At 38.2% G+C, this 144,179-nt stretch overlaps 3 protein-coding genes and 1 non-coding gene across 5 annotated transcripts; 3 read left to right on the top strand and 1 right to left on the bottom strand.

Annotated features, from left to right (window-relative positions):
* The first annotated feature begins 4,363 nt into the window (after positions 1-4,363).
* Positions 4,364-4,470, top strand: LOC145979056 (U6 spliceosomal RNA). Its single transcript, XR_014440772.1, has one exon. It is a non-coding gene; the product is annotated as a U6 spliceosomal RNA (small nuclear RNA).
* Positions 4,471-29,924: 25,454 nt separating this feature from the next.
* LOC145979012 (cation-dependent mannose-6-phosphate receptor-like) lies at positions 29,925-47,178 on the top strand. Of its 2 annotated transcripts, XR_014440763.1 has the most exons (7): positions 29,925-30,245; positions 33,658-33,739; positions 35,000-35,112; positions 36,526-36,595; positions 40,453-40,686; positions 42,047-42,211; positions 46,196-47,178. XR_014440763.1 is itself a non-coding variant. In XM_083112074.1 (6 exons), exons 1-6 carry the CDS (start codon positions 30,046-30,048, stop codon positions 42,104-42,106), a joined length of 759 nt encoding a protein of 252 aa, XP_082968200.1. In that variant the 5' UTR covers positions 29,925-30,045; the 3' UTR covers positions 42,107-47,178. The 2 variants fall into 2 exon arrangements, 1 of the variants encoding a protein (XP_082968200.1); XM_083112074.1 differs by having other exon boundaries at positions 42,047-47,178.
* A 4,873-nt stretch (positions 47,179-52,051) lies between these two features.
* LOC145978644 (uncharacterized) lies at positions 52,052-73,031 on the top strand. The gene is made up of 5 exons (XM_083111400.1): positions 52,052-52,321; positions 59,824-60,060; positions 66,332-66,559; positions 68,781-68,907; positions 72,769-73,031. Exons 1-5 carry the CDS (start codon positions 52,152-52,154, stop codon positions 72,820-72,822), a joined length of 816 nt encoding a protein of 271 aa, XP_082967526.1. The 5' UTR covers positions 52,052-52,151; the 3' UTR covers positions 72,823-73,031.
* An 11,376-nt stretch (positions 73,032-84,407) lies between these two features.
* LOC145978621 (D-3-phosphoglycerate dehydrogenase) lies at positions 84,408-132,405 on the bottom strand. The gene is made up of 10 exons (XM_083111353.1): positions 132,222-132,405; positions 102,832-102,983; positions 92,174-92,239; positions 90,922-91,075; positions 90,369-90,501; positions 89,702-89,991; positions 88,493-88,652; positions 87,684-87,908; positions 86,082-86,213; positions 84,408-84,737 (listed from the first exon to the last, which is right to left on the bottom strand). Exons 1-10 carry the CDS (start codon positions 132,354-132,356, stop codon positions 84,580-84,582), a joined length of 1,605 nt encoding a protein of 534 aa, XP_082967479.1. The 5' UTR covers positions 132,357-132,405; the 3' UTR covers positions 84,408-84,579.
* Between the last annotated feature and the right edge of the window lie 11,774 nt (positions 132,406-144,179).

Raw genomic sequence — 144,179 nt, 5'->3', positions numbered from 1 at the left:
CGAGAGGAAGACACGCCAATTACCCAGATTTACAACGATACTCTAGGCAACCTACACGACAAAGGTTAGGTTAGGGTAGGTTAGGTTAAGTTAGTTTAGGTTACGTTAGAACTGACATAACTAAAACGAAAATCGAAAAAAAGACGAAAAGATAAAACAAAAGAAAAAATGTGGCTTAACCACAGTTCAGTCCAAAGCGTGGATAAACTGTGATGGAAATCAGCAAAACCATCAAGTGGTACGTTTTATCACATCGCAAATATTTCTAGACTTACTAGAAGACCCTTCGGAGGTAGCCGGTCAGGTGGTAGTACGTTTTGTCGCCTGGTACGTTCGGTCGCGTATTTGTTTCGGAGACATCAAAGCATGAACATTTGTTGACTGTTGACTTTCAATTGTTTGGCTTTCACATGGATGTGTCAATAAAAATTATTATTGTCGCGTTGGTAGAAAATTTTAGATCTTGACATTCGCTATAAACAGCGTGCGAATTAAAGGGGGGTGCCTGAGATTTCCCCCACAAAATTTTATCCCCGAAAAAAATAAACCCTCCCAGGGATGTTATCCCCCCAAATAAAATTGAATTAAATTATATAGTACACTATTTCTTAACTATGGAACACATTCCTCTGAAAAATCATTCGGGAAAGCAGTTATTTACCCTCTAAACCAATGGCATTCTACTTAGCGTCAGAGGTTTTACAGAAAGCTGTTCGCCTCTTACCTTGGTGTGAGGCGGACGTTTGTTTTGTGTTTGTCCAAATCATTCTGCGAAGGACTAATGAATTAAGTTAATAATGAATAAATAAGTGAATAATGGCGCAGTGGTAGCGTTGTTGCCTTGTAATCAAGGGGTTCGGGTTCGATAACCGGTGGACGCACATAGTGATTCGGATCACACTATAAACTGTAGGTGCAGTCCCGATTACCCTTTCTGTGAATTTAAAGCAGCAAATCAATCAAAGCATCCATGAATGAGAGGAAGAGTTTATTTCAACGCGGGATGTTGCCGGATTTTGGCTGATACGTTCCTTCAGTATACGTCTCCTAAATCGCCTTAATTCATGGTCGATAGGAACAAAATGCAAATACGTCACTGAGTGAGCATCCCTTCAAGCAAAAACCTTAATTCCACACTGGATAAACATGCTATTTTTGCTCGATAGTTGCTTCTCACAGCCAGACCGAGTTGCTTTTTCTTGGTCGGCCAATCATTTGGTAGGTCTGTTAGTCCACCAAACTCTTTCTGCCTTGTAATTTCTGAGACACCGACGGACGGACAGACAGACGCACACGACCTGCGCATAAAAGTACTTTCAACTTTTGCTAATTAGTATTCTAATAATAGAATAAACAAGGAAAATAGTAGCATTTCCGTACAGCATGGAGGGAGCTCCGAATTCTGTTCGACTCTCAGCAGACGAAGAATAAAGAAAGAATCGGTAATTCCATGAAAAAAATATAAATATGCTGACCAAGGCAGTAATTTATTTTATTAAAAACATAAACTAAACGTAACGTTTCAACCTTCTAGCAAGGTCTTCGTCAGACTCTGTATCAAGTACAAAAGTTTTGAAGACCTTGCTAGAAGGTTGAAACGTTACGTTTAGTTTATGTTTTTAATAAAATAAATTACTGCCTTGGTCAGCATATTTATATTTTTCATAATAATGGAAACAAGGCTTAATGGTGTTATAACGGTAATTCCAGTCAAGGGCGCCCGCAGTGGGACCGGGTGGGCAATTGCCTCCCCTGAGATATCTGGAAATCCCAGTTTTGGGACAAAACATTGGCAAAATGCAATGGGTGCGTATGCAAATTGTCGTGTTGGGGGATGTTTCATGAGAATGTTCTTAACTGGCAGGATAGCATCTCTCCACGAACCCACACTATGACAACTGCTGCCCCTCTTGAGAAAAAAATCCTGCGTGTGTGTGGGGGGGGGGGAGATTCCAGTGGAATAACTTAACGGCACAGACATTTCATTTTCATTTTCTTTTTTTCCTGTTTCCAATATTTCCATGTCATAGACCATCACTAAATTTTCATTTTCTTTTTTTCCAATTTCCAGTATTTCCATGTCATAGACCATCACTAAACACACCTTTTGTTGCCTTCAAACATCAACAGTGTTGCCACTGTACCTCATAATTTTTTTAAAACACCCATTTGGACCGGTACGTCTTTACGAGGCATTTCAAGATTGGCTATACGCGAAAACGATCGGTTTTCTGCTCTAAACTATAGATGGCGAAATAGTCCACCTACTCAAGGTGGAAATTGACGTCCAAATTTCCGTACGAATGTTTGACATGCAATTTTCCATGCTTTGTGGAAAAATAAATTTACACTTTCACTTACATTTGGCAACACTGCATGAACAACACTGCACCCCGTTTGTTGTTTCTATGTTTAAAAATATCTACTTGGACAGGGCTAACATTTGGTGTATGACTTATGTATGTACAGGTTTCGGTTACAAAGTAACGCCACTCTTAATTCCCAGTTGCGCCGTTCGTGGGACACCCTGGTTATATCCCCCCCCCCCAAAGTTGATAGTTTATCGGTCTCAGCCCCCAAAGTTGATGGTCTAGAATTGTACAAGCAGAAGAATCTTACCTTGAAAATTACAGATGCACACCTTAAGCAATCACCTTTGTTCACTCATGAACTAGTAGTAGCTTCTAGAAATATGACAATTGCTTTACGGAGCGCTGTACAGTTCAAGTGACTTTACCTTACATACGTCAGAAGTACCACATGTCATCTTACGTAGTACTTGAAACTAATCGAGATATAGTCACTTGACGTTATTTCCCGGGTGACCTGATATGTATTTGAATATTAGCTACATATAGAAACACTTAGCATGTTTGTGTACATACACACACGTATATATATGGTAACATCGTTAAGCCTTGCTTCCATGTTAATAAAACATTAAAATACTGACCAAGGCAGAATTTATATTATAAAAATATATACACTAAAAAGCTAACGTTTCTACTCTCTAACAGGGTCTTCTTCAGACGAAAATTCACAATAGATTGATCTATTCTAATCTATTGTGAATATTCGTCTGAAGAAGACCCTGTTAGAGAGTGGAAACGTTAGCTTTTAGTGGATATATTTTTTATACTATAAATCCTGCCTTGGTCAGTATTGTAATGTTTTATATGTATATATATGGTGGGAGTGTAACAATTGAAAGTCAACAATATACGAGATATACATGTTATGGACATGGTGTATCCATACATAATACATGTATAAACTTATGTATCAAATACAAGACTCATGATGAACCGTAAACACGACGTCACCTTGACTACAATGTATGGCACTTCAGGAAACAACCTTGATTTTGACCCGTACTTGGAAAATTTTCTGTGTGTTTCCGTCGTATCTTATCTTTTCCACTCGATGCGATATTCGAGAGTTATGTCTGCCAGTTCTACTCTCCATGACGACGATGAAACGTTACGTTAGCCAGAATTCCACTCAGGTTTGAGTGCGGCGTCGTTTTAGATAGGCATAGTGCTGGGAACCCTTACGTAATTTTTCTCAAGATTAATTGAGATATTTGTCTCTATTATTATGCTTCTGCAACTCTAGTGTATGATGCCACACCTTGCAATTGATGGCGAATTATAGAAAGGGTCGCGTAAAGACACAGGCAACCTCCGAGCAATGCTGGAATTCATGGGAGAGATGCTCCCAGAGGTTAAACGGGACTCAGCCCTACGACTTACCCGGAATACTTAGCAGGGAATGGATTTATACGTAAATACACATTTATGTATGAAGCTGAAATGAGTTATGACATGTAGACTCGAAAAATTCCGTTTTTTTTTTCATATTTTTACATATATTAGGTTTCGACTCATATTTTAGTTATATTTCCATATTTCAGAACATTTATCAACATACACTCCATATTCGCTCAATAACTACATGTCCCTATGTAACCAAAAGAGTTGCGAATAAGCTGACGAATTTGAAATACACTCGTATTACTTCTTGCGATATTGAATGCACTTTCAGTCAATACAAACGCATCCTAAGAGACAACAGTGGAAGCGTGTGTATTTTATGTAGCTCGTGATATTATTAAAACTGTAATTTTTTTAAAATTTTAAGTTCATATTTTTCTCAATATTTTGGTGAAAATAACTGAACTGAATATGTATTTATATATTTAGCACATAATTACTACATATAAATCCGTTGGCTGCTTATTAGAGACTAACTGACGCAGCTATTGCCATGCTGTGTATGTAACAATTCAATCATCCGGGGAACTTTCCAGATGTTCTACTAAGGCATTGTTTCATAATTTCTTGATGTATTATTGGTGAAACGTGTACTCGCTTCGGCGGTACATATACTAAAATTGGAACGATACAGAGAAGATTAGCATGGCCCCTGCGCAAGGATGACACGCAAAATCGTGAAGCGTTCCACATTTATATTTTTTACTTTTTTTTTTTTACTTTATTATGGGTGAAACGCATTTCAAAATGGCGACCTTTAAACCTGCCGTCACACTTTGGAAAATACACTTGCCGCGGTTGATGCGCCGAACGTATATTATAGTGGCATTCCAGCGTTACGTGTGTGACATCTTACACACAAAATTTAAGTTAAAGATGCTATTAAAAGGTGGGAATTCGTTAATATGTCAAATTCATAAATTAATTTGTTTAATATGGAATAAAGAAGAAATCCCTCGACAGTCGAAAGAATACATAATTGTTCCTCTGTTTAAAAAAGGTGATAAAATGAACTGCAATAATTACCGTGGAATTTCTCTACTCTCAACAACGTATAAAATATTATCTAACATTCTTTTAGTAAGACTAACCCCATATGCTAAATAAATTATAGGTGATTATCAATGTGGTTTTAGACGTAACAGGTCAACAAGAGATCAAATTTTTTACATCAGACAGACACTTTAGAAAAAGTGGGAATATAATCAAAATGTCCATCAGCTATTCATTGATTTTAAAGAAGCATATGATTCAGTCAAAAGGGATAAATTATATAATATATTAGTGGAGTTTGGAATACCTAAGAAGCTTATTAATATGATAAAAGTATGCACCGGTGAAACATAAAGTAAAATTCGTGTGGATATTAATATGTCTGACAAATTTACAATTCATGATGGGTTAAAACAAGGAGATGCATTATCTCCATTGCTCTTTAATTTTGCCTTATAATACGCTGTTAGGAAGGTACAAGAAACTAACGAAGGACTAAAATTAAACGGTGTGACTCAGCTGTTAGCATATGCAGATGACGTAGACTTACTGGGGGATGATGTAAATACAATTAAGAATTATGCTAAAATATTTTTCAAAGCAGCTAAAGAGATAGGTTTGGAAGTTACTGGCCGAAACCAAGTGTTAGGTAATAATCAAAATATAATTATTGATAATAACTCGTTTGAACCAGTTTCCGAATTCAAGTACTTACGAGTAATACTAACAAATGAAAATGATATTAAAGAGGAAATAAAAAGCAGGCTTAATTCAGGAAATGCATGTTACTTTTCTCTTCATGAACTTTTGTCTTCTCGTTTAATATCTAAAAAACTAAAAGTTAAAATATACAAAACAGTTATTTTTCCTGTAATATTATATAGATGCGAAACTTGGTCCCTTACATTGAAAGAGGAACATAAATTGAGAGTATTTGAAAATAAGATCCTTAGGAAAATATTTGAACCTAAAAGGGATGAGGAGACAGGTGAGTGGAGAAGGTTACATAATTTAGAACTACATAATTTGTATTCATGTCCAGATATTATTAGAATGATTAAATCAAGAAGACTTAGGTGGGCAGGCCATGTGGCACGAATGGGAGAGGAAAGAAGAATTTATAGGATTCTTGTTGGCAAACCTGATGGTAAGAGACCAATAGGAAGACCAAGACGAAGATGGAGGGATAATATTGAGATGGACCTGAAGGAAATTGGTAGGGATGGAAAAGAGTATATAGATCTTGCTCAGGATAGGGACATATGGAAGGCCTGTGTTGCTGCAGCCATGAACCTTCGGGTTTAAGAAGGCTAGAGAGAGAAAGCGTTAGTTAGACATGAGAGTGGATTAAAATAGTCATGCTGAACTGATGTCGTAGAATTATGAAGTACTTTGTACAAATGAAAAAACTTGAATGATGTTATAGACTAAATGCTTAAAAAGCATTAACGAAAGTGCGTTACGTGTGTGACCCTTTAAAATGTAGCAAATTTGGACTTCATTTGTCTGTAAAACTTACGCACGCTACAGAATTTCCATATTAATTGATTTTGTTATTTACATGGAGTAGGACCACTTTTCGTGGAATGCCCCCATATCGTCTTTAGAAAAACGAACCATTCCATTAATGGTATACACTGGATCATATGTATGTAAGAACATTTTTATTTTCTGTTATAAATCAAGTACAAGACATATTACAAAATTGTATTTCTATTCTTGTTATTTCACATCTATATTTTAACACTTTTGACTCAACGTAACGATGAAGATGGGTGATGATTATATAAGGACAATCACAAGTACCATTCCCAGGCGTTCGATCCCGAGAACTTCGGTGGCAAGATCGAATGTCGGCCACTTCCGCTATTGAAACAACGTTAGCAGACTATAGCTGAATGTAGAGAATCGTTTCTAGTGAAGCAAGTAGTCCATGAGCCAGGACCTAACATTTAGGAGACCGGTACCACTCGGGGGGATGGGTTCTCATATGATTTCTTTTCAAGGTGTGGATGCCTGGAACTGGAAAATGTGTGAAAGCATCTCATAACTCTTTGCTTTTTATATAATATTATTGAATTAATAACCATAGCCGAAAAATAATGTTTTTTCATATTTTTTTATAAATAGTACAAAAATTCATCAAAATATTTTGAATAAATACATTTAATTTCATCAGATTTATTAAATTCAATATTATTTTGTGTAATAATATTAATATAATCCTTATAATAATAATAAAATTTTATTATATTGCTTATATACTGACATATTAATTAAGATGAAATGCATAAAATTTACTTACAATTTTCCGTAATAATAGTGACTAAATCTTAAATACGCATGTATGTTATAATTTAACATAAACAATATTTAATATTATCATTCATCATCTTCTGAGTAGGTGTCATCGCTCATTGATCTTCACATGTGGGTAGTCTGCACTTGTCAGTGCACCTGATGTTATTTAGCCAGAAGACGCAGTTTGTAGTTTCTAATGAATTGGTTGTTTGATTGATTTGGTGTTTATTCACAGTAAGGCTAATTGGGACTGGACCTACAGTTTAAAGTAAGATCCGAACCACTATGTGCCTCCACCGGGTATCGAACCTGTGACACCTTGATTATAAGACGGTGACGCTCCCACTGCACCATCGGGGAGGCAGTTTCTAATGGAGTTGCAAGCTATAGATCTAATACAGTTTGAGATGCTGGTTGCCACATCCAGTCCAATACTAGCTCCTCTGCTCCATCGTATTTTTCTAATGACCACATTTTCCCACTTGGACTAGGTATACATGGTCATTCAGAAGACATCTCTTGCTTATAGCGGATTGATAATCACATTTTGAGCATGTTTCTTATGACAGTTGATCCAAGGTGCAAGTTGATAAATGTCTATCTCACCCTTCTTTCACAGAATAGGCGACATGCATGTCATTCACATAATGCACAGAAAATTTTGGAGCATACAGTAAGCACGAGAACTACAATTTGCCCATTACTTTTTCATTGAGATGCCATTGATCTCCGAGGCTGCAAAAATATTTCCTGTGTATGTCTGTTTGCAAGAAGCATTTTCAATTGTTTATTCATTACGTGACTTAGGAATTTCCTTGAAGATGAGATGCTCTGTGACTGATGCCCGAGTTCTTCCCACGTGATTGTTCTTTCGGTGTTCTTTATGGACGTCTCATTGTACGTATCAAACAGACATCGATTCTTGGACTAGTATTTCCTTCTGGAAAGCAATGGACAAGGCAGATAGACCTCACCAAAGTTTGACTTCTCTTCTTTTACTCTCTGAATAAGACATACCCTCAATCGCTGTGACTGAATTTCCAGATATTTCCTCAGGGGAGAAAACATTTTTCTGCAAAGTATGTCTCTAATGCCCATGATAATGGTACTAAGAGAAAACTCATTTGAAGATTCCGATTCTGTGCTGTCACAATAATTCGAGCAAATAGTGCCTTGTCTGATACTTGACTTGCCATTACTATCCACTGCCTTCTTATTGGATCAAAGGAGGAACAGAAAGAACTAGACGAAAACCATGTAGAGTCGATGTTTATGCAACTGAAAGAACGTTCAGAAAACCGATACAGTAGAGTATGGATTAGTACAAGTAACGGAAAGACCCTACACCCGTTTGAACCAATGCTCACATGATGTGCGTCACTATAGAGCAATGTGTCTATCAATAGAACAGCTCAGAAATGAACAGGGTCACAGCAGTAACTCACCCCTAGTATGGTGTGTGATCTCTAACGGCCAACACCACATGCACATCTGTGTGGCATGGACTCGATGAGGTGGTCGAAGATAGCTCGGGGAATTCCTCGCCACTCTTCACTTGTCACGTATACAAACTGTCACGTACACAAACTGCATTGTTGTTGTTTGAGGTAGAGGATCATAGATGGCAGCATGCAAAAATAATGACACTTATATTTGATGATGCATAAAGCAGTATAGAAAGTGGGCTAGAGATGGCAGCACACAAGAAAACGGCTACCATTGTAAAAAGGAAAAAGGGAAAACGCTGATGTGGTGAAATAATGATTGTAGATATTAATACTAATTATAATGAAAGAAATAAATGTACTTAGCACAATAACAGGATATAAATAAGATGGAAAGGGTAATTAATATTCAGTAATAGCATAAGTTATCATTATATAAAAGTAAAGAAGTCTAATTGTAATTATGATTCTGGGTCTATTACGGTTCCCACGAACTGAGAGTTTCGTGCGGTTTTTGGGTTGTTTTTCCCAGGTGTAGCGCCATTTCAAGGCAGGCACCCAACCACTTTTGGTAGGCGCATCTATTGCAGCTCCAAGTTAAGGTTAGCGCCGGTCAGGCGGCGATCTTTAACTAACCCCTTTTCTCTTTGTCTATCTGAGGGATAGATTTTCTTAATATTTCCGTCAATTTGTATAAGGTGATGCCAAAGAAACGAGGAAAGAAAGGAGGCAGGAAAACGAGAGAATCTATTCTGGCAAGACGCAAAAGGGAAGGAGGAGAAATCATACAACCTCCAATCATCAACTATGATCCACTGGGTCTATTGCACGACTTTTCCAAACAAGAACGTGCATATAAGCTGCAGAACCTAGATATACATACCGTTCCAGGAAGTATATACAAAGATACAAAGGGAAGCGTATCTAATGATCCACGTACAAGTAAAAATCAATCCAGCCAGGATCTAAAAGGTTCATTAGCAAGACCAATGAACGAACCAAAATATGTAAATAAAGAATAAGGAAAGGATGATGTTACATAGATGAAGAAACTTAAGTAGCATCAGGAATTTGTAAATAAGGATGTAAATATATAGTATGTAATTATAAGAAGAAGAAGCCTTAGTAATTATAAGAAGAAGATGCTTTAGTAATTATAAGAAGAAGATGCTTTAGTAATTATAAGAAGAAGATGCTTTAGTAATTATAAGAAGAAGAAACCTTAGTAATTATAAGAAGAATATGCTTTAGTAATTATAAGAAGAAGAAGCCTTAGTAATTATAAGAAGAAGATGCTTTAGTAATTACAAAAAGAAGAAGCTCAAAAAAAGAAGATTGGCTGAAATTAATAAGAAATAAAAATAGAAGAAAAAATATTGTATGAAAAGATTTCCAAAGTTATCTAGTATTTGTACATGTTATTCAAGAATATATTACGAATTGTACCCTCCGTAGTGGGTTAAATCTATTGTTTCTTTCCATATATTCGTAGTGTTAGTCACCCTGATCTGTACCCAGAGGTATCTCATTGTTTCTACCCTGTGCTAAGCTGGTAGATGCTCACGTGAGAGGACGTGGCACACTTTGGGCAATTTCAGCTCTGGAAGAGTTGAGGGAGGTGACATGCTACCTAGAATGCGTCTGCCAAGTGCATCTCAGACATTCTCTATGGGATTTATTCCAGTAATCACACTGGCCACTCCATACTCTCTATTCCCTCGTTCTCTGGCAGGTTGTGCACTAACAGAACTCTGTGAGGACGAGCATCATCGCCGATGAAATGGAAACGACCACCTATTGCATCTGTGCACGGCATGGCAAGAGGTCTGAGGTTCTCGTCCCCATATCTAAGGGCCGTCAAACTGCCATTTTGGATGACGTGGAGGTCCGTACGTGCCACAATTTTGATTTTAATCCACACCGTCAGTCCACCGCCTCCATTTTAGAATGTTTCTTGCACAAAAGAATGGTTATAGCGTGTTCCACATACCCTCCAGATTACGCACGTCTATTATAAGGCTGGAGGATGAACTGCAACTCATCGGAGAACTCGGCTCAACCCCATTCGCTGTGGCTCCAATTGTGATGTTCCTCAGCCAAGTTTCTACGGACTGAAAGGTGCACAGTGATGGAACACACACCATGGGTCTATATGCTTAAAGGTCATCTTTAAGAAGGTAATTTCAGACAGTTTGAGAGGTCACCTGCGCCCTATTGCTGTGAGAATGGCACGTTGTAGTTTCGTTGCATTCTGTCGTCTGTTCCAGTCTGTTGTTCACAAGAGGTACCCATTGTCTCTTGCTGTTGTTGCTCGCGGACCTTACCTTCGTCGCACATTTCCCGTTGTTTGGAACCGAATATGCAGGCGAGAAATGGCACTTTGCGACACTCCAAGGACTTCAGATTCCTCTCTCGCTGTCTGTCCAGCTTCCATCCTTCCTATGGCTCTCCATGCCATTGTTTCAGGTAAATCGCACTTCAGAGGCATTTTACTACTTGCCCACGTTCCTCAATGAACTCTTACTCTGTCCTTGGACTGCTGCTGTCATACACACAGCTGCGCACTTCAGTTGTTAATTCATATTATCGGCATTAATGATGGGCAAATACCCAATTGAATCCAGTAATGGTGTTAAATCCCATCCAACTTGTCAAATAAATTATTAAAATATTCACATATTTTAATTAGTGTAATTATTATAGTCTTAATTATTATCATCATTATTAAAAATTTAGATCAAAATTACTGTAATTGTCATTTATAATGGTAAAAGTAAAAAAATAGCAAAAGTTTCCATTTACATCAAGCTATGTGAGGAGTGGAGTGATAACGCACAGAAGGCAAAGAGTTATGACATGCTATCACATATTTTCCATCTCTAGGCATCCCAACCTTACCAAAAAAATCATATTAGAACCCGTCCCCCCGAGTGGTACCGACAACTTGCCTGGCTCAAGGCCTAAAGGTCATTATCATGAATAGTCACAATTGATTTTGAAAAATTTACGTAAAAATATATTAACAGTGCCTTGGAAAATTGTTTAAATTGGTTGATTTTACCAGAAGGCCGGGATTTCAGAGCAGATCAAAATATATATTCCTATATAAATGTAGACAGACTGGAATTATTGTGGTCCAGAGAACAAGGAAGACATCACAAGGCTTTGAACATGTCCGCAAAATTAAAGAAGTATTTTGAAAGAAACCTGCAGGTAATAGTCATTCTTTAACCAGAAATTAAAATTTCTTCGATATGAAAGCTTTTGTTGCTATCGTTAATATAACAGAATGTGGAATGTTCTTATTTTCTCAAGTCGAACGTTGAAATAACGTAACAAAATCATGTAACGAATTGTCACGGAGAACGAACATGCAAAACGAGTCTTTGAAGTTTTGAGGCGTAGCTATTTATCTGATTAACAAGTATCAGGAAAATAACTTTACTTTAACCAAGGTTTTCCCCTGATGTGTTAAGTGGATTTTTCGTTGTCTTTCGAGTGTGATGTTATCAGGGGCTGAAAACAATTGCTGGCGAAGAATATTCGCTACTCACGTTAAACTAATTAAAAACGTTGTCTCATGTTTTCATAGTCGAGAGAACTTAGGGCCGTTTGCCTACCCATAGTTCACGACTAGAAATATGATCTAAACAGAAAGCAAGAAGAGTACTCCTTGTGTTGCAGATAGAACTCTTTCCAGTCGTTGTACATATCAATAGCTGCCTGATTAAGAGTGGTCATCGTCTCCTTTGTTGGTCATTAGTTGCAAGTAATGTTTCACGCAGCAACATCGTTGGTGAAAGTATTTTTTAGTATCGTCACTCTTTCCGAAAGTTCTACCTTGACCAGATAATGGATCTGATTAGATCAGACAATAACTTTGTTGGAATGTGTAAAGAGCTACCGCGTATCATTCACATGACTACATTTTGAAGAGATCTATCTACTCACTGTTCGGATTGAAGTGGGAGGAAGGGAGAGGCACAAGATTTCCTCATTCCGAATTTCCTATCCCACGCCCTACATTCTTTCCCAAGCGAAGAAAGAAAATATCCTCCCCTTCTGAGAAAATACGTCCTGGAAAAAATCGGCGCTCGAGACCGAGAACGATACAGGACTCTGTAAAATCGAGACGAGACCGAGACTTTGGTTGTGTTCCATACTTTAGTAAGTGAAAAATATGTATACACCAAATTAACTTTACTATGCTACTTCTTCAAACACACCAAGATGATATCTGACTGATTATTCATTGATATCCATTAGTGGCAGTTTTGAACCTGTGCTGCGTGGTTGCATCCTCATATATTCACGATAAAATTTCGTTTTCAAGGGCTCGTAGCGTTGATATGAGCCGTCAAGTAGAAAAGTTTAATCAAAATATAGTAGTTGCTTGCCTCTTAATGACCTTTATACTCTGTGAAAATTTGTGCGGTGACACGCAGGTTTGATTGATTGATTGAATTGTTGTTTTAAGTCCATTTTATTCACAGAAAGGCTAAACAGGACTAGACCTACAGTTTAAACTGGGATCCGAACCATTGTGCCATGTGCCTCCACCGGGAATCGAACCTGGGACTCCTTGATTACAAGGCGACGACGTTACCACTACGCCATCGAGATCCGAGACGAGGCCGAGCCTTCTCCAGACGAGTACTAGACGAGCGTTAATGAATGAGATGAAATAGAGAGCGAGGTCATCACCATTTTAAGTCAAATTTGTCTACTTATTTTAATAAATATCTTTAAAAGTATTGTACAGTTCTCGACCTTCTTAAACGTCCTTCGTTTCTCCAATCGGAGAGAAAACCACAGGGGCGACAAAGGAAGGCTAGTTCCGATTTGTTAAGCTTCTTGCCAGTTGGCGCAGGTGTATGCTCTTACCTTGGGCGTCTTTTCGTTCGAGGCTGGCAAAAGATTCATTTCGGTCCCTGCATATCTCCCTCATATACCTAGGTAGATGCCGCTGGGCGATGCAGTGACCATACCCAGATGACGGGTTGCTGTTGATAGACGAGAAGAGGGGAAAAGCCGTGACAACGCTTTCCACCGTCAACCATGGCACGCGCTGTGGTTTCGGCAGGAAGAGGAATGGGATAATAACACAACCCGTGGCGAATGAAATAGTTTGGATTGGCTCGTATCAGGGCCTTCGTAATGGTACGACGCTCAAACCAGAGTCACATCACCGGTATAATATTATTAATTTTCGGCATTTACCAGGAAGTACTATACGCAGCACTGGATGTTTGTGGATGGTATCCCCCAACTAGCAGAATTTTCGCAAAGCATCCCCCAGCTGTCTCGTTGTCAAAGCATCCTCCCAATTAACCCCAAGGCTTGACCAAACATCTCCCCAGCTAACATTTTCCACTTCAGGCGCTGATTATAAGAGCGCAAGATTTAGTTTTTAATGCAATCGTCCTTTCTTATTTATGAAAGTAGAATAAAAGCTTAGAATGCTAAGCGTTTCAGTAATTATAGTATTATAATTTATTATTGGAATGAAATGAATTCTCATCTGTTATGATCGAACCACGAATGATTGACCTCGCGGTAGGGGCGGCGCCAGGGGGCCCGAAGGAGTGTTTGCGCACCCCCAACTTTTCTTCCGCACCCCCTAATCAAAACCTATTAACTCTTACAGTGTCATATGTCGTAGTCACATTGAGAGCCCGAATGTTAGGAATTGTAGTGAGACCGCCGCTGTTATTGTACACAACAGCCAAGCATTGAAAGAGAAGCCGCATATATTTTCCTGTACTGTCGCCAGTCTCTATAATGATCAAAGGCCGTTGACTTTTCTTTCGTCAGTATTGTTGTTAAGAATTGTTTCTTCTTTTTGTTTTAAGTGACCTGTTTGTGATTTTCGCTATTTACCTACAACTCAGTGAGTTTCTTGTGTATTGTTGTAAAAAGGTTTTATTGTCCGCCTGCTTGTTCCCAAAGTCCGCGAAGAAATGTTACAGTTCGTTGATGGGGATAGTGCGACAGAAGAGGATTTTAACAAAGATTAAGTTGCCGTGCACTTCGCGTTTTTTCCTGACACCTCAGCATCTGGAGCAGGCGGAAGATAGCCAGTGGCGCTACCATAGGGGGGCATACCTCCCCCAAACCTTGGTCGGAAATCAATTGTATTTGGTGGGGGAGTTTGGCTGGGGCAAACAGTGAAGTAAAAATTATAAAGAGAGCAAGGTTAACATAATCTAAAACTAGCAGGAGAAAATGATACTCAAGGTGGAATTTGTTTTCATGTATTTCTTTATTTTTTCTTCCAGACGGCCAAGGGCACCTGCAGGGTGGGACGGACACAGGGAGGCAAATGCCATCCTCGATTTCAAGTTTTACGCAAATAAAAATACATTTCGTAAATTCGTAAAAGTTCAGAGCAGTAGCTAGGGGACGGTGAACAATCTAAATTAAAACGTTATGGAAGAGAGAACGCGGCGCCCTATTAAAATAATATTGTTTTCAGTTTGCACCTAAAAATTTTCTTGCGAGCGAAGCGAGAAATGAATATAATTCATTTCTGTAAAGCATTGTAAATTAGCAGTGAGAGAAGTAAGATCAAGTGTGCACTTCAGACTGTTACTGCAAACTAGTTTGGTCTTAAATTCATGAACAATTGTTTGGATGAAAATGAGAGCGCAGATTTGAGAGATTTATATTATTTTTGCTGTTGGTTTGTTATGAGGCGGATGAATTGATTATGTAATGCACTTAAATAATATGTTATATATATATATATGTATGTATTAAAGAAACTTTGAATACGTACACAATTTAGTATTAACATGTTGCATATGTATTTTCTTATTCTTTACGTCGCTCCATGTTGCATGTGAGTCAAACACAAACACACACAAATGCTTTAGCACCGACTTGTGGCCGTACAGGCTAGCTCTTTCCCTCTGGGCCGCTTGGTTGAAGCCGAACAATAGGCGGTTGGGGACCAAGCCGTCCAGGGTTCGATGCCCGGCTGTACCTGCACAGTGCACATAAACAATAGAAAAATACTATTGAGATTGGGGAAAAGGATGGGGTTATGTATGAAATTATAGCGATTTGATTGATGGACTGTGATATGTGAATATGTATTATGTTGAGAATCTCTACATGATATGAGAATTGCAAGTCCACACCTTAATTTCAATTCCGGTCACACTTAATCCGATGTCTTGGCGCTGTGTATTGATGTCTCCATTGTCTATCGTTAGGGAACCTGGATGTCCAAACTGTCCGTGATGTCAATCACACTGCACTCCGGTGACGATTCCTACATATATATCAGGCCGCGGAAGCACATGTCACAGTTCACATCTGTCTTCTGTGCACTGTCCAGTCAGATATATACTTTTATATGTACAAAAGATATAGTTTATCTGTGACGAAAACTATCCCGTTCATAGTAAATAATAATGCTCTCAGCATTGACGGACACTGACTTCTAGACACAGGATGTTCAGTATAACCATTTTTACACGGACTCTCAGCGCAACCTCTCAACAAAGACTTGTCAAGGCAAATCCTCAACACTTCTATCGCAGCTTCTCGACAACAGACTCTCCGGCACAAGTTCTAGACACACACTTGTCATTTGAATTCTCCACCGACTCTTCTGTCTAGCTTATAGACGCACACTGAACCGCCAAAATTCACCGTTGGGATAGGGGCAAAGAGAATTCTCTTTGGATAGGGGTTTGTGTTCATGTCCACTTTCTATTGGCTGACGTGGAGGAGGGGGTTGGTTGCAGGGAAGAATGGAAATATTTCACGTTGGGGAGACAAAGGGGCTTCTGGGAGAGAAAGCGTAAATATAGCCGCCGCCTTTTGTGGGCAAGGCAAATGACCTTTGCTTGGCTTCTCTGAAACTGACGGGGATTTGGAGACGTGCTGAATGTTCGATAATAATAATAAATGTAGAAGATGATATATGTAGATTTTGATACTAGTGTGCATGTTTTGAAATACGAGTACAGACTTCTTCCCTTTTTGAGTTATTTACGAGGATAACGTATTTGATACGACTAATAGACGGTGTTAAAGGCGGAGCTACTGCGGAGCATGCGCACTCGTCTGGTCCCCCTCGAACATCCGGTTACGCTTACGGTGGTATGGACGTTAATATGAAAGGGCAAAGTGGAGATTCCTTTACAAGGAAATATGGTGTCAGCTGTGTAACATATAGTTGTATAGGTCGATAGGGAACACATTTATTGAGTCAAGTATCACTTCGTAGGTTTCCGAAGGACGTATAGAGACGAAACCTGTTGATACAAGCAGATCGAAGAAAGGATTGATACCCGAAAAGGATTTGTACAACTTGCATTTTGTTACAAACATGTTGATCGTTTATCTGTGTATTGTGGTGTGGTGAAAAGAACGCTCTTAGTGAGGTTTCAAACCGAAGCGACATGCTACAGCAGTAGTTCGTACCGAAGTTACAAGCGACACAGGCTTTTAGTCTATAAATAAGCATTTACCGCTCATGGGAAATCAAGTCTCAGACGGCACAATACACGCCATTGGAAATCTGAGCGACACGTGCAGCTTGTCATGTCGCTTCGGTTCGAAAAATTTCATTTATCACTGAGGATTCACTTTTAAGTGGCACGAAGATTACACACCGAAGGGACAAGCAAGTTCAGTCCAAGCGACACGTGCATTTTCTCGTGGTGAATTGGTTCAAAAGGAAGCTTTCAGACTGCAACGATACGTGTCTCTTGGAAATCAACATTCAAAAATAAACAGCACCTTCCGAATTAAAGCGACACGACAAATTGCAGGTATCGCTTGTCGCTCGAAATGGGCCCTTTTATCAGTACCGTGCATTGTGTTGCCCCGGCCTGTTATTTTCGCAAGCGTGACTGGTGAATGGTTTGCTTTAGATCGAATGCTTCAGTGCGAAACCGCGATATCGCTTGTCGCTTCAGTCTGAAAACTCCCTTGTTGTTTGAAGTAAATTCGTGCAAGTGAAAGTGGCATGCCATATCATAGTGTTTCCCTAAATCCCTCAGGCGGAAAGGCGATGTTGAAAGCACATATATTTACTAGCATTTGTTGTGTCATTTCATTACTTCTGCAGATTTGTTGGCAAAGATTCACTTAAGCATACTTTGTAATATAATAATATCACTAGTTTTATAGAATTATCTTTCCCTCACTTTTCCATTTGCAAAATAATTGAATATATCTACACTTTCGTACGTTTTGAGTTCGTCGTGCGTGCACATGAGAATACATACAACTGGTGGCCACAAAGACACGTCATATTTTAATAATCTGCTCTGCAGTTGACCATCCGACGGATTCTAGACGTCCACTTCTTCATAGTAGAACTTTAACAAATACCTTTCTTGACTATGGTCGCACAACTGATGAAAACCAGCGCCCATTTCTTACTTCGTATGCCGGTGAATCTGCACTGGCAACAACGGGGACTGGCCTAAACCGGAAGTTCCGGGGGGACCGGGCAAGACTTCACCAATGTTTATGTTTACATTTTTAACACGGTCTATACTACTACTACTACTACCACTACTACTACTACTACTACTATAATTTATCAAACTATAATTACCTATTGTCTTTCGATTCTAAGTACCTTCAAAAATTGGTTCTTTATTAAGATCTTATGATAACATTTACACGTAATTTAGAAACACTTCATTATATTTACATTCTAAGAAAACCCAAACTCATGCACAAAATGAGCCTTCGAACTAGTAACACCGAAACTTGACCAAATTTCTATTACTAAGTTTCCTGGCCCTCTCGGGCTGTTGCGTCAAGGGTTATTTTTTTATTATTTATTGTTCAAACTTAATGTTCATCTAATATAATATACCTACAAGTTTCGTATACAAAATATCAGAACTATGTCATGAAAACGTAAGCGGGAAAGTGGGAAACAGCTTGCTGTTGTCTCAGCTCGGTAAGGTTGGCCAGTTTCAGAATGGTGTCCTTCTTTAATCCATAAGGCTGCATATTTTTTGGCAGGGACATTTTTGCTGACTCGACCATTATTCTACACGAATGATTTTTTTCAATTATGTTTGTTATAATTAATAAATCGTGTACTGTATGCTTTCAATTCCATTTCCATTTCTATTTATCCTGCCGGGATAAAATTTTCATCTTGCTTGTAACTTCGTGTGTGGTTGCCAGCATTTAGGCGGCAAAACGGGCTTTTTTGAACGACTGTAGCGCCGAAATGATGCACCATCGAGAAAAATGTTACTGAGAAATGTTGTTTGTTTTGATGCCCTCTATACGTTTCCGTGGTCCGTGGGCGCTATTAAAATGACACCCTGTGTGTGTGTATATATATATATAATCAAGGGGACCCGGGTTCGATACCCGGTGGAGGCACAAGTGGTTCGGATTCCACTTTAAACTGTAGGTCCAGTCCCGATTAGCCTTACTGTGCATAAAGTGGACTTAAAACACCAAATCAATCAACCAACATATATATATATATATATATATATATATATATATATATATCAGGCACGTATCCAGAGGGGGCTTAGGGGGCTCCCCCCTTTTAAGTTTTAGGTTTACACTAGATAAAATGAGGTTTTTGGTTTCTTGTAGTGTGAAATAAAATAATGTGATAATAATTTAAGGAGAGAAATAATTATAGAGGCAAGACGGAGAATGTTCCGTAACCCCGTTATTGATAATAGCACGTATCCAAGATGGGGCACAGGGGGCTCGACCCTCTCCCCAGGAAATTTTTCACTTTACGTTAGATAAAATTAGGTTTTTGGCTTCTTGAATAATGTGAAAATAATTTAATGAGAGAAATAATTATCGAGGCAAGACTGAGAATGTTTTATACCCCTATTATTGTTAATAGCACGTATCCAAGGTTGGAATGAGATGGCTCGAGCCCCCGTCAGGAAATTTTTCAATTTACACTAGCTACATAAAATTAGATTTATGGCGTCTTGAATAATGTGAAGATAATAAATTTATAAATCTGAGAGAAATAATTATCGAGACAAGACGGAGAGTGTTCTATAACCCTATTATTGTCAATAGCACGTATCCAAGGTGGGAATCAGGAGGCTCAAGCCCCCCTTCAGGAAATGTTTCTGTTTACACTTGATAAAATTAGGATTTTGGCTTATTGAATAATGTGATGATAATTTGGGAGAAATAATTATCGAGACAAGACGGAGAATGTTCTATGACCCTGTTATTGTTAATAGCACTTATCCAAGGTGGGATTGAGGTGTGACACGGTCGTGCCAGATTCAACTATAGCATATTAATATCCATAAGAATAGATTTATCTCAATACAAATTGAGAATGAGTAACATGAGACTGTATATCGGTATACACGTGATACCTCCCAGGGCACGGGAAAACATTAAGATTTGCAGTAAATTAACAAACTCAGGACTTACGTGTTAACATCTAGGTTCAGAATATATTTATCTTGATTATGCAATGAAGAACAACATTTTACATCATAACGAAATGCACTAAAAATCATAGTAACAGCAGCACAAAAATTATCACATGAACCTCCAGTAATCTCGTAACTTCTATTCCAAGATTCATATCTATCAGGCGGGATGATGTACTTCAGCAGACTGTTCATACGTCCGGGAAGGACATGTCAATCGCCCCCTCCATTGAGAAACAAAATCGACGACGACTCGTGGAAGCACTCACAGTCTAGGAGATTTTGGATTCAACCTTCTAAAAGTATTTTCCTCATGTCTGGAGAACAATTAAAAATCTTCAGATTGTCGAAATTTACCTTGCACACTTCCTTACGAGTTTTTGTGTCCAATAACACTGCCGTGTTGAATTTCACTTGGGTAGCTATGAACGGTCCTGTCCACAAATAAAACAACTTGGAAATGGTTCGGTTAACAGCTGAACTTGGACGATGACTTCTTAGCAGCACCAGGTCATCCTCCTTCAACTGCAAAGCATGGCACTTCTGCTTCAGTTTCCGCCTCTGCACAGAATATCGTTCCCTTAACTGCACTTGAACAACGTTACTCTGCCAGTCTTTCTCACCGTCTTCTGACACAGGCCATGGAAAATCTCTTAGCACTTGTGGTGGAACTGAATGGTGGAAAAACAATTCAATGGGTGAATATCCTGTAACTTCAGAAAGAGAATTGTTAATTAACCAGGCAACTTCATAAAGATGCTTGGACCAAATCTGGTGATCGTGCTGGCAATAAACCCTAAGTAAACGAGTTATCTCTTGGTTTGCTCTCTCTACTAAGTTTCCTTGAGGGTGGTAGGGCGTCGTACACACATGTTTCATTCCCATGGATTCGATGAAACTCTGCCATGACCTGGAAGTGAACTGGGATCCTCTATCCGACAAAATTAGTTTAACAGCTGGATAATGGGCGAAATATCTCTCCTTCATTAATCGGATTATCTCAACGGTACTAGCCTTCCGCACAGGATAAACTGTGACGAACCTGGAGAAAACATCTATAAGGCTGAGAATATAATAGTACCCTGAAGAAGGCGGTAACTTTCCAATAAGGTCAATGGAAAGCATCTCATGAGGTTCCTTTCCACTAATGTGCAGCTTTTCCTTCATGATACCTAACTTGTCAGGCTTCACTTTTGCACAAATCAGGCAATCACGGATATAGTTAGAAATATCAGGTTTCATTTTTTTCCAATAACATCGGGATTGCAATTGCCTATAACACTTTCCCACACCAAAATGATCGTCGTCATCATGAATTTTTTTCAGCAGCTCGGGACGTCTGGAATTCGGAACACACAACTTGTACTGTGGAGCCTCCCCACTGTAACTTCTAAACAGCAATCCATGATGAAGTTTAAAGGACTTCCGTAACCTGGTCATGCCTGCATCTTCGTTTTCAGTAGGCTGATGAACTTTAGCAATCATTTCACTGCAAAAAGAATCTTTAGCCTGGGCTTCTTTCCAATCACTCACTTCTTCATCTTCATCTTCTTCCCACAGAAAATATATGTGGTAATGCAGACAATCAGACTCTGGTTTGCTCTCAGTATCTGCTTTCACAGGATATCTAGATAGCGTATCAGGAATAATGTTTTCTTTTCCACTAACATACACTATTTCGAACTGATATGATTGGATTTTCAAAGACCAACGGGTCAATCGACTATTCCAATTTTTGCTATTTTGCAGCCACTGTAGTCCTTTATGATCAGTATAAATTTTAAATTTTCGCCCCTTAAGATAGACTGCAAAGCGTTCTATTCCAAATAATATAGCAAGGCACTCAAGTTCATGAACAGAAAAATGAAGTTCATTGTTACGTAACTTTCGGCTAGCATATTGGATAACGAAAATATCATGTCCATCTGTCTGGAACAAAACGCAACCAAGCCCTTTTCCACATGCATCTGACTGTAGACAAAATTCTTTAGTAAAATCTGGTTGCGATAGCGCAGGTGCACTAACCAAATCAAGTTTCGTCAATTCGAAAGCTTCATTTTCTACTTCTGTCCATTGAAACTTCACATTTTTGGACAAAAGATAAGTAAGTGGTTGCACTTTTACTGCAAAATTTTCAATGTACTTTCTCCTCCAACCGGTAAGTCCCAAAAATTTCCGAAGGTCTTTTCTATTTCTAGGCCTAGGAAAATTTAAAATGGCGTCGTTCTTCTTAGGATCAGTTCGGATGGAATCCCCAGAAACAATATGGCCTAAATATAATATTTCCGACTTAACTAAGTCACATTTCTTCAACTTCACCGTCATTCCAACTTCTTCTAGTCTGGTCAAAACATAATTAATGTGCCGGAAATGTTCGTGCAAATCACAGTCGAACAGTAATAAATCGTCGATATACTGGGTCAGAAATGAATCAGTTTCGGGCCCAAATATAGAATGCATAGCCGAAACAAAAACTGAAACTGCGTTAGCTATTCCGAAAGGCATTTTTGTAAACATCCACTGTCTTCCTTTATAAGAAAATGCAGTGTATGACTGGCATTCTTGCTTTACAGGAATCTGCAGATACCCGGATACCAAATCAAAACTAGTGAAGTACTTGGCACCTTTAAATTTCTGGAGTGCTTCGTCTATTGGTTCAACAGAACTTCTAGGAACAATAAGAAACTTGTTCAACAACCGAAAATCTACACACGGACGTACAGATCCATCCGGTTTGTCCACAACAATGAGCGGGTTCAAGTACGGAGAGTTACAAGGCACAATTATTTCCCAATCTTTCCATTTTTGCAGCTCAGCTTCTAGTTTTGCCCTTTTTGCCACTGGAATCGGGTACGGTTTTTGACTCACTGGAACGGTACTGGACAAATTAATATCACAGACTAAGTTCTTGGCAGTGCCAGGCCTCTCTGAAAACACCTTCCTATGTGCAATAAATATCTCGAACAATTCGGCTCTTTGTTCCTTAGCCAATAATTCACTGGAGTCAATCTTCTCCCTTATATCCTCTAGCGGTGTAGCCCATTTATCGTAGCTAGCTTCAATCCTCCGGACGCTCATTTGCTTATCAACGGAATCATCATCATCTAGCTCTTGCTCAATTGGCTCTCCATCCACCATTAGATACAACTTTTTATGCTTGAGATTGATCTCTGCTTCATATTTCTGCAGGAACGAATAACCCAATAATAAGTCTGAAGGCAAATCCTTCACAACAAAAATCTCTAAAGGTATGGTGCTCTCAGCAATTTCCAGCACGATTCTGCGCTTTCCCACAACTCGAGTTCGACTTTTTCCAGCAAAATCGATAAGTCGCACCTCTGGAGTAGCTTGTGACATGGCCCCTGGCAAATTTTGCTTTATTTTCTTCCAAATCTCTAGACTCAGAACAAATATTTCAGCTGCAGTGTCCACTATACAAGTGATATCAACATTTGCTACACGTGCCTTGAACTCAGGCGCTCTTCCAAAGTTTTTAGACTGACTAGCCTGACACAAATTGTAAAGAAACTCACTCTCTTCATGATTAATAACAAACACCAGCTTCAGATCATTACTTACAGACTGGGAATTATTTTCTGCAGGCCCCAGTTCTATCCGAGACCGCCCGACATCAGAAGGGGACGTTTCTATGCCAGGCGTGGGGTAAAATCCCGTACCTGGTTGAGATTTGCTCCATTCTCCCAGCAAAAATTTCTGGTCAGCTCGACGCTCTGTTGCTGCTCGTTACTAGGATACGACACTGCAGCATCTGTTTGTAAGCCACTGCTCGCCGCTTGCAATCGTGGAGAGCTACGACCTTCCCTCAAAGGTTCACTGTGCTCCGGTGAAGATAAACGGTTCTCAGTTCGTGGTCTCTCACAAGGTTCGTATCTGGCAGCAGCATACTCACGTCTTTGCCTATTTTGGCTTTGTTGACGATAACGATTGCCGTTTCTATATGGAACTGCAGAGCGATTTTCACGGTAATTATTCTGCCTCTGGACCATACGAACCCTCGGGTTTCTGTTTGCCGAGTTGCCTGGAATATCTCTGTTGTTCTGGTGATTAGGATTCTCCTTCCTCCACGCAGTTCGCCAAGCATCCTGCTCTTCTGCTTGCTCGTATCTCTTAACAAAATCTGCAAGCAAATCAACAGTCACGGGAGCGTGGACCATACACAATTGCTTCACTCTATAAGGCAATTGGCCGATTATGAGGTTTACCACCTCCTGCTCTGTGTAGTGGCTACTCAGGTTTCTGTAAACAGAGTATACAGACCAAACATATTCTTCCAAACTATTGTCATTGTTTTTATTGTACCGTTTGGCCCTAACAGATGCCAACTCCCTTTCTTTTGCCTCTGAAGACGCAAAACGCCTCTTAAACGCCCTACGGAAATCTGAATATGTGTGGAAATCATTCTTATGAGAGTAGAACCAATGATAAGCCATGCCCGTTAGCAAACGAGGAATAATCTCCAGCCTGTATCTATGCGGGATCTGAAGGATCTCAAGGTTGGTATCTAATTCTTTGAGATAAATCTCAGCCGAAGTGGCTATAATATTTCCGTCGAATTTCCGCATGGAATTCAGGTCAGCCATCCGGGGAGTCATCCCACCACGCGTAGCATTGGTTCGAGATTTTCTTTCTTTTCTCTTTTCCGATAAAGTCGACTCGCTGCCTGAAGAACTGGAAACGATCTCTCTGTGGCGTCTTTTTTTAAATGTGTACGGTTTCGTTGCCCCGAAGAGACCTCAGAACGACTAGGAGACAGTAACCTTCGAAAAGGCGCGCCCAGCTGCTCCACCCGCAGTAACTCTGGTTCACCGGAGAGTGGCAACTTGCTTAAAGTGGTTGAAATTTGAGCCACTTCGTCACAAAGATTACGCATGTCTGAAGAAAGCTTCCCTTGTTTGGATTCCATATCATTTTTCCACTCTTCAGCATTCTCTCTAGGACCCTCTGTGCCTTTAAGTTTTTCCGCCACAGTCTCTTCAACTCGCAAATTCAGGTTTTCTCTCAGCTGATATGCCATATTGGTCACCTGGTTGTCCAACTCTCTGGACATTTCTTCTCTGAAACCGCTCTGCGTTTCACTGATTTCCTTTCGGAACTCCTCCTTGGTCTGCTCAGCTTCTTCCCTCAACAGAAGAACTGTTTCATCGAGTTTAGATTCCAGCTGCTGAGAATTTGACTGACATGCTTGACGTAAGCTCATCATCTCAATTTCAAGGCTTTCCTTCAATTTCTGCTGTCCCTCAGACATTTGCAGAGTCAGTTGTTCGATCCTCCGTCCCATCTCTGAATTGGACGCAGCGAGTTGTGAACAACTATGGGCCAGTTTCTCCTCCATCCTTGATTCTAGCCGGCACTCAAGAGTTCTACTACTTTCTTCTAGTCTTAGTTGTAAACTGTGCTCCAAGATATTCATATTTTCCTGAAGTTTATCCTCTAACCTCCTAGAGTTCTCATGTAACTTAGCCTCCAAGCTATCAGAATGTTCCCGCATTCTAGATTCTAGATTATTAGCATTTTCCGTAATATTTTCCTGGATTCTAAGTTCTAGATTACTAGAATTTTCAGTAATTCTTTCCTGTATTCTAAGTTCTAGATTACTAGTATTTTCAGTAATCCTTTCCTGGATTCTAAGTTCTAGATTACTAGAATTTTCAGTAATCCTTTCCTGGATTCTAAGTTCTAGATTACTAGAATTTTCTGCCATTTTAGCTTCCAGATTGCGGGAATTTGCCTCCAGCATTCGCTGCAATGACGCATGTAAATCAGTAGTAACAGGACAACAGGAACTGCAAGTTTTTCTTTGCATGCGAGACATGTTAATTCACAAGGAGAATTACCTTCCTTTGGTGACTTTAGCTTTGCACAATTTAAATGAAAAGTATTGTGACACTCAGTGCAAACAAACGTATCATCAAGCCTTGATGTAGTCTCACAGCAAAACACATGAACTGTGCTTTCGTCAACATTTAACGCTTTGCTTCCACTTCTTAATATTTTCTTTTCCATTGTTGCGCATCAAAAGTTCTGAGTCAACTGCAAATCTAAAACACGTTACCAAAGATTAACGTAACTAATGCACAATGTGTTCGTGGCCCCACGTTCTGTGCGCCAAATTATTGACACGGTCGTGCCAGATTCAACTATAGCATATTAACATCCATAAGAATAGATTTATCTCAATACAAATTGAGAATGAGTAACATGAGACTGTATATCGGTATACACGTGATACCTCCCAGGGCACGGGAAAACATTAAGATTTGCAGTAAATTAACAAACTCAGGACTTACGTGTTAACATCTAGGTTCAGAATATATTTATCTTGATTATGCAATGAAGAACAACATTTTACATCATAACGAAATGCACTAAAAATCATAGTAACAGCAGCACAAAAATTATCACATGAACCTCCAGTAATCTCGTAACTTCTATTCCAAGATTCATATCTATCAGGCGGGATGATGTACTTCAGCAGACTGTTCATACGTCCGGGAAGGACATGTCAGGTGGCTCGAGCCCCCCCCCCCCTCCGCCCCAGGATTTTTTTAAAAAAAATTTCACTAGATAAAATTAGGTTTTTGGCTTTTTGAATAATGTGACGATGATTTAAGGAGATAGACAATTATCGAGGCAAGACAGAGAATGTTCTATAACCCTGTTGTTGATAATATTGCACATAAACTTTTCTTGCGCTTTCGGTGTTGTCGCAGCGCACTTGAGCACTATGTAGAAACTTGTCAGCATTTGGAAGCTGCACAACAAAGGTAGCGCCACACGTAGGGCGATTCGTTGTAATTTCTAATCTCTGGAAGGCGGGAGAGGGTATGTTCTTCAATGAGAGAAGGAGTCAACTACTGGCAATATTAACGAATCGTTTTATTTGCGGAACGTTCTAGAATATAATTAGGATATAAATACGCGGATTCAATTTTTCGGTTCATCTCTACAAAGAATCGATTAATGATAGTGATTCGAAAATGAAGACATTGACGACAGTAGAAGTAGAACTTCCGGGGCCTCAATTTAGTGCTAGGTCGGCCGAAGAGATCAAGGCGCCTCTCTATCTCCCCCCCCCTCTCTCTCTCTCTCTAAAGTGAATATTTCAGCAGTACCGGATATTGGAGTGGTTTATTAAAACAGAAATAAGCTGCATAGATCAACTGAAAATCAAAGTTTTGAGTGATGATTTAGTTTTGCCAGAACTAAATTTCATATATGCAGTCCGAGAATTTCATGGTATAAAAAAATACTTTTGTTTAAGCCTACTGGGTTCAAAATACATTCAAACACTTAACTACCATAAAGAGACAGCCAAAAAATTTATGAATGTCGAGAAGAGAAAGCAAGAAGATGTTCCATATGTAGACATTTTAGGCGGAAATTGCAGGCTCTACCAGGACCCAAATCAGGGCTCTACCAACTGAGCCACCTAGCCATCCTTGACTTCAACCGATTTCTCGTTAAAATGTTTACATAGTACATGTCCTGATTATATCAAATCGTAAGGTGTTGCCTGTATAGTGAACAAGCACAGGAAATATAGGAGAGAGAAGAAAACTGAGGAGCATTCCCACCGATTGAGGAGAATTTATTTCTTCTGTGGTCAACCACAGCTACTGCTTCGAGGTGACAATGACAGTGGCCTAATAAGGGAGATTTCACACCGTGTCGCCTGAGGATTTCACAAGTCGAAATTAGGTTTGTGCGGTCTTTTGTGTCGCTACGGTGTGAAACGTTGCTGTTGATTGGCCCATTCCAATCAACATGTATCGCGTGTTCCTTTCGGTCTGAAACCTTCCTAAGTCTTGAAAATCCAAGTCACAAGGATGGCAAATTAGGGCCTTGTTAAGGTTAGGTGTGAAGGCAGGCAGACGACAGCAGCCTAAAGGATCATATCCAAACCTGTAGGAAGAACGCATCTTACTTCAATCTCCAATACGATGATAAAAACTTCTGGTGAGTTGATTTTAAAAAAATGTGTCCGAGATAAAGAGTGGCGTCCCCAGGATTTTCGGAAGGGAGGGGGGTTACGCATACTATTTTTGGTGGTCAGTCCTGATTTTGCCATTTTTATCCTGTCTTTGACGTTCTTCTTTTTTCTTTTATCTTTTTTTTAATAAAAAAGGAATACTGGGTCAAATGGGGTTATAACCTCACCAACCCTCCCTTGGGCACGTCACTGGAGATAAATGAATAAGCATTTGATCATACTGGGAGACGAAACATTAGATGTGTTGGGAACGGAAGGGTTTTCATTGTGCATTAATTCTTTCGTGATCCAGCTATATTCGAGAAGACTTCCTTTGTTTCGTGTCGGTATATGACAATTGACAAGACTCCGGAAGCTGTGACAGGCATTTTTGAACACTTGTGAGTGCTAAGGCCTGAATCTGAACAATTTGGTGGGTTTCGGCTTTTATAAGAGCTGCAAACATGGGAGGACAAGATACGTTAATGGTGTTCAGGCTCGAATCAGAGATACATATTCGAGAGCTGTCTGCGTCCAGTTGGCAGCCCACAATTTGAATCTCGCGTTGTCGAGTGTATTGTCCATCCCGTGCATGTGTAACAGCTTCGTAAAAACACTCAAAGACACCATAGATGTTTTTATGCCTGATGAGAAGAAATGGACAAACACACATACTGAGATGGTTCCGGCACACAATGTTAATGCATGGGAACAGAGGAGTCGAGTGGTAAAAATTGTTCCGATTTCACGTTCTGATTAAATTGACAGCCTTACAGTGGCGACGATTTAAGTGATAGTTGCTCCCCATTTTTTGCCTCAACATTATGGCCTCTTAATGTTAAGCCTTGTCTACCAAGAGAAAGTAAACTTTCCTTGCACCGCCGTCCGCCCCCACCCCCCTTTTGGAACCCAATTGCCATCACTGATTTTAAACATACAATTGTGAGGTTCTTACTATACCCCTTAAAAAATGGTGTTAAGCCCCCCCCCTCCCGAAAGGAATTCCTGGATACGTGCCTGAGATATATATACGTATATTGTTACACTATATATTTTTTTTAAAATAAGTTTTGGAAGAGGAGTACGCACTATGGAAGCACCCCCTTCACATTCTCTGGCGCTGCCCTGCACCTATCCTCAAAATAGGACTTTCCACTTCGAGCAACGCCGATTTTGACAACTTTCACACATTTCGTAGTCAAATTCCCCTTTCTTTATGAATGTGTTTTCATTTATTTGATTTTTTTTAATGTAGTTTAAACTCTTCTTTCCTCAATCCGGGGTGTAAGGGGTGACCTTCCACGTAGTACACCCAAATGTCAACCTCACTTCCACGTTAGTGCACCCTGGACTGAAGACTAACGAGGCTCTGGCGACTGGCCCCATGGCCAGTATAATGTTGTTTGTATTGTCCTGTTCTTTTGTCCTTATGTGTGCTGAGTGCCCCTTTACAGCCTCAGCTTTTAACAGAAGTCAGAATATTTTCCATTTTAAATTTTTTAGTTATGCAACGTTAGAGTTGTTATTTGTAATGGTAACGGGCAGGCCCCCGTATAATGTGACGGAAGCAATATAGCCTAAGTGCTGACGCTCCCAAAATTTTAAATTCAATTCAATTCAATTCCTCAATCTATAACCCCCCGCTACGATCGTAGCGATATAAGCTAATGCAAACTCTCAAATAGTTTCCAATTTGGCCGTCGGACCCTTTTGAGGCACCACTTACAGGGGGATCTTTTTGAGTTTTTCATTTGTTCGTTTCCCTTTCCATCTGGGGTCTTTCCTTTCGCACAACAGTCTTGCTACTTTGTGTTCTGACGTCACAGAACTAATGCGTACGAGGTTAGGTTAGGTTCGATTAGCATAAATACAATGGAAAATTATTATTTAGGGTAAGATAACTAAACATAGCTAACCTAACCTAACAACGTAGGCACTTAGCCTAAAATTAAAAACCTTTCCGGTGACGTCAGAACACAAGGTTGCCCAAGTGTTGTGAGATAAGTGAGACCCTTCCGTCTGTTAGAACCTGTTCATTCTAATCGATAGTGTTGTGTTTATGTTTCGTATTTACTTTATGCAAGGATTTTAACACATTTTTAAGTAGCGTAATTTGGAGAAAGACAATGACTTCTTTCGTACATTTGATGATGTTGCACTTTTTAAACATTTTGTTGATTTTTTTGCCCTTTTCAAGTTCAGCTAGAAACAGTTTATGTGCAAATGTCAATCATTGTTTATGTGCCTTGGATGATGAAAGTGTGATTGATCTAAGGGAACTCGCGGTCAAGGGAGACAGGCATGCATATCTAATTGAAAATTCCAGGTAGGAATTTTATTAAAAAACTTTAATATTGGTTTCCTATCTACAAATGAAAAAAAAATCCGAGTCCGATTCCCGGTTAAGTAACATTCCACAGTCGTTCGGATCCCACTTCAAATTGTAAGTTCCCTCCCGATAGCATAGCATAAAGTGGACTTATACAAATGTCAAAACGTAAAATTACTTGGCATGAAAGCTGATAATTTGTGGGTCTGATTTATCTTTAGTTAAAAAATTCCCAAAGATCGAGTATATTTCTCTGAGGTAATTTCCAGAATTTTTTGACGAGTGGAAAGTATAGGCAGCAGAACCACTCTGGCTTTAATCCAGTCAGTTTTCTGGAAAGCAATAATAATAATAACACTTTTTGTACTAAATATAATATATGGTGTACTTGCAACTAAACCTGATGCACAAAGCAGTAAAAACACAGTTTTAGCCTCAGTTTTTGACAAAATTCACGTATTGCAATTGTATTGGGTACCAGTTAGATAAGTCGGAGACACATTCAACTCGTTTCTTTTCAAATAAATATCATTTCTACTTACCTCATATGCATAGCAGAACATTTTTCAACCTGGGGATCTCTTTTTTTTCATGAAAAACACGTTATTTTTAACATTATAATTCTTTATTTGTCGTAGCTAATTCGGCGGCCAAATCTTGACGTAAGGTTAGGTTAGGTTCAGTTAGGTTAGGAAAATTTAGAAAAATAAATTTCAACCAAAAAAAAATAACATCTTGTCAAACTACTCTGTGGTTGCTACACTGACAGGGGGTTACATAACCGAACGCACGGAACATTTGATTCACGTAGTCGACGGCAATGGTGGCACGAGCTATCGTGCAACAGAGATGCATGAATGATGAAAAATACCTTACTTACAGGCCAAATAAGTTGCACAATTCGAAGAAACTATTTCCCCGGCTTCAGAAAGTCCACAAGAACGCAATTCCATAAGTACTTTCTCGTCTTTTCTCCTGTAAATTTGAAGAAATCCGTCTCCGGCTTATCTAATCGTTACCTTGTATTGTAACTGCATCAAAATTAACACTTACACAGAGAAACATTGTTTGACTTGCACATGTTAGGCCTACGTGATTTACACATTGGGTAACAGTTTCATACATCGGAGACACATTTCTTCAATTTTACACAAGAAAATACTGACGGAAATGAGTTTCTCCAAGGTTTACAACGTTCGGCGAGGTATTTTCTTTCATGGTGGAATATATTTGACCGGGAAATCATGTATTTTTCAAGAGAAATATCTCACCGACGCACAATTGCCATTGCTTTCATTGGCTTGCCCTACAACAACCGGATTCTGCCTACGTTTGATGACGTAAGCCCCTGTCAGTGTTTCAACCCCCCTTTTTTTACTATAGTTGCCTAACGTAACCAAACCTAACCTAACCTTATCAGAAATGGTTAGTGCGGCTATCTGTGAATGGTTTGTTGGTCTATCGGTCAGCTACTGTGCATAATGGTTCGTGGGGCTATCCGTGAATGGTTCGTGGGGCTATCCATCAGCTACCCGTGCATAATGTATAATTTCCACCGATGACGAGCATGATAGTGGGTATTTTTCGGTGAAGAAGGTTGAAACACTGCATACCCACAACGTGAGTGTAGATGTGCCCACCATATTGTGTGTTCTGGAAGCGAAGAAAGGAATAAAAAAAACACTCAGAATGTAAAAAATTGTGTTTGTTTTCGTGTAAAAAGCATAATGGCACCTTGAACTATGTTTTGCAATACACAATTGGTAAGTACGAACCATGCGAAACACAAAATATGCAATTTAAAGTGTCTCCAATCTATGAAACTGGTACCACACATTGTATTGAGGATAATATATGCGTTCATAAAATTGGTGGATAAATATTAAATAAGTATGTAGCAAATTATTATTTTGCAGAATATATACTTGCTATGTAACACAATAATATGTAAAGATGAAAAAGTTTCACCTAAAGTGATAATACATAAGATGGGTATGATTTTACAATACCAGGAAATCCCTTAATTTCGTTAATAATTCGAATAGACATTAATTATGGAATCCTGATGACTTATCTGTAGTTAAGATTTGGGGTAACGGTTCCGATTGTTTTATGATTTCTCCTAGCACAAAGACTAATTATCGTAGAATTATGGAAACCATTGCCACACGAAATTTGTACCTTCCTTAAAGTAATGAGCACTGTTTTGACTCTGGAAAAAGTTATTTATTTTGAAAAAAACAACTTGAAAATTACATTACTACAGTAAATATCGTAGAAGCGTGGGAATGAATGTAGAAGTAAATCAGAACCTTAGTAGAATGCATTTAGAGACTTTATTTTAATGCTAAGGGAACCAAACCTAACCTGCCTAACCTAACCACGAAAGCATATATTGAACAAAAACCTTAAGTAATCGCTAAAACTCTGCAGTATGTGTTAACAGGCGTACATTGAAATTGAACCATGTAAAAATTGCATTCATAGCATGATGAAATCACAATAAAACAAAAGGAACTTGGGCCATATTTGGTGCTCACGTTTAGAAATTGAAAAATAACGTGTAGAAGTTGTAAAATGAAGAGTATGTGGAATGTGGACTAGTTTGATTACAGGTTAGTTTGGCAACGGTGTAGGGAGCGTTGAGTTATTCATGTGAGGAAGATGGTGTCTTACGTCAAGGGAGGAGAAAATGTTTGTCGCTCAAGGGCTACGAAACTGACATTTTTTGATGGTCCGTGGTCGCAATTAGCCTTATACCCCTCAAACGATGCACGGGTAGCCCCACGAACCATGCAATTGCGTAGCTGCCTAAATGATCAAATAAATGAGGGAGTGACCACAATGTTTGCTTACGTTACAAAGAAAATGATACGCTACATTTAAATTGTAAGTTAGGAAGATCAGCCTAGGATTAGAAAGTCAAGGATTTTTTAAAAACAAAAAACCCTGGAAAAATCAAGTGTTTTTTTAAACTTGCCAGGATTTGAGAATGATGATAAATTGACTTTTTTCTTGCACCAACCTCTTGAAGGGAGATGTTCTACATAAAAAAATTTCATAGTTAAATATTTTTTTCGGTTATTTTGAATGATGTTTGATAAAGTTGATTCTCTTGTATTGAAAATATGGTTTAATAGTTAAAACTTGGTTACTGACATGTTGAAGTTCCACAACATGGCCTGGAAATGTATTTAAAATTTTCCTGGAAGCCTAGAGAAGTTAGGGAACTTGTTTTGGCAAAATGAGTGGGACTTGTGCAAGATAGATATATAACCTTTTATGAGTAGCCATTCGAACCAGAAGCATAAAAGTCTGTAGCAAAATAAAATTGATTGTATTATTTTGTTATGCAAACCTTGTAGAAGAGCCATGCTTCATTAGAGGATTGACATTTATTATATTTCAGTCTGACGAAAGGAGGTGACATCGTAGTTTACTTCAATCCTTGTCAACCGGTGTCCAACCATTGTGCTGAAACTTCTTGCTCAGTGAGTACTAGCCATGTAGTTATTGTATTAAATTCCTATTTTATTATCAGTTATTGTATTTGTTTCTTGTGAAATTTGTGCTTGAATACTATACATCATTAGGCATAACTCTTTTGGCTTCTTGTGGATGCTGTTGTGACAGAAAGGCACCGAGTTATGCATCTTACACTATTGAATGTTCCATATTTCAGTTTCCTTTCATGCAAGGAACTGATTGATTTTTGGAAATAATTAATTATATCACAATTATTTGGCAAGCAAGTCGTATTGGAAACTTGTTGAAATACAGAGTGGTTTGATATTATATTTATTAGATCAATTTGTGAACTATTGTGTTTATACGAAAATTATAGTTTACACATGATTGATTTATTGAATTTTAAATGTTGAGTGCATCTGAACTTAGGCTATTTTGCACCCTTCACATTATGGTAAGGGTCCAGAACCATTTATCAAATATGAAATAACTCTAATGTCGAAATACTAAAATATTATTTCTCTTGTAGTCTATGGTTATTGCAAGCGTAAAAACACACTTTTTTGTTGTGACATTTCAGGAGAACACACGCTCCTTTCATGAGACATTTATTTTAGTTTGATTATAGATACAGTTATAACAATGGTTAAAAATTTTTAACAAAAAAGATTGTTATGCAATGGATGTTGTCAGTGTTACATTGTTGTAATATAGCAACTTAACTGTGAAATAAGCAGTCTGTTTTATTATTATTTCAGATAAAAAATTTTGATCACATTTTTAAAAAAAATATGAATCCCAAATATCAGCAGGCAATTCAAAATCATAATTGCTTTCACAGAGATTCTTGATGTTTTCTGTTACATTATTTTTTAAAGATGGTGGTCTACTCCACTTGCGATAAAGAAAACTCCATAGTAGGTCTATGTTGACTAAAATATTCTTACTTGGGTTAAAAGCTGAGGCTGTAAAGGGGCACTCAGCACACATAAGGATAAAATACACACAGCCCTATGAGGATTATACTGGCCGTAGGTCCTGACACCAGAGCCTCGTTAGTCGGCAAAATGCAGTGCAGTGTGTAATAGGTGGAAGGGTCTACCTTACATCCCTCTACACACTATTATTTTGTATTATTGTTTACAAGCAGTACTCTGGTTCCTCTTGTTTCTGTATTCCATTTTTTTTCACATAGAATACTAGGGATATAAGAGTTTAATTAACACTTTATTATTATCTTTGTGGCAAGTAATTTAATATAATTCATGTTCTTTTCTTGCCAGTTGTGCCTGTATAATAGAAGATCTGGAAAATGCTACAGTCTTGGGTCTGCAAAGGAAAGCACTTTTATAAGGGATGGAGCAGACAGATTTCTCTCATATAACAGTTCAAATAGGTACGTAAGGAGTATGTAGGTGTGAAGTAAGTCCAACATGTGCCTGTCTGAGATTAGGATGAAATATAATAAACGTTGAAGCATCCTCTCTCGGGCTATTCACCAGGTGAGTTTGGGAAAGATTTCTGAGCTTTTGAGAAGTAACGCTACTTGGAGAGCATTAACCCAGCTTTTGTGCATTTGGAGTCTAAGGTTCCCAGAGTAGGTAGCGGACCAATTGGAAGATGTGTCTGCTGCATCTACACTGCTGCTTGACTAGCCAGAATGGGTCCAGTTTGAGCCCTGTGCTACTCTTGAGTTTCTGCTTTTCCCCATGAATGGCTGTTGCTTCTTTCGATAACATGGTCCCAATAGTTGGATTGTTTGGCGATAATTTCTATGTTGCTGAAATATGTTCTGTTTTCCTCGTTGATTGAATGTTCCACCAGTCCCGAGTTGATACTGCCAGCCCCCATGGCGGAGTGGTTAGCACATCGCTCTGCGATGCTAGGGTTCCGGGGTTCAAATTCCAGACTGGGCATGGATGTTAGTGAGTGTCCATTCATCATATCATCACTCATCCCCATCTTCGCAAATTAGCCAAAAGTGGCACAAAAAGCAAAGTAAAATAAAGTAAATCAATCAACCGAGTTGATGCTCAGCACTCATGGAGATGAGAGTGGCGTTAGCTCAAGGAAGCCATGAAAGCTCGTTTTTGAACCAACCTCCGTGGCAGTGTGGTTAACACAGCGCAGTGCAATGCCAGGGTTCGAATCCCAGCCTGGGCATAGTTGTTGTTTTTGAGTGTCTGTTTCATACTTCATGATTAGCCAAAATGGCAGAAAACAAAGTAAAATAAAGCAAATCAATCAAACTCACCTGATCGATAGTGTGAGGGAATCTGTTCATAAGGAAAGCATAACTAGTTAATTTCATAAAGACAGGGACCAAACATGACCTTTTAGACAAATTGATTTTGGGACTGGTAACAGTACATTTACAATCACCACATATCAAATTGTGTTGGTAACACGGACTTTCCCTGCTATAGTGCTGGGAGCCTCTCAGGCCAGGCCTAAGAAATATACTCCTCAAAGAATCACCGGCTATTACTATGTAATGTAAGTGATCAACATTTTAGTAAAAACTTTAAGAGTGCACATTGCCGTTGTTTCTACCACATTTACACTTTTACACTGGAAAGCAGGGTGGAAATTTGTTTCTGCATTTAAAGATATTACCACAAGGTTACTTTTGGTGCTAATGTTAGTTCGTTGACTTACTTAAAGCTGTATTTTAGAAACTTTCAGCACACATTTCAAAATAAGTGTCTACAAATTCATCAAAGTATTTTCTTTTTTACCTTTTTTGTTTGTTTTGCCTTGAATCATACTACCAGCTTAACTTTTGTTGCATATTTATCTTTCTTTTCAGAATTACAAAAATATTATTGAAGTGTAGAGCCTCTGGGACACTCTTTTATCATACACCAAATGGCACTTATGTGAGTACAGAGGCTGAGGCTGTTCACCTCAGAATTTTTGTTTTCTTCCAGTACTCGTGACATTTGTTTCTCTGTATGTATTTGGTGGAATATATTTCATTCTTCAGTCTCTTAGGGGTTATCTTAATTGTTGTTGCTTTATTCAAGGGTGACATTTACTTCTTGTTTCTTTACCATTCCTTTGAGATTTTTAGATTTTTTTAGTCTTCTCCTTGGCACTTAATAGTTATGTGGCCGCCCCCCCGTGGTGGAGTGTTACCACATTGCGCTACAACGCCAGGGGTCTCGGATTTGATTCCCAGCCTGGACATGGATGTTTGGAAGTGTCCATTCATCATATTTCGCAAATTAGATAAAAGTTTCACAAGAAGCAAAATAATATAAATCAATCAATTAATAGTTGTGTATTTTTTATCTAATTGTTTGATTTGGTTTATTTTGCTTTGCTTTTCTGCATTCTGGTTAATTGCTAAGATGAGGATGAATTCATTTTTCAGGTTATGTGCGACTTACTCACTTGATGTACTATAAATAAAATAAAATATAACTTATTTTTACTTACGTTCAGTGAGTATGTGTTGAGTAATAGACAATGTTTCAGGACCACTGTCCCATTCTTCAGGTCGGTGTATCGGCTTCAGGATTACCCACGAAGCTTCGTCAATGGCAAGGATTAGGTTTGCATGGATAGGATAAAATATTGGGATTTCATCACAACTGACCTGTTCTCTTTTTAAAAAATCACTCTATAAAATTTCCCTACTATTAAAATCAATTAAAACCCCTCTGTTACAACTTATTAAAAAATAATCCCTCACATGTTGACAGTCAATGGCTTCCTTGCGAATGCATGAGGTCGTAAGCGAGTTAGATCCCCCTCCTTTTCCCCTTCTGCATTACATCACCCTTTCTTCCCTTCTTCATTTTCTTCCCTTTTCCCTCCTTCTTTTTTATAACTGGTGAAATATTTCTCTAAGCCCCGGGGTGCTTTCACCCAGGGAAGAGAAGGATATATAACATTAAATGCCAATGCAAAAAAGAATATGTTGGACAAACTGGCAGAAGTATGGGTATACGTTGGAAAGAACACGATAAGGATATCAGGGAAAGGAACTCCAGAACTGGATTATCTGAGCACGTATTGGAAGAAGAACATAAAATTGAGAGGCGGGAAGTCCTTAGGGAGGAAGATAAATTATTTAGAAGAAATGAATACGAAGCATCATTTATATGTAGGAATAGAGAAAATAAACTTAATAGAGAAGATGGTAACATTGATGAACTCTGGATAGGAATGCTGAAAAAATGAGGAAATCTGATTCAAGGTTACCCCAGACGTAGAGAGTGAAGCTCGAATCGTATGCAATTTCACTTTAGATATGATGTAATGCGGAAGGGGAAAAAAGAGAGGTTAGAGACCTAACTCGCTTACGACCTCATGCATTCGCAAGGAAGCCATTGACTGTCAACATGTGAGGGATTATTTTTTAATAAGTTGTAACAGAGAGGTTTTAATTGATTTAATAGTAGGGAAATTTTATAGAGTGATTTTTTAAAAAGAGAACAGGTCAGTTGTGATGGAATCCCAATATTTTATCCTATCCATGCAAACCTAATCCTTGCCATTGACGAAGCTTCATGGGTAATTGTGAAGCCAATACACCGACCTGAAGAAGGGGACAGTGGTCCCTGAAACATTGTCAATTACTCAACACATACTCACTGAACGTAAGTAAAAATAAGTTATATTTTATTTTATTTATAGATGAGGATGAATGATGATAGGATGAAGTTGATGAAGGGACACTCTGAAAGAACTCCCAAGCCCAGGTTGGGATTCGAACCAAACAGTATGAAATGTCTTTTTTTTTTTTTTTTTTTTTTGGAGAGAGATGTATATTTAGTTTGAACATACCAATCAGTACATTAATTTTTTTTAATGAGTGTGTGGAGACGTAATATTGTTGTATTGGCTGCATCACCCCACCCCCTCTTATATCCCCAGCTATTTTTTTTATAGCCCTGTTGACATGAAATTTGCATAATATTGTTATCAGGGAATCCTTTATTTTCGATTTAATATGACCATGAGATGGGTGATGCTGCCGGATCTAGATGGTGAAAACTAAGAATAAATTGTCATCAATTTAGAGTGAAGTGTAATAGCAGTGACAACTAACATTACTCTAGGAAGCACTTCGTAAATCTAGCTCGTTGAAAGTCAGTTTTAACTCCTTTTAAAGTGAAATTTAGCTCTTTTATGCACACCAGGTTTGGCAACACTACCAGGAAGCAAGGAGAAATGCATTGGTCATATGGGAGTATTATTTGATTTGTTATCTTGGGAATATCAAACTTCCGATGCAATAAAAAATGATATCAATGGGAAGAATAAGTGATTGTCAAGGGGAAAAGTCGAAACTCCCATTTCATTAGCTGTAACCTGATGTTAAAGTTCATTCCCCATAAGGAATACATGGGATTCCGAAAATTCTTATTCTTCATATTTTTCAAATATCATGTCCAGCTTATTAATCAACATAAAGAAACACTTCCACTTGCAACATGGAGAGAAATTCATACTCTAACGATGGAAGCGGCCCCGGCGCCCACCCAGCGTCGAATGACATGGGTACCTGGGGGAAACCCTGGGGGGTAAAGGCGGTCAGGGGCGTGATGCTGATCACATCACCCCCACTCACGACCAGATCAAGAAAGTGTGGGGCGTTACCCCCACACCCCCTATACGCCTTCATGGCGTGGTGCTATGCACAGGGGAACACTTTACCTTTTGATACGCCCAGTTTTTTTTTTTTAGTTGCAATGCCCATTCGGGCAATATTGAAATAAATGCACAATTGGTGCGTAACTGTATCTCCTCCCCTTAAGTGAACAGCAAACATTTGACATATTCTTGATTTGGCTCTACTGGAGATGATCTGATACATGGCAGTCACACTGTGGCTTTCTTTTTACCTTTACTTTATTTTTTTTATTTTTCTCACATGTTATTTGTTTCATAGGTTGTGTAATAATGAGCATGCTAAGTCTGGGGTTAATCTTGTCAGAGTTCAATTTTCATCCCCCCCCCCCTCTTCAGTAATTTGTTTATGTGTGCATTTATATTGGTTTAAATCTTTATAAATTGTCTGTGCTACAGGGCAACACCAATGTAAAATACAGTGTATATACTTTTGTAGTTAATAAGTTTGAGAAAGTAATGTATCGAAAGTATTGAGTGAATACAATATGCATCAACCACAAAGGTATATTGGTTAAACATTCATGTCTGTCCATCCCTACACAATACTGTCACAATTCTGTCCAAGGGATGGAAGTGAAGTACACCCTGTGCTCAAAGTGAGGTAACAAAATTTTTGCAAAGCATCCCCCCAGCTAACATTTACCACTTCAAGTTCTGGAGTACGCTATAAATAAAAATGTAGATGAGAAACATGTTTTTACCAGAACTGGATAGCTCAAATATAGTATTATGCCAGGAAATACAAGTTGCGTTCAGATGTGGCAAAAAACACAATGAAAGGAGAATGCAATGATTTGCATTATGTGGCAAAATTCATGTATAAGTAAAAACTCCCATATATTTTGCTTCAACACAAGTATTAAGACATGTGATAAGCAAGTAAATTATTAAAAAAGTATGTAATTTTAAGTTTTTGCTAAATTTCACATGTAAATTTTTCAGGTCTCCACAAGAATGGTTGTGCATTGACACACTTGGAATATATGTGTAATTAATGTAAAGTAGGAAATTGAAGTTTTTGCATTTGTGATTTTTGGTGTAAAAGTAGTTATTACTGGAAAGTACCGTGAATAGCCATTGTTGATTCCTGCAGGACTTCCACCTGGACTCGGAGTACTCGTGCCCTCGAGTGCTGAAGACAAAAGCCACTGGTGAGGATGCACCCTCCCATCTGTCGACAGGATCGGTCCTTGTTATAATTCTTGTTGTGCTCTTCTCTGCCTACTTCTTCGGAGGGATGCTCGTTCTGAAGTGTATACGTGGTGCAGAGGGGAGGGAAATGATTCCCAACTATGATTTTTGGATGGATCTTCCGTTCCTAGTCAGAGTGAGTAATGCTTAAAACATTAAATATTTCCTAATCATCATCATCTTCCTTCGTCATTTCCTGCCTCCGTCTGGGTCAGCATAGAAGTCAAGCCTCTCCATTTTGTTCTGGTCTTCCACCACTCCTCTCTTTCCACAGTATTCTAATCTTGTCCTCTTCTCCTAACACTCTCCGCTATCTGCTCTTTCCACCGACATCTTGGTCTTCTTACCTTACCGTACCCCATGGTGCTGCAGTCCTTGTAGAACCTTGGCCTCCATAATGACCTGAGTCCTTTCTCTGTTTGTAGCCTTCTGTCTTCTCGCCTCAGTCCTAGCTGCCTTAGATCTGCCTCTGCATCTTCTAGCCACCTCATCCTGGGTCACCCCTTCATTCTTCTACCTCCTGGTTTTCCGCAAGAAAACTTTCTTCGCCCCTCTGCTCTCCTCCATCCTTTCCACGTGTCCAAGCCACTTTAACCGTCTTATTTTTGTTTCAGTTACTAAGTCGGGTTTTCCATATAGACTAATTAGTTCTGCATTTGTTCGTATTTGCCATTCTCCATTCTAGCTCCAAAAATCTTACTCAGAAACTTTATTGGCTCTTCCTTTTGGCCTTATTCCCACTCCTTGTGCATTATAAGCTCTTACTGGCAGTCTTTCTGCATCCATCCTCTGCACGTATCCCAACCATCTCATCTGTGCCTGATCTATTCTGTACTGAAGCTTCACCACATCCACTGTTTGTCGGATCTCCTCATTCCTTATCCTATCCCTCCTAGTCTTCCCCAATATTCTAATTAAATATTTCATCTTCACTGCCTGCATCTATCTTTTGTCTCTGTCATTGTCCAAGTCTCTGCTCCATACGCAATTATTGGTACGCACTGTGTATTATATATTACCTTCTTGTATTTCATAGGTACATCCCTGTTCCATATTAATCTTTGAACGCTTTGATAGAGTCCACCTCCCATTTGCTTTTCTGTTGTAACTCTTGGGTTAATTGTAACAATGAAGATGACAGATGAAATGGATGACTGAACAAATGTAATGATGTGCATCCATGCGTTACCCAAGGTTCAAATCTGGGACATCTTGATTCATAGCATATTATGGTAGCCAATATTATATCATTTGTTGGATACATTGACTGAAATAACTCCCCCTTCCCAGACAAATTATACTGTGGTTCCTTTGCTCAAAAATGATATAACATAGTAAGAACTTTATAACATATGAAACATCCAACGTATTTATAAGCAGCACATAATTTTTGTGTATACACAGCTGACTTTTCAGAAATTTCATTTAGGATTGAATGTATTGCATTGTGAAATAATTCATTTTGCTGTTCTGATTCTTCATTTTCTTCATTACAGGATGGAATGTTGTTCATCTTGAGTGGATGTCAACCCGAAAATACTTACGAAAGGATCTGAAGACATCAGCCAATCAGGATCGTGATTCCAAATTTTGGTCATGTTTTCTCCATGGAGCCCAGTGATGCCTTAGGTTTATGTTTTTGATATCATTGCATTGTGTTTGTAAGTATTTCCAGGACAACGTAGAGTTAGCTGAGAAAATAACAGAGATTATTTTCATTAGCTGAGAAAATAACAGAGATTATTTTCACTTGTAATTAGTGTACATACTGTTTTAAGTTTGCTCACAATTCACTGAACAATCCCAGGCTACAAGACTGATTGATGATTACACAGATTTGTTTCTTGGGAAGTTTGTGTTGTCAAATTAATGTATTAGTCAATACAGAATCACAAATATATCACATGCATTTGTTTCAAATTGCTAATAACCAGAGCCCAGAAGTTGAGGTTAGTTAAAATAGGCACAATAAACTGAAAAAAGTGAAAATTCCAAGTCACATTCATAATTTCATTCTAAAAGTTAAAATCTACATGGAAATTATATTTTTGCTTTCCTTTGTTGCTTTCATTGCACATAACCAATATTTTTTTAAAGTTTTCGACATGCATATCTGTCTGTCAGAAAGAATGCTTTATCATAACAGAAAATTATCTCTGTTATGATATGAATATAAATGGTAACAGTTTCTACTCCTTTTTGCAGCTTTGTGTTTGTCTGTGGCAACATCATAATGTGCTAATAACATTTTTGAAAGAGAAATAAGATATACAATTTTTTCAAAAACATTCTAAAATTTCATTGAAAATGGAAATAAAGCCATTAAAATCAAAAAATTGAAGTAGAGTACAAAATAGACACAATGAAAAAGCTTCTAAAGCGTAACAACAACAAGCAAAATGTATATCAGAAAATGAATTATCAACAAGTACTGCAGGGGAAAAAGGCATTTTGTCAAACTTCTGGGCTCTACTAATAACATTTTCATTTTTATTCAAAATAAACATTATCAGGGTTCAGGAATCTGAATCTTTTGGGGGAAAAACACACATTCGTATTAGTACATATCTGTCTGAATTGAGTATCCCTGATGAGATCTGGAAACTAAACGTGAGATATCTGTGATAATAAGTGCTGTAATATTACAACTACTGATCATTAAGTGCAATTTGTATGATTAGCAGGAGAATGATTATTTATTGGAATGGTACACCAAAGAGGTAGCCTGTGTTATTTGTTTATTGAACTTTTCCTGCATTCTCTTGTGCTGCAATTAAGAATGAGATAAAGTAAATATTTTTGATACACTTTACATTTTTTAAATTAGTATATTTATGTATTATCATGATAACCACATGGCACCAGGTTTAGGCACTTTATTGCTGTTTAAGACTGCTTCTGTTTGTATGAAAAATGAAGAAAAAAGTAAAATTTTGTTTTGATTAATCTCATTGTCGCACACATATGTAATCCAGAGAAGTTCACATTACAAAATTTATAAAATGCTCAGTGGCAAGATGAAGCATCTGTTGTTATTATATTTTGTCAAAATTTTTCAATTTTTCCTATGAGTTTTGGCAGATGAAAATCTCAGTGTGCATATCTGTGTGTGTGTGTACAGTAGGGTGAAATGAATATCGTGCTGAAAAGTTGTGGTTGGTGGTCAGTATGCCATAGGTTGAATAATTTTTTATTTGAAGAATATCTTCTGTGTGTGTGTGTGTTTTTTTGGTTTTTTTTTTTTTTTGCATTAAAATTTGAATTTTTTAGCCAAAAATATCCCAAGATCCAAACCTTTTGCTCGCAGTTTTGATTCCATATTTAAACAATAGCTCCAGTCTCAATTAGTCTATGTGGCCATAAAAGTGGCTTTAAAAATAAATTTGGTAATCTTTTTCTCTCTTCTGGGCCTTTTTGGCTTGCAGTCTACCATATTCAGAAGTGGGCATTTTTTCTGTGTGGCAACTTTTTTTTTTTTTTTCTGAAACCCATGCTTGTTGTGATTAACGCAAGTGTTTAAAGAAAGCAACATAAAATAACCTACCAGTTATTTGATTACATGCTTTTCACCTCCTTAACAGCTTGTTCCCCTACATATGTATTTGTGGGTAGGTGATTTAGTGTGCTCATTACAGATGCTACACTGGCTGCATCAAATGCTCGGTGACAACCTCTGCATTCCAGTCAGTCAAAAATGGGCAATGCACTCTGTCATGAAATTCAATATAGGAGATGAAAATATCCTGATCCCATCGACCTCACTTCCAAACATCAATGTGTCCTAATTTCCATTGGTGACCCAACAACCATGGCAGGGTGGTTAGCACAGCATACTACAATGCCGGCGATCCCGGATTCGAATCCCAGCCTGGGTGTTCTTTGTGAGAGTCCCTTTATCAGTTTCATGATATCATCACTCATCCTCATCTTTGGTATTAGCCAAAAGCAAAGAAAATTAACCAAATCACTCCATTAGCGAGTTCCTTTTATCCGTCGCAAGTGTTGCATTTTTAGATAAGACATTGGAAAAAATCACACACAAACCACCCTAATAATAACGTTAATTTTAGGAGCATATTTCACTATTCTTACACCACATGTCATAATTTCAGAAAGTAACTGAAGTCCAGTTTTGACATGTACCGTAGCATTTGCCTCATCGTGTGGTTTCTTCAGGCCAGCCAGAGATGGAGTAGGAAGCAGTTGTCTTTTACCCTTTCACCTTCAGTTTGAACCTTTCTAACCAAACAAACCTTCCAATCATTCAAATATAAATACATGAAATATTTGCATGGTTAGAGATCAGATAGACTTGCTCTCATTACCCTTTTCTTCAAATATCAGTTTGCATCAGAAGTCATTGAAACTTACAGGTGAGAATATATTTTCTCAAACTGACAGTGAAATTTAAAAAGACCAGGAGCTGTTCCTTGTAGGATGTGTGAAGAATCTGTCTCATGGAAGAAGATAATGAACAGAAATTAATTTCCCCATTGTTTCACAGCTTTTTTTCTTCTTTTTTTTTTGTAATTACTACACCCAATTTTGCCGCCTTTTTCATTACTCTGTCAGGTGAAATTGTTTACAGTAGAAAAAAGAAAGCATGAAATAATGAGTAAGTTCATCAGGTATCTTGCAATCACCATGCAGTCATGGCAAAATTGCAACACACATGTTTGTCTTCTTTTTGTTAAGCAAAATTTCCCACAAATTTTAATCCTTTTTTCATGATCAGAAAGGTTATTAGCAAGATATAATAAAAGATAAATACATGCACAAAATTGGTCTAAAGGTCCTAGATTATGCAGGTGTAATGCTTTTCTTCATTATCAATCCAAAAATTCCAGTAACAAGAAGTAAGTATGTGTCGTGTTTTGTCTTAATGTTACATTATTGTCAACATGTAACTTAGTATATATCCACTGATACTGGTTACAAGTTATAAGTTATAGCTCCTACATGTAAAGACATGTATATCAAATTCAAAGAGTTGCTGTCATTTTTCGCCCATTTATCATGTGTTGTTTGCATACTAATGTCCTGCTTTGGGCAACTTTTTAATTGCTGTTTGCAGTAGAAAGTCGCTCATGATTTCGTAACCTTATTTCCATAACTAAGGAATAAAATTGCCTCGGCTGCATGACCAAAAGAAGTCTTGAGTAGCTGGGTCTAAATAAAAGGTCACCTCACAGGGAGCATAGTTAATGCTATCAAGGAGTTTGCTTTCTGTAAGGCAGCATCTTGCTTAAATTAATTCCACTTTAGGTTCAGTCTTCATTAGCCACCGTGAGCATCAAGTAAAAAAAGTAAGACAAATAGGTACTTGGTTGAAAATGGAAGCATGTTGATTTGTACAGTGCCTTTTACGGTCAAGTTGCCTGCGAAATGGTGGAAAGTAAGATCGCATCTGCTGACAAAAAGTATGTAATATCCGCATAACTGGAGCTGGTAGTTATGTAATGAAAGAAGCAATTACATTGACAGGTACAATTAAAGTTAGCATGTTGGAAATGATTTTCCCTGCATCCATACATTTATAACATTTTTAAAGGAAATTTTCACTAACACGTGTCAGTTCGTCTTCCAAAATTGCTTCAATTTCCCTCCTGATATTTTCTTTCAATTCTTCTAATGTATATTTTCAGATTTGAAAGCTTGGTAGCTCGCCACACAGACGTCATGAAAATATATGTTTCTTGTGCAAGGCACCGGAGGGATTTTGGATTGTACTTCAACTTTCTCCTCATTAAGCACTTGTCATTTTACCCTTTGCTTCTTACCAAGAACAGACCCTGATTACCTAAATTTGTTCACAAGTATCCGAAACACTCTGTGTGAAACAGGAACATCTGGGAATTCTGCTGCAAAATGCCTTCTAACTTCCTTGCAAGGATTCATAATGATATAAAAATGCATAAAAATGTGTTGTTTCAAATTGTACGGTTGCATGGCATTATTAGACTGCAGAAAAATATCAGTAATATGTAAACTAAAAGAAAACAATTTAAAACACTTGTTAACACCTTAGCACCTCACAGCACACCTGCTATCTGTATAATGAAGCACGGACTCGTCCAGTGACATGTCATCATACAGCTGTGGTTGTAAATGATGGCAAATGCGATCTTACTTCCTGCCGAGCTAGCTGCCGTTCCGCGGGCGACTCGACTGAAAATGGCACTGTATAACGTAGGTGATGGAAGGAACTATAAGTGGCATCATTAGGCCCCTTTTCTAGGACAGAAAAATCATTTTCCTGCTAATTTTTCTGAGGTTGTAAGAGTATTTTAATAACATTCATATTTCCAGTATTTTATGTGGGCAGTATTTTGTTAAAAATTATCCCACGAAAAGCATAATGTGTAAGAACGAATATTGAGATTTTATATTATTAAATCAAATTTTTACCTGCAGTTTTTATATGATCAGACAAATAGTGACTTAATGTGGAAGTTGTTAAGTCTATATACTGCCTCAATACTTGCCTTATGCTATCTGCTGTGTATGCCTTACTGTTGATCTGATTTAGTTTTGTATGATACTTCTGAGTACTAAACGTAGTAATATCCTGTTACATTGAACCTCTTTATTGTAATTTGTTTATGAAAGAAATAAAACATATCTCTTTGACTTAGTTTCAGCACTTTTTTTTGCATGTTGCATAGAATTCAGTGTCTAGTCCCATGACAAGTTTATATGTTGATGTAATTTCTCTAAATTTTTAAGTAGATACACAAACACGCAAATACAGGGTGATTTCATACCAAAATGATGATGTTGAAACTAAATAAAGCTAAAATTGCTGCTATCACCAAGAACATCTTGTGCTCTTGTACTTTCCCTTGATTTTTTTTTCATTTCCTGTTGCATAACATTGCATTGTTTGTTCGGAATCTAATTTGAAATGTGTTTTATATTTAAATAATTGATGGGCTCGGGTGTAAAACATGGTAAGTGACATTTTGGTCATTTCGGAGTTCAGAAAGAAAAAAGGTTACTAGAAGCTATACCGTAGATAAATTGTTTTCGTGTTGTGTTTACCAATTTGAGAAGGCTTCACTGAGTCCAATGCAAATTGTATGACATGGCAATTTCACTCGAAAATTGAAGAATGGCACATTTTACTTTATAACTCAAAAATTACCAACATGTCACTTACCATGTTTTACTCCCGAACCACTAAAAAAAAAAAATCCACTTATTTTTGTTAAACACTAGAGAAATACTACTTAATTGCATCAGATATTACAATAGCAGTTATGTGTTAAAACCACATCATTTCACCGAATGTACATTTGTGGGAGATGCAGGTGTATTTGTCAAAATTAAATGTGTAGCCACTTAAATTGCATTACACTATTATTGTTATCAATTCTGCAATGGCCAATCTGCAAAGAAATTAAACATTACGGGAGACATTATTAATCTACTTTCACACCATAAGGAAAGCAACTTACTTTGCACAAATCTTGTAGATGAGCTCCAAATGCCGGATAAGCCACCTTCCTTACAGTACACGGGTTCCCAGGTTTGAATCCCAGCCTTATGAGTGTCTCTTGATCAATTTCATCCTCATCTTCGTATTTAGCCAAAAGTGGTAAAAAGCAATCATTTCAATAAATATTCTTGCTTGAATTCTGGTATCCTAACAAAATGTTCACTAATTGTCTAACGAGTCTGTAGTTTGTGAGTGAATGAAACATGATTTTCAGTTGCAAGCAGGGTTGTGCAATTACGTTGTGCTCGTTCACATAAAAAAAGGTTTTCTACGTGACACGTAAATTGCTCGTAAAATGCGTATAATAGTTGTAGGTTAGGTATAAGTATGTAAAAAACTAGAATGAAACATAAAAATTGAAAGAAAACATGGTTCTTGAGGTGGTTATTGTTATGTATGGCAGGTGGCAGTGGCAAAAAAAACAAAAAAGGAGCTTTGAAAGGTTTTCCTTCCGAATTTGTATGTGGTCTTATATTGGGATTTTACAAACTGTCATCTTCACATTCACATCATAATTAGCCTATGCAATTGTATACGCATGGAAAAGGAATTTGGAGCTGTTACTAAAACTTTGAAATCCAATCCAAATAAATTGTCTTCAATCGTTACGTTATATCTCGCACAAGTTCTAGTGCAAGACGCATATATCAACAAGTTTCTCAATTTTTAAAAAAATATGTGAAAAAACAGTTCTATTTTAACAATCTGTTAGTGAGGGTGAGGTGGTTGCGTAAACAATCGTCATAATATAATGATTTTGTGCTGAAATATGTAAGAAAAGTAAAGTTTAAAATGTAATATAATTTAGTTTTTATGTTACTAATTTACAAAAGAAAATTACTTTTTTACATCTGAGTAAAAAAAAACCTGGTTTTCTACATAACGTAAATTACGCATAATTTACATAAAAAAACATGAGTAAATTACCTTGCCAACCCTGGTTATTAGCCTTGGGAAGGGGGGGGGGAGAATGCACCTTCTCAAAAACTGGCGTTGACACCATTTGAAGATGAACGGGGGGGAAAAGGTGCCTGTATTGAGGTGCAATCAATATCCCAAGTTGTAATTCTGGTTCCGGAAGACCCTTTAGGAATGCCTAATGTGGAGACGTGTGAGGGGATGGATGGGGGTTCAACCCTTTTGCAGAGCTAGGGATAAGGGAATCTGATTACATATTTTCAATGCAATGTTTCATTAGACATTTAATCTAATTAAAATTTTATAGTCTCTGTTAATGCTTTGCTGCTGGAGGACTTCCTTTAGGTGTCGTCAGGTAAGTAGCTTATTTAAGGGGTATTTGTGGTTCAGCAGCTCTCAAAACAATTTATTTATTTCATGTTGTTTTACATGCCGAAGTTAGGGCTGTGGAGAGAAAAAAAGGAAGAGTGAGAGAGAGCAATTAAGAAAAGGAAGTAAGACGACCAAGAGATAGTAAAACAAAGAAGACGGAAGCAGAGAGGAGAAAATATTACCAAATAAAAAAGGGAAGATTGTTGTCAATTTACGTAATCCGTAACTGGGAGAATATTTTTTTCTTTCTGTGGAGGATGAGGGGGAAAAAATCGCTGGTAATAGTTCAACAAACTACTGCCTCTGCACTTTGGAACACTTCAGATAAAACGCAACACAGCTATCTTCACGTGACAATTACTTGCCGCACTTTTGTATTAGTAAAACGAAAGAGAGAAGATAGTTTTATACAAAGTACTAAGATTTTGTCAAAGAATTGGCTTTATGGTTTCTTTCTAAATATCGGAATGAATCGGTTGCAGTTTTTAGGCGTTATCCGTGACCTTTTGATTGAAGTTGCCACTCGTCGCTCGAATCAGTGCTTTACTTGATGCTTATTCTCGGCAATCAAATCATTGCTTTTGTTAAATTCTATTGTTTCGCCGGCAGATTTCTATTGTTATTTTTGCCACCGTTGTCATCATTATTTTTTTTTGTTGTTGTTGTTGTGTTACGTCGCTTTCCTGCCTCTAGCCTAATCTCAGCGAGGATGAATGATGGCTAGATATTTGAAGGTTGGGCGTACGCAAAGAAAACTTTTATCATCCGTTCATCATTCATACTCATCGTATCGATACTAGTTTTAACTAATATTGGTAATAATTATATGTCACGTAGTTCAGTCAGTGCCCTACAATGTAAGGGGTCCCCGATTCGAATCACGGGATGTAGTTATTTGTTGATCGCATGACTGACGCGCGGGGATCCGGTTCGATTCTGGGAATTTTTCAGACAACAAACTTGTTCAAGTGGCTCTGGGACTCGCCCAGTCTCTCGTCAATTCTGAGGAATAAAATAAATGTAGCTGACGTGGCGTGTGGTGCCGAAAGGGACAGGAGGTGCATCTTATTTCATGTTATGGAAGTTAATATTTTAGAATTGAAAAATATTGAAAATAATGCTCAAGCGAGTACAGGATATATTTTTGTTCCATGGGCAATTGTAGCAAAAATACGTAAGTTAGAGAAGATAATCACTTAAACTATTCTATTTTAATTTATTTTATTCCTCTCGTGAACAAAATGGCAGAACAAAGACAAGAGTACAATCCTTTATTAACGTGCGGACTGTTGTTTTAAACCTGTACACGGTGATAACTAACCACTCCGCCACGGAAGTCCTCTTTACAAAAACTAACTCATACCAAGGCTGGAATTTTTAGATAAGGTAGGTAAGCCAAAGGTAGCCCACTTCACGAAATTCATATTAGTATTTAACAAAGGTAACAAATGGCACTACTTCAATATACCCAGCCCCCCCCCCCCCCCTTCCTGGTGCACTATGCGGAAAACGAACTGTCTCGGGCTGCCAGCAGCTATTTTATGTACGAGTAAGTTATTCTGTCAGGGATCGAGCAGATTAATTGTCGTTATTTTAAGGAAAGTAAGAAAAATGTGTGTATACGTCCTTGAAATTAAGGAATGTTAATATTGTATACATATTTTGAAAGCTCGTTTAGTTATCTTTTTGATCACATAGTTACATTGTAAAATTGTTTTTTGTGTGTAAGGAAATATACCATTTTTTTTGTTAAATAAAACGTAGTCCAGAGGTAAGTTCCTAAGGTGGCCCATGGCGGGCCACCTTCAGAACAGAATACACTCGCCTATGGAATTTACACTTTTTTCCCCCTTAATTACAAGGCGACGATGCTACCCACTGCGCCATCGGGGAGGCCCATATGTAACTGAACTATGCCACTTCGTTCTCTAGTAAATTTCTTATTATTAACACTGCCACTATACCTCATTCGTCAGTTGTGTTACTTTTATGTGCCTGAAGAAAAAATTGCTCGTACAGTGGAAATGAATAAATCATTTGTAGGTGTTTTGAATCTGCTGTATAAAATGATGGTTACATGTAAATTAGTCGCTGAATCACATAGAAAGTAAATAAGGGAAGCACATAACAGTGGTGCAATAGAAGTTGGAATCCTTCTAATACAGTAATTTTCTGTGGGTCGGGACACATTCTATTAAATACACCCCTCTTTCCTGCCCATCAATACAATAAAACAGTGATATGGAAAGAGGTTTTTCTTTCCCTGAAATTTCGTCAAGGCCCCCCCCCCCCCTCTACTCAGATGATTCGAACTCTGAACCCGTGTCGTCGTATCATGCTGCGTTGACCATTCCACCACTGAGGTAGGTGAGAGTCGAACCCAGAACCTTTGAAAACCACATTTCTAGGTGTAAGGTTATTCTTTCACTGATGTTCAAAATCACCAAAAAAATCGTCAATATGTTTTCTTTTGTTTGTCTAATCACATAATTAATGCAGAAAGTTTTATTAAATTGATGGAAGGAATGCGGACCTCTTCTTCAGGAACAAGAAGACCTTGCTTTTACCATACGTAGACATACTACTACGTTTGTACGTATAAAATTGTGTAACTGAAAGCTGCATTCGTGTGGCGCTGCTGTCGATCAACAGAGAGCAATCTACAGCTCCACCTGATGCAATATTTACGAAGTTGTCGCAGAAAGTGGGAGGGGAAAAGGCTATCAAACTACCTCGTGACGATATGAAACTTGTTGTACTTCATTTGTTTGCAAGTTCATAGAGCGAAGTGCCGGCGAGATGGACGGAGCGTCATGTATCGATGTTATGTCGTGTTGTGTGTTTTGAGTGCAATTTTGTTCACCAGCGTTCTGACGTTACCCACATTGAATATTACTTGCCAACGGAAAGAGTGTGGCTGTGTATTTTCTAATGGCAGCGCTGTAAACTTGCTTTCTTTAAGCAAAATTACAAGGCCTCCACGGTGAGTATGCTATATTAACAAAGTTATAATCTTCTTTTGGTTTGTTTGATAACGCATTGATTTAAAACGCAGTAAGATGTGCGTGCTTGCTCGTGTAAACAAATCCAGTGGGAGGAAATTTGCCGTTCTTGCATCATGTATTGCCTGTCATTACCTGTAAACCGAAAATGAATTTTAGCGTGAGCTGTAATGATATAAAGATGACGATTTTCTCCTGCATGTCAAAGGCAACAACTTCAGTAAATGATTGAATGGAGATTCTTTTCCACTTATGAAATTAGACCGGAATTCTGATTGTTGGAAGTATTTTTGTAAATAAAAAAATGTAGGGCAACAGGCTCAGTGGTGCTACCCCTGTGTGGAGGGGGTTAGCTGATGCGGAATATTTTGGACAACACGTAGGGTGAAAAGGAGGGTAAAGTGTCTCATGACGAGTGATAGACCAAATAATTCATTACATTGCAGTTAATTTACTTAACATTTTTCTATCTGTAATGTGAATGTCGATTTTATCCACATGAAGATTCATGAACAAGCCTGTGCCATCACTCTTAAGTATTTTGCTCAGGTGGGCACAAGGTTCATGTCAGATGAGCTCCTTTACGGTGATTGTGCCTGGTAAGAATTTATTTCAATGTTACATGTCGCTATCTTAAAATGCTTGTGTATGTGACCTAAAAAATTATATTGTAGGCTATAGGGTCAATACCGAGAGAGTAGAAATTTAAAAAAAATATTTTATAAATTGCTAAGTGTTTTTTCTTGCAGCTCAAAATAAGTGTAATGTTGCTATTGGCGAAATGCGTGAGAAAGAATTTGGAGATTTCTAGATTTTGGATTCATTACATAGTACTTCAAAGTTAACATTTCAATAAATACGATCTTTCCAAAAATAGTAAACCGAGTTCAGCGACATAGCAGCATTTCGTGAGGCCCTTGGCGAAATTAGAATGCGAGGGCCGCATCCGTTCTTTAAATTTGAAATCTCATTGTGAATCGTTACAAAATCTTCACGGATACGTCAGCAATTTATCATATTTAAGTAATAATAACAAACTACTGATAAAAATGATATTTAGTAATTTCACTCGCCCTAAAAATGTCTTTTCTGGGAACTGAAATCTGAAGCTGTAGGCCGGCCCGTACCCAAGGGAGGGGCCGTAGGGGCCATGATCCCCCTCGAACTGTGAAATAATATAATGTGAAGATGTAAAAACCTAAGAAAATAACATTGACGATTTTTCAGATTGTGCAATAATTTCGATTCCGTCCTTGCATACATGAATTAGTTGTTTGAGGAGAGGCAGGCTCCAGAAGTCTGCAGTCTGCAACATGGAGTATTTTTTTTGTTTTATAACCATTTATGCAAGTCAACAAGACATCCCGATTTAGTCGCGACAGTGAATTATTTTTACTCACCATTTAATTTATAAATATATTATTTTCTAACCATAGAATTATCATGGCTGTTCAATGGTGCTGGTGTAAGAACATTTTTAAAAATTGAAAACATTGTTAATTTGCCGAACACAGTAATATTCAAATACTTTTGATAATAACAATGTTCGCATCTGTTAAGTGGCGCTTTTATTTCAATCCATTATCATCACACTGTGGAAAACAGACTGAATGAAAATACAATCAACATATTACTTTTGCCGTTGGGAGTACACTTTCCATTAGCTACAATACTACCATAACATTGGTAGTATTCCAACAGAATTTCGCCGACCATCGTGATGGAGCACGCTACGATGCCATAATCCCATAGGCGTAGTTAGGTAGGGGGCTAATCCCCCCAGAGCCTGACATTAGCCCCCCTCCCAAACGCATGCGGCATATGCACAAATAATTAATAATTAAGGAAAGATAAACTGCAAAAATAAATAAAAATTGATCATGAAACTTTCTTGTAGTGTGACCGTCACAATTAAGAAAAGAAGTTCAAATCATGTATACAACAGGGTGCGATTTATTCTCTATAAAAGTTGGAAGTCCATGTGAATTTTATGGACCATATGTACGGACAAGATTTAAAAGAATCCACCTTGGAGCGAATGGCAAACAATAATGTTGTTGCTTTCAAACAATAGCGGCTTGGCATACAGTGTCAACATAAATGGAGTATTTCAACAATGACTTCCTACAATTGACTTTTCTGAAAACGAAAAAAGAGCCGTCATTGTAGAGACATGACCTTGTAATCAAGGGATCTCTGGTTCGTAATCTGGTGGAGGCACATTGCACAAAGGTTCGGATCCAATTTTAAACTGTAAGTCCAGTCCCGATTAGCTTATGTGTGCATAAAGTGGACTTAAAAAATAACAATTCATTGTAGAGACTTGAATAGAATAACAGTTTTTATGGGGGAAAGGCGTCAGAACAAAGGAAAAAGTAAAGTTAGTTCCTGTGAATCTGCATTGCGTATGAGTCATTTAAAAAATGTAAACTTGACTGGCGTGTGAATGTAAATGTGTTGCGGTCGTGTAGAAGCGCTTCAATCGCACTCAAACACTTTTTTAAATGATCATTATCTATAGTTCATTAGTGGAATCGTTCCTTTTCAAGTCATTTGTGTACGTTGCGCCACGTCACAAAAAAAATGCAGATGCAAGGGACTGCGGTGCGAGTTGAAAGTTGTGTTCAACTCTCCTACTGACGGGTGAATTTTCTGCATCACTTCTAATGATGTTGCACTAGGTATCTGATGTATCTCTTGGAGTCTCAGGTTAGATTAATTGTTCTGGAGGTAAAAAGAAGATTATTTGTTGATTCAAGTGACCCACAGGAAGATTATCGTGGAAGGATACGTGCTTATGCTGGTTATATAACATCATCTATTGGATATTGGAATATCATTATTTGATGTTTTGCTGATACGTTTTTGTGAAAAAGTCACACCCTGGATTACATAAAAGTTGTTTGGTTGAGAATTTTCATTTAAAAAAACTTCGCGATTATCTAAAAGTGGCAGAAGAGCGAAGTAATATGAAACAATCAATCAATCAAAAGTTTAGTTTTAGAGGATAATTGAATTGCAACTTTCTGTATCCTTCACGCCAACAATTATTATTATTATTATTATTATTGCATGTTTAGTATAAGTATGTTCTTTTTTATATTTTGTTTGTCATAACTCTCTTCAGGCGCGTGATAATTATTTTAATGAAACATCAAATTTATTCTTAAACCTATATATAGAGAACAAGAATAGCGTTCTGGTCGTGAATAATTCAATAATTTACGAGGTTCTCAATTTCGTAATAGTCTGGAATTCTTGCTTTCCCGTTTCCCTAATTAATTTCTTAAATCCGAAAGAATAGGTTTAACTTGGCGGGGGTTGGGGGCACAAATTGCACCCTGGTAAATAGAAGTTCATTTTCGTTTGCATAAATTGTTGTATTCGGCTAAAACTGAAGGGTCTTTTTCTGCAATGGAGCATGTTCAATTGAAAGTATGGCTACGATCAACCATGAGGCAAGGCACTATTGAACATAGAAAGGGAGGGGAAATTTATAGGGAAGAGAGAAAAAAACACAAAATAAGACAATTATGTAATTTGTAATATCCGTGTTTTTCCACAGAACTAATTGCTTATGCTTTTCAGTGCTTTGCCTTGCAGTATCATAATTTGTTCATTACTATGAACACTGGATTACTCAATAATAACATGCTAAAATTATACCTTCTTTATCCTAAAGAAGAAATGTGTTCTTTAATAAATTTGCAACCATCTATAATAGTGTATTTATTCCTTCCATAAAAGAAACAATCGACATAAACATAATTCTATTTCTTTATTGACAAGATGGTGTGAGGATCATCTGTTTCGCAAAGAGAATGGGCATGATGACTTTCGTAATGGAAAAAGCATCAATATTGTTAGCCCCATTTACCCCCCTCCCCCAGTGGACGGACGAAACTACGCCTATGCATAATCCCTGGTTCGAATTATGGGCTGGGCATGGGTTTTCTTTGTGAATGTCCCTTTATCAATTTCATCATATCATCACTCACCCTCATCGTCGCGATCAGCCGAAACTCTCAGAAAATAACTTGATCAATCCAACTGTATTTCGGATCTTCGCAGTGTTCTACATTTTCAGATATACCCCCCTCCTCCTAACCCCAGGGTTGTTAAAGGTCCAAGAATTTTAAATAAATTCAATTCCGGTAATCGTAAATGGGTTCTGGACCGTAAAGAACCTTTCTATCTGTAAAGTATTTCAATTCGGTCTAGAAACTTTTTTTCCGGATGAATTTAAATACGGTGCAGGAACAATTTTTTCGAATCAATTTAAATTCGGTCCAGGAACTTTTTTACAGGATCAATTTAAATACGGTACAGGAATATTTTTTTCCGAATCAGTTTAAATAGGGTCCAAGTTCCGTACCTATTGAAATGAAACAATACGCAAATTGGATCGAATTTTAAATTGTGCGAGAGAAAAAAGGTTTCAGTTTTATTCAAGAACCCAATAGAATCTACGTATATTAATTATTTACTTTATTTTATTATAACCATTTTAATTGGAAGTTAAATTGGTTGTTGGCCCTTCAACAACCCTGCTTCTCATTACGGACCTGAAGAAAAACAATTATCCACTTGTGAACATGAAAGACTAATCCAGGTGCTGGCTATTTCGAGAATCTAAGGAACGCGGCCATGCATAACTGTAGAAATGGGCGAAACGCTGCAATCGCGTTACCCCTCTTCATGTAGCCCCATTCTCTCGCGCGTTTCTTCCCTTAGTTGAGACCTGTCGAGTCACTACTAGCGTAGAGAGTTGTTTTCGTTGGCTTGCTTGTTACCTTCGTTGAAAAGAACGTTTGAATAGCCATCCAATCGTGCTGCAATGTAAATCTTAGGGCAACCAAGTGACGAACGAAATTCTTTAGAACACGACACTGGTGACGTTGGCACCGGAAAAGGTTGGCAATCAACAGCCCCATTTGCTCCGAATTTTCTTGCATAAAGAACAATTTCCCTTGATGTAGCAACACTGCCCGTGCCTGTTGTGATATCTGCAGCTTCACGTTACCTCATCGAGAGCTCCTATTGGCTGCGGTTCCTGGATCGGATGGCGGAGCGACACGTGACGGCTTTGTTTGAACTCAATGTGAAGTCACTTTAGTACGGTCCATTGCGTTATATAACACTTCGACGAGGGAGGTTTTTGAATGTGACCCACGAGAGAACAACAGCTTTATGATTTATTTCCTGCGCTACGGTTTCTACAACCGCAGTGCGACATTCCAATGTAAAACGTACTCCCGGACAATTTTAGAAAGCAACTTTTAATCGGCCAACCCTGGTCCAAGAATTGTAAATAAATTCAATCCCGGACTGGGAGAGAAAATCAGCAAACGTAATTAAGTTCTAGACAGTGCAGAATCTTCTCATATTTAAAGCATTTCAGTTCGGTCCAGGAACCTTTTTTCCGGATGAAGTAAAATTCGGTCCAGGAACCTTTTTTCCAAGATCAATTTAAATTCGGTCCACCTTTTTTCCGGAAGAATTTAAATTCGGTTCAGGAACATTTTCCCCGCTTCAATTTAAATACGGTCCAGAAACCTTTTTTCAATGAAACAATACGCAACTTGGACCGAATTTAAATTGTGGTAGAAAAAAGGTTCCGGTCCTGCAGCGGTTCCTGGACCTTCAACAACCCTGCTTAACCCCCGCCCCCTAAAATAAATCCTGGATACAGGTCTGCTGTAGGAAGGAATGAAACAACGCAAGCATTTAAATGCCTCACATTTGCTTCGTGGCAGTTTGGGATGCATTATTGTTTACTTATTAGAATCCGGAGTGCAAGGTTCATTGAAAGAAGAAAGTACAAGACGAAAGTGAGTTTTTATACAATAAAGGAATAAATGGGTAAAAAAAATTCCAAGCAAGTTGTCTTGAATGTTTGCGTAAATGTTTCACATGAGATATACGACGATAGTAGCCTGCCCTCATTTTGCCATCTATTCTTGCCTTTGACATTTTTTGTTTTAGGAATACGAAGCCCAAAGGGGGTTATGACCCTCACCGACTGCAATGTTCGTAAGTATATCGCCTTATATCCGTGCGTATTGGCACTACCATCGGACCTCCATCTGCAGAGGTCTGGAGAAAATTACAGAATATAAAAAAAATGAAGAGGTATTTGTATTCCTGCTTGTCTAATATTTTTGTCTTCAAAGCAGAGCCCTACTTGCCCTGGCGACTGATGCAAAGAAGTCTCCGAAAGACCAAAAAGTGGTGAAAAATACTTTTGCGCCCATTGATCTATCATTTTATTATTAATTTCAACTTGCAAAGCAACGGATCTAAAAAAAAAATCTGATAGCTTTGCTCGTAATAGTACATTTTCTGTAAGAGCTTCGTCCCATTTGTATTTATTCAATAAAGACCAGAGGCGTACCCAGAATTTTCGAATGGGGGTTTTAGTTTACATATTCTTTATTCTTTTTTGTAGTAGCTAGTCCTCATTTTGTCATCTTTTCCTGCCTTTGACCGTTGACGTTCTTTTCTTAGGAATATTGGGCCAAAGGGGTTTGTGACACCCCATGAGCACACCACTGCTAAACACAGTTGCAGTGCCTCCACAATGGCAAAGTGCATTCGACACGCATATGAGGCACATTGCAAAGTAGTTCGGATCCCACTTTAAACTGTAGGTCCAATCCCGATTAGCCTATCTGTGATTATCTTCTTACTGGAAATCCGTACTGTTTTCAACTGTATTCTACGGTGAATTGGAAATGTACTGAAACCCAATTGGAGGCCTGCTGTATGGCTACTGTACTGTATCAGTAGGTCTACTGTACTGAAGAAGAATGTGAATAATAATGCATAATACTTATCATAATCTTTATTTATCCGTTGACCCATTTTTCCATGAGTGTGTGTTATAAATTTCATATATTGACTCCAAGCATAGATAGTTTTAACTCTTGATTTAAAAGTACATTGGAAAATCTGATTATCTTCTACATTCTAATGAATACTACTGAAGTCACTTAATGTATAAGTGAATAGAAGTCTTTCTAAAAACATTAGCAGTACAGTTCATCAACTGAAAACTGCAGGTATTCAAATCACCCTCATAGAGGGAATGGCGAGCAGCGACAACGAATGCAGCGCCTCCAGTCCCTGTCAGTGGACAGCAGCACATACGGGATATCTGGCAAGGGCTGCCAGCAGTAGGCACACCATGCAGTGGCGAGAACTGTACCAGGGTAAACGTCCAAACTTACACCTAAATCTCTGACATACGTTGTCATTGCAATACCAACTTAGGTGCCGAGCCAGCCCTGGCACTGCCTGATTTTTTGCGTTCTCTGTTTTACCTGTGTGGAGCTGTTTCTCCTAGTGCTACTGCAACAGGCTTTTGATACACTTATGACGTCAACAGTGCCTAGTTTCTCCTAGTGTAGAGTTGTAAATTATCTTATGTTTTGACATACATACTATGCAGAAATTTCAGCAAAAATTTCTAAAACATTTGCAGGTTCCGGGGCATTCCTGGAGAAGATGGTGCTCTGTACTTCTTTGATCCATGCACTCCATTCTCCATTGGACGTGAAAATGAGACCTGCCACCGGGTTGTGGCCTGTGCCTCCTTGCCAAATCCTGGAGGGTTGTATGACGATGTTCACATTGGACTGGGCGAAAAAAGCACAGCCACCTTCATCCTGCGGGAGAACATGCTTGCAATTCACTACATCATGACGAAGAAGGAAACTTTGTAAGTACGTCCTCACTCTCTTCAGTGTTTGCAAGTAAGTTGTAACTGGTAATGCAGCTTCAAGTAATGGCTACTTTTAGAGGACTTCTAACTGCAGTGACGTGCGGTGACGTCGACACTTGGGGTAGCAATCAGTGGCATGCTCAAGGGATGGGGTTGGTGTGGGTCATACCTCTCCCCCCTTTAGGACACAGTATTCCTAAAAATAGAACATCAATAACAGGAAAAGATTGCAAAATGATGAATGAGTACTAAAAAAAAGTACACGTAACCTCCACCCCCATTCGAAAATAAAAAAAAGATTTGATTTGACTACTAAGCCAGAGATCCTGGGTTTGAATCTCTGCTTGACCATGGGTATTCTTTGAGTGTGTCCCTTTATTAATTATATTGTATCATCTTCGCGATTAGCCAATAGTGGCGGAGAAGCGAAGTAAAATAAACCAAATCAAGCAATCAATCAATGATTTGACTTGATTTTTGTTACTTAGCGCCACTTTTTTCTCATATTTGGTTAATTGCGAAGATGATACGATAAATTAATGAAGGGACAAACACAAAGAACACCCATGCCCAGGTCGGGGTTCGAACCCGGAACTCCTGGTGTTGTAGCACGCTGTGATAACCACTCCCCCACGGTTGGTTGATTTAGTGTTTTAAGTCCACTTCATGCACTGAAACAAAACAGGTAACAAAACACACTTTTTTTGTAGTTTCTTCAATAATATTAATTTGGCTTCTTGAGATACATTTTTCATTTCAAATTATTTCATTATTCACTGCAGAGTACAACACAGGAACAAGAATGCACGCTCATCACAGGTTCGAATCCCGGTCTGGATTGTTCTAGGTCCCTTCATCAATTACATCATATCATCACTCATCCTCATTTTCGCGATAACCAAATGTGGCAGAAAAGCGAAGTAAAATAAACCAAACCAACAACCATATGAACGTGCGTTCTCTTGCCCAAATAAATACATCTGTTGGAGGCCAAAAGATTAGTATATTTAAATAAAACACTACTAAAATGAGAGCGAGAGAGAACCTTGAGCAAATATTTGTAATTTAACCATTATATATTCCATATTTGAAAATAAAATAAAGAAAGCATAACATTATTGTCTGCACATAACACATTCCCATTTCATAAATAAACTACATCCCATAAAGTTATGTAAATACAGAGAACATAAGTACTGCAGAAAAATTTCCCTTGAGTTCTTTAGAGGATTTACAAATAATCCAGGGAAACCAATCCCCTATCTGTCCTATAGGAGATAGACTGGGGGACCTGAAACCACGGGCTTTCAACCATTGCAGCGGGGGCGAGGGGACAAGGGAGGTAGAGGCAGAAATCTTCCTTTTCCTTCGACCGGCCGTTTCTACCTGGAAACTGGTCAGGCAGAAGAAGAGCGAGCTAGGGTATAAAGCCAGCTTTGCCCGTGGATCACACCGATGGACGAGAAGCGCGTGGAAAAGAAAGTGTTGCATATGAACTGTGGCTTTAACAAGACAATAAATATTGTGATTTGAAAATAATTATAGATCTGACATTGATTAATCTATCTCTGCTAGACTAGCTACTCCTCAGTGCACGTCACTGTCAGTGGTCGGAAGTAGCGCGCTACTTGTAGCGTTGCTACTGTAGCTAGCTACATAATTTGTGCCAATAGCTGTAGCGGCACTACATTTTTTAAATTGTAGTTGTAGCTATAGCGAAGCTATATATTACCTCAGCATTTTGAGGTAATTTTTGAAAGTGGCAACGGCGTCAAAAATAAACTACAATATTGCTTACTTTTGCAAGAGATTCAAAAAGACAAAGTCCATTTCATGGAAATACAGATAATCTAGATTATAAATATCTTTATATCGCAGGTTATAAATATCTGCGTATTTTTTTCATTACCATCTGAATAATTCCAATATCCAGATAACTAACTGGCATATATGAATATATTCCGGTTAATAGCCATTTCTTTTATCTGCATCACTATTTTGTGGAGAATCATGCCGCATTTGCTACACTGCCAGGAAAAAAATGCCCCATTTGTGCCACCCCTGGAACAAATCCTGTGGATATCGATGGCATAACAGACAGCAAAATATCGATAATTACTGTGTAAAACACAACTTACAGTGCAAAAACGAGCAATCCATTTTCTACTAATCTGACAAAGCAATAGTGCCAGCAATCAATGGTTCAGTACGTTAACAGCATTGATCATTGTCGGTGTATAGGATCACACTGGCAAGAAATTATTGCTACAAGAACGATAATGTTTCTGGAATTACAATTATTTGGTCATAATGTTTGTTCGCAAATTTTAAAATGACAATATGTTTAGAAGACTCGGCTTTGCACATCAGTTTCCTCAGTATACTTTATCATATTGTAAAAGAATGTACGAGTTATTGACTTTCCTGCAGAAATGACAATTTTCTTTTGTTAAAATACACAGTTTTCAAATGTGTGTTTTTTCCTACGTTTGCATCCCTTTTCTCTAACTTTTTCTAATCATGGCAATGAGGATGCATTGTTTATTTAGTTATGCTCTTATCTATGGCTGTTTTCTGCCACTTTTGGCTAATTGTGAGAATGAGGAAGAATGATGAATGATGAGCATTGTGGGGAATGTAGGAGCAGGAGGATCCCATCCTCCCAACTAGGCATCTTTCCTATTATTTGTTTTGAGTTCACTTTATGCACAGATCAGCTGATCGAGACTGATACGAACCACCATGTGCCCTCCACCGGGTATCGAACCTGGGCCCTTTGAATACAATGTGACAATTACAATTTCCACTGTGTCTTCGGGAAAGCATTTCCAACAAAAAAACTTACGTAAAGCATTGCTCCACCTGTTTCTAATTTATACCATTAGAAGCATCACCCAACTATCTTCAAGGATCGAGCAAATATCCGCCATTCCTCCAAATAACATTCTGTTTAAGTTAAGAAGATTAAATTGATAATATCACATTATTATCTTATTCCCATTTTGCGCAACACGTTATAGTTTATTTCGATACATGTGATATTCTTCCAATTAATTTTAAAAATAAGTCTGTCACATAAATATTTTTGATACGACAATAAGAACAACACAGATACGTGTAAGACTTAGTTTTTTGAATTGATATGCTACTTACAAAGGTACTTTATTCTCAAACACTTTAGTAAAAATATGTAACTGAAGTAACACTGCTATAAAAATTATAGAATGAAGGGAATCATGGTAATAAATAACAGAATGTATTTTTCAGTACGTACAACTATCATACTAGGGCTTCTTTTGAATAGTCATATAGTTGTTTTAAGTTTTTAATACAGAAGTAGCGCAAAAGTAGCGAAGTAGCGAGTAGCGAACAGGAATAGCGTAGCAAGCTACTTTCTGGTAAATGTAGTTGTAGCTGTAGCGAAGCTACATTTTGGAAGAGTAGCTGCAGTTGTGGCGAAGCTACTTATAAAATGTAGCGTTCTGATCACTGGTCACTGTCTAACTGTAACTAGATATTTTTAGAAGTAAGTAGCTGTAACTTTAACTGAGTTACTTTTTGCAATAGATGTAATATTATCAATAGTTATTTTGATTGTTAGTTTGACACTTAAATTGTTAACTTGAAAGTTTGTAACATGGAGCTCTGTTTCAAACTATGTCTCTTCTCTGTATTCCAAGGTGAAAGGATTTTCATGCAATTGCCTGAGGTAAAGAGGTAGGCTTCATTCCACGCTAAATTTAGAACATCCACACTTATTGTAATTCGTCATTTCTAATTGGGCACAAAGACCTTATTTTGTTTGGGTTGATTTCTTCTTTCGTATGGAACCTGGTAGTCATGCTAGAATAGTCATTGTGGAGGGAGTAGATGTTGTTGAGTGTGGAATGGAAAATAAAGAAACACATACAAGTGGAATTGAAGCTAAGTAAAGTCAAAGTGCCGTGGCTGGCATACAAACGATTATTTTAATTTAAGGGCACAGAAGGAAGTATAAGTTAATAATATAGATGTATTTGCCATTCTCAGTGAAGAAGAGAATATTGAAATATTTTTTATGTGTACTTGAGAGTAATTTATTTGCACCTGAGAAATACAATTCATGCAAACTTAAACTTAGCACAGCTAAAATAAGTAGGAAGTTTTATGCAGCAAAATGTAAATATAAAAAAATTATAATATTCATCATTACATTTTTTAAAAATTGTTTGACATATAAAGGACACACTCATTCTGTTTAAAATAATTACTAAGACAGCTGTCACAACATGTACCTTCCTTGGTTAGAAATTAAATTTGGTCGATCTCAATTCTTCCTCAGGGTTGGAAAGACTTTTAACAATATATAATAACATTTGTCTAAAATTGATTAAAATGTGTAAAATTTAATCAAGACCATTCTGGTAGCATGGTTAACTATTTCCTGATCTACGACACTCCACATTTTATCACGACTTTCTAATGATCCTCATGAAGAATCTAGTTCATCCAGAATTTTGGATAATAAGAGTAAGGTACATGTTAACTTTGATATCATAAAAACACTAAGTTGCTGACCAAGGCAGTTTATTAAGATAAAAAAACACTTAACAGGTAACGTTTCAACCCTGTATCAGGGTAAAGATCATTTTAGTTTAGTTCTTCGTCTGAGGAAGAACCTGGTACAGGGTTGAAACGTTACCTGTTAAGTGTTTTTTTATCTTAATAAACTGCCTTGGTCAGCAACTTAGTTTTTTTAATATGGAAAAAAGGCTTAATTATATTACAATTTGATATCATTGACACATTATTCCACAACTACTCTTTTTGTGTTTTGTTCCAATTGTACTCTCTTCACTTCACTCTCTCCACTCTGCACTACTTGATTGTTCCATCTGCTCCTTGCTAAATGATGACCTCACTGGAAGCTATTTTCAATGCTGTCTGCTTAGTTCCTAATTTATACAATAATAATAATAACCCATGGGGTAGAAGCACCGCAAAGGGCAGTGCCTACCTACTGATTGACGGTCTCATCCAACCAGTTACAGGGTTTGATGTGTGGTCAACACAACAAACTCCATCATTGTTGTAGGTTTTCTATGACCTGATTACGCTACTCGTTCATAGCTCCCCAATTTCCTCATGAAGGTAACAGTTGGGCTGAAAAGTTCGTAGGCTGACTCATAGATGGCGTTACTAGAATTAAATCCATGTGATTTTTACTTAGTACTAACCTTCAAAAGATATGTGTATAAATTTCACAGCTGCCGGATAATTAGTTCGTGAGATATAGCATTGTGAGTGAAGCAGCTTTTGTTATTGTGAAAAAATGGATAAAAAAGAATTTCGTGTGTTAATAAAGCATTGCTTATTGGCGAAAAAAAATACTGTTGAAGCCAAGGTTTGGCTTGATAAACATTATTCGGACTCTGCACCAGGAAAATCAACCGTTGAGAAGTGGTTTGCTAAATTTAAACGAGGCGAAATGAGCATCGAAGACAATGCACGCAGTGGACGCCCCAAAGAGGCTGTTACCGACGAAAACATCAAAAAAGTCCACAAAATAATTTTAAATGATCGTAAAGTGAAGTTGATCGAGATAGCTGAGACTTTAAAAATATCAAAGGAACGTGTTGGACATATTGTGCATGAATATTTGAACATGCGAAAGCTGTGTGCAAAATGGGTGCCGCGCATGCTCACAATCGATCAAAAGCAACAACGTTTTGATGATTCGGAGCAATGTTTAGCAATATTCAACCGTAATAAAATTGCTTCCCCATCCACCATATTCTCCAGATCTGGCCCCCAGTGACTTTTTCCTGTTTGCAGACCTTAAAAGAATGCTCGCTGGAAAGAAATTTAGCACTGATGAAGAGGTAATCGCCGAAACTGAGGCCTATTTTGAGGCTAAAGAGAAATCGTACTATAAAAATGGCATCGAAAAATTGTATGACCGCTATAATCGTTGTATCACCCTCGAAGGCAACTATATTGAATAATAGAATCGAATTTTGTCAAAAACATATTTTTTACTATGTTAGCCTACGAACTTTTCAGCCCAACTGTTAAGTGGCCAAACAGAGGCCAAAATCTCAGGAGAAAAGTTGTTATGCTTCCCCCAGGAGACTCAAACCTGCACGCACCCTATAGCCAGCTAATTTACATAATAATAGTTTAAAATTATTTTTAAAAAGGCATAGGCATTGACAATGGATCTGGAAAGAAATTGAAAAATGATTAGTAGAAAATTCCTTCCATTGAATGTACTCTATTATAATTTCAGCTCCTCCGTAGTCAACTTGGTGTGCGACCCATATGCAACGAATGCCACAATGACAGCACTTGGTCTCGCAAGCTCTGGCATATACGAGTTCAACCTGACAAGCATCTGTGCCTGTCCAGACCTCTGCACCAACAACGGACCTGTGCCGAGAGCAGCACCAATAGGACCTGCTGCCCCAACGAATGAGCCAGAAGAAGAACTGTCTGTTGGAAGCGTGCTTGTTATAACGTGAGTTCTCAGTTGTGCTAAAGTATTTAAAAATACTGGTGTAGCACTGATGCAAGGTTTTTAGTTTGAGAAGTAATGGGTTAGATTAATATTGTGTTGTCATGGGAGAATATTATTTGTTCTATTAATGGGGACTATCTATCTTGTAGTCCAAGTATTGGAGAGGGGTGCATCATAATGTCAATACAGATTCTGAAAAGAGGAAGAAGGAGAATGAAAAATATTAAGTTGTTACAACATTTCTTACTATAAGAGCAGCGCTTAAAGTGAGGGGGATGGTATCCCTCCATCTAGAAAAATTTCCTCAAAGCATCCCCCCTCCCCAAGCTGTCTAATTGTCACCATGTTAATTTATAGGAGCACTCCCCCCAGCTAGTATCCACATGACTCCAGATAAGAATGTCCACTTCAAGTGCTGTCCAAAAGTATGTATGTTTTGCAAAAGGAATACCGGATATAACCATCAAGCCATTAATGGTGACATGAATCGTAAGGTACAAGATTGGAGAGCATGGAAGTTGCAATGAAAATCCACCCAATGAACAGAGAACAATGATTGATAATAGTAATAATATGTTATCATATTAAACATATAAAATGAACATTCCATCTGCAGATTCACAGTAACCTTTGGCAACAAACATTTAACACTGCTACAGTAAACATAAAAAGTTCAAAATATCGTGTATTTATTCTGTGAAATTCAAGAAGAGCCCAACGAAACATGTGGACAATTGAACGATGTAGTGAAGTAAAAATCTTATTTCCTTTAGTCTTTGTTAACAAAATTGGCTCCATTAAGCAGAAGTGAAAGTAGAAGCGGTGGAAAAGGAAGCAAGAGGGAGCAGATAGTTATAATTCTAGGCACCAAGAACAGGGTGGGGAAGGGGAGTTCTGAAGTATCTGCTTGGAGTGCCTTCTTTTAAGTAGTTGCCACTTAATTATTGTTACTTTCCTCCTATAAGAATATTACATTTTAATAAATGAGCAGCTTGGAAGTAAAACTAGATAACTCGCAAAATGATTGGAATGTGAAAGTTGTCCATTGCATTGTGGCTTATTGGTTACCTAGATGTACTGCCTGTTTCTGCCAATTACCAACTACTGAATGAACTTTGTTCACTACTGTGTAGCAACTGCAACAGGATACTAGGATCCAAAGTTAACTTAATTTTGGATTGAGTGTGGGTTAATATTATAATTTGCTTTCTCTAATTTTTGAGAATGACTAAGGGTACCATTGAAGAAAGAAATAATGTATTCATATTTTCCTTCAATATTTTTATATTACTTTGAAAATGTATTGTGTTCAGATTTTTTAGGCATTTTTAGAATTTACAATTAAGATACCATTTACAGATGACATTTCAAAATTTCATGTTAGAAAGAGTTCGTTATTAAAAATAATAGGTGTGCATTTTATTTCTCACTGTGTAATTTTTGTACTGCTAATCAGTTGCATCTCTTACATTGTTTGCACCTGGAAATTTTTCTAACATCGGTTGATTGAACCAGTTTTCAGAACTACAATGAGATCATGGTCTAAATATTTTAAGTATGTGAGGATAGTACATGAGGATATTTGTTGTGCTCAGTTCCTAATCTTAGCTACTGTAGAAGAGGACAGATGTGAAGGAAGCAGTTTGATCCATGAAAGGAATATACAACAGGAAGTGGAGTTAAGCAACAGTGTTGGGAGTTATGATTCATTTTCCCATGAATCTATATTATTTATTTCACTCCACTCTTGCTTATAAAATGATCCAAGACAAGAATCTCTGCATGGGTGCTCTAAAAATAAAATCATCTAAAAATCTCTTTACAACAATTTTGGTGCTCTTTCCTTTACTTGCAAGAATTATAAAATCATTGGTATTATTATTATTACTATTTTTATATATTTAGATATTGCTGAGTCTTAATGCATTTTATGTGACTTAGAAACTGTTTTGTATATTAATTTAACTTTATTAAAGTGAGGAAAATTAATAGAAAATAATTGTGGTACCAAGGGCTACTAAGAATTTGTGTTTGAGTTAGTTTTCTCTCATATTGCAAAAGATTCTTAAGAGGCTGGATGGAAGTCAGTTGGTAGAAAAGTGGCTTTTCAATCTTCTTGTGTGCCACATTCCTTTCTCATTTCTCATTGGTAGCGCATAACATGAAATTACTTTGAAATATGTAATTAGTTTCATTTATTATTTCATTTATGAACTTCCAGGTTTTTCTCAGCTGTGATATTCTACTTTTTGGAGGGTTACCTGTACAATAGGTTCTGCCGTGGTGCAACAGGAATTGAGACAATCCCGAATCTTAGCTTTTGGCTTGATCTTCCATCACTTGTCCAGGTAAGCACCTTTTTAATGTTTATTCTTCCATTTATTAGTGTGTAAAATGCATTATCTATCAATCATCCATATTGTTTCAATTCTCTCTCTTTCAACCATCTTTGTTTCATTACTAGACAACAGCCGCCTTGTGATTTATCTAAGCATGCACAAATTTCCTGAACCACCTTTCATGAAATGTATAATTGTTCTGGTGCAATAATTACCCACAGCATGCTTAAGAATGTCTTTACACCTCACTAGATTGACGGACTATGTATGACAGGAGAAGAAAGCCCTGTGACACTTCGTCAGAAATGGAAGTGACTGGTTCTGTCAAACCACTTAAACGAAAACTAACAGCTCCAAGTTGATGGACAGACTTGACTTAGAATATTGATTATTAGAATATTTGTAAAATCATAGAAAATGTGATGTTAATTTATTATTTAACATTTTTTAAAACTACACCACTTCCTCTTTCCCTAGAAATATAGGGTGAGGCAGTCAAATGGGAAGATTTAAAAAATTCACAAAAAATGGAGAGAGTAAATATTAGTTAATTTTTGAACATGAATGTACTGTGCATGAGTTGAAATTACTAGTGTAGCTGAAAAATGTTATTTTTTTAACATGGTGTCAGTAAGATGGCATCCTAGGTGTTGCACACATTGCCTAAGTCTCAGAGTAAATCTGCCCATGATGCTTCGTAGCATCTCCAATGGAATGTTGTGGATCTTTTGCCGAATTCGCTCCTTCAAATTATCCCTGGTTCTTGGGAGGGTTGTCCTTGAATACTTTGGATTTGAGGTAACCCCAGAGGGAAAAGTCAGGAGCCGGCAAATCGGGTGAACAAGCAGGCCATGGAATATCGCCGAATGTACTGATGAGACGACAATGAAATGCGAGACTAAGCACATCCATAGACACTCTGGCAGTATGGCTAGTTGCACCATCTTGTTGGAAGAGTGCTTCTTCATCTGGGTCATAGCACAGATAAGTGGTCATAGTCATCGAGGACAGGCAGGAAAAATGTTACCAATATGTCAGCATAACGTCATGGGCAGATTTACTCTGAGATTCCGACAATGTGTGCAAAACCAAGGACCCCATCTTACTGACACCATATTAAAAGAAAATTAACATTTTTCAGGTACACTAGCAATTTCAACTCGTGTACGGTACATTCATGTTCAAAAATTAAGTAAAATTTGCTTTCTCTATTTTTTTGTGAATTTTTTAAATCTTTCCCTTTGACTGCCTCACCCTATATATGACGTTAGTACATTTTACATAAATTTTCTCACATTTATGATTTTTTCAGTTACAATTTTTTTAAAGTAAAGAAAAATAACATTGCATAAAAGTTATTGAAAACATATTTTGAATAGGTAATATAAAATTAATTCATGAAAATAATGTAAAAACTTTATATTAGGATCAATCCGAAGCAGAATCATTGTAAGAAATTTCCACAATGTGAATATTACCGTATTTACTCATGTATAATGTGCACTTTTTTCCAAAATTTTTGCCCCAAAAAGTTGTGGTGCATATTATGTATGGTATAATTTAGGCAGTCAATATGAAACCATACATACCCGGAACTCCTAGTGTCAAAGCTCGCTGTGATAACCACTCCCCCATAGTTTTTTGATTTGATTTTAAGTCCACTTTATGCACAGTCAAGCTAATCAGGACTGGACCTACAGTTTAAAGTGGGATCTGAACCACTGTGTGCCTCCACCAGGTACCGATCCGGGACCATTTGCACTCCTCTACGGATGTCGGCCAACAACAAAGACGAGAAGAAAGCACTAACCATTCAGATACATAGATATCGGCAGAGCAAACTGTATTTTTCGTCAGTGGTAATTTTCAATTGGATTTTTAAACACCATCGTTGTATATGATTAATGTTTTTTGCATTTCTTGATTTCCCTAATTTCTCCATCTCACGATCTCGTTACTGAAGAATCCGGGCTCAAGCCCTGGTCTGTGCATGAGTTTTTCTTTGTATCCACCCTTCACCCGTTTAATTTAAACAAAGTTCAATGTCATGACAGAAGTTAGGTAAAATGATGGAAGAGCAACGCTAAAATAAAAAAAATACAAATAATTTCCTCCCAGTGCATCTGCAGGGCACTGTGAAATCAGGAGTCCAGAGTTTTCTGTTTACGATTGTCCCTCAGTGACTTCCATAAGCTCATTAGCTAATATCGCGATTAAATCTATACAGCTACCGGGTTCAATTCCTGGCTTGGGCATGGATGTTTGTGAGTGTCCATTCATCAATTTCATCATTTCATCACCCATCCCCATCTTCACAAAGTAGCCAAAAGTGGCACAAAAAGCAAAGTAAAATAAAGCAAATCAATCAATCAAAATCTATACAGCTATAAAAATGATGGGAGGTGGCAAAAGTTCAATATATTAAAGGGGATAAACAGGTAACAAGCCACACTTTTTTGTAGTTTCTTCAATAATATTCATTTGGATTTTCGAGTTCTGGGATAAATTTTTCATTCCAAATTATTTCAGTATTCACTGCAGACTACAACACATAGGATCAAGAATGCGCGCTCGTCATGAGTTCGAATCCCAGCCTGGATTGTTCTTTGTAGGTCCCTTCATTAATTTCATCATATCATCACTCATCCTCATTTTTGCGATAACCGAATGTGTCAGAAAAGTGAAGTAAAATAAACCAAACCAACAACAACAATAAGAATGTATGTTCTCTTGCCGAAATAAATACGTCTGTATTTATGACTGTTTAGCTTACCCATTATTCTAATAGGAGACCAAGAGATTGGTATTTTTAAATAAAACTACTAAAATGAGAGCTAGAGAGAGCGTGAGCAAATATTTGTTTTTTAATCACTATATATTCCATATTTGAAAATAAAAAGGAAAGCATAACATTTTTGTCTGCATTTTTATGAACTGGCCTCAATCATGGCTGCTCAAAGCCATAATGCAGTAGTTTGTGATGTAGGTGAAACACACCCATAGATATTTCCAGAACAATCTTTGTTTCTGTTGTTATCTTGACAAATAATTGACTGTAAACCAAACTATCTGAAAATATTTGCTTGGCATTCAAGGGTTTTGTTCCTAGTTGGCCAATCATTGATGTGGAAGATGCCGCCAATATTCAGAAGCAGAATTCGGTACTGAAGTTCTGTGTTGAACAATCATAATTTTGTTTATAGAATAATTATTATTATGCATGTTACTAGAATTGTGAAAAATCAGCTTGTTATCTTGTGGAAATTGTGGTGAGACAAGACCTTAGTTTGCTTACAATGTTGAACAGTCATTTTCACATAACTTTTCAAGAAGTAATAACACTGATCTGTGTGCCACATGCTATTTCATATAACTGGTTCAGGTTGCAAAATAAAATGTGTGATGATTGTATTAGAAGTTTTTAAGGTTTCACTGATAACATAGAACACCGTTGCTCTTAAACAGAAGTAAATTCTGAAATATTGTATCGAATGTTGGTATGTGTTAGATTACTTAATTCTAAAAGCACCCAATGGCATAGTGGTAATGTCATCACCTTGTAGTCGAGGGTTCCTGGGTTCAATATCCAGTGGAGGCACATAGTGGTTCAAATCTCACTTTAAACTGCAGGTCCAGCACATATTATCCTATCTGTGCACAAAGCGAACCTTAAAACAAAACTCAAACTCAAGAAGTTAAATGTTCAGCAGACGAATTAAAAAGGATTCTCACTACGTCTCACATTTCATGAACTTTGATAGACATTGCTCTTAATTCAGTCCCTCTGTGTGTCACATTCTATTCCTAACACCTGTTTCAATTACTTAAATTTTTACTTTGTAATATAGATTTTATTTTGCTTCTCTGCAGGATGGATGCAAGTTCACTTGGAGACAACTCGGTTATTTGTATCATAGGATGTAGTTAATTTGCAATAGAAATGTCAAATTTATTAGTCACGAAGAATACAGAAGTATATTTTTTTATATGTTCATATTTTTGGTTGCTCTTTGTTAATTGTTATCAAATAACATTTAATGGAAATCTGTAACATAATTTATTTTCTTGTATACATTTGTAAAATTTATAATAAATATCATATGCATTAAATTAAAACTGTATACTTACAGTTAGTTCAAGTTTATGTGAATTAACTGAATTTCCACTTCACTAAATGTTCTTTCCTGCAATTCAGTGAACAAGTTGGAAATTCCTAAGTCGAGGGGAAAAGGGGGGTGATGTTTGGTCTAGACTTGGAATAGCTTGATAGTTCAACATGGTGACAATGAGGCAGTGGTAGGGTAGAGGGTTGTTTGAATAACTGGGATGCTTTATGCAACTTATAGTAGCTAAGGGGGTGGCATCCCGTATGTTTACCGCACTTTAAGCACTGTGTCAATTCTTCTCAAATACAGTGCATCCAATTCATTGCGAGGTCAAGAGATTGGGAGAAGTGTGGCAGGCGGTGCTAGCGGAGATGCCGACATTTTCAACAAGTAGCATCCCGCTTATTTTTATGGACATATCTATAACATGCAGATATTTATATTAACCCTGCATTGGTCGTGCACGGTCTCTCATTCCGGGTGTGTGATTTTAACGTTGTTATTTATCAAAGATTGTTTTGTCAATACCTTTCCTCTGTCTAGCTGACAGACTTTGTTTTCAGTGTTAGTAAGATATTCGAGCCACTAGGAAGAGTTCGTCGAAGCTCCTTGCTGTCTGAGTCTATGCACAGCTATAGACGTACCTAGTTTTTACTGAAAATTTGGTATGCTGTTCCATGCCCGATTAACGAATAGTACCTTTTAAAATTTTATAGAATTTCAATTTTTAAAGTTTTATAGAATCTCAATTGTTGAAAGAAAAGATCTATTCATAATAATTGAAAATTTAGCATTTTAGACCATTAAATGCATGGTGCTGATCACGTCATCTCCAACATGGCATGATTGATAGAATGTGTGGCCTCCTATATATGCCAGATAGCATGGTGCAAAGTGCACGAGGAACTTTTCCTTTTTTGTGGTGGAGGGGGTGGACATGCCAAACTTAACCTTCCTCTATAATTGTAGCGACCATTCTAGGTTTTTAATACAGTCAACTCTGTAGGAACCATTCTACAGCATGCATAAACTTTATTTTTTTAGTGCGGTAGAATTTCCCTCACAATTGCTCTTTAACAACTAACTAACTCTCTACCCTTCTTACACTTGAAGGTTTATGGCTGTAGCAACACAATCCTTTCATCTGACCCTATCCTTGGCAAGATCAATTGAATCTTTTCCATCTTTACCAATTTCCTTTAGATCCATCTTGAGGTTACCCCTCCATCTTCAATTTTGCCTTCCTACAGGCCTTCTTTAACACAGATTTTTAATCACATGGGCTCATATTCAGCGAGTTTGGAATTATGATAAGAAATAAGTTAATTTTCAACAGAAGGCTAACTCTTTACCCTGAGTGATGGATGAAAGTGGTTTCTAATAAGTGTGTCAGTGTTTGATGTGGCAATATTACATTGCTCCATGCAGCCTTCAAAAAAAATCTTTAAACAACGAGCTCATGAAATGGGAAATTTCTTATTATATATTATACAAGCTTTTATACCAGATTTAAGTAAAGTACACCACTGATCATTGTACAATGCACCCTTCTGACAACCATATTTCCTCCCTTATTGGATGTGTGGAGGCAGGAGGAGCTGAAGAAATTGGTTACTTAACAACAAGAGGCCTACGTGTGGTCATTTCACTTGTGGGAGAAAACTGTTGCTTCCTTTCTGTTTGTGTGAGTCAGGTGAGGCACACATCCAGCTGCTAACATGTTACAAAAATGGGTTGCTAACAGTCTCCTAACCTAACAATGTAGGCATTATTAGAATTGTATCAGTGGCGACTCATGACTTTTTCGGAGTGTAGGAAGAAATTATTGTAAACTGAAGAAGGTTTGAAAAATGCATTCAATTACATTCACACGTATAGCTTGTACTATCCTTTGCATTTAGAATGTTAGTTGCAGGCCTATGCTTAAGGTATGCTCCTCCCTTTGAACTGTGAAATATTTAAATGTGAACCTATAAAAACCGACAATAAGAACATTAATGATATTTAAGGTTTTTCAAGAATTTCTATTTACTTCTCCCTTCCTGTCGTCGAGTGGATTCACGATAACAAAAAGTGCTGCTAAAACTTCTAAATTATGCTAAATGTTTCTAAATTGTGCTAGGATTTATTATTAATTACTATTTTTCAGATAATTGTAATTCTGCATCTACTTTTCTAGAGTATTGAACTTGCGTTACTTATTTTTAACAGTTATGTAATAGCATAAATTTTCCCCCAAAACTGTTTAAAATTGTGCAACAAACAACATGAGTTCAACATAGAACTTAAAAAGGTTTGAGAAAATTCTTTACCACCAAATTTCCACCGAATTCCTACCACAAAATCTCCTGACGAAGTAAATCTGGCAGGATGAAGAAAATATAGAAGATGGATCGTGGCATGGTTGTACAAAAGCTTGCCGCTGGATCGGCATACTCCATTTCGTTTGAAGCATGTCTGCTGGTGAAGTAGAAATAAGATTTGGACATATTATTATTTCTATTTCCTGAAAACATATTCCATTGAATTCTCTCCCAGGGACTGGCGTTTGCAGATTTTACCACTATGTCAAAAGCAGTGTGCTAAATGCCAACAAATATCAAACTGTGCTTGGTTTAGTACCATTTTGCTTGGATTGGCAACACTGATTGAGGAACAACTTGCAGGTTCTTCAGTTCTTGCCGATCTTCACAACCTCGCCACCCCTCCCTTCACTGCCCCTTCCACCCCTCACCCATCTATCTGTAGGATGGCAGCCGTGGTTCCTCAGCGAGTGGCCGAAAGCCTGTGGCCATTGTCTTTCGACTGCTGCTAGTGCATGCGAAAGCAGTTAACTCTTGACAGTAGCTAATCTAGTTAATTGTACGTATCTTGCGCTCACAATTTTATAACATGCATTAAACTCCTAAAAAGTAGAGAAAAGTATAAATGAACTGTAGAAAGTTCCTCACTTCCTAAATGGAGGAATCGCCCCTGAATTGTAATTGTGAAAATAATGCATGTAAGTTGGGTAGGAGGGTTATGTTTCATGCTAGCAGCATGTTTGAGAAACTGATTTAAGCAAAATGTTGGCAGCTGAATGTGCCCGGCACCAAACTTATTTCTGTGCCTTCGTTGGCAGAGGCAGTAGTGCTACATGAACGGAAATCCATGTCTAATTTTAGATGAAAACTGAAATTTTATGAGTTGTTGGACTCCTGTTTTGTTTTACTTGCATGCCAGCCAGCATTGGTGTTTTATTTGCTATATCTAATTTACATACACCCGCCACAAAATGACTTCAGACCTCATAACAAAAGCACAAAAAATACAGAAAATTCATGTGAAAAGCTATTATTAAGCTATTAGGTACAGCAAAAAATGCATACATTAGTACAGAGTCATGTTGCCTTTACTTTTGAGAACCATTTGGATGTGCTTGAGCATGGAATCACTAAGACTTCGAAGTAATTTAAGTCCATGTCGATGCGCCACATTTTCTTCAGTTCTGTTTGGATGGTCTGTAGGTTCTGAATCATCTTCTTTCCCAGGAATTGCTTCATACGATGACAACAATTTTCAATTGGGTTGAAATCGGGGCTATTCCCAGGCCACTCTAATATCTTTATCTGTTGTTCCTCAAGCCATTTCCTTACCTTCTTAGCCATGTGACAAGGAGCATTATCATGCATGAAAAGATCACACTCATGGATCTGAAGTATATCCACTAAATGGTCCTTAAGAACGTTTATATATCGGTCTGCGTTCATAGTCACGTTTTGCGGTAAGAAATATAAACCTACCCTACCCTTTTTACCTGAACCCCCCCCCCCCTTACACGATTACAGATATAACGTTTCCGAATATTACATATTCGCATTCCTTACACAAGGAAAAATCGTACTCTAATAATGCTTTTATACAGTTTCAGAAAGTTCAATTTTTGGCCATCAGATGGCATTCCCATCTGATAGCTCTCTTTGTGCTGCCTCTAGTAGTGACTGTGCATACTAAGTTGGCTTGCAGTAAAACCGGTAAATATTCTGCCACACTTCATCGGCAGGAATCTAGCATTACACGACGTGTTTGCAGCTTCTCCAACTCTTCCTTGTTCAGCAGAGTGACGTGCCTTGCCATGGTCCGGACGACTTAATCAAAAAAAAAGGTGGCCCTTTTGCCTTCCACATGCAATGGAACATTACTGAATGGAAAGGGACCATAAAGTCGAGCATGGTGTTTTGGATTTCAACTTAAAACTTTACACGAGGCACGTAGGAATGCAAAATCCAGTGTCAGACAATTTCTGCAGTTCATATTCTGTTCTCCACTGCATTACTGCGACTGTTCATTTTTGACTCCCCTTTGTCTTACGAACAAAGTGAACCAATAATGGTTTCTGCATAAATGAACTCGCGTAAATAGAACAAAGTGAACTAAAATCTAAGTCACGCTTATGATCATTTATGCAATACATATTCTTGTTAGAAGCTAGATGCACGCGGCATAATAATTGCTGAGCACGAGGAGGTGAAATTAACGGACACGCAGGTAGTGTTCGAGATTGAAATGGTGCTGCAATTGCACGATAATTGAACCCTGCCTACGCAATACAGAAAATTGTGACAAATCGGGCAAACTTGAAAATAACTGATAATGTTTGAGGAAATCTTTTGACTTGAATTTTTGTAGAATCATTGACCCCCGTTACCCCAACAGTAGCATTACGAATGCTTGAATCAGTATAAAGAGTTATTGTTCATTTAAATGTTTCTTGCCAAACAAACAAAGGCAGACGTGATGTAGATGTGCCGTATTGGATAGAGTGTAGAAAGTTTTCATGGTTTACGTAGTAGTAATAGTTAATGTCGTTGTTAAATATATACGTATATATGTATGTATATTTTTCTAATCTCGGATTTGGTACAATTTATTTATGAATGTTTGTTTAAGAATACACACAGGGCGTGTGGCTAATTAAAAGTGCTTGTGAGACGCATGGAGCGTTTATCCCATTCTGTCCAACCAGACTTAATTGTTATCTTTGCATGTTTTACGAGATATTCTATTGATGATATATGCAGTAAATTGCACGTTGATGGTTAAAATTGACATTTTGAAGTAGCATCTTTGTGCAATCCTTGCCTTCTCAACCATATGTAGATTGTAAGAAACATACACTGACTAGTGAATAGCTTGTGCTTGTTGAACTAAAAGGGTGACGAACTAAACGTCACGTAGACGACCGCTTGACATGTGGATGGTGATCTAAACAGTGTAAAAGGAGTATCATTAATCTTCAGGTTGTTTTTTTTTTTTAATTATACACAGTGGGCAGCAAGTTTAAATCTAAAGTTGTCGTTGGATATTGCAGCGGTACTTTTAGAGAGGGAAAACGTTAATTTAACTAGCTAAACAATGATCGCGATGGAGAAAGCATAAAAATGCCATTCATTGCCGGACCCTTGATATACATATGAAAGTGTGATTATTTACAGGGGCCTTTGCCTCGTGCTTCTCGCTGATTTTGCCCGTAAACTCCCGCACTATTAAGAGAGAAGTACGACGCAAATTAATAATTTGTAATCTCTAGAACGGGTTCTTCATTCACTTCTAGTTGCTGTTGCCAGTAGCCGCTTCCAGTTTAAATATTGTTGGCAACTGCAACCGACCCTAGTATAGCGTAAACACAGACTGGGAGTGCCTAACGGTCGGAACCATATACTTTGGGTCATATTGATCTGAAGACGATGGACGTCGAACCTTAGCAGCTCCCATTCGGAACAGTTGGAATGAGCTTTCATCGGAAAACATGACTTTCCTCCACTGTGCTGGTGTCCAGTGTGAATATTTCTTTGCAAAAGCAAGATGGTCTTTCTTCATGCAGGCGGTGAGTAGTGGCTTCTTAGCAGCAGTATGACACGGCAAATCTAAGTCTTTCTGTAAACTGTGCTGGATTGTGCGAACCCTAACGTTTTCCAGCAGACTCGGGTGCATTTCTTTAAGTTCTGACACTGTCAGTCGAGAGTTTTTCTTTATTTCTCTCATTAGGAGAGCGTCTGTAGATTTGGTTTTGCCTCCCACCACCGAATTTGTGCTTTGGAATGACAGTCTGAGGCAGTGCTCTGGCGGCTTCCAGTACCTTCATTATGGTTGAATTTGCACGACCTGTTTACATATCGTCTTTATCGGGACGTTTTCACTTCACCATGCAATAATACTGGCCTTTTCCACACTACTACAGGACTTTTCCGGCATATCACAAATACACCTGCACAGTAGTCAAATATCCAACACAAATACAGTAGGAAAAATCCAACACAAAGTGCACCACACGAAAACACAGCAATTTATCTCGCACACTACAGCAGAAAGTGACCCTTCCTGTTGCCAGATATGTTCATGCAGTTACAATTCTGTGTTTGAAACAAAACAAAACACTAGATACAAGGCTACAAAGTGATAGACCGCTTACTATGGCAGATTTCACATGAGGTCCGAAGTCATTTTGCGGCGGGTGTATATAGGGGGTGTATAATAAATATATACAAGAAATAAGAATTGTTGTGTGGTAAACCAAGTAAAATTTTCAGGATACCTCACTGTATTCACTTGCACACCGTGCAGCCAGCTGCCATCTGTTATATTTCTCCCTTTCCCACACATATATTGGCACTTGTCTTTGCATTTCCTTCCTTTGATTTTCTCATTGTATGCTGTTTCTATGCCCCTCCCTTTCTTTGTATGCTCCCCCTACTATCAACGTGGAGGCATATAGTGGTTCGGATCCCACTTTAAACTGTAGGTCCAGTCCCGATTAGCCTTACTGTGCATAAAGTGGACTTAAAACACCAAATCAATCAAAAACCTACTATCAACAATGATCGATTGAAAAGTCTTATGCTAGTTGTTTGGGTGGGCAGAAGATGTATGACCAACTCATGTGTATATTCTCAGGTTACAAAGATAGAGAAGGGCCAATTAGCACAGAACTTGATACTCCATAGCTTGAACCCAACTTCATTAGGTGTGCATAAGATTGACTGCAGGAAACATATCATTGCATCTACCAAAAATTAATCTATTCACCCCAGTTTGGGACAAAAAAATATTTTAAACATTGACATACCTCTGCATTGCATTAACAATTGAATTTCCACAAATAAACAAAAATTGGACCAATATATACTTTTTTTAAAAATGTTTTATTTCCGACAGCTGAGAGTTTCTTAAGTGCCCTGCCAATGAAGGAAGCGCTTCCTACGATAAAGACTTTTGGATGAGAAGCCAAGTGATTGATTGAAAAAGAATCCTTTTTTACTTCAGGTTTATATTTGCCGAGCGTGAGAACGTGCAAAGTGATTGAGATCACAAACATTTTAAGTATAGACAAAGTAGTGGAGGGATTTTGAAAGTCTTCACTTCATGGTGTCTTTCTTAGTCTGTTGAAACATCAGTAATTAATTACTAAGGCAGAATAAATAAAAAATGTATTTCAATACTGCTTCTAGGTTTGTCTTGAGCGATTGTACTTCTGTGGGTGCAAGATGCAGTCAACTGAAATGCAGTGGCTGCACTACGATTAATCATCTAGGGGTGCGGAATGACATGTTGAAAATATGAAACATGCATGCATGCTTTAGCCATTACATCAAATACCAATCAACTCGTAGTAGGCATCTATGATGATAATGAAACTCAATAATACTAGTAACTTGCTTCATTTTGCTTGACTTTACCACACGTTTGTAAATTTGAAATGAACAAAGCATGTTTAAGGCAGGCTAGTGGTGTATAGTGTGTCTTACAGTCCAAGGAAGTGGCCATAGAGTATAAACATGCAAACACAAGTTACAGTCATATTGAAGTACAGTATGTAGTAAAATGAATAAAATCCTTACTTCTAAAAACATACTTATTGAACCTTTGCAAGGGGGCATTCATACATTGATAATGATGATAACAGTACATTCGTACATGACGTGTGAAGTAGAGATGGCTAAATCTATTAAAAAAAAATATTAAAAAAAATATTAAAAAAATAAATAAATTGGAAAAATTGTTAAACTTCTCTCTCCAAAATTCGGATTGCTTCCGAAATCCGGGTAGTAGAATTTTTGAATAGAGATTTTTAGATTTTCCGGAATCCTGATATTTTTGGCCGTCCCTGGTGTGAAAGTAAGATATGTTAGGAAAAAGGTTCTGTTTGAGTAAGTATGTATCACCTCGAGAACAAAAATCTTGATCAATCTTGTCATTTGTAAGCTTAGTAAACACAAAACAGCAGGAAGTACTTCGTGTTTTGTAAACCAAGAACATTTTTTCCCCCAAAAAAATCTATATTTTAACCGCAGAATCCAAAAAAATTAATAGAAATACTATGAAGAAAATAGAATGGATCCAGAACTGGTTTTTTCCAGTCCTTTCTAGCACTAACCGTGGGGAAATTTATGCTTTTGCTTACTTATGTTTTTTCTATGCACCATTACTTTCGTCATGTGTTCTGTGTAAGTTGCGTTGCCCTTCAGTATGTTTTTTTTTTCTCTTAAAAAACAAGAGCATTGCATACTTTACAGTGCTGAACATTCTGAAAAGTTTCATCTTGATGTCACAGAAACCCTGCCGTGTTTGTAAACAAGGAGGCTGGAAAAAAAAAAAAAGGTCTCTCATGACCAGACCTTCAAAAGCAGGGGGAAAGCAGTCGAAGGACCTGGTGCGATGAGCTGGCTTGCCTGACACCATTGCAGCAGGAGGAAAGCGGTCGAAGGACCTGCTGCGATGAGCTGGCTTGCCTGACACCATTGCACTCAATGGAAATGCAGCGGGATGGTTGGGCATGGGGGAGGGGGTTTAGAACTGGGCTAAATGCAAACATTTCTTTATGAATTTTGGGCCTCTTCATAATAGCCTTTGAAAATGTATGATTAACCCCTATTTGCTAATTTAGACCACGTAGACGACATGTTACCAGTGGCATGCCCAAGAGGGGATTATTAATCTGTTTTATACCCCCCCCCCCCTGACCCAGTATTTCTAAAAAAAAAATAACTTCAAGGGCAGGCAAAGATGGCAAAACTGACTAATTTTGCTCAAATATGCGAATATTCTAATTTTTTTTCTTCCCTAAAATATTTAAAAAGCAATATTTTTATTTTGCTTTGTCATCGCTGCATCTCCCGATGACCGGACACCTCGCCTCTGGTACAAATTACAAATTTGTATGTCTGCACAAACAAATGGAAATGTGATTGTTATGCATCGAGGACGTGACTTCCCCCATAATCATGACAATCTAATACGATGCCATGTTCTTTTATGCATGTTGCGGAGCATCATTGATGTCACCCCTTGGAAGGCTTCTTGAAAGCTAAGGCTTCATTGGAAACATATTGGTGCTGCCGCATCTTCTGCTTAATGATGCCCCACAATTCATTATCTGGCATGGTGAAATCTGGACTGCGTGGCGGCAAAGACAACAGCACAGGTAACTGTTCACTGCCGCATCCAATCCAGCGGTGTGGAAATGCAGTGTTGAGCCATTGACAGATGACAATGGCAAAGTGTGCGGGTGCACAGTCGTGTTGAAACCAGAGAGTGTCCTTAATGCAGGCCGCTTGCAGCTGTGGAAGTAACCAGGTCTGCAGCATGTGAAGATACGACACTTGATTCAGTGATCTCTCGAAGAAGTAAGGGCCAAACAGATGATCTGCATTCATAGCTGCCCACAGCATCACATGTAGAGGATTTGCCTCAATTTCCTGATAAAAAAAATGTGGATTTTCCTTAGTCCAGAAGAAGATATTTCTGCTTCGGGAACTCCAATAAATTGCGCATTCATCGGTAAACAGGACGTCCTTTTGCCTTGACTGTGTTGGAAATGTTTTCAGCAACACTGTACATGTGGTCTGGCACCTGTCCAAATCAGTGTCTGTTAATTCATTCACAGGCACAGGACGAAAAGGTTTCACTTGCAGGCATTTCTTCATATGGTCGCGCATGGTCATTTGCTGCACTTGCAGCTTGGTGGAACGTTTCCTTGTTGACTTCATGGGCGATTGAGCAAGGATTCTGCAATGGCCACACACGTTTCTCTCAGAGTGGATGGTCTCCCACTGCATGGCGCATCTTTCTCACTTCCCGTGCTAAAGGCTTTCTTTTCCCACTTACACAAGTGACTTCTGCTTGGTGGTGCTTTACTAAATCGAGCCACGAAATCCTGCATGCTGTTCTTCATGATTTTACCGCTCTGTGGATGCTCGTGGACCCACACGGCAGCCACAAGTCTCTCCTCCACACAGAACATGCTAGTGTCCACCATTGTGACATCTTCACAATGGCTTTCAGGTGCTGTTTTCCTCAGTGGCCAACAGATGTCTCCCATCACTCACTTCTGCCTCCCAATCTCTGACGAAGGTATCACTAGTACAATTTCCATGCACATAAAGTCCGCAAGAAAACAGGTGTCCTGGGACTTTTCGCCCACCCTGTACATAACCTGGCAGAGATGCTGTGATTCAGGACTAAATGCAAACATTTCTTTATGAATTTTGGGCCTCTTCATAATAGCCTTTGAAAATGTATGATTAACCCCTATTTGCTAATTTAGACCACGTAGATGACATGTTACCAGTGGCATGCCCAAGAAGGGATTAATAATCTGTTTTATAACCCCCCCCCCCGTTTGACCCAGTATTTCTAAAAAAAAATAACTTCAAGGGCAGGCAAAGATGGCAAAACTGAGTACTGAGGGCTGACTACTAAAAAAGCAAACATAACACTGCCATTTTGAAAATCCTGGGCACACCCCTGCATGTTATGTAGAAGTATGTATTGACAGAAAAGGCACCTATTGAGAGGCAACTTGTTAAATAATTTTCTGAATATGACTTCATATCTTGAAAGCAACTGAAATTTTTTGTTGCAATGTGACTTGGAGGAAAAAGGAAGACCAAGTAGGGAAAAATAAAAATTTCATAATGCTAAAAAAAATATCAAAACTTTCACTGAGCTGCGGGTAATTACTGAAAATCTCAAACAGTCCACTTGAATAAACCATAGAAGAAACAATTCTTAACAACAATGCTGACGGCATCCTTTTTGGATTAGAATCGATGGGTTGTACACAATAAAAGCTATCCCACTTCAATATGCACACTAAGAGCTAATTGTGTTTTTGGATAAAAATAGGTTTTGAAAAAGGGGTGCTTGCACACCCTCACCCCTGAAAATTATAGGATTCCAAATGCTGCTATTTAATTTGTGCTGTCCTGTTTCCATTAAATTTTATTCAGCTACTGTATAGTTTACTCATGTTGAAATAATCCCTTTGATTAGTACCTTCTTTATGAACAAAATTTGAGAGAGAGATTAATATAGCTTAGCCTTACACAATTTTACAATGACACAGCAATGAATGAAAAAAATGAGTATAATTGTACTTTTATTGAACATTCTTATTGGTCAGCACATCGTCAGATAACTCATTGAATGACAAAAGACAATTACAATGAATAGTGCTCGTAAATTGACAATGATTTTGTATTTCTGTTTATTTTGATGTCAGTCAGGCTGCATAAAGGCAGCAATTTTTGTGTTCCAATTAGAACGCCTTTTGAGAAATGAACTTTAAACCAGTTGGAAGTTTTATTTGCGTAGAATCTGCAGTTCCCTGTGTATTCACAGCTATGTAAGTCTTCTTGTTGCTGCTGGTGGATGATGCGATGCTTAAAATGTAGGAATTCAGTTTGCAAAGCTCGACTGGAAACAAGGAAAAGAAAAAGTACAATAATAATAATAAATTAATTTTTTAATAATAATTATCTCTTATTTGTCTTCTTTACGTGTGGTATGGATGTCGCAAGTTTTTAATCTTGTTTGGGGCATGTAATTGTTATTTTTAAACACAACATTTCCACTGTTTCAAATGGTATTGAAGTGAGATGCCAAGGACAATAATTGGATGTTTTTGTTAACAAAAGATTACAAACATGCAGCACCATTACATTCAGGATGGCAGTCTTTACTCGAAAACTTCAAATTTGAACCAATAAGTTAGCAAGTATAAACATTCCTTGTTTTGTTTGTAATATCTACAAACAAAACAAGGAAAGATGCAAAACATTAGGAAGGTATGTGGGAAGAAGAGAAGAAACAAAACAAACTGTAACAATCCCACCACATGTTAACTCCCCTAATGAGCATATTTGAAAGAGTGGGGAAATATTGTGCTTAAAACCACAATTGTCTGTTAGAATCAATAACAACAGTACATTATATAATTTATTTTTAATAAATTTGGCACAGGCACAAGCTATATATTCTATAGTGCAATTAATAATGATTCCATCGTGGGAATATTATACCTTGTCCTCCTGATGTTATTCCTTCATGATATTAAGGACTGTTTGTCCATGCAAACCAAAAGCAGCTCCCAGAAGATTGAAAATTTATTATCTAAAGATAAACAATCGTCCATGATAGAAATTGAATCTCCACTTGGTAGCATGATGCAAGCATCATTGTCAGGCAGGCCAAGCCTACATTTTCCTGATGATAGCAATGATGCATTCAAGATATTGAAATTAAATACTGGCTCAACCTGGCTGATCTTATGATCACTTGTTTGCAATGTACCCTGCTAGAGAATGAGAAATTGAGAAGGTGATTGAGTAAAGTACCATTGTTATTTACTAATGTGATTAGATAATAATAGTAAAAAACCTGTGGCGCAACAGCCTGCAAGGGCCAGGACCTACCTACAGACTGCTGTCCTCACTCCCACCTACTGAGGAGGGAGATCATGCGACCAGTTATGGGGTGATGTGTGGTCAGCATGAAGAGCCCCCAGTCATTGTTGTAGGTTTCCATGACTGGGTTACACTACTCATTCGTAGCTCTCCAATTTCCTCACGATGGTGGGTGGCCACCATCCCATACACAGGCCGATATCTCAAGTGAAAAGTTGTTACACTTTCCCCAGGAGACTCGAATCTGCATCCATCCCGTAGTCAGACCCTAAAGCATTATGCTTTAGACCACGGTGTGGGACAATGTGATTAGATTATCTCAGTAGTAGATTTACATATTCTATTCTTCACCTACCTATAACATTTGAGAGATCCTGTTGGCCATTGGAACTCTCAAACAGCAGCACATTACCACTCAAAGTGACACCGGTTTGGAAGACTGTGTTGTTCAGCGCAATCAGGTATGGAACAGTGTCTCTTGTTGTACCTAGAAAAAAACGTGAACAACCAATGTGAGTGAAAATTTCCCACCTTAAAAAAATAATTTCCTCCATTTGTATTTAAGCTTAGTTTGAGAAATATTGTATATGAACTTTAAACTTTACATTGTCTCAAGAAGCATATGCCTGGAAACATCTACATGAGAAGGTGTTTGAGAAATGCTCGTTAAATAAACCCATGGCACAAAAGTGTATTGGCCTGCCAATGATATTTTCTTGGCATTTGGTTAGGTCATAGAATCCCATCACATCTGTTAGAAGTTTCTTTCTCAGTAAAACATGAAACTTCAAGAATAACATGAATAATTAAGACACTTAATGCTGTGGTACACAATCATGGATGTCCACAGGATCTTTTCTAGGAAAGGCCAAGCAAGGTATTTTTTCAGGAGGGGCAAATGACATTTCCCCCATAATAGTGTTGCCCCCTTAAAAAAAAACACTTCAGATTGAAATTATCATATTTCTGCAATACCCTTTCAACAATTAACAAAACAGGAGTGTGACCCTACCCCTTGCTCCCCCTTCCAGAGATGTATGCATCTTTAAAATGAATTATTTCAGAACAGCAAGTGTAATGTTAAGGTGGTATTATAGTTTTTAATAAACCTAATTGAGATTAACCAAATAATGGAGATACTTACGGGTATTAGTAAAAATAACGGGCACGTCACTGGAAACTGACAGTTTTCAAATGGGGATCACAAAGCAGGGAGAGGGGGTAGAGATGAAAATAGGGTGCCATTGAACTCACTTGGTCATTCCATTTTCAGCACAGATCGGATCGACGTGATAGCAAGAAGAAATAGAGTGTGTGTGTGTGACGTCAGTGAAGCCAAAATAGCTTGCGAGAACCATGTTGGGTGGTGCCACCCACCTGTTGCATCCATTGGTTAACATTCAGCGAGAGGGAATTTCGTCAGGAAAAATAAGGCTGCTTGTTATGTTTCTTTATGTTTAAATAGTCAGAAAGAATACGGCAAACTTACGCAAGGATTTGGAATTCCATCCATACAAATTTGTGATCGTGCAGAAGTTACACGAAGATTATCCACAATGTTCAGCCTTCACCAGGAACATGCTTGACATTTTCACAAACATGAAGACTCCCATCTTATGCTGAGTGCAGCTGGCATTGTGTCTACTGCTGTCACCCCATGCTAAGCTCAGCTGAGCCGATTCAAACTGCCAAAAATAGCATGAGTTCAATGCCACCCTACTTTCATCTCTACCCCCTCTCCCTGCTTCGACATTCCCATTTGAAAACTGTCCATTTCCGTGAGGCACCCTGTATAATTCATGATGAGAAGTTGAAAAATAGGTGACCTGGGACACTTCTAGGGCTCTGTTTGTTATATCCATTGATAGAAAGTGTACATTCACGACTATCATACATTTCATTGGACTACCTTATATATGAAGAAAAACATTTCATTACAGACATTCTACAAACTTACCTAGTATTGAGTGAGATTCCTGGCCTTTTGAGATCGTAACACTGACCACTTTTGAATCGTGAAATGAGGCTGGGACGTCTCTGCTGTGCTTTGTGGCGATTTCGATGCCCTTCTCTTTGGCTAAGGCTGGAGCGTTTATCATGTTGATGCCATTCTGATTTCCGCTTGCCAGTTCACCCACCAAAACTGCTGTGCTTAGGAACCCCAAATGCTCCATGCCACAACCTAGAGTGAAAGAACATTGACAAAGTTATATTTCTATAAGCAAATTTTCAAGTAACTTTTCTGCATTTGTTAAATTTAAACCGAGACCAACAAGAAAAGGCCCCTTCACCCGTTGGATGAAAATCTCTTGAAGTTGATTTATTTGGTTTACTGAGACCTCTTACAATTGAAGGATTGTTTGTATTATTATATGACAATTAAGATTACGAAGAAGGAAATCAAAATTATTTTAGCGTAATTATAATGTTGTAGAGTACACACTCGTGAAATTTAATCATCATCTTGAACCAAAATATTTTTTTAAAATAATTAATCACTTTGCAAAATTCAGAAAAATATTTCAAAATAAATGGATCATGACAACTTTTTTCTGAAAACAATACAAATATGAAATTCAAAGACTAAAAAGTAATGCCTTTTGAAAATGATTTCCTACTTTGCCATTTGTAAATTGCTGTAAAAAGTTTTAAAAAATCCCACTGCAAGCCTTGAAAAATATTGACTTGTAATATGAACTGAACACAGAACTACCCAACTGGCCTAAACTAACAGTACATACATTTGCAAGCGTTGATATCACTTACCATGAGTAGAAACTTCAATGTGGATTCCTGGAGCTGACGGAGGGATGAAGCTGGATGCAAGTGTTCCCAGGCATTGAGCAAGATTGATCCAGGGGATATTTTCTTTCACTAAAGAGCTTCCCAAGATGGGGGCATTCACTACACCAGGAACACTCTTACCCTAGGAAAAGATATATTCAAATAAAAAAGCAGAACCATATACATTTTTACTAGGTTAATTCTGCAATCAAATGTAGAAATGTGCAGGTGGTAAAAATTGTTACCTAAAATACAGAGAAAACCTAATAGAAGCAAGAAAAAGGATAGGACCAACTAAAGGATGCTGCACTACTCTCTTGCTAGGAGTTAGTCACATTATTACAATGTATTTTAGGGCCACCCTTTTTATGTCATCTGCTATGGAATTTTTTCATATATTAGTTTGGCATCTAAAATTTGAAAAAAAAAAAAAAAATCCTTAATACAGAACAAATCTATTTTGTGTTAGGAGAACAATAACACACACGCAGGGATACATAAAACAAAAATAATAACAAGATGATTCACACTGTTCTGAAATATTCTTTTGAGACACTGAAGCCTGGAAGCATCATCTAATGAGTTCTAATTTCAATTCATTGTCAGTTCAATATTTCAAACTCAATTAGGTATTAAATCATTTTGTGGCTTCATAACTTTCGCAACTCAGATTTCTGTATGCTTTCTTACCATCTATGTTCAGATGATGACTTTATTAAAAACACACGAAGGTGTAAATTGTCATGATTCCTTTCAGAAGTTTAGTCATTCCAGATTGAACAGACAAGATGCAGGTCTACGACTGATTTCAAGGTGATAAGCATGAGATGTACTGTATCATGTGTCCCTTGAAGAGGAACCAATCAAATGCAGGATTTAGAAGCATGTCCTACGTCTATTGTGTCCGAAATTAAAATTGACTGAAGGCTAATTGTAACTGACATGAATACATATCTCTGGTTCAATGAAATAAAGGACCACCAACTCTACCTTCACAGCAATTTTACAAGTGCTAATACTGGGTACACAAGTGTTTACTGGGAGATGAACATTCTTGAATGCCTTAAACTAGTAACTGTCCTGAAGTACAAGGCATGAACTGTGGTACATGTGGCGATGGAAGGAAAAGAATCAGTAGCACATCCTGAGAGAGTCCGATCACGATGTACAAAAAATATTCTAATGGCGTACCTTAGTCAGGTCTATGAACTGTTCAGCAATCTCCACGGCAACCCGCTTCTGTGCCTCCTTGGTGCTGGCCCCCAGGTGAGGGGTGCAGACGACCAACGGGTGTTGCAACAACTCTGTATAGTACTGGCTCTTGGGTGGTTCTTCCACAAAAACATCCAGACCAGCTCCTCCACACTGACCTGACTGCAGAGCTCGGATCAGCGCCATCTCGTCAATTATTCCACCTCTAGCGACGTTCACAATCTTCACCCCTTTCTTGCATTTTGCAAAAACAGCATCATTGATGAGGTCTGGGGAAAGGATTTAGAACTTTTGGTCCCAGGACACAAGTTGAATCTTTGGTGTTCAGAAAATACATCAAGTTTTAAGACATTCTTAAATGAAGCTATGCAAATCCAACAGCAATGTCTTGCTTCCTTTTCAAAGTATTTTTATCTCAGATTGTAACTAAATCACTCTGCATAACAAAGTACTACATAGCAATGCAGGATGAAATTTGTAAAGATGTTACTACTCTTGTTGACCTGTGGAAGTATCAAGAAGCCAAAGAACATTTCTAAATTATTTTTTATCAAAGTCGCTTAAATGTGCTCGATTTTTGACTTTCTATAAAGTATATTCTGTAATGACCTGTAGTAAAAATAAATAAATAAAAAGGATTACTTACGTTTGGTCTGGGGAATAAGAGGTGTGTGGACCGTAATGTAGTCAGTCTGGCCCCAAATTTCCTCCAGTTCCATCTTCTCTACATTGAACTCCTTTGCAGCCTCTGCAGACACGATGGGATCAAAGCCAATCGTCTGAAAGAGGGTAGCTGATTAGGTGTGGGAGCCAGTACTAGGAAAATAAGTGTTCAAATAATGGAGCTTGAAAAGAACCTGTTTCTTTTCTCTATTCAGTGTTTCTCTATTGAACATTTGTAGTCTTGTGTCAAATTAGTATCAGTTATCCTTGCAATTTTATGTTTAAAATTATGACTTCCTTATTCCTCCACAACTGCTAGCTGTGATACTTTCCACACAAGTTACTCTTTTGAATTTCGTTACTACTTTCTGCAGGTTAGGATAGGTGAACTGGTGTAGTTAAGTATATGGAAGGAAACGAGAGATTGAGATTGCAGGACATGAAGGTGGGATTATTGTGTGAAAAAAAAGCAAGCAGTGAACTGAAAGAATTTGGAAATCTGCATTTCAGAACATAAGTGCAAAAACTTTCCTTACCCTCATTCCATACGCCTGCATTCTGAGCGCCACTTCCCTGCCTATTCTTCCCAGCCCAATCACAGCTAGAGTCTTGCCATAGAGCTCCGATCCCATGAAGTTCTTCCTTTCCCAGGCTCCTGCCTTGAGTGAGGCTGTGGCAGCTGGCACGATCCTAAGAAGGAGGCATTTAGTGAGAATAAATCAAGCAGATTGAAAATGTTTGAGTGATTTAATGATTTTTCTTAAATTTAATCTTCCTGGGAAATTATAATCAGCTGTGTCATCTGGTCAACATATTTACTACTCTGTCATTGTGATGCAGTTTGTAAAATACCCTGGTATTACCAGTGGTATGCCCAGGATTTTCCAAAGGGAGGGGTACATACACTTTTTTGGTAGTCAGCCCTTATTTTGCCTCCTACCTTTGACTTTTCTTATTAGGAATACTGGGTCAAAGGGGAGGGGCAATAATTTACAAGTAATACCCCCCACCAACTGGGTATTACTTGTTTTATGACTAAAGCACTAGTGCCATGCCATGAATAGCCACTGCAAAGATACACATTACAGAATAGTAGAAAATAGTGGAGCTACCCAAATAGCGAAACTGTTTTAACCACTTTGTGGCTATTTAGATTTTAAAGGACAATAAAAGTTAATAGGAAAGGAACATGCAGCTTTGATGTTCTTATCTCATATATTAAGGATGGTTATATTTTAATAAAGGTTTTAATGATCAAACCACTCCCATTCACTGAGTAAACACGTATGGCTCAGGGCAGACATTTTTACATATCTCATTTTAAACAAGCAGGTTATTCTGAACGTCGCACCTGTTCATTCTGAAAGTCACACGTGTTCCAGAGTTTTTAGAAGAATTTTTACATGCATTGTATTTGCTTGTCAAAGAAATTATAAAAACTTATGTACAGTTTTAAAAATTATTACAAAAATTTCGCCAATGTGATTGAAATAGATAAGCCTCTGGATGTTGGGAGGAATTCTGAACAGACCAATTTTTTATGTTATAGGCCATATCAAACTAGACACATTACTGGCCAAGGTTCAGCAGAACTTTAAAAACGAAAGTTTCATTTTAATGTATAAAGTACCTGGACAGGAATATTTTATTGCTTGGCACTAACATAATTTGTCTACTAAATTTGGTACACAACGACACTGAGATCAGCATGGCAAGAATGTAACATGATGAGAAAGACTTCTAAAAATGTTACAATATAACATTCTTGTACAACAGGCAACAACATACCTTGCTAGGTTTGCAATGAGGCAGCATGTCAGCTCACAGGCACTGACCGAGTTTCCACCAGGTGCACTGGAATAAATGAAATAATTAGTAAATTTATATCTCAATAACATATACTTAATTATATCATTTAAATAAATTAATATATTTTATGAGATATATTTATATCTGAAGTAGACAAAGATAATTTGTCTATCAATCTTAAGTTGTTTGTCACTTTATGTTGTGTATTTCTTTCTTTACTGTGATGATTAGAGTGGAATATAATTCTCATGAAATGTATAAACTACAATCACAAACATTTCCATTATAATTGAAATTATAATCTTTCATCTCAAACATGGTTTTAGCTTCTCGTGTTGTTATTTTAGGCATGCAAACAAAATGAAGTACCTCAAATTCTAATGTTTCTCTTGAGGATGTATAGAGTTCTTGTGCCACCAGGGTTCTTCCTTGGGAAGGGCTTCATGGGACCATTTGTAACCTTGTCTTGACTTTGAAATTCAACTTTATCTTTTGTTCTTAATGGCACTACGAAGCATACTATCAAACAAAACCATTTGAATGCTGGTGAGCTTACATTGATTGATTGATTGATTTGGTGTTTTAAGTCCACTTTTCGCACATTAAGGCTACTCGGGACTGGACCTAGAGTTTAAAGTGGGATCCGAACCACTTGTGGTTTGGTTTGAGTTGGTGTTTTAAGTCCACTTTATGCACAGTAAGGCTAATCGGGACTTACAGTTTAAAGTGGGATACGAACCACTTGTGCCTCCACCGGGTATCGAACCAGGGACCCCTTGATTATAAGGCGACGACGCTACCACTTCGCCATCAGGGAGGCTTGGTGAGCTTACATAGGAGAATCTGGATACTCTCTACAGAAGTAGCATCAACATGATTTGATTATACAGGGTGTCTCATCTAACATTGCAACCTGAAATATTTCGTGAAACAACAAATATTGAAAAACTGCTTTCGCAGATATATAGGTATGAGAGGGGCTCATGAAATTAGTGTACACAATACGTTGAACTACGTAAGGATGTACGATTTTCAACACAAACTTAGTTTTTTTTAAACATGGAAATCCCATTTTATTTTCAGCTCATTTGAAAAAGTATGGAAAAAATCATTAAGAATGGCGTGTGTTACATTGTAATACGTCAAGTAGTTCTCAAGTAAATGTAACCGGAAGTTGACGCTTGAAACACACATTCTCACAATCTGATTCGTGTGTCGTAACATGCATATCCCCCTTTTGACGCCATTCGTGTATCGTAACAAACTTGTTCTCTTCTGCATACTATGCGTTGTGCTTAGGAAAGTTGTTACGTTCCAACAACTGCAGGTTGTACACTTCGCAACATCTTATTTGACCGCCCTGCACTTCAGCTCCAGGTGAGAGTAGCCAACTTTGAGTAGGTTCTTCCACTAGACGAAAAACGCTGCATGTGAGAGGTTTTCAATTTTGCACTTTCCATGGACTTAGAAACTAGGGTGACCCAGAGATGAATACCCATTTTGGAATGAACATTACACAGTTAATTGTACACCAAACTGTATTATTTTTGTTGTATAATGTGTGTGATATATTGCCATTTATTTTACATTTATTTATTGCATTTACCATGGAGTCGTTGTCGGTGGAACATCACGTGTTCATGTATGATGCCTATGTTGCAGCTCAGAGGTTCAGCACCTGGAGGTGTTTTTGGAGTTACAGTGCCGGTGTTTCGAAACTGCTTAACTCATTTTAAGATTGTTTTGCATGTTGGAACTGATCCATGCCGCTTTACGTGGAAGTGCCGGTGGAATAACCTCGGAGCTGCAACCACTGAGTCGCCGTTTCTCACATAGGCATCACACGTGAACACGCGATGTTCCACCGACAACGACTCCATGGTGACTGCAATAAATAAATAAATAAATTTAAAATAAATGTCAATATATCACACATATTATATAACAAAAATAATAAAGAGTTTGGTGTACAATTAACTGTGTACTGTTCATTCCAAAATTGGTATACATCTCTGGGTCACCCTATATAAACCGCTATTATAATACACAATCAAACAGAAATAATAAATTGGAAAAAGAACCTTGAAGAATATTTACGATTCTGCTTGCTCGACTTGAAATTTGAGGGGTTTGAAACACTGAATAGTTTTTTTCTCCACCTGGAGGAAATCGCCAACAAGTTTGTGCAGAAAGAAGCAAATTTGTGAGGAGTTTATGCGACATTTTATTTACAATACCTTGCAAAATATCGAACAGTTCTCAAACAGTTATACTTTTTACGACTTGTCGAGAAAATGTGTTTGGAACACAGGAAGGTGGGAGTCTTCATAAACGAGAAAACGTCTAAGTTAACGTAGAGCAGTTGGTTAGGCACTGATATCCTTATTTTTCGTGAAGGGTTAAAGGTCGTGGGTTCAAATCCCACCTTCTCCTCTTTTTTTTCTGAACAGAGACCGTTGATATTAGAATATTTAAAAATGAATCCGATTTACACTTGAGGAACGTCCCTTCTGCGCATATTTCCACTTAGAAGTTGCAGATTTCCAGTATTACGGTTAAAACTTTTGTTTAGTTATTGTTCATATGTTGTGTTAACACACACATCATGATTAATTCACAAATCACATATATGTATTGAGGATGCAAAATATAATGTTGGCTATTTAAGTTATGTATTGTTTGTTCTTCACTGACACCTAAAATATTGATTATTTGATTTCGATATACTAAAAAAACATACATAAGTAGTGATGTAGTGCATTACTGTAACGAAGGAGAGAGTTTGAGGAGTTCAAATTCCTAAGATTGGTAATTTTATGTTTGTTGTCAATCCCCTCGCCACCATCTTACCATGCGTCTAAAACTAAATAGTAAATCGCCAATTGCGACGGAGGCCGATTTTTAATAAGAAACTACTAATAAGTATTTATATAGTGACAAACAAAAAAATTCAAAACCTCAATGATATTTAATTCCTCACTGCTTTGTATCTAAAATGTTTGTCTTCTTTGAACAGAAACTACGAGTATCAGATATAACAAACTTTCCAATATTCGAAACCACCATTACAGACTTAGCTCTATGTAACTTGATTCTGCGCATTCCACGTGGCATGTGACTTCATCCTATCATCGAAAAAACTTCCTCTTACTATTTCCTTTCCTCTCGTGAAATACAGACACCAATGTTAACTTCTTAGCACGGTGGATAAACTTTACATCCAACGATAAACTCCTGAAAAAATCCTGCCTAGGTGGAGAATCAAACCTACGACGTCCCTCGTGAAAATCGAGCACGTTCATGTTAAAATTTGCTATCAGTTTGAAGAAACCAACTCACACAATGTCATGTCTATAATTTCCTCATGACAATTTTCATGAGGAAACTAATTCAGAAAAAAATCGAGAAACGCTGAAAGGGAAAAATGATGAACATGTCTATTGTTGTTTTGTCATATTTTGTAAATTGTGTAAAAATTCCGCGTTTTGAACAAGCAATCGTTTAGTTACGAAGCCTTTTGTTGTTTGTTTGAAGTAGGAACAGGAGAGCGAAAAAGAGTCATTTGAACCAGACCCCGTTTGACAAGAAATTTCAGCTTTTCTCCAAAGACTGCATGAAAAGAGATATGAAAGGGATATTCAACGTATGAAATATAAAATATGTGTGACATTAAAACAATGGAAACCTTGAAAGATAATACTAACGAACTTCAAACTATGAAAAACACATTTTCGTGATGGAAAACTTCAAGTCATTTTCGAAATATGAACTTCATTTTTTTCTGTATTATAAAGTGGATATATGGGACGATGCGATCCCTCAGCAAGAAAAATTTAAGTAAGCCGCCTTCTACCTCCAACTTTTTCAATGGTCGTAATTACTAATTAGGGTAAGGAAGTTCATGAAAAATCCACATTTTTTTCTGACCCTTAAAAACAATGCTAAACCTGATATGTCAGTTTCCCTTCAGTTAGACCCGGAAAAAACACTATTTTACATTTTGGTTTTTGCATTTTTCGGCCTTTTTGGCTTTTAGTTTATTTGTCAGTATTTTTAACAGTTTTTGTTTCATTTTTGCGGTTTATTTTTCTCCTCCCCTGTTGTTTCGTGCATTATAAATGCATTTACTAGTAAAACTTAAATATTTAGATTTCTTGACATGGTCCTTTTAGCAAATTCACCACGAATCGAAAATACGGTCAATGGAAAAGCATAATATTATTGTTAACTGAAATGTTTGGCAATGGATTAAAATACTTTGCGTGAAGATCTACTTTGAGGTTCTTTTTCTGGACACTATTATCGCTTTAATCTGTACTTTTAAAGTAAAATTAGTCACAATATTAAATGCAATTATACTCTGGTGTATGCGAAGCAGAACTGTATTTTCGGACGCTGGCCGACTACAGTATCATAGAAGGCCCACTCTGAAAGGAGATGGATTGGTTGATTTGGGGTTTTAAGTCACTTTTATGCATAGTAAGACTAATCGGGACTGGGCCTACAGTTTAAAGTAGGATCCGAACCGATTGCATAAAATAACGTGAAGCGTGTGGTGTAGAGTCCTCCTCCGTAGTCGAGCGGGTTAAGGCGTTCACTCGTCTTGAGATCGTTCGCTGCGGGACGGCGTAGGTTCGAATCCGGCTCTGGTCGGAATTTATTCGACCTACGTATAGGGCCGGTGGCAACCTACCATCGTGAGGAAATTGGGAAGCTCCGAGTGAGTGAGCGTAATCCGGTCGAGACGACCTACTATAACGGCTGGGGATACGTCGGGCTGATCACCCGACTATTCCAATACTGGTTGAAGATCGCCATGCTTAAAGGTGACGAGAGAAAGTGTGGGAGGGAGACCGGCAGTCGGTAGGTAGGCCCAGGCCCTTCATGGGCTGTTGCGCAAAGGTGTGGTGTAGAGGGGCCGTGTTTGCTTGCGGAATGGAAGGTCATGGGTTGAAACCTACTTCTTTGCAAAATCATTTTCGGGAAGTAAAAGGCTTTGGACGAGAATGCTTATCTACGTTTCTTGGATATTTCCATTGCTATTTATGCGATTTATGTCCAGCATTTCCGGATACAGAAAGATGCGATGTAAAGTCTGAGGTGGGTAGTTTCATATAGTTGAATATAGCATAATATTTGTGGTTGTATCATTTGAAAATCCGACGTATACTTTAGGTCCGCAGTGAAGAGCACAAACAAAGAACATCGTATTTGTGTGTATGTGTGTATGATGGTATGTGTGTGTGTTGTTGTCGTTGTTTTAAGTCTACCTTATGCACAGATAGGCTAATCGGGACTGGACCTACAGTTTAAACAGGAATCCGAACCACTGTGCAATGAGCCTCCAACTGATATTAAAACTGGGACACCTTTATTACAACATGCTGTTTAAGAACATGTATTTATGATATATTAATTCTTAACGTGCGTTAACATAGCTTTTGACAGCTGAATGAAAAGAAAAGTCTTGCCAAAAATCCTGTCAATCACTGAAAAATCAAGATGAGCAGAAACTTTCCCGAGGTATGCATCGCATAAATATTTACAGTGATTTAATATAATCTTATATTACATTATTGCAACACTTTGTAATCGGTAAATAACAATAAAAAAAAGAATTAGGAGTGGGTATGAGATTTGAACCTACGATGTTTCGTTCTTGACGAAAAAGTCAAACGAGACGACCATCTAATCAACTGCTCCAGGAGATTACTAACGTGAAACTCTGTAAAACAAGTTGATCTCAGTTGAAATAACATTTTGCCGGAGTTCCGAACATTTTATTTTTATTTATTTATTTCGTCTTCTTTTACATGGCGAAGTTAAGGCTGTGGAGCCTTTTCTTCCACTTGACCATGTTTACAAAAAATTGAATATGGTATAATTAAAATATTGAAAAAAAGAAAGAAAAAATATATATAAAAATTACAGAGAAATAAAAAATACAAAGAAAAATTACATATAAGAATGGTAATCTAACCTATAGATACGGGCACACACACTCACACACACACATACATATTTTTGCCCTTACACACGTACAAGCAAATACATAACACTACACTTACTTAAGCACAGTCCAACATTATACAACTTAAACACAGTCCAAAACTGTATACTTTGATGATAATTCATCTTAATTATTACGTTAAATCATTTTTGTGCCTTACGTCCTTCTATCATTCTCTGCACCCGCCATATTATTAGGGAAATCAAAGATTTAATTTACATTGTATAATATGTGTAACTTTAACAATTTTTTGAACGGCACAATTGAGGAAGAGACATGAATTTCAGGTTGCAACTTGTTCCAAAGGCCTGCTGAGGTAACAGTAAAAGAATTTGCATAAAAGTTGGATTTGTGGAGTGGAATGGAGAGCAGAGACCTTTCGCGTGATCTGGTGTTGCGGCTGTGAAAGTCGGAAAGATGTTGAAATCTGTTATATAGATATTGCGGGTCTTTATTTGGAGGATTTTGTACAGTAAAATTAACTTATGAAAATTACGTTTATCGCTTAATTTAAGAAACTCGACCTTCGCAAAGTACGATGTCAAATGCTCTGAATATTTTAGATCGAAAACTAAACGAAGGCAGGCATTTTGAATTCGCTGCAGTCGTTTAGCTTGCTCATGATTGACATCCAAGAAAGCAATGTCGCAATAGTCAACAATTGGAAATACAAGAGACTGGACCAGTTTAATTGTTATGCCTTCAGGGAGGAAGTTTCTGAGCCGATAGAGTGAATGCAATGCACCGAAAGCTCTTCTCGATACCGAGTTAACTTGCTCTGCCCTGGTGAGATGGTGGTTGAGTATCACCAGTGGCGTAGCATCGACATTTCAGGTGGAAACGCCAAGTCCGAAGGAAGGGTCGGCCCTTTCTTGCTTTAAAAATTTAGTTATGGAATTAGTCGCCACAGGTATCGTTTATTTGCCTGAAGTCAGCTGGGTTTTCAATAAAACATCATCCATGCATGTTTTAGCTAGAAAATTACATGCCTTACTATACCACAAATATTTTGAACTCTGGTGTTTTATACCTTTTTGTATACCTTTCTGCATGACGCAAGTCATTAAAAACCTATCTGAATCACAAGCGCCTGTGCACAACAGCAGACGTCATTGTTGTGGATGATCCAACTACTGATTGATTTGATTTATTTTCTACCACTTTTGGTTAATTGCGAATATGAATATGAGTGATGATATTGATGAAGGCACACTGACAAAGAACACCCATACTCACGCCGGGATTCGAACCAGGGGCCTCTGTCGTCTTGGCTGACACGGAGGTGGGTGGATGATCCAAATATCGTACACTCTACTGACGTAACAGTGCCGATTAGTAATTCAGACCACTGTTTATTACATCTTGAGAATGCTGATAAACATTTTAAAATAATTTTGTCCAGAGACCATTCGATGTTAAGAGTTTTCAAATGAATGCTAAACATTTCCATTGAAACAATATTAAGCAGTTAGTTAATAACGAAAAAATAATAACAATAAAAAAATAGTTTTGCGGGTTAAGTGGTAGAGCAGCCACAGGCTGAATTTCTACCACGAGGACTTCACCAACTTATTTGACAAAAACTGTGTTGATATTTTAGTTTTTAATGCACATCACTGTTCGTGCGATAAATTATACAATGCGTGGCCATTAAGAAGCGGTATATTTGAGATTGGTAAAGTTACGTCAGTCAATATTGCGTATTGTAGCATCACATAGCGCATGAGCGCGAAGACCGGGTAGTAATTCTACCGCTGTCGTCTGCTTCAGAAGGCGGGAAGGGTCACATGAACCAATCACGGTAGACCTCTGCTGCTCCGTACGCTGGCGTATGAGAGAGCATTTACGCGCGTGCTGTAGACATCGAAGCTTTCCCTCCAGAAAGGCAGCAAGGAATATAGAATCCTGTACGCCGAACCTGTTCGGCGTACGGCCTGGAAAGGCATTGAAAAGAGATGCTAGAAAGAGTGTTGAGAGTGGAGCGTTGCAAGCGGATCGCGAAAAATAGCTATTATAATGCCAAGAAGGTCAAACATATGAAATTAGTCACGTTTTACTTTACATTCACAGCATTTACGCATTTTTTACATTTTAAATCTGGGAACGCCGGGCGTACTATAACGCTACGCCACTGAGTATCACACCCATATTCTTAACAGTAGTTGAAAAAGGCAGATGAATATCATTTACGTTGAGTCTAGGGAGGCTAGATTTATCTATTTTGCTCAAAATTCTAGGGGAACCTACAAGAATACACTGGGTTTTAGTCGGGTTTAGATGTAGGCCTAAGCCATGGTGTGCAGACCAAGTACTCAATTGTTTAAGGTCATTGTTCACAATTTATATCGCATGCAGTATTTCTTGCGGGGAGAAAGAAATTAACTGAAAATCGTCGGCATAGATATGATATTTACAGCAGTTAAGCACCATCGGGAGGTCGTTTATATACAGAGCAAATAAGAGGGGGCCGAGTACAGTGCCTTGAGGGACACAGATCAGGGAAAAGACGCCCTTTGTAGAATCGTCCGGTATTGTGCAATTTATCTTTACTGCAATTTTGCCTAAAATAGAGAGAAATTTGCTTCATTGCATTGAAATGTGATTTCAATTCTCTCCAGATGGTGGAGAACGAGTTCAGTGTTTCCAACTGCACATAAATTCCCCTATTTTCCATTTCTGAACGAATACTCTTAAAGAAAAATCAACATTTGTATCTATAATTTACGATTTTTGTTTAATTGTGTATTATATTACTGGTTTTAACTTCATGAAATGTGAAAGAATGAAAGAAATTCACAAGAGCGTTTCCGTTTAGAAAAATAAAACTGTTGCTAAGTTGGATACTATTTGTGGACTCTGAAGCGCTATGTTGCCAAATTTACGAATTCAGGACTTGGAATTTTTTCAGGGCGGTCAAATAAGATGTTGCGAAGAGTACATAAGTAAACTCTGACAAATTATCTAAAAGGTTCTGATACATCTTTCTGAGTTATCAAATAAGGGTTTATTAAAAAGTATAAATTTTAAACATTCCGCCATCAGTTACATACATAAATGATAGTACATTAACATCTTTCTAATTTTTAATTTGCGTTCATTTGTTTACGTCATAATTTTTAGTACATTGGAACAATCAACTCTTCTCGTTTGGTCATGCCAAATCTTTAAGTTTTAAACTTTGAAACTTTGCAGCTTATACATTTTTCCTTCAAATTGATTTATCAAATAAAGTAAGGGCGTAACAAAGTACACTGATTAACCAGACATTTGTGATAGTGTACGTACGTCAGGACTGTTGCTGAGAAAATAGTATTTTCAGACTCGGAAAAGGCCGGGATGATACTTATCTATGGCGAGTGTAAGAAAATGCAGCACATGCGTGCAGGCTGTATGCATGACGACATTCGCGCTCTGCTCTGCCGACAGGCATAGTGAGGGATGCGCCTTCACGCTCAACTTCAGGTTACATTTACTTGAGAACTACTTGACGTATTACAATGTAACAAATGCCATTCTTAATGATTTTTTCCGTACTTTCAAATGAGCTGAAAATAAAATGGGGTTTCCATTAAAAGAAAACTAACTTTGTGTTGAAAATCGTACTTCCTTACGTAGTTGAACGTATTGTGTCCACCAGTTTCATGAGCCCCTCTCATACCTATATATCTGTGAAAGCAGTTTTTCAATATTTGTTGTTGTTCATGAATATTTCAGGTTGCAATGTTACATGCGACACCCTGTATATATATATTTCGATTTATATACATATTCTGTAACTTAAAACTCAGTGGTGTCGCGTGCGGTTCACATACGAGGGTTCACAATATTGTTTTTGTACTGAATGCAGATTTACTCCTCTCCCTTGTAACTTCATATTAAATTGAAAAAGTGAGAATAACAGTTCAATTTATTTTCAACAATTTCTCCCCAAAATCACGCTATATTTAAAGTAATTAATACAAGAAGGACCTAGGCGAAATTGTCCCTCTCCCCCTTAAAATCTGCCAGGTTTAGCGAATTGTCGCTAAAGTTTGCATAGCACAGACCTTTTCGAGACCCCCTAGACATGCCTTGTATATGCTGCACTCTGGTGCCGAATGTAAGAAGTATTCTCTCTTGCATCAGGGTTCGCACAGCGAAGTGAACATCTTCGAGGTATAGTGCCCAACAGCCCCTTAGTTGTCAGCTCTATACAACACGCACAGACTTTGTGTTCAACGCCCTCCGTGGAACACCGTGGGAGTCAGTGTTACCAACTATCTAAAAAAGTTACCAGACGTAAAAGAAGTCTTCTCAGAGTAAATTGTGTGTATATTCTCGTACATTAAACATAGTATTTTTTCGAATAAATATACGTATGTGTGTTTGTGTGCATTTAATGTGTACGTAATATAAGACATATACATGAGTGTTCACGTGCTCAGGCGACGCGCCTGTTAAAACTTCATATTCATTATTGTGCTTGCATGTATTTAATTCCATGGTTATCTACACTATTATCTTTAATGGCTTCACGTTTTGCATAATATGCATTGTTGTTACTATCATTATCAACTTATCTGTACCAGAAATCTAGAAGGATTTATTGATGCATGAAGATTTATTGAATGTAAAGAAAATCACGTACTTTAGAACGATAATCCCCCTCTTTGTAGCCGCAACTAAGTCAATGTTGTCTACTCCTGTCCCAGCTCTGCCAATCACTCGCAGGGACGTTGCTGCAGCCAAAACCTCAGCAGTGACCTTGGTGTCAGATCGAACAATGAGACCATCATGTTTCTGAAAGATACAATGGAACGAAATTGATCGACATGTAGCATTCGTTCAGTACATGCCAAGTACTCATATTTGCATATAATTTGAGGTTCATGTTTGAAAAACAGGAATTGGTGATAATTTCAATGCAACACAGAAGAATTATTATTTGAAAAATATGAACAGCAATGTACTTATAGCTATAGAAAATAGTACTATTCGCGAAGACACATTTATCATCAACATAATTGATGCTACTACCAGTGTCATTTAACTTTCATATAATTAGGAGGACATCATGGAAATAATAGGCTATCACACACAACCTGGAAATTGCAATCAAAAGAGAATTAGGTTTTGTAAATTTAGTGCTACCTTACTTTTGAAAATTATATAAAAAAGTTGATATGTTTGGTATAGTGATGTAATGTACTACACAATGTTTCTTCTTTTTTGTTATGATGTACTAAACTAAATACTGTTTTGTATCTTGACTTTTTCCATGCCCTTTTAATCAAGGGTCTACGTAAGAAAAAAATTCAAATTCAAATATTAATTAATATATTATTAGTATTAATATTTGGTAGCATTGATAATCTGGAAGTGTACTTCAATTTTTTTTTTATTTTTTAAGTATGGTTTATCATTTTAAGAATGGCACTTCCCAGTTTTTAAGTTTTGATGTGCACGAAAGATATATTACAGGAGTGTAGCATAAAATATAAGCTCGGTCAGGTTTGGCATACTACACCCTTCATTAAAGCTTGGCTCATGCGATATTCCATTATAATATTAAAAAGGACAGTCACCTTGGCACACCAGTAACCTTATAACATATTTCAATAACACTATTTACTATTATGTCTCATTTCCCACAATGGCACGGTTTGCCAGAGGCTCAGGTTCCAGTCCCGGTTGAGCCTGCATTCGTCACTGAAATTCCTACATAGGAATTCTGTTTTGCTACAAAAACTAATCATTCATTTCTGAAGGTGTCATTAGGTAATGACCTTTGATTAAATACATAAGTGTTAAGAATTCCGTTGCGGTTTTCCATAAGATACTTTGATACTTCTACAAGTTTCAAGATAATAAAAAAGATCAGATCTTTTATCAGATTCTCCTGATAGGAATTTCTCAATGTGGTTGTTTTTAAAACCAAACACAATCAATTTTTGTAAGGTGTATTCGTTACCAAAGTAACAACAATGTAACTTATTGAGGGTTTTACTCATACCAGTTAAAGTGAAGTAAAGTGAATACGAGGGTCACTATTTATATTTTGAGCCTTGGCAACACTGATTGAAGTTAGGCGCGATTTGACGTTTGCACGGAATCGTCTGGCATTATTGACCATAACGTACTTCAAATGTTTTGTCAATAGCTTGATTTTTGTTGTTTATGTTGCCTTGGAGATTGCGCGACAACAATAAAATGGAATTAACTCTAACATTTTCGTGCGATGATTTTTTACGATTTTCGACGTGGATTATCAAGACAAGAGTGCATCGATCAACTTACTTCCACATTTGGCGATGAAGCCCCATCCTTTGGCACTGTGAAACGCTGGTATAACGAATTTAATCGTGGCCGCCATTCGCTCACCGACGAGATTCGCGAAGGTCGTCCAAATTCAGTTGTTGTTCAAGAAAACATTGATGCTGTGCAAAACCTAATGCTGCAAGATCGTCATGTGACATTCTGCGAGATTGAGGCAACCATAGGCATTAGTTCCACCAGCATATATAAAATATTACATGATCATTTAGCTGTGAGAAAAAGGTATGTTCTCGTTGGATCCCACACAATTTGACAAAAACTCAAAAAGACGCTCGCGTCAATTGGTGCAAACAAATGCTCAATGAATACAATCGTGGTGCTTCAAAAGACGTATATAAGATTGTAACAGGTGACGAATCATGGATATATGCATATGAGCCGGAACGTAAACAGCAGTCGACTGTGTGGGTGTTTCAAGATGAACCCAATCCAACAAAAGTTGTTTGCGCTCGAAGCACATCGAAACAAATGGTCGCCTGCTTTTTCGGGAAAACTGGTCATGTGGCAACTGTGCCTTTAGAGAAACGTAGAACGGTCAACTCTGAATGGTACACAACAATTTGTTTGCCAGAGGTCTTCGGTCAAATACGGAAAACAAACAAACGCATTCTTCATCAAGACAATGCCAGCTGTCACACATCTCGTCTAACAACCGACTTTATGAACAGTCAAACAATCTAATTAATGGGTCATCCGCCGTACAGTCCTGATTTGGCATCCAATGACTTCTTCTCGTTCCCGAATGTCAAGAATAAATTGCGTGGACAACGATTTTCGTCGGCGGAAGACTCCGTTGATGCGTTCAAAAAACATATTATGGAGGTGTCTCAAGAAGATTGGAAAAACTGCTTTGACAAATGGTTCGAATGAATGCAAAAGTGTATTGGCCATAAAGGAGAATACTTCGAAAAACAATAAAGCAGTTTTCAATGCCAAATTCCTGTTTTTTCATTGTTAGGCTCAAAATATAAATAGTGACCCTCGTATTCTTACTCAGCAATGGTTTTGGTATTATACATTGCAAAATAACAAATCTTCACTTTTGAACCCATGAATAAGTTTTTCACCCTAACCACTCAAGTAAAATATAGGTGATTCACTCATGCACAATTTGTTACAGTTTGATTATTGTCTTGGTAGTGTTAGTAACTCTTCTTTTAGAAAAAAAGTCACTAAACTTCCTTTATTCCAGTTGAAGATTTATCACATAGTAACTATTTTTGTGACTTAACAATAAGAATAATATGCAGCTTAAGTAACACCCAATAAATTCTTTCTAATAGATTGTCATTTTCAGATTGATGAAAATAATAACCATCTATAAAAATGACATTCAATGAAAGATACCAAAGTTTACAGAGGATAATGCTGAATATACTATTTAAGATAATGCGAGGAATGAATGGATCAAGATAGCGCATGCTTATTGGAAGCCAGGTGGCAAAGTTTATTCATGGCGATCTTTGTCCTTGTCATACACAGGAACTTATCAGATTTTCTAATGATGGAATTTAAGCACAGCAACAGCACCGATATTTAATGTATGCATAGAAATCTTAAAGAGAAGCTACTGTTTCCAGGAGCACAGAGGTGAATTGCCTCCTTCGATTTCAAATTTTATGTAAATAAAAATACATTTTGTAAAATTTTCTTGCTTTTCTCACTTTCGTCAAGTTCAGAGCCGTAGCTATGAGGTCAGCGCGAGTAGGCCATGGATGCCGAGCGATCTAAATGAAAAAAAGTTTTAAAAAGAGAATGCCATGGCGACCAGTGAAATTATTTGTGTACTATTAAATCAATATTTTTTCAATGCAAGAATTGGATCTAAAAATTTTCTTCTTGCTCGCTTAACTCGCAAAATGATTCTTTTCTGTAATGTAATGTATTGAAATTATGTGTGTTGTATATATGTACTGAATACATACACAATGTAGTGTTAGCATGTTGCATATGAATTTTCTTATTTTATGCCACTCGATGTTGCATATGTGTAAAACATAGCTACTTTGTGCATGAAAGTTATACATGTTATATGTACAAAAATAATTATCTTCGGAATGCATTTCATTCATTTTCTGCCACTCAAAAATACAGTGTGTGTGCTTGTTTTCCATTATTAGCGCTAATGTGAAATTGACGATGTTGAAAAAATATTTCAAATCGTTTGACCAAACAAATGCTTTAGCACCGACTTCTACCCCTTTTTTGCGTAATTTATGAGGATAATAACGTTTTTGATACTACTACTATTACTACTACTACCACTAGTAATAATAATAATAATGCCATTATTATTATTGTTGTTGTTGGTACGTTTATAATGGTACTTGCCCCCCCCCCCCCACAAGACAAAAATTCGTGGTTGCGCCTCTGAATCTAATCTGCTTTTCCTTCTGTTGCAAGTATCTATCATCAGTTGCCGAGAGAGGAGCAGTTCCCTCTCAGCTGGTTAGAAACACTCGTGCAACGTCACATTGACCTCAGATAACTCCCGCCGAACTCTGCAATTACTCTATGGACGCACGTCATCCGAAAGAAAACCGGTTACATCCGGATTAGCTGGCCCGCCCCTTCCCCCCGCGAGTAATTTTCCTTGCAAGGCCAGTTGGCGTCTGGAGCCGCGCCAAGAATAGTCACCGGTCGGGTAATTATATGCGACATATTCCTTGTATATGCGAGACGTTTGGTGGCCGAGTGTGTTACGTACGCTATCTCGTCTCCGAGCATTCTAAGTTCGAGTCCAGGTTTGATCGTAATTCTCGTCGGGAAGTGGAAACCTCGGAGGGACAAGGCATTGTCGATTTGAAAATACCTGTTTCGTAACATCTCAAAGCAGTCCTAGACTGAAGGAACACTTGCAAATAACACTCGTGCCTAGGCCGAGATTTGAACCCGGGACGTCATAGAACGCCGTGCTAAACTCTCCGCCCTATCAGTGAGGCTGACTCGGTCTCGTATGAAGATTCGAGCAGACAAGGGACTTGCCTGAATTGCATTTCAGGATTTCGTGAACTGACTCCCCCTCCTCTCCTTCACAGTATATAACTAGGGAACGGATTTTAAGGTGCAGCCCCTTTCCAAAAATATAGCTGTTTTCATACAGATTGTTTGAGATGTATTTTAGGACATCAAATCAAGTAAAATTAATATATTTTGTTGCTTCTTTTCGTGAGATTAGCACATGTATCCTCTTTTTACACCCTCTTTGATGGTTTAACACCTTTTACCTTCCTTTCCTTTCATACTTTGTTAAAAAATTTACAGAAAAATAAATGATTTTCACTCTTCTTGAGCATCAGGGATGCCCACAGCCGGGGGGAAGACTATAGCGCAGACTGCGCTATCGAGATTTTTTTGGTGATTTTTTTTCTTTCAAATAACATAAGATTTGTTACTCGCCTGGCCCCCCCACACTTTACCTCCGCACTCGAGGTTCGGTGCACTTCGTACTCGGCTCAGATTTGTCTAGGGGTATCTTTCTTTGTACGACAATGCACGTGGGTTGCTACAAGTCAACATAATTATATAATTAACTACAAGAGACAACGGAAAACCTTTTGCGAAACCTTTATGATCAGGGGGATAAATTACCTTGTCCAGCATGTGTGAAATTAAAAACGGAAATTTTTGGATATTTTCTATAGTTTAATTAACGTAAAATTTAAAGTATATACATGTCGTATCCGAACGTTCATTTCTCTAATTATTTATAGGGCCAAAACTCTAATTTTGATGTTGGAATCTCTATTGTTTGTACCTGGATGCTTTACATTTCATGAATTACATCTGAAGTACGCTTGTCACAAGGTAGACTCGCGTTACTCCAAGAAACGTCTTAACAGGCGCTAGGCCGCCCGACGTGTACATTTCTCAACCTCCACGGTGACAAGGCACTAGGCTGCCCGGCGCACCGTAATTACTTCAAAATAACATCCAGTACAAACTACCTTTTTACCTGTAAATCGGACACCAAGGCACTAGCTTGCCCGGCAATCCAATCTCTTACAGCATCCGTTTCGGGAGATCTGTCCTCCGGTCCTAGCCGACCGAAGCAAAAACAGCCTCTCCCTTCCAAGTCTCAGTTCCAACAGCCGACCTCCCCTACTCTCATCTGGGAGTTTATATACGTTTGGTTGGCGTCTGTTGCCAACGGCCCTTCTTTCAAAATTTTTAATCTTTAACAGCTAAACTGCCCGCCTTTTCCTCGAACGTTCGAAACACGAAGAAAGAACAGAGAGCTACATGGTATTTATACATGGAATAATACGAACCTAAAAATGCATAATAAATTGATTTACACTAATAACACATATATATGTTTATACACGTAATTACCTAATTAATTAACATATTAATAAATATTTCAATAAGAGAAAAAAACACTGTTGCCCTGACACGGGGGCAGGGTAACAGATTCCCCCTCCCCAGCGTTACAATTCAATCTGAAATTTAAATTTCAGTCTGTGTGAATTGTCTTAAAGTCACTGAGAAAAGTTAAGCACTGTATCTGAAAAAAAAAAAAAAGTTCACTGAAAAATGTTATTTTCACTACACACCACAACCGTCTCTCTGAAAAGAAGAGTCTCGATTTCACTGCACTAAATATCCAACTTCCACACGGATTCTTCCTCCTGGAATCTCCTGGACATCTCGGTCATCTGGTCATCAGGACTGCTCCCAGGTGCAGACGGACTCAGCTCCTCCACCTTCCAAAGAACATGTCCGGCTCCCGCTCTAGGGTCGTCTCAGCCTCCTCCTCGGTCCATCCGAAGAACTTCCGGCTCCTTAGTCCCCTAGTCCTTGCGTCTGGGACATCCGCGGTACTCGGTTCGACTCCTGCCGAATTTCAGCTTCAAATGCTTTCAAAAGTTCTATCGTTCGATCACACGACCCGACTTTAAAATGGCTTTCTCATTTTTCATTATAAGAAAACTTTCTTTCCCTTCCTTTTCCGGGCATCGAACTGCCATCCTTCAGCATTCTCTTAGCGATGAAAATATCATGTCTTCATGTTCACAATTGTCACCACCCTTTATCGGCAAAAGGTTGACATAACATAAAATCCAACAGTCCGTAATTTAAATCTTATATTCACATGAAATAAATTTACCAGGACACTAATGTGTAGCGACAATAAATCAGGAACTTAATTACAACTGTACAAACAAGAAGTCGGTCACTCGGCTTCCTTTTCATCATTTTTCACAGCCCTTCTACCCCCTCCCCTTGAGATGGATTCTCAGGGTAGAATTTAGGGACGAGTGCTTTCCCTCACACTTCTCAAATTTCTTCTCGGAATGACCTTCAGCTGGTCAACGTTAGCCAGAACTCTCTTCCCCTCACCCTCCTTTTCCAAAACAACATTATTTGGAGTAGTGAAATTCAGAATTCTGTAGATCCCTTTGAATTTCGGGAAAAAGCACGCAGTTTGCTTATTAAAAGCAGACGAAATTCTATGCTCTTGAAGCAGTAATCGATCTCCGACACGAAGATTAACCCTTCTTCTGCCCTTATTGTAGGCCTTTGACGCCTTTTGCCTCGTCTTTTCCTCTTTTTCTTTTGCAAATTCGAAAGCCGCGCGCATTCTTTCCTTTAACTGTATGACGTAATCCATCTGTCTCCCCGCCGTGACGTCCTCCCCGGTTCCATCTTCCCTCTGAAGCTCCATTTTCCGAGTGTCATGCGGCGTGTACAAATCACGTCCAAAGAACAAGAATGACGGCTTCAACCCAGTCATCGAATTCGTCGCATTATTGATAGCAAAACTTATCGCGTCCAAGTTTTCAGCCCACGACGAGTGTTCTCTGCAAAACTTTCCAAGTGCTTGCTTGATTATCTTAATCGCTGCTTCTGATTTGTTTCCCTTCGGTCTATATGGCGTAATATAGACAGGCTTGCAATTCACAGAACGCAACGTCTGTGAATACAGTTTGCTTCGAAATACACTCTGGTTGTCACTGACAACGTATTTCGGGAACCCTGATTGAAAACAGTACTTCAAGAATGCTTGCGAGATCGTCCTCGCCGTTGTAGTTCTAAGCGGTGTCAAACTAATGTGCCTTGAGAACTCATCTTGAATGACTAAACAGTACTTGTATCTCCCTTTCGTACTTGTAGGCAGTGGTCCAAAAATGTCCAGAAACACTTTGTATCCAGGCGCAGTAGCTTTCCTCGAGTTCATAAAGCCCATCTTTCTGCTGTTGTCAGGATTATACTGAAGACAAGTGATACAACTTTTGCAATAGTTACTGACATCTTTGACTACTCCGTCCCAAGTATAATTCTCTAGGACCTTAAACAATGTCTTTCCATGTCCTAAGTGCGCAGATAATAAATCATCATGCGAAGATTTAAGTACTTCACACTTCAACTTCTCTGGTACCCACAGCTTCAATCTGGAGCTAAACGGTGGATAAAGTCCAGTGTTTTCGTCAACGAAACGGTAAAGCAGTCCATCATCGTCGAGACAGGAATGTCGCAGATAAAAGTCAAATTTTCTCTTCTCTCGAGAATCCTTTATTTCAACTTCTTCTCCATTTAAGCATCCAATTAATTTCGACAAATAAGGATCACTCTGTTGTTCTCTTTTCCACATATCTTTATCGTTAAGATCTACGGGCGGCGAAGTTTCTGTTTGTCCGTCCGTCTATCTTCCATTTACAGTGTTGCCAGCTGCATCTGTAAACATCGCTTCCGTTTTCCTTTTCTGTTTCCGGTCGAATTTCTGACACACTTTGCCTTCGACTTTAGGAATATCATGATGTTCCATTATCGTCCCATCAGGCATCTCTAATCTGAAATATCCTTCAGGCTTGATGTCCTCTATCGGATAATTCTCTTCTGCATCCGAAGATCCAATGTAATTCTCCCTATCGGAGAATCCCGCTTCGATCCTCGACAAGTAGTCAACCGCCGTGTTATTTCTACCGGCAATGTATTTTACGGTAACTGGAAACCTGGTCACCCTGTTTATCATTCTGTTTATGTGGCTCGGAATGTGAGAAGATTTCAAGATATCCACGAGCGCAGAATGGTCAGTGTAAGCGATCACTTCCGGTGCTTGCAGAAAGTAATATTCAAATTTCTCCAGACCCATGGTCAACGCAAATAACTCTTTCGCTGTGACAGAATAAGAACGCTGAGTGTCAGACAGCTTCTTACTCCCAAATGCAACAGTCTGCAATTTTCTCGTTTTATCGTCCTCCTGAGCGACGATATAGCCAAGCGCTATGTCAGAGCAGTCTACAAACAAGTGAAACGGTTTCGAAACGTCAGGAATCTTGAGATCAGGACTATTTACAATTGCATCCTTCATCTTCTGCAAACTCTCTTCTTGTTCTTTTCCCCAAGAAAATTTCCTATTTCCTTGTAACAAGTCCGTGATCGGTTTGGATATCTTTGCTTGGTCCCTTATGAAATCTGACAGAAAATTTAAGAAACCTACTAGTCTCCTAACTTGCTTGATATTTCTCGGGCGCTGCAATTGCTCTGCCTGTTTCCTCTTACTTTCTGCACAAGATATCGTATTTTCTGAAATTGTAAACCCAAGAAAATCAATTTTCTTTCTGAAGAGACGCGACTTTCGATAACTAATCGTCAGTCCTTTGTCTTTCATCTTTCCCAGGACAGAATCCAACACTCTCAGTTGTTCTTCCTCGGTAGCGTTTGCAATCACTACGTCATCATAATAACATATTGCATCAGTTTGATAATGCTCTCCTAGCGTCTTCTGCATCAGTTCCGCAAGGTGAAAAGGTCCACTACGACAGCCATAAAATAACCTTTTGTATCTAAACGTCCCCATTTCTGTCAAGAAACCTGCATATTTTCTTGTATCTTCAGAAATCTGCATATTTGCAAATGCAAACGGAATATCCAGAACTGTAAATATAGTTCCCCCAGAAAGCTTGCATATTGTCGACCTAATATCAGGTATTTCTCTACGTCTGGCCTCCAATCTCTTATTCAAGCCTTTGCTGTCGATGATCACTTTACATGTGTTATCTCTCTTCACATGAAGAATAGGCGGCGAAAGGTAATCTGTGTCACCCCTTTCAATGATCCCGTCTTCAAGCATCTGCTCAACAGCCTGATTCATTAATTTCCTCTTTTGCTCAGAAAGTGGCCTAGGTTTCGCTCGGAACGGCTTCTCGTTATTCACATCCAAACGAACCTCGTAATCCTTTGCTAATCCCGGTTTATCTTGAAAAACATCAATATGCCTTCTCAGTATGGCAATCAATTTCGGCTTGTTTTCCTCTGAGATATCGGTACCCTCCATCAGCATGGCAATCCTTCTCTCTTCGTCAACCCCCTCCCCTTTGATGTCGCTGCTACGTGTCTCCGCTCCGCAAGCAGAAACGTTCTCTCGGACTCCTTCGACTCCATCCGTGGTCGAACCCAGTCCCCTAGAACCAACAGCATCAACGCTGTCACGTGTCGGCGGCGAATCAAAAGGCACGATTTTCGAAAGATCAGGCTCAATTGCCCACCCGTTACGATGAATCATGGGTACAAGTCCCAGCTTAGCCATCAATGTCCTTCCCATTAACATTTCATGATTAGCATTAGATAACACAAATATCTGATCCCGAGCCTTGTGTCCGTGAAACTTAATATTCACGTAAGCACTCCCCAGAGATTCTACATTTCCTTCCGCAAGTATTACTTTTGTTTTGCAACCCTTCAATTTTACTCGATTTGTCTTCATTTTCTCGAAGACCTCCAAAGACACAAAGTTATTGGACGACGCCGTATCAATACATGCGTGTACTTCCACATTAGCCACGTTGCATAAAACGATAGGTTCCCTTACGTCTTTTACATTTACATTGTTTGGTGAAAAATTTTCCTTCCGCGTAAAATTTGCAGTTTCCACGCCACGAACTTGACAAATTCGTGGCGACTCTACGAGTTTTTTGTTACTCCATTCCCACGTTCATTAATCTTGTTTTCCCTACGGTGATTTGAAGCTCTGCAACCTTTCTGTCCACAAGTGTAGCATAATTTATTTCTCTGGCAATTTTCCATCGAAAAGCGGTTCTGTTTGTTTTCATCCCTCACCGCAAGCCGCGAGGGTGGAGGGCGTGAAACCACATGTTCAGCCCTCAAGCGCTCGACTTTCGGGCGGTCAAAACCAATGCTCACAGGGTCCAAGAAAATATCAGATTTCTTTCTCCCCCTCTCCTCTTCGAATTCCTGGTTAACGGACTTTCTTAGGGCCAAGTTACGAATTTCGTCTTCCGAAACGAAAGACTTGAATCTCTGCCTTTCCAAAAACTCCGATTGCAATTCTAGCGAGTACTCGCTCATTTCTCTCATAGAAGTGAATGTCTTGTTGTACAAATAATCCCTAAATACCGGATTGCAGTGCGATTTCACAAAGTCAATTCTCTCCTGTGAAGAAGCCGAATTCTTTATCCTACTAAAATGCCTGTCAACTTTGCGAACGTATTCCGCCAATCCCTCGTTAGCAAGTTGAAACCTTTGCGACAAAAATAACTCTGCTTCTCTCTGATAATCCAATCCGTGAAAAGCCTGCAAGAATTTATGCCTGAATTGTGAAAAATCACCGAACGGTTCCGTGAACAAAAACCACTCCCTCGCTTCATTTCTCAACGAAAGAGGAATAAACTGCTTCAGAAGATCATCTTCAGAAATTTTCAGCGTTCTTGCGTAATCTTCAATCCTATCCAGATACGAAAAAGCATCTTCCTTCCCTACATTTCCTTCAAATGTCGGAAGCGGCAAACGAATTTCCTCCATTGTCACTCTTGGAACGCACCTTTGTTCCTCAACAACAGAAAGTTCTAACGCGGTCGGGCTGGACCTGCTCGAGTTACCAAGCGACATTCTTGTAACTTCCCCTTTTCTGTTTCGCAAGATCATCGGTTCGATCCTCGTCCGTTTCTCTCCTTAACTTTCAAATCAAAAATCTCGTTCAATATCCTGCGACACGCCTTTAAAGCAATAAGTTCAATCCCGGACGAGCCCCCAAATAAATATGTTACTCGCCTGGCCCCCCCACACTTTACCTCCGCACTCGAGGTTCGGTGCACTTCGTACTCGGCTCAGATTTGTCTAGGGGTATCTTTCTTTGTACGACAATGCACGTGGGTTGCTACAAGTCAACATAATTATATAATTAACTACAAGAGACAACGGAAAACCTTTTGCGAAACCTTTATGATCAGGGGGATAAATTACCTTGTCCAGCATGTGTGAAATTAAAAACGGAAATTTTTGGATATTTTCTATAGTTTAATTAACGTAAAATTTAAAGTATATACATGTCGTATCCGAACGTTCATTTCTCTAATTATTTATAGGGCCAAAACTCTAATTTTGATGTTGGAATCTCTATTGTTTGTACCTGGATGCTTTACATTTCATGAATTACATCTGAAGTACGCTTGTCACAAGGTAGACTCGCGTTACTCCAAGAAACGTCTTAACAGGCGCTAGGCCGCCCGACGTGTACATTTCTCAACCTCCACGGTGACAAGGCACTAGGCTGCCCGGCGCACCGTAATTACTTCAAAATAACATCCAGTACAAACTACCTTTTTACCTGTAAATCGGACACCAAGGCACTAGCTTGCCCGGCAATCCAATCTCTTACAGCATCCGTTTCGGGAGATCTGTCCTCCGGTCCTAGCCGACCGAAGCAAAAACAGCCTCTCCCTTCCAAGTCTCAGTTCCAACAGCCGACCTCCCCTACTCTCATCTGGGAGTTTATATACGTTTGGTTGGCGTCTGTTGCCAACGGCCCTTCTTTCAAAATTTTTAATCTTTAACAGCTAAACTGCCCGCCTTTTCCTCGAACGTTCGAAACACGAAGAAAGAACAGAGAGCTACATGGTATTTATACATGGAATAATACGAACCTAAAAATGCATAATAAATTGATTTACACTAATAACACATATATATGTTTATACACGTAATTACCTAATTAATTAACATATTAATAAATATTTCAATAAGAGAAAAAAACACTGTTGCCCTGACACGGGGGCAGGGTAACAGATTCAACATTTATATATTTTTCTAAAATATATCTAAACATTTTACACGTTAAATACACCATATTTAATCCATTAGATGAAGAAAAGAAAGTTCTTAGGGGCAGGGGTGCTCACAGGTGGGTTTGTGGAAGCCCATTGCGTCCACCCAATTTTTTTCTTGGGGTGGGGGGTTAATGATGAAAATTTGACGTGAAGAATATAGCATTGAACACAAGTCCAATTGCTGCTATATAAATAGCAAATTTGTAGACTTCCAAGGGAACTGTAAAGGGTAATACGTATTATCGGGAGAGGGGGTGGAAGGAAATATCCAACTCTTACATATTGACACGCAGATTCTGGGGGGATTGAGAATTAAACGTTGGGGGGGGGGGGTATATCCAACTCTCGAATATCAGTGTTGAGCTTTAGTTAGGGAGGATTGAGCGTTAAATTGAGCGGATATCCAATTCTTGCATCCACTCTTCAACATAAACGGTAAGTCTAAAATTGGCAGGGAAATTTTGGTGGAAGGATTGAGTATAAATTTAAGGGGGAGATATGAAGCTCTTGATAAAGTGTTAAATCTTACATTGTCAATGGATTTCCTGTAGTGGGGGAGAGTTCGAATATTATATTCAGGGGCGATATGGTACCCACACGTTTTTGGCGCCGAACGTGCGAAAAGAGAAGCTGGAAAAGAGTAAATATCGCGGGGTCATAAGAAAGTATTGACATCATATTAAATTAATATTCTTGAAAGACTGCAAAGAAATGGTTGTAAAAAATTTCCTGCTCGCTTCGCTCGCAATATTTTCTTGCGGAAACGAGCGTTCTGCATTTTACTAAACTTTCATACTATAACTGCATTACATAACTTCATAAATGTATAATGCTTATAGTGTTGGTATTCTGTTTAATTTAAAGCAGGTACATCATTTGATGAAGTACAACTATTAGCAGTATTATTGTAGTATCGATTCCCTGTATGCTGTAATAATTGTACTAAGTGTACTTCATACAGTAACACCTTGTACTTTTCCCGATAAAACAGAAAAGTAAAAATAAATAAATCAAATTCCTTCGCATTTCTAACATCTTGTCGCAGGACAATTTTACTTTAACAAGTGACATTTCACACTGAAGATAGAATCCACGTAATTATTACTATGGATTACTAAAATAATTATATTTACCCCAAGCAGAGGGGCGAGTTCTTTGAAGGAGAAACATTATTATATTCTCGCCATTAGCTTAGGAATTTCTAGCTAAGGTTCTGTAATGTCTCGAGAAACAATAATTGAATCGGTCACACGGCTGCAGCATGTTATTTGGTTTGCCATGTTGAATTTTCTATCTTAAGTTGTGTAACAATGTATGTTAAATACTAAAATTGTGGGTCTTATAAATTCATAAATCTTATTCTCCATTCACAAACATTGTTTAAATGCATATTTCTATAATTTAACTTATTACAATTAACGAATCAATGTGCTAGCTTTCAGTTATTTCGAAAACTGAACTATTAAAAATATATGAAAAGTTTATCATTTAAATAAACATCAATTATTATTTATTCATCAAACTATTTGGGGGAATTATGATGAACGATTTTAGGGAGGCAATGCATCCACGGTCTTGGGGTGAGGATCGACTGATTGATTTGGTTTATTTTACTTGGCTTTTATGCCACTTTTGGCTAATTTGCGAAGATGGAGATGAGTGATGATTTGATGAAATTGATGAATGGGCACTCACAAACATCCATGCCCAGGCCGGGATTCGAACCCGGGACCCCTGGCGTAGCGCGATGCGATGCGCTAACCACTCTGCCACTGGGGCCGGTGGGTGATGTTCGTTTAAAGGTTATTAAAAGTAGGTTGCGTTCCGGTTTGGGTGATTCATTATTGTCACGTTTCCTTGTGTGTAGTGAGAGTGACATTCTTGCACACATTCCAAATGATGAAGTAATAGATAAATTCGCAAGGGCAGTATTCAGAGACAAAAGGTTATTTTAAAATCTTCATACTAAAGTTTGTTTTAGTATCAATTCTGTCTTGTAAATAAACATTTATTTGAAAACAGCACAAACGTTCTACTTCTGATATTCTTTTTCATTGAGTAATCAAAAAACAAAGCAAAACTAGTGATATGACTTACCATTCACGCGATTCTCTGAGAACTTAAGATTTCTTGTGTCGTCACAAAATGTACTCTAAGCTGTAGTTCAATATAGGCTATACGATTAAATGCTTTTTTTCTACAAATTATTAAGTTTTTACTTCTCACTAGGAAAACAATTTTACATTTTGTTCATATATGTTATTTAATGAATGAGTACAAGAAATAAATAGTAAAAAGTCAATACATGTCTTAACTAAAATTCATATAATTATAATTACCTATTGTATTTCCAAATATGCAGCATATTTTCTCTTAACAGAACTCTTACATTGTTATGTCATATAAATTTAAGCAAATTCAAAATGATAATGCATTTTAGGACGTTAAATATGTTACGAGTTATCTTTATATCCATACAATGTAGTTTGATGTGGCAATTATCTCTTATCCCCTGATTAGTGGTAAAACTTGCTCATACTAGACGCAAAACAGATCATAGAGTCTCCACTTTTCACTACACAGTATTTGATATGTTAGATATAGAAAAGGAATAACTCAGGACGGGAGTATCAAGTGAAGTGTTCATTAAAACTAAAATAGTTTATGGGGATTATGACGAACTTTGGGGAGGTAGCTTCATTGGCTTTGGGGGGGGGGGGGCGCTGGGCACCCCTGTTGAGCATCTACATAAAACCCTATACCTAGTCTCATTTTGTGGAGCAGAACGAGAGCTATAAAATTGTATATTATATATGGCTAATTACTAATTACGTTATTTGCTACAGTATTGAACAAAGAATTATAATTTTACTGGTTTAGACCTGAATAAAGAAATTTTATCATCACCTTTTTTGCACCTTTTAAAAACATTTTCAGAACCTTTTTTCCCCTTTCCCAATCATAATTTTGCACCTTAAAATTCGTTCCCTACTTATGACACAGTTTACGCAATGTTTCAAAGTTAAAAGTAAGTTGAGTGAATCAATCACCTAGAGGTGTGCTGGTAGTTTCGTCCACTTGCACCATGCGTTCAAGTCCTGAATCGCTCTCGCAACCGACCGGTGACGGAGCCAGAAAGAAATGAGAGGGTCGGCAGAATGGAGACAGATTTTCTGGGGAAGAAGGGTGATAATTAATATGCTCCGAAATAACACGAAAAATACATATTTTGGCCAGAAGAGCATTTACTTAGATTTTCTTATTTGACTGGGATCTACGCCCCATGCACCGTCGTGGTGTCGTCACTGCACACCATAGCAGGAACACAACAATAACATAATTGTGACACGGTGAGTTACGTGGAAACGAGAAAATTAAGTGGGCTATGTTATCTGGATATTCCAGACCACATACAGTTTGAACACAGTGGGGTCACAATTGCACAGCACCATACGTGGAAAATGACATCAATCAATTTCCTGGGATAATGAAACAAGAGAACAATGCACTAATTGCATTACAATGATAAGTCGTAACCTTTTAACGTACTGCTATTGTCACCAACTGCTGATAAGGTGTTTACTAATAACGTAACCTAGTTATCGAAACAATATTTCACGAAATTGATAACCTCTGACAGGATGGAATTATCACGTCATACATAATGCCCTACGCGTATTCTATCCTCAATGCCTGGTTATCTCTACGTAGAGACCTGTTGGATTTCTTATGCATATCTTAACCTTTGCCCCATTGAAAGGTAGAATTCCATGCTCAATTGTCAACACCCGGGCTTATCTTATTTGGCTGTTTCGTTTAATGTTAACAAGGGCCTCGCAAGCGGGGGAATTCCTCAGATTAACACACAAACATGCTTTGAGATGGCTTGATTGATTGATTTGCTTTATTTTACTTCGCTTTTTGTGTCACTTTTGGCTAATTGTCGAAGATGGGAATGAGTGATGATATGATGAATGGTGACTCACAAACATCCATGCCCATGCTAACCACTCCACCACAGGGGCCGGCGCTTTGAGGTAGTGGTGGAAATTGTATTAATTCTATAATTTATGCATTTATTATTTTACGTTGCTTTTCTGCCACTCTTGGCTAATGGCGACGATGATTAGATGAAATTATTCTCACAAAGAACACCCACGGCCAGGATGAGGCTGAAACGTGGGGACTTCGGTGGCGTGAAGCTGCTGCAAAAAGCTATCCTTCGGCCAGCATTGTCAAATACTATTCAATTAAAAAGGTCTTGATATGTTAAATGACACCCATTTAAACAATTGTAAAATGAATCACCGTTATTTGTTTGTAATATTCGGAGTTCGCGAGTAGTTGGATGATTATGCTTTCGCCTTGGTGAAAGGTTCTAGGGTTCGATCCCCGATGAGATCTCCCAACTTTCACCGTGAGGACAATTCAGGAGCTACTTGTAAAGCATCAGGCTCTAGTGTAGAAAGTTCAGATAGCAGCGGCGATGGGACTCTATGCAATGACCACGGGTCGCACAGACTTCTTGAAGGCTTATTACGCCACCGAGTTTATTTTTAGTTTGATAGTTTAAGTGACGGGATAAAATGTTAGTTCCATTGAAAAAATACGGCATTCATGAAGGTGTAGAGGTATTTTTGAAATCAAAATCACCGATTTAAATCACTATTAATTAATATTTTTTAGAATAATGTATACATAACGATTTTGTAGACGTCAGAATCAGTTTTGTTGAGAGTTCGTTAATCTCGTAATCATTTAATGGTGTTTATTAGGCTCTATGAAAGGAAAACAAAGGAAACAAAATATATGTACTGGTGGGGTGAAGCTCACATGAAAGGAAATGTAATATGTAAACTGTAAACACACCTATACGTATTTCTCTTGTTTTTTAAAATCCAATAATTTTTATAGGCAAAAATTGCAAACGTGTAGAATAATATACAAAATACTAATCATATTAAACAGTAAATAGTGTCATTATAATTAAACTGTAAACAAACATGGCAGCTGATATTTGGCGAAAACTATCACTAAAAAAATTGCCAAAATTCAGCCAGAAAGACTATAAAAATATTTTAAGTTACAATTATTTAGTAAATCAAGAATGTTTTATTTCGACTGAAAAGTTACTGAAATTATTATAGTTTCATTAACACACTCAACATATATTTCCATGTATACAGTATCAGAAACAGAAAAAATATATGTACACATATTTTTGGTTTGCTTTAATCAAACTGTTCAAAATGTTTAATCAAAATGGCCGTTTCCAGGGCCATTTGCCGGAAAAGAGCCTTTATGTACAATCTATATGTATAGTGCCAAAAACCATACAAGCAATTTTAAACGTTTTTTTAAAATAAATAAAAAAATCGATTTAAATAAAAATCAGATTTAAACATAAAAAATCAACAAAAATGATTTTTTAATAAAAATCATTATTTTTATCCACCCTGCTTCATTGTGACATATTTGAAATGTTTCTTTCCCGCAACCAGGATCACGAGAGTCGAGATTCCACTGACGTGCATGACTCATTAGGGTTCTGCGGGTTATCCCACACCGCAGGGAAAGTAACATTACGAGAGGTGATTCTTTTTTATGGGGTTAAGTGCAGTGGCGGCCGATGAAGGGGTGCTGCAGGACTGCAGCCCCCCCAAACAAATTATATTTTGTTGCCATTAGTGAAAAATAAAATATTTATACTTCCGCTATCTTCTGCGTTCCGTTGCGCTGTGTGGAGCTTTCAAATTAACTTGGCGCGCGAGGCACACTGGTATATGAAGCCGCTTCCCTCTCGGGGACTGCCAGTACATCCCCATGCCATGTTAACTCTAACGTAAGCACTGCTTCCATTTCCGTCCCTGCTAGGGTCAATGCTAAAAAGCGGACTGCATTCAACGCAGCGAATGTACGGTGGCGCTGCAAAGTTGTAGAAATCGAAACCTCTCACTCTCCATGCGATTAGAGAGAGAAACAGTGGCCGGTCATGTAACGCGTCCGTTTCGCTTGTCAGTAAGTGCGCCATAGTTTAAGTTTTCGAATCGATTCAAAGAGCTATTTGTTTTCTGGCAGTAAGTTATGTAATCTGGTGTTCTGAATGGTAAATCGTACAAGTAAAAATGAATAAGTCAATGAAAGACCGCTGCTTGGAGTTCATCTTCATTTTTATTATTATTATTATTATTATGAATGCAGCCCTCCTAACAATAAGTATCTTGAGCCGCCACTGGTTAAGTAGCTTGTAAACTACCTTGATGCTCCTCTTCGTTCTTAGAGAGCCCTTGGACAGGGAAGGGAAAATTAGTACCGTCCGGAAAATTTGAAGTTGTCGATCTTCCCATTTTGTTTCACTTGACAAAAATAATGCAATGAAGCCTGAAGTCTGCGAGTTTTGTGACAATAAGAAAGCCCACGTACAGACAGCGGGTGAATGTAACCAAGTAAATTATGTTGATCTGGGAGATGCTGTTCTTTTACTTTTCATGAGAACAGTTTCATTTTTCTCGCCTCCGTTCCAGAAAGAAATAGCATCACCTAAATCAACCTACGCGTACGCGAAAGCGTGTTTGTGTTTTCCCCAAAAAAAGAAAACCGGCAGATGGATCTTGTTCATCAAATGATCTACAAGGAGTACAATATTGGCTTTTTCCCCAGTACATTTGTCATTATGTCCCAAAACATGTCCCACATCCAAATTGGAAAGTAATTAACCCATTTTAGAATTCCTTTTAAAAAAAATTGTACGGAGTGACTAATGAGATTGTGGGTCTTTCTTAACTTGTAGGGGTTATTCTTAATAATTTAAGGTATAAAATATTCCATTCCTCATACCCCTTCCCGATCACACGCTTTGCCCATGCTTCCAATGGCACCACGATTCACAAAAATTTAATTCTTGGAGTCCGCTTTGTTTCTATCTCCAGTATATTTCTTGTTGCAGCCCTTTGCTTTCATTCATCTTCTTCCACAATCCCCCTTCACCATTGCCCAAGGTGAAATTCTTAGTCTCTCCACAGGGAAGAAAATCCCAACGTTTCCTTCCAATCATGACACGTGTCGTGGGTTGTAGTTGATTTCGTTAAGGGTCGTCGGATATCTGCAAGGCGTGGGCTGTGGCTGATGGTATGCAGCCCTTGCAAATCAAAAAGCAAGACAACTTGAAATTTACGAGCAATAGCATGTTGTGAATCAATCCTGAACTTCCCCGCTCTCCTAGTGGTAACCTTGTTGCCTTGCAATGGGAGGGGTTCGACCCCGGTCGGGGCATATTGCACATTTCCACCCAAACATTGCTTCAGTCATCGTGTTCCTGCAGCGATCTGTCTGTCTTGTATTCCCATAATAATTAACGCAAATTACTGTGGGGGAAAGAAATGTGTTAAATATTTGATTTTAGGATGACATTCATTTTCCAGGGGGCACGCTCTCTCCTTTAGGTCCTGACCTTTTGATTACCAGCCAGCTGCTTTAACCAGAGCTCGTTGACGTTGGAGAAGCGACGCAAACTTCGTAGATAAATCTTCAGATTACTGCTACGTGTGAATTATAACTGTACACAGTTACATAAGATTACATCTCGAGTCTGCGGTATGCACTTCCGGAACTTAAGAAAACACAGTTTATCGACCTACTGTGTTTTTGCTCCAGTCTACATACATATATGAACGTGACTGTGCCGTAAAGAATAAAGAGATTCCTCTGAAAGTTTTAAACAAAACTATTACAAGCATATTTTGTTAAAAGAAATTAGTGTATATTTGTATATTTTCAATTTCTTATCTCGGAACGCGTACTCTAATAATACCATTAATAGTTGGATTAAAAAAACGTAAGGTGCAATATAATGTAAACTCAATCCAATATTTGGATTTTTTTTACTGAGCCAGAATTAAAAAAATATGGAAACTATAAAAGAAAATATAGACAAACTGTTCTTATGGTAGAAATCAGGATTTCGAATTCTGGTTTAATTTCGGTAACAATGAGTATTGTTGAAAAAATGCTCCGTTGTTTCCTTCTCAGTACCTAGTTTAATTGAAACAGATTTTTATAGTGGGCAGGCCATGTGGCACGAATGGGAGAGGAAAGAAGCGTTTACAGGATTCTTGTTGAGAAACCTGATGGTAAGAGATTTGTTGGAAGGCCAAGACGAAGACGGAGGGATAACGTTGAGATGGACCTACAAGAAATCGGTAAGGGATGATTCACACCGAAGAGACATGCGACAAGAGAGACGTGTCGCTTTGAAGCGAACCCTCAGTAATCAATGCAACCTTTCGAACCGAAGAGAGACTGCAAGATGCAAGTGTCGCATGTCGCTTACGTGTCTCTCGGGAGTATGCCGTTTTCTCAATATCATGCATCCTGTCGCTTCAGTTTGTTGTTCGCGCATGCGCAGTGAATGCTTCACTCCAACGAGATATATTTAGACTTTATAAGAGAGCCCAACCCGAGGCCTTACAACGTATTTGAAGCTTAAATTTGTTGATACAATAAAGTATCGATATGTACAAGATTTTAACAATGTTTTAAGATTTAAACACAACGTTCTTTTCGCTTTATCAAGTTTTTAGATGCAGTTATGGGCTGTAATTTGCTTTCAACATCGTGTAAAGAGGCCGTGCTTTCGCCAATTACGACGTGACTGTTTTTACTTGAAAAGGCTAGCACTTTACTCGAAAATAGATCAGTCAACATGGTAAAGTAATATAGTGCATTGTTTCAACCGCCGGACCGCGACCCGATACCGTGGCCTCGTATTAACTATACTGAGCTGTGAAAGGTTCTGTTGAAAATGGTTGACAACTATCTTAATCCCAATATCATATTTGAGTTGTGAATTTTCGTTTTTTAAGTCCATTTTATGCACAAATATATTTGTCAGGACTCGACCTACAGTTTAAAGTGGGGCTTGCGCCACAATTCGCCTCCACTGGCTATCGAACCCGGTATCACTTAATTACAAGGATACGACATTACCAATTCGTCATTCATATTTTTATATTTATCAACAATTCTACACACGTAATCAATCTATTATTACTCTTTATGATTATGCTCGAACTTATTTATCAATATTTAATTTCATAGATACACGTTAATTCATGAATAGAACCTTTAATACTGTAAAGGCATTTACGACGAAAATTCTTGGGCTAAAATAATTGACTTAAAAATACCGGGACATGGTTACACGAAGATTAAGAACCATTTCTCTAGTGTTTAGGTATTCGCTTTATCCAGGCTGGAAAGTCTAGCGTATACAGTTTGAGGTCAGTGCATATTGTATCCAGTGGCGTAGCATGAGCATTTTGGATGGGAACGCCAAGTCCGAATGAAGGGTAGGCCTTTTTTGCTTAAGAGTTTACTTATGGAATTAGCCGACATATCTATTGTCTATTTAAAATCACAATCTCATTGTGTTTATTACGTGAAGTAAGCCGGGTTCCGATAAAATAGGATCCATGCTTGTTTTATCAAGGAAATAAGATGCCTCAGTGTGCAACAAATGCTTGGAGCACTGGTGTTTTATACCTTTTTTAATTAGATTGCTCAAGTCAGAAACACCGTAGACCATTCGGAGTCTTTTGCTCAGCACGTATAACACATGTGTAGCAAAACAGTATTTTATAATCAAGGAAACCTTTCGGCATGACGCAAGTAATTAAAAAAATCTACCTGAATCACAATCGCCTCTAGAACAGTAGCCTTCATTGTTGTGGATGATACTATTCATTGATTTGGTTTATTTTACTTGGCTTTCTACCACTTTTGGTTAATCGCAAATATGAATATGAGTGATGATATTGATGAAGAGACACTCACAAAGAACAAACATGCGTAGGCCGGGATTCAAACCGGTAACCTCTGGCGTCTTAGCGCGTTGTGAAAAACACTCTGTACAATCGTACACTATACTGACGTAACAGTGTCTATTAGTAATTCAGAGTTTCAGACCACTGTTTATTGCATCTTGAGAATGCTGATAAACATTTTAAAATAATTGTGTCAAGAGATCATACGATGTTAGTTTTGAAACGAATGCTAAACATTTCCACTGGCACAATATTAGGCAGTAAGATACTAACGAAAAAATATTTTTTTAAATAAATAGTTTTGCGGATGAGGTGGTAGAGCAGCCACAGGCTGAACTTCTACCACGAGGACTTTATCAACTTGTTTGACAAAAACTGTTTTGTTCTTTCAGTTTTTAATGCATTTCACTCTTCTTGCGATAAATTACACAATACAGTGGTCATTAAAGATACGTCAGTCAATATTGTGTATTGTAGCATCACACAGCACGAGCAGAGGCACGAGGTTTATCTATGGCTACGAGCGCGAAAAACCGGGTAGGAATTCTACTTCTGTCGTCTGCATCGGAAGTACCTATCGGAAGGCAGGAAAGGTCACATGGCCCCTAGAACCAATCAGGTGCTCCGTACGCCAGCGTATGGAGAGAGCATTTCGCCCGTGCTGTAGAGATCCAAGCCACAATCTTTCCCTCCTTCTCTCTGCCTCCAAGCAGGCAGGGTCCTGTACGCCAAACCTAGCCGGCGTCCGGCAAGCAGAGACATTAGAGAAATGCTACAACGAGAGCTATTAGTGGAGCGTTGTAGACGGATCGAGAAAATAGCTTTCATAATGCCATAATGCTCAAACATGTATATAATTAATCACGTTTTACTTTATATTTACAGCATTTACGCATTTTTAAAATTTGAAAACAGGGAACGCCGGGCGTATGGGCGTACTAGGACGCTACGCTACTGATTGTATCTCAGTTCTTTCATGCGCAATTTGCTTCTCCCGAGTTTCAATGACTTGCACAAATTTTACAATTCGATTTAGATGTAACAATGTCTATTGTTACGTTTTTTTCTGGTGACTAATAAACTGATTAATGCAATTATATCGGCATCATCATGAGAACTGAGCAAAGGAAAAAGTGTTGCTTGCTGCGTGTCGCGTGCATCTTGTCTCTTCGGCAGGGTTGGCAAAATTTGTGCTTTTTTGAAAAGAAACAAAACAAAGCGTGTGGAGGAGGGATTTCTTATATCGTAATTCAGTAAGTAAGTTTTAAAAAATCAGGCATTCGAAAATGATTATTAGTATTAATTGACTCGAGATATATTTAATGTTAGTGTAAAATTTGGACTTGGAAAATAGAGTAACAAAAGGCAATATACGCAAGTGATACTTGAGCGTGACAAACGCGAAATTGAATAACAGCGAAAGGAATTATCGGGAGACTGATTTAGTGCGAACTTCAAAATCAGCACAGAATAAACGCGAAACAATCACGAAGCTGATTACACAGCTGTTACAGCGACCCGGCAGACAGATACGACTTGTAGCCCTCGTCGTTCCTTCACTTTGCCCTGATCAAGAAAAAGCAAGTTTGTTTCTATCCACCAGGAAGGGCGGAAGGAGAGAGGTTTCTTTGTAGCGCAGAAGAGGGGAAAGGGAATTCGTGGAATTTGCTTCCCTTCGCCCGAGGGAATTCCTTCTTGTTGCTTCGAAGTTTTTAACACCTGGAATCGTGTCGTGTCCAGTGGCGGATTGAAGACGTTCTCTCGGAAGGGGCGGCCAGCCGTTACAGCACCCCAACACACTTCCCTCACAAACTACAGTCCTACCATATGTTATAAAATCACTGTCGTAACTCAAATGTTGGAGACCCAGCCGTGTGTAGTTTTTTAAAGACATAAAATGCATGAAAAATGTATTTCGAATATAATTCTTTATTTTTTTACATGTAACATATACCGTGCGTTCCAGTGGCGCAACCTTGGACGGATATGAGTTCTAGGGGGGCAAGGGGGGGGGCAAACATTGACGGCCAAGGCTACCTGCAGGGGGAAATTACCGCCCCAAATTTCAAATTTTATGTATAATAAAAATTCATTTTGGTAAATTTTTTTGCTCGCTACTCTCACAATACCTAATTTTCTCACTCTTATCAAGTTCAGAGCCGTAGCTGGTGGGCGGCGGGAGTCAGTCGGCCCTGGGCGCCGAACGATGTAAATGAGATGAGCTGTAAAAGAGAGAATGCATTGGCGAATTATTTGCGCCCTATTAAATCAATGTTGATTTCAGTCTGAAAAAAAAAAATGGTTCTAAAAATTTTCTTGCTCGCTTCGCTCTCATTATATAGTTGTTTTCTGTACTACATTGTACTTTACCAGAGAGAAAAGTGAGACTTCCCTTAATTGATTTTGTAATAAATGCATAAACAATTATTTTCAGGAAAGGGAGCGTGCACATTTCACAGACAATTTATATATTTTTTGCTGTTGGTTTATTATGAGGTGGATGAACTTTTTGTGTAATGTATTTAAATAATATATGTTGTACATATATGTATTAAAGAAAATGTGAATACGTATACAATTTAGTATTGGCACGTTGCATATGTATTTTTTATTTTACGTCGCTGTATGTTGCATATGTGTGAGACATATAACGTGCATGAATATTATACACGTTACTGTAAGAAAAAGAAATTCGGTATGCATTTATCATGCATTTTCTGTCTTTCAAAAATAGTTTGTGAGCTTGTTTTCCATTATTAATGTGAAATCGAATGTGTTGAACATATAATTCAAATAGTTTGTTTGAACACAAATGCTTCAGCACAGACTTCTACCACTATTTTGCGTAATTTACAAGGATATTAAGGTCTTTGACACCACTAACGCTAATAATAATAATAATAATAATAATAATAATGTTATAATAATAATAATACTTATTATTATTATTATTGGTACGTTTATCCTGGTACTTGCCCCCCCCCCCCCCAGACAAAAAAATCCTGGTTGCGCCTCTGGTGTGTCCAATTCCTTGCGAGACCGAGAGAGATCGGGAGAATTGTTGAGGGCGGCGGGGCTGCGGAGATGCAGGCATTTTCCACCAGTAACTCTCCAACTACGACTCGGAACTTGGTAACAGTGAGAAAAGGCATTGCGAGCGAAGCGAGCAAGAAAATTTTACAAAATGTATTTTACTTCCATAAAATTTGACATCGAAAGAGAAAATTGTACCTCTGTGTTCCCCTGAAAGTGCCCTTGTCTGTTAATATTTGCCCCTCCAGATTTTTTTTTCAAGATTGGCGGGCAATACCTACCTGCCCCCTGCGGTTGCGCAGCTGGTGTAACATGGAGCGACGTGAAATATAAAACACACACGCAACATGTGTAACCTAAATTACATAAATTTTCTCTAAAAAGTGCAGTCTCCCTTTCTTCCAAACAATTGTTCATGCATTTTGGACGAAATCAATAAAGGGAAGTCTTATACTTATATCTCTGGTAAACTACAATGCGTTACAGAAAAGAAAATACATTGCGAGCGAAGCGAGGAAGAAAATTTTTATATCCATTTTCTTGCAAACTGAAAACAATATTGATTTAATAGGGCGCAAAATTCTATGGGGCCCCATGGCATTCTCTCTTTTAAAACTTTTTTCATTTAGATTGTTCGGCACTCAGGGCTGACTCCCGCCGCTCCCTAGCTACGGTTCTGAACTTGACGACACGAAGAAAAGTAGGTATTGCGAGCGAAGCGAGCAAGAATATTTTACGAAATGTATTTTCATTTGCATAAAATTTGAAACCTGGGGGTAATTGCCCCCTACAGGTGCCCTTGGCCGTCGATATTTGCCCCCTTAGAATTGATTTCCGTTCAAGGTTGGGGGGAGCAATGCCCTCTGCCTCCCCTGTGGTTACGCCACTGTGTAGCCCTTGGTCGTGTCACTCTTTGTGAGCTGGGAGCATCTGCATTGGTCGGCGCCCTTCCACGGGGCTCGAAAAGGCTTTGAAAGAAAAAAATGTTTGTCGCGGAGTTGACAGAGAATAAATTGCCTTAATATAACCTAGAGACTTCTAGCCGGAAATTCAGTGATTCGGTTCCACGTGTTTCTTTGTAGTGGGCGATAAATCATTTGATTTCCAAAGAAGCAGACAAGAGAAATTCTGTTGCCGGATATTTTCGTCTCAGCGGACGTAGCTTGTCTTCACTGCCCATGACACGCAGAAGGTTTGTTACAAAATAAAAATACAGTAAATCCTCGTCAATCCGGACTAATGGGAGAAATAAGTTGACCGGTTTAACTGAAAAAACCTAAAAGAACAGTAGAAAGTGAATTAAAACGCCGAAACACGTATTTCTTCCTTTGGGCTCCTCTACACACCTGCGAAGTTTCATGGAAATCGGAGGGGAACACAGGGGTCAGATCTCCACTTCAATTTCTCCTAATCTTGACATTTGATGGGGGTTTTGCCCCCTAAAACCTTTTTTAAGCCGAAACAAAAAAAAACACACACGACCCTGTTTTGTTCCCATCAATGTAATAAAAACAGTGAGATGGAATGATGGCTTTATTTCGTCAGCTAAACTTTTATCAAGGCCCTTGCTCCCCATAATCGGAGGATTTGAGCACGCCTAAAATTCCTTATACAGAAATAGTGTTATTTGTCGTATATCCAGAAAGTTGATTGATTTGTTTTATTTTACTTCGCTTTTTGTGCCACTTTTGGGAAAATTTGCGAAGATGGGGATGAGTGATAATATGATGAAATTGATGAATGGACATTTACAAACATCCGCGGCTAAGCCGGAATTCCAACCCGGGATCCCTGGCGTCGTAGCGCGATGTGCTAACCACTCCCCCACGGTGGCCGGCCCCAGAAAGTTGAAAGTGAATGAAATTTTTATGGTGTGTTTTGTATGGTCGTTATCAATAGTAAGTCTGTCATATTATTCCACTAAATAATTTCTTTGGAACAGAAAAAAACAACATATAATTAATGTATTTTATTTTACATAAGACCTATGCCTACAAGTATTTTTGTATATGATGACCCAGAACTATCTTATGTTGTGATTTCTTTGGGTCTGACTGTAATATATATATGTAATTGGTAATAAAATAACGCAGTAAAGTATTAAGTAAATATATTTTATCCCCCTACTTACAAATTCGAAATTAAATTGAACGGACGTTCAAAATGTTTAAAAATAGCACTATTTCCATCACAGATCATCAAGTATTTTTTTACCATTGACCCTCAGAAATATCTCAAACTGACAATGAACGTCCATTGAACTTATTTATGATCGACAGCTAAAAAGTCATTCATTTGCGTGGCTGGTTGATAATCCACCACCAGATAGAATTTACACAATATTTACCTAAACTTTGGGTAAAGTCACCTTCCCCCTAAAAAAAATCCCTTGGTAATGGACTTGTGTTCTCACAAAAGAAAGTTAATTTGGCACAATTTTTCTTTTGTAGGCAAACCTTTTGTAAAGGTGTACTTCAGTCTGTGCAACCAGCCCTTCCCATTTGTGAACAATATACTGGGGAAATCCCCCGTCCTTCACTGTTGTCATGGATATCGCGTAGTGAAGAACTGTTTACAAGCATCGGCCAAACCATTGATTATCCCCCAAAACCGTTCCCTGCCTTCTTTTTTCTTTTCCTAGCTCTCAGCATGCGCTTTTCTTGGAAGACTGGCCGATTGTGAAAGAAAAAAGGGATGGCGTCTAAAAAAGAACGTTAAGGTCGGAAAATATGACAAGATGAGGGCTGACTACAAAGAAAGTATACATAACCCCTCCCTTTCGAAAATCCTGGGCACGCCACTGCGGGGGGCATGTGCTGAGGTAAAGAAGACACCGAACGAGCAAAGCAAGATTGTAAAGAGTGCACATCGTGGGATACTGTGAAATGAAAGTATTGTCGCTATGCATTATCAATTTGCAAATAAATAGTTCTCAAGATTTTCTTGCTCGCTTCGCTCGCAGCATGTTCATTTCTATATAGATTTATTATTATTAAAACTTTATTATTTATTGAAGAATCATATTATATCTGCAAAGTGTGCACGCACCGAATGCGATGCATTCTCACCGATATTCCATCGATGAATTGGGCACCCCCCCCACACACACACAAAGATAATCTCTTGAGTTCCACCTACGACAAGAACCGTACAAATACAGCAAAAAAATATTGTTCAAGTGTTGGGAATTTCTTTATAACTAGCTTAAGAATTCATGAAATAATCTCTGGTAATAATATGTTTAAATTTTGTGTTTTTCAATGTCATCACTTGTGTTTGTCTAACGATTGATTAAATCAAGTACTGAACATTATTGGAAAGCAATACTTGAAACGTTAGACTGAAATGTTAACATTATCACGAAAATCTATTTTCCATCTTTTTTCTTCTGAAATGTTACGTGAAAGGGGGGGGGGGGTTAATCTCTGGAAACATCTATGAACAAATTGAATTAGGGCAAACATTTTAAACACAGTCCAAATTATGCACTTAACATCCCCAAACTTACACCCCCCAAAGTTTCCAACCCCCTCCTCCCCGCCGTCCAAGGGAAAAATCCTGGATAAACACCTTATGCTCAGATAGGCCAATCAGGACTGGACGTAGAGTTTAATGGGGGATCCGAACCATTCTGGGCCTCTACCACGGAATTGAACCCAGGACCTCTTGATTACAAAGTTACAACACGCAACGCAACATCAATCCGAATCTTCGATCACAAGCGCTGGAGTATCGCTACATGAAAACGAGCCAACTGGAATGAAGTCATAAGTACATACCTTAATTTCCTCCAAGAGTTCGTTCTTCGGAAGCTTGCATTTGTTGACGACGTGGATTCCGTGGTCTTGGAGGATTTTGACGCACGCTGGGTCGACTGCGTCGCTGATGAAAACACTCTTCAAAGGCAAGGCCATGTTGCGTTCGAGTCGGGCGCTACGCTAATGCAAGTCTGCACTCCTGGCCTTGCTTGATATACGACCGTGACCGTGGCGTCTCCACGCGGCCAGGGATTGAAGTATTAGCAGCTTCCATTCAAGGGCATCCTAATCTGCCCGTTTCTGCACGTTATGGTATACGTTTAGCCATCGTTCTAAGTAGAATGTTGCCAACGAAGAGACCATTGCCTGTTGCCACGAGAATGCATACCTGCGATATCGTCGTAATTAATGTTGTTTATTTCTTAATTGTTCTAGTTTTTCTTCGTTTTCTGACCCATTAGGCTAATCGCGAAGATGAGGGTGAATTAGAATTAGTGAAGGATCACTCTCAAAGACCAATCGAGACTTGAACAATGATCCATCGCGACGAGATCACAACTGCCTTGACAACCGAGCGGAGATGGCATAGAATTTCATTTTATGCATTTATTGCATTTATTGATAATAACAATTTTTGTTTCTATTGTTGTTGCGGTGATTCAGTTGGCTGCCACGCGGGTAACCTAAAGTGGTTCCGGCGAGGGAATGGACTTGAGGAAATCCATATGTGTGTGTGTCTTTAGCGCGTCAGTAATGCATCGAGATCAAAGCGACGTCTAGGGAAAGAAGTTTGCATGCCATTGGACACGATTTTAATAGGATACATCCTCGAAGAGCTGCGAATTACGAATGGTCAGGGACGGCGACAGGGGTAGGCACGGGTGGGCAAGATCCCACCCAAAAATTTCTGTGCCCACCCGATTGCCCACCCAATCAAATTCAATAAGTACATTTGTACTTGGGGATATATGAATGATTCAATAAATACGTGTATTCTGGTGTTCATAACATGTACATTTTACTTGTGAATATTATCTATGCTAGGAGATAAATCAGAAGTAAATGAAGTCCACACAGCAGAACCTTTAGTTCCAGAACCTAACTTGACTGAAGTTAAAGATGCTATTAAAAGGCTAAAGAATAACAAAGCACCTGGCATTTATTTAATACCAGCTGAGTTAATTAAATATGGTGGAAATTCATTAATATGTCAAATTCATAAATTAATTTGTTTAATATGGAATAAAGAAGAAATCCCTCAACAGTGGAAAGAATCCATAATTGTTCCTGTGTTTAAAATAGGTGATAAAATGAACTGCAATAATTACCGTGGAATTTCTCTACTCTCAACAACATATAAAATATTATCTAACATTCTTTTAACAAGACTAACCCCATATGCTAATGAAATTATAGGTGATTATCAATGTGGATTTAAACGTAACAGATCAACTACAGATCAAATTTTTCACATCAGACAGACACTTGAAAAAAAGTGGGAATATAATCAAAATGTCCATCAGCTATTCATTGATTTCAAAAAAGCATATGATTCGGTGAAAAGAGATAAATTATATAATATATTAGTAGAGTTTGGAATACCTAAGAAGCTTGTTAGTATGATAAAAATATGCACCAGTGAAACAGAAAGTAAAATTCGTGTGGGTATTAATATGTCTGACAAATTTACAATTCATGATGGGTTAAAACAAGGAGATGCATTATCTCCATTGCTCTTTAATTTTGCCTTAGAATATGCTGTTAGGAAGGTAAAAGAAACTAAAGAAGGACTAAAATTAAATGGTGTGACTCAGTTGTTAGCATATGCAGATGATGTAGACTTACTGGGAGATGATGTGAATACAATTAAGAATAATGCTAAAATATTTTTCAAAACTGCTAAAGAGATAGGTTTGCAAGTTAACAAAGATAAAACTAAATATATGCTTACAGGCCGAAACCAAGTGTTAGGTAATAATCAAAATCTAATTATTGATAACAACTCGTTTGAACCAGTTTCCAAATTCAAATACTTAGGAGTAATATTAACAAATGAAAATTATATTAAAGAGGAAATAAAAAGTAGGCTTAATTCAGGAAATGCATGTTACTTCTCTCTTCATAAACTTTTGTGTTCTCGTTTAATATCTAAGAAACTAAAAGTTAAAATATACAAAACAGTAATTTTGCCTGTGGTATTATATGGATGTGAAACTTGGTCCCTTACATTGAAAGAGGAACATAAATTGAGAGTATTTGAAAATAAGATCCTTAGGAAAATCTTTGGACCTAAAAGGGATGAGGAGACAGGAGAGTGGAGAAGGTTACATAATTTAGAACTACATAATTTGTATTCATGTCCAGATATTATTAGAATAATTAAATCAAGAAGACTTAGGTGGGCAGGCCATGTGAAACGAATGGCAGAGGAAATAATAGTTTACAGGATTCTTGTTGGGAAACCTGATGGTAAGAGACCAGTAGGAAGGCCAAGACGAAGAAAACCTTCGGGTATAAGTATGCTACAGAGTATAGTATAGTTTTAATTAGCTCTGCATTGAAATTGCAGAAGTGTCATTTTTTATTTCATTACAATTTTTATATACCTGCCATCTTCAAATATCAATATGGTATGCGAAATATCAACTTTATATTCGTTCTACTAATAAGAACGAATCACAATAAACACTACAATACCGAAGTGAATAAATTTTAATAAACCAGTTATGTATGGAAAAAGCTACAGAATTATTCAATTGCTAATGACTGGCTTATCATATTTAGAAATCCTCGTTCGACACATAAATTTTGCCACACGAATCAGCCGAAAATGTCGACAGAATCTGTAGATGCAGCTGAAGTAAAGAAAAAAGTTATGTCACGAAGTATACAGAATACGATTTTGTTAGTTTGTTTCTAAGCCCACTGTTATGCTCAGATGGGCTAATCGGGACTAAACCTACAGTTTAACTTGTAGTACGAACCAGTGTGCATTGTGCTTCCACCAGAAGAGGGGACAGTCCAACACATGACCTCTTCATTATAATGCGACAGCGTTATGCCATTGGGGAAAAATTTACAGAAAGAACTCGCACCAAACGTGTCATTTTATCACCACAGAAGATGCGTCCATTTTAAGAGGGTGATTGCATGAGAAAAATTGAGACTTTCGGAAAACAACGTCAATGTTCACGGAATTAGCTGCCTTGATCCACTAATGAAACGCTGTTCAATTGAAACTACCACATCAACTTTCTAACAAGTACAAGCTAATGAAACTCCATTTTTGGAAGAGTAAGTCGTGGTTGGTTTGTTTTATTTTAAGTCATTTTTCTGCTAATTTTGATAATGACTACGATAAGGTTCAATGGTGATTAGATGAAAGTAACGAAGGGGCGAAAACAAACACACGCTGACACTCAAAATACAAACCCTCATAAATTATTACTTTGACAGTGGCTCCAGGCGCCAGGGACTCGTTGCCCTGAAATAATAAAGTTTCCAGGGTATGCTGCACAGGTTGACATTCTAATGTATTCGAAATGGTCACACCATACAACCCAAGTAATCTACAAAAAATAGATGAATTATTACTGGTACGGTGATCAACTTCGATGAATTCCTTGTGTCCTAAATAATTTTGTTACCTCAAAAATTATGTTCATGTAATCATACGTGTGTGGCTTCTCCCACATTAGTAACATGACAGTTCATAAAACGAATATCAACTTAGCTAATAATCTCTTCAATTCTGAACAGATTTTTCAATCTTACTTGTTTATTACTTATGAGTGATATTTTGTCAACATAGCCTTTCATTAGCCTAGGAATACTTCATGGACAATGAACAAAGAATTGGTTTTCCGTGTGTGTTTTAAATCATTACTAATAAGACGTTCATTTTAATCCAAACATGCAGTGGTGGCGATTAGGAGGATTGGGAAGTGGGGGATGCAGTTGCCCCGGCACATTTTGCCACTTTTTGCCCCCGCACTATGGCCTCTTTATGCTAAGCATTTTCTACCAAGAAAAAAGTATATTGTCCTTGCCCCTCAAATGTTGGCACCCAATCGCCGCTACTACAAACATTCAGATAGATTTCTCAGTTGTACAAACCTTGTAAGTTAAGAAAAGTAACCCCCAAGGAGTAAGAAAACTCTTTCAGTCAAAAACTCATACGATGAAAATATGTACTATGCTCAGGAACATGTCATGAACTTCACGATTGTCTACCATCGCACTTTCTATCACTGTCGCGTCGGCTACCGTGGCGGAGTGGTTAGCACATCGCGCTACGACGCCAGGGGTTCTGGGTTCGAATCCCGGCCTGGGCATGTATGTTTGTGAGTGTCCATTCATCAAATTCATAATGTCATCGCCCATCGCCCATCTTCGCAAATTAGCCAAAAGTGGCACAAAAAGCGAAGTAAAATAAAGCAAATCAATCAATCAATTAAATCAATCTATCACTGTAGCCGAATACATAAAATGAAGTATGTGCCTTGTATTTGCAACACAAGCTTAAACATAATTCACATTTATTTCACTGTATTAACATGCATGAAAGAATGTGATTAGAATCTATGGTTGCGCATGGGTAAACACTTCCTTTAAATGATTGTGTCCATCAGAGACAAAGAGAAAGGAAATGGAACAAGATGCGAGAATAGATTAGAAAATAATAAAGATGAAAACCAGAAAAGGAAAGGAAAAAGAAGTGAGAGGAAAATCGGGAGTGTAAGAGAGAGGGGGGATACATACGTCTTACACACACATATATACTATATATGGTCTTACATTTATACTGCCCACCCTAATCTATGAATATGGCGCTTCTGCCCACCCGGTCGAAAATTTCTGGCGCCGCCCCTGCGAATGGTTGTCTCGGACAATTACAGTGTTGAACAATTATAGCTACTTCCGTTGAATGAAAAGTCCTCCACAGTGACAATGCTAATGTTTCTGTTCATGTTGAAGTTAATAAACAAAATATGCGACACTTGTCATCTGATAACTAACTTTGGACAGAAACCGTCTCACAACGTTCCCATAGTGTTCTGATGTTCCGCCCTACTGAAAAAGAAACTGTAGAAAGTACCTTCTTCCGTAAGCAAGGATGATAAAACTTGTTAATTTAACAAATCCAAGTAGCCCTCATTTAAGGTTCCGTCGAAGGAAAATGGACTAACCAATCGTGTTGCACACAGCATGCCACACCATTCGGCTGTGATCTGCCCAAAATGGGTTTTCAGATAAAAAGCGTCGAATATTCTGTTTATGAACATGAAAATTAACCTCGTCACTGTGAAGGACTTTTCATTCAATGGAAGCGTCACACTGTGAAATTTTAGCCTGATTTGATATATCATATCGCCCCCTTCCCATTTAAAATTCTGAAGTTGAATTCAAGATGGCGGACTTCAAGATAGCGGTGAAGGATTAAATTACTTTTTCGTAATTTAAATGCATGTTCCTGATCATATTATTTTCATCATATGAGTTTTTGACTGAAACGTGGGGGTTAATGATCACTTTTCTTGGCTTACAAAGTTATTACAACTGACAAGTGACAAATGTATCTGAATGTTTGCAGTAACAGCTATCGGGTGCTAAAACTTGGGAGCAAGGACAGTATACTTTTTTGGTAGAAAAGTCTTAGCATTAAGAAGCCATAGTGCGGGTGCAACAAGTGGTAAAATGTAGCGGGGGGACTCCTCCCTCGCTTCCCCTAATCGCCGCCACTGGAAATTTGGATTAACCAATTCTTTGTTCATTCTGCATAAAGTATCCCCAGGCTTATGAAAGGTTATTTTGACAAAATATCGCCCAAAAGTAATACGATAAAGATTGAAAAATCTGTCAGCTAAGTTGTTATTCGTCTTCTGAAGTAAGTCTTTGTTACTCATGCGGGAGAAGTGATACACGTATGGTTAGATGAACACATACACTGAGGTAACTTATAGTTTAAATTTTGGACACGAGAAATCGAAATTGATCACCATACACGGTAATTCATCTCTTTTTCACAGACGACTTGGCTTGTATGGCGTTACCTTTTCGAAAGCGCTCAAGTGTCAACCTCTATCCCACGCAGTATACCCTGGAATCTTTAATCTTGCAGGCGAACGAGTCTCTGGCGCCTGGAAACACAGTCAAAATAATAATTTATGGTTGGTTGGATTTTCAATGTCTGCGTGTATTAGTTCCCCCCCTCCCTTCGTCACTTTCATCTAATCACCATTGGACCTCATTGTCGCCATTAGACAAAATTATCAGAAAAGTGAGTTCACATAGAACAAATCAGTCGAAGCAGCAATAACTTACTCTTCCAAAAGTGGAGTTTCATTAGTTCATACCACTTCGAAAGTTGATGTGGTAGTTTCAGTTTCACAGTCTCTCATTGTTGGATCAAGACAGCTAACTTCGTCAACAATAACGTTGTTTTCTGAAAGTCTCAAATATTTGTCTCTGGCAATGCACCCTCTTAAATGAACCCATCTTTTATGGTGATAATATAACACGTTCCCTGCGAGTTCTTCCTGTATATTTTTTCTCCAATGGCATAACGTTGTCGACTTATAATGAAGAGGTTGTGGTTTCTGCTCCCTCCCCTGGTGGAAGCACAATGCACACTGGTTCGGACTCCACTTTAAACCGTAGATTTGGTCCCGATTAGCCTATCTGAGCATAAAATTCGACTTAAAACAAATAAACAAAATTTTCTTATGGATACTTCGTGACATACCTTTTCTTCTTTACTTCATCTGCATCTACAGATTCTGATGCTTCGAAAGTTTAAACCACTCTCATCGTGATTGATTAATTCTCTAACGCCCTCAAAACAAAGCTTTCCTTCCAACACCTTCTTCTTTTAATTCTACGTAAGTTAATCACAAGAAAAATTTGCATGATTACGTAACTGATAGGCAAAATTTATGTGTGGAACTAAGATTTCAAAATAGAATTAGCCACCCATTATCAATTCAATAATTCTGTTGCTTTTTCCAAACCCACATAACTGTTACATCAAAATCAATGTACCTCGGTATTGTAATGGTTATTGTGATTGCTTCTTATTAGTATTTATTAGTAGAACGAATACAAAGTTGTTATTTTGTATACCATGTAGTTATTTGAAGATGACAGGTATGTAAAATATAAATATAAAAATTATAATGAAATAAGAAAAGAGACAATTCTCGAATTTCAATGTAGACCTAACTAAAAATCGGAATAATTTATTGTGTTGTTGGAGGAAGCAACGCTGAGGTTTTTATTTGTTTATTAAGATATTATTTTAATCATACGCATGCCGGGATATATACAACACCTAGACCCCACCCCAATCCTCTCCACAGTTTCAGTTATAACTTTTCGCCAAGCTACATGAGGCGGTTAGTTATACGTATTTCTACATTTTTCAACACATCCGAAGAACCTCCTTTTTTTTGGTACTTTTTAAAGGAGTTTCTTCCCCAGTGAAGGCCCAGAGCTGCAGCCCTCAAGCTCACCCTAAAACCTGATCTCATTTTGACCATACCCTGCATAATTTTGCGCCTCCTAAGCCAACTAGCTATTTCTAATCCGTAGAAGTATTCAATTGGTCACAGTTTTCTTGTTTCAAGATCTATAGTAATTCTTTTTGCTTTCTAATGACAAAGTTAAATCAGCTTTTTATGGGATGATGATGTGTGATCATTTCTAGCATAGATAATATTCATTAGTAAACTATATATAAAATGAACACCAGAATACACTTATTTATTGAAACATTCACATATCTCTAAGTATATGTACTTAGTGAATTTGATTTGGTGGGGAATCGGGTGCGCACCCGTGCTCATCACTGTCGCCGTCCCTCCATGTGACCCTCCTTAGCTTTCGACGGAAAAGACAAAAATTAAATTTCCAAGTCCATTCTCGCCGGAACCATTTTAGTTAGAAACTCTAGTTGGGAATTATGCAGACAAATGCCTCTGGGGATCACTCTCCCTCCACCTAGCTTTAAAAGTGGCCGGAAAGTGGTTGCGCAGGGGGGCAAGAGGCTAGATGTCCCCCGTCCACAGCCAAGCAAGCCGTGCTGTTTTAGCCCACATATACGCAAATTTTATTTTATTCTAGACCCTCCTTCAAACTCAAACACTTATCTTTCCAATAGGCTGTATTTCCCAACATGCGTGATCGGAAAGATGATGCCCTGATGCAACGCTCGATCTCCCTCGTAAGGCCACAGTCCATCCTTTGACGCACGGCGGTAGCTTGATACGAGATAACGCATGGCCTCGATGGGGCAAGATGGAAACGAAATAGTTCCTCCCGGTGACGTCACGCGTCTTTCGAAGGGACGTGGCCACCAACGGGAAGGAACGGAAACCTCGATGCAGTAGATATTGGATATCAATGTTAACTCTAGCTTACGCGTGCCGTACGAGAAACTTACTTACCTTAAAAGGAGGGGGGCTCACAGGCCCACACTTTTTTAATCACTAAAATTCAAGAAACAAATTTGTTATTGAATTCCTTCTTGCTATCTTGTTTATAGAAGTTTAGTTAATTATTTATTAATTATAATGATTACAAAAATTACCATCCTTAATAAAAAATAATAACCAATTATTGCAAGAGTGTTACACCCATATGTTACCTTTCATTAAACTCACAAAAACATAATAACTTTTTATTAAAGGTTCTTTGTTTATAGAGGAGCAGTTGTTTATTAATTGTAATAATTACAAAAAAATATCATTATTACCAACCAATTGTACACGCTCACTGGCATGAGTGTCTCGAATAACATGTTTTTAAAGATTGCGCCTGAAACGCCCCACAAGTGCATTTTGCCTCCTATTTACATTTCATTTATGTTTTTTATGAACAAAGCAAATACAGAATTTTCAAAACACCCTAGGGAACAATGTAATTTATTTTCAATTCTTTATAAAAATTTTCACAGTTCAAAAATTGAAAAAAATAGAGATGGTGGGCCTGACAGCCCCTCCTCCCCCGCGGGTATGCTAGGGTTAAGCCTTAGATTGGCACAGTGCTAAAAGAACATGAAAAGTATTGACTTTTTTTCTTCTTTTCGCTAGAGCGTATTTTTGTGATTGAAATATTACATCCTTCGTCTCGCATATTTCGCACATTATACACAGTTCAGAAGAATCAATTATTGTGTGGTTTGAATTGGACATGTGCATTTAGGTTTTATGGTATTTTTCAGGAAGTGTTTCGTAGCTGTTTACCGGAAACTGAGATATCATTGTCACGGAAGCACAGAGATGTGGTTCCTACACAAAACACGGAGAGAAAGAATGAAATAACGAAGGAAAGAAAGATAGAACGAAAGAGAGAAAGAAGGAAGGAAAGAAAGAAGGAGAGAAGGAAGGAAAGGGAATAGGAAAGCAAGAAGGAAGGAAAGAAAATAAGAAAAAGGAGAGAAGGAAAGAAAGATAGAAAGAAAAAGGAAAGACAGTAAGAAATATCGAAGGAATGAAAGAAAGAACGAACGATATAAGGAGAGAAGGAAAAAGAGAAAGAAGGAAAAACGTAAAGAAAAAGAAACAAGAAAGAAAAGAAAGATGGAAACAAAAAGTACTAACGAAAAAAGAAAAAAAGAGAGAATGAAAGAAGGAGAGAAGGAAAGAGAAAAATAAATAAAAGAAAGAAACAAAGAAAAAAGAACGAAGAAAAGATGGAAAGAATGAAGGAAAGGAGAGAAGGAAAGATAGAAAGAAATAAAGATGGAAAGAAAGGAAGAAAGAGAGACGGAAAGAAAGAAGGCAAGAAAGAGAGAAAGAAAGAAAGAACGAAGGAAAAAAAGAAAGTAGAAATAATAAAGGAAAAAGAAAAAGAAGCAGAGTAAGAACGTATTCTCTTATCCCGCTTGCCTTGCTTGTCCCGTTTCCCTTGTCCCATTTTACCGGTTGTCCCGTTTTGTTTGTTTCGCTTCTCTTGTCCCATTTTTTGCTATCCCTTTAACATTTCAAATTTGTTTATCCAAATTTACGTGTTGTCCCGTTTGTCCTTTTCCATTTTTCCTGGTGTCCCGTATTCATTGATGTCCCATTTACTTTGTTGTTCCGTTTCTCCTGACCCATTTATACTGCTGGTCCGTTTTCGTTGTTGTCCCACTTTCCTTTTTTCCCATTTTCCCTGTTGTCTCATTTCCTAGCTGTCCCGTTTGTTCATTACGTTTCTCTTGTCCAATTTTTCATTATGTCTCGTTTTCCTTGTTGTCCCGAATTGTTTGTAACGTTTTCGTCCCAATTTCCATGTTGTCCCGTTTAAATTATGTCCTGTTTTACATTTTTCCCATTTCTCTTGTCCTATTATCCCTGTTTTCCATCTTTTCATGTTCTATTTATCATGTTGCCCCTTATCAATGTTGTCCCGTCTCGCTTTCGGGTCGCTTGTCGTTTTCGTGTCGCTTGCGTGTCGCTTTTCGCTTTCGTCTCGCTTTTGTGTCGCTTTCGTGAAGCTATCGTGTCGCTTTGTTGTCGCGTGTCTCGGTTTTGTCGCTTTCGTGTCGCTATGATGTGGCGTGTCGCCGTTTTGTCGCTTTCGTGTCGCTGTCTTGTGGCTTTGGTATCGCTTGTCGCCGTTTTGTCGCTTTTGTGTCGCGTCTCGCTTTCGCTTGTCACTTACGTGTTGCTTTCGTGTCGCTTTTTGTCGCTATCGTGTCGCGTGTCGCTTGACGCTATCGTGTCGCGTCTCGCTTTCGTGTCGCTTGTCGCTTTCGTGTCGTTTTGGTGTCGTGTGTCGCCTTCATGTCGCTTTCGTGTCGCTTTCGTGTCGCTTTCGTGTCGCGTGTCGCCGTGTTGTCGCGTGTCGCCGTGTTGTCACGTGTCGCCGTTTTGTTGCCTTCGTGTCGCTTGTCGCTTCCGTGTCGCTTGTCGCTTTCGTGTCGCTTGTCGCTTTCGTGTCGCTGTCCTGTGGCTTTGGTGTCGCTTGTCGCCGTTATGTCGCTTTTGTGTCGCGTCTCGCATTCGCTTGTCACTTACGTGTTGCTTTCGTGTCGCTTTTTGTCGCTATCGTGTCGTGTGTCGCCTTCGTGTCGCTTTCGTGTCGCTATCGTGTCGCATTCGTGTCGCTCTCGTGTCGCTTTCGTGTCGCGTGTCGTCGTGTTGTCGCGTGTCGCCGTTTTGTTGCCTTCGTGTCGCTTGTCGCTTCCGTGTCGCTTGTCGCTTCCGTGTCGCTTGTCGATTCCGTGTTGCTTTCGTGTCGCTGTTGTGTCTCTTTGGTATCGCGTGTCGCTTTCGTGTCGCTTTCTTGTCACTTTTGTATCGCTTTCGTGTCGCTTGTCGCTTTCGTGTCGCTGCGTGTGGCTTTGGTGTTGCTTTCGTGTCTCTTTCGTGTCGCGTCTCGCTTTGGTGTCGCGTGTCGCCTTCGTGTCGCTTTGTTTTCGCTTTCAGGTTGCTTGTCGCTTTCGTGTCGCTTTCGTGTCGCGTGTCGCCTTCGTGACGCTTTGGTGTCGCGTGTCTCCGTTTTGTCGCCATCGTGTCGGTTTACGCTTTCGTGTCGCTGTTTTGTGGCTTTGGTGTCGCCAATCGCCGTCTTGTCGCCCTCGTGTTGCTTTGGTGTCGCGTGTCGCCGTCGTGTTGCTTGTCGCTTTCGTGTCGCTTGTCGCTTTCGTGTCGCTTGTCGCTTTCGTGTCGCTGTCGTGTGGCGTTGGTGTCGCTTTCGTGTCTCTCTCGTGTCGTGTCTCTCTCGTGTCGCGTCTCGCTTTCAGGTTGCTTGTCGCTTTCGTGTCGCGTGTCGCCTTCGTGACGCTTTGGTGTCGCGTGTCACCGTTTTGTCACCTTCGCGTCGGTTTTCGCTTTCGTGTCGCTGTTTTGTGACTTCGGTGTCGCCTGTCGCCGTCTTGTCGCCCTCGTGTCGCTTTGGTGTCGCGTGCCGCCGTCGTGTCGCTTGTCGCTTTCGTGTCGCTGTCGATTGGTTTTGGTGTTGCGGGTCGCCGTTTTGTCGCTTTCGTGTCGCTAT

This window comes from Lepisma saccharinum, chromosome 25 (assembly GCF_977018435.1).
Source record: "Lepisma saccharinum chromosome 25, izLepSacc3.1, whole genome shotgun sequence".
NCBI classification, from domain to species: Eukaryota; Metazoa; Arthropoda; class Insecta; order Zygentoma; family Lepismatidae; genus Lepisma; species Lepisma saccharinum.
The sequence above is the reverse complement of the archived record's forward strand: the minus strand, read 5'-3'. Positions and strand labels throughout refer to the sequence as shown.

What these genes read in the sequence shown, in the direction of transcription:
- LOC145979012 (XM_083112074.1), top strand. Translation starts at nt 30,046, where the DNA reads ATGACTTCTTTCGTACATTTGATGATGTTGCACTTTTTAAACATTTTG. An exon ending in TATCTAATTGAAAATTCCAG is followed by an intron (nt 30,246 to 33,657) that starts GTAGGAATTTTA and finishes ATTATATTTCAG; the next exon opens with TCTGACGAAAGGAGGTGACA. An exon ending in ATACACCAAATGGCACTTAT is followed by an intron (nt 36,596 to 40,452) that starts GTGAGTACAGAG and finishes TGATTCCTGCAG; the next exon opens with GACTTCCACCTGGACTCGGA.
- LOC145978644 (XM_083111400.1), top strand. Translation starts at nt 52,152, where the DNA reads ATGTATCGATGTTATGTCGTGTTGTGTGTTTTGAGTGCAATTTTGTTC. An exon ending in ATGACGAAGAAGGAAACTTT is followed by an intron (nt 60,061 to 66,331) that starts GTAAGTACGTCC and finishes TTATAATTTCAG; the next exon opens with CTCCTCCGTAGTCAACTTGG. An exon ending in ATCTTCCATCACTTGTCCAG is followed by an intron (nt 68,908 to 72,768) that starts GTAAGCACCTTT and finishes GCTTCTCTGCAG; the next exon opens with GATGGATGCAAGTTCACTTG.
- LOC145978621 (XM_083111353.1), bottom strand. Translation starts at nt 132,356, where the DNA reads ATGGCCTTGCCTTTGAAGAGTGTTTTCATCAGCGACGCAGTCGACCCA. An exon ending in CATTGAAGTTTCTACTCATG is followed by an intron (nt 87,909 to 88,492) that starts GTAAGTGATATC and finishes CTTTCACTCTAG; the next exon opens with GTTGTGGCATGGAGCATTTG. An exon ending in GGATCTCTCAAATGTTATAG is followed by an intron (nt 84,738 to 86,081) that starts GTAGGTGAAGAA and finishes CCTTGTTTCCAG; the next exon opens with TCGAGCTTTGCAAACTGAAT.